The sequence below is a fragment of the Paroedura picta genome, chromosome 4 (assembly GCF_049243985.1).
Source record: "Paroedura picta isolate Pp20150507F chromosome 4, Ppicta_v3.0, whole genome shotgun sequence".
Classification (NCBI taxonomy): Eukaryota; Metazoa; Chordata; class Lepidosauria; order Squamata; family Gekkonidae; genus Paroedura; species Paroedura picta.
In genome coordinates this window covers 102,815,135-102,959,313 of record NC_135372.1, presented here as the reverse complement: position 1 = coordinate 102,959,313, position 144,179 = coordinate 102,815,135, and the positions used below count along the sequence as shown (strand labels likewise).

Below are 144,179 nucleotides of genomic sequence, written 5' to 3'. Positions count from 1 at the left end.
AGTAGAAACCCAATGCAAACCTGTTTGATGGGTATTTGAGCTACTCGGTGCTGCTCTGGACAGACCCAGTGATCAGCTCATATCTTATTGACATAGTTGAACAAGGCAAATTGGATTGTTAATTTGGTGGAAAACTCACAGCATACTTAGTTATGTGTGAATGTGATGAGTCTAGGAAATCCCGTCAGTGTAGGATATTGAATTTGACTCGAGATGGACAACTCCTTGTAGCTTAAGGGCAAACTACATGTGAAATTGGACAGCTTAGATCACCTGATAGAAATTTAATTGGGAAAAGAAGCCTGGGAAGAGGCCTGATTGGACTCAGGCCATGGCACTGAAAAAGAAGGGGCTGACCTTTCCACAGTATTGTTTCCATTACTACTATACCACCCTTGCTTTTTGTTCTAGTAAGGGAAAATGTAGGTAAATCTAGTATACATCCCTCCCCCCTTTTTATTGCAGCTTAAACTAATGTGGTTGAAACACTTTCAAATGGAAAAATGGCATCAAGGGGATCAGGTAGCATTAGATCCCTGTCATCCAGCCTCATTGCTCTATTTGATCAGTCCTTCTCATACCTACTAATTGCAGCCAAATTACACACTGTGGGTTCCTGTCACAGATTTCCCCAATCTTGTGTACTTTGGCTTTTAGTGTGTAAATTTAGTTTCTACAGGAAGATGGACTGTAGAGGTGCAAAATGTAGTTTCTCTTTAACCCACAAATATTTGCACATCACATCCCCGAGTACGTGCATGAACAAGATACACCAATATTAGCTTACTCCATGCATAAGAAAGTTCTTGCAGATACTGGGGATTACTTTTGTCTGATTGGCCTGTAGGGGTTAGGCAGAGCATAAGACAGTTACAGACATAGGGCTATCATACAAACTGTGGTATGTTTCACACACAACAAGCCATAATTTCTTATTACAGAAATGAAACAGGTTTCCATGACCCCCATCTTGTTTGTGACTTACAGCTTTTGCAACAAACTATCATTTGCCATTACCACAAAACTGTAAAATATGATTGGCTCTTCCCCCCCCCCTCTCTACAAACCAGAACTAAACTGGAATTAGCATCCTGAATTGTGGGGAAATTCAAATTCAATTCAAATTCTAAGATTTGGATGTAACAACAGACTATGATCTTCCCTTAAAGTAAATTAATTACTGATGTGAAGGGAGTAAAGGGACTGTGTATGTGTAAACTGGAGGATCCTCTGTACTCTTTCACTTAATAGCATAATATTGTTAATTGTGAATTAATTTAAACATATTTATTAATGATCTAGATGAGGGGGAAAGAGCCTCTTGTGGCGCAGAGTGGCAAGGCAGCATTCACGCAGTCTGAAAGCTCTGCCCATGAAGCTGGGAGTTCAATCCCAGCAGCCGGCTCAAGGTTGACTCAGCCTTCCATCCTTCCGAGGTCGGTAAAATGAGTACCCAGCTTTCTGGGGGGTAAACGGTAATGACTGGGGAAAGCACTGGCAAACCACCCTGCATTGAGTCCGCCATGAAAACGCTAGAGGGCATCACCACAAGGGTCAGACATGACTCGGTGCTTGCATAGGGGATACCTTTACCTTTACCTTTAGATGAGGGGGTGGAGAGACTACTCATCAAGTTTGCAGATGACACCAAATTGGGAGGACTGGCAAATACTCCAGAAGATAGAGACAGAGTTCAACGAGATCTGAACACAATGGAAAAATGGGCAAATGAGAACAAGATGCAATTTAATAAAGATAAGTGTAAAGTTCTGCATCTGGGTCAGAAAAATGAAAAGCATGCCTACTGGATGGGGGATACGCTTCTAGGTAACACTGTGTGTGAACGAGACCTTGAGGTACTTGTGGATTGTAAGCTAAACATGAGCAGGCAGTGTGATGCAGCAGTAAAAAATGCAAATGCCATTTTGGGCTGTATCAACAGGGGCATCACATCAAAATCACAAAATGTCATAGTCCCATTGTATACGGCACTGGTCAGACCACACCTGGAGTACTGTGTGCAATTCTGGAGGCCTCGCTTCAAGAAGGACGTGGATAAAAATGAAAGTGTACAGAGGAGACGGACGAGGATGATCTGGGGCCAAGGGACCAAGCCCTATGAGGATAGATTGAGGGACTTGGGAATGTTCAGCCTGGAGAAAAGGAGGTTGAGAGGGGACATGATAGCCCTCTTTAAGTATTTGAAAGGTTGTCACTTGGAGGAGGGCAGGATGCTGTTCCTGTTGACTACAGAGGAGAGGACACGCAGTAATGGGTTTAAACTACAAGTACAACGATATAGGCTTGATATCAGGAATAAATTTTTCACAGTCAGAGTAGTTCAGCAGTGGAATAGGCTGCCTAAGGAGGTGGTGAGTTCCACCTCACTGGCAGTCTTCAAGCAAAGGTTGGATACATACTTTTCTTGGATGCTTAGGGCTGATCCTGCGTTGAGCAGGGGGTTGGACTAGATGGCCTGTATGGCCCCTTCCAACTCTATGATTCTATGATTCTAAGTGGGTAGACCTGTAGGTCTGAAGCAGCAGAATAAATTTAGAGTCCATTAGTACTTTTAAGACCAATAAAGTTTTATTCAAGGTATGAGCTTTCGTGTGCACACACAATTCCTCAGATCCAATGGGTGACTCTGGTAGTACATCTCTGTGACTTAATATTTTTCTCCAACAGGCTATCTTCATTTGCCAGTCAAGAAGAAATGGTTGGCTTTAAGAGAGCAAGGTACAATTTTTATGCAAGGGACCATTAGTGGTGAATGAGCTGCAGACATTAGTGAAAGATTCCTAAGGGTGGCTGCTTGTATTACAGGGTAATCAAATGTGGAACCATCAGCAATAAAATTTAACTCTGAGAAAGAAAGAAACTGGGGGGGGGGGGAGGTTCACTGCGGGGAAGGGTGCTGCTAACAGCATTGTTTTTCTTGCATTTGTTTTTTGTACTATGTTTCAGTTGAAGGGCTCTATTTGGGAGTCAATTTTGTTTCAGGTAATTGTAATAAATAAATAAAGGCTAGATCTGTTATACAGCCTGTGTGTGAATGAGCAATTAGTGCCACCATGAGGATCACAGAGGACAGTGGGAGTCACTTGGGAGTGGCCAATTTTCACAGTTCTCCTTTATATGACAGATGCTGGACAGAGCAATCTGAACTTTCTTAACCAGTGTGAGGGATGGGATGACTGGTTCTTCAGGACCTGCTTTTGAATAAAAGAACTCAGCCAAGCTTTCACATTGATTGGTGCAAGAAGTCAAATCAGTAGGGTGCTGCATCTGATGTCTAATGAAACTTTTTTAAAAACCTCGAACTCCCTACATCACTGATTAGAGAGTTCTCATGCAAAAATATGGGCTGCTTCTTGACAGGGATGAGTATCAGTTTAACTGAATTCTCCAAAATCTCTTGGACCTACAGTATGATGTCAGCCCCTTCCATAAATACTTGTGATGCAATAACATTACATATATACAAGACTCAATTAGGCAAATTTGGTGTATTAATTATTATTATTATTAATTAGATTTATTTCCCGCCGCTCCCCGTAGGCTCGTGGCGGGTCACAACAGTCCTATCCCCATTAAAATACCCATTAAAAGACTTTAAAACAATACCAACATGGCGGAAGTTCTTATTATTCCCACCCCTGCTATCAGAGCGGCAGGGAGGGTGGGAAGGAGATCTAACTTACTAGGTCTGGGGGGGGGGGGAATGTTGGCACTCATTCGCTGACCCCGGCCCCAACCAAAAACCTGGCGGAAGAGCTCCGTCTTGCAGGCCCTGCGGAAAGCTGGTAAATCCTGCAGGGCCCGCAGCTCACCCGGGAGCTCATTCCACCAGGTAGGGGCCAGGACCAAAAAGGCCCTGGCCCTGGTCGAGGCCAGGCGCACTTCTCTAGGGCCAGGAATGATCAGGAGATTCTCCCCCACTGAGCGTAAAGCCCTGCGGGGGATATAGGGCGGTAGGCGGTCCCTCAGGTATGTGGGTCCCAGCCCGCATATAGCCTTAAAGGTCAAAACCAGAACCTTGAACCTGATCCGGGCAGCAATTGGCAACCAATACAGCTGCCTCAGCACAGGCTGGATAAGGGCCCTCCAAGGTGTACCAGTGAGGACCCGAGCAGCTGCGTTTTGCACTAGCTGGAGTTTCCAGATCAGAGACAAGGGTAGGCCGCCGTAGAGCAAGTTACAGAAATCTATTCTGGAGGTGACTGTCGCATGGATCACTGTAGCCAAGTGGTCAGGGGACAGGTAGGGCGCTAGTAGTCGGGCCTGGCGAAGATAGAAAAATGCCTGACCTGCTACTCTCTTGGCCTGATCATTCCTGGCCCTAGAGAAGTGCGCCTGGCCTCGACCAGGGCCAGGGCCTATAGTCAGGGAGGTATCGATGGTCACCCCCAAATTCCTGGCATGGGGTACGATAGTAAGTTGCGTTCCTGCCAGGGTGGGTAAGTGCGCTGCCTGGTCCTGCCCTCTGCCTCCCAGCCACAGGACCTCTGTCTTGGAGGGGTTGAGTTTCAGGCGCCTCTGCTCGAACCATTCAGTCACTGTTTCCAAACATCTGGTGAATGGTTCCGGGGGGGAGTCTGGGCAGCCGTCCATGAGGAGATAGAGCTGGGTGTCGTCAGCGTGCTGGTGGCAACCCAGCTCAAAACTCCGTACCAGTTGGGCCAGAGGGTGCATAAAGATGTTGAATAACGTGGGGGAGAGGACTGCGCCCTGCGGTACCCCACAGGGGAGTCCGTAGGGACTTGAGAACTCTTCCCCCACCGCAACCCTCTGGGTCCGGTTCTGGAGAAAGGAGCATATCCAGAGCAAGGCTGTGCTCTGTATCCCCGTGCCGGCGAGGCGATGGATCAGAAGGTCGTGATCCATGATGTCAAAGGCCACCGATAGGTCCAAAAGGAGCAACACGGCCGACCCACCTCTGTCCAGCTGGCGACGGAGATCATCCAAAAGGACGACCAACACCATCTCCACCCTGTGGCCAGGACGGAAGCCCAACTGATATGGATCGAGTGCCGAAGTTTCCTCCAAGAATGCCGAGAGCTTGGTCAGCTGCAGCCCTCTCCACCACCTTGCCCAGGAACGCCAGATGCGATACTTGGCGGTAGTTGGCAGGGTTCTGCGGGTCCAGCGTTGATTTTTTTAAGGAGAGGGCGAACCACTGCCCCCTTTAGCCACTTAGGAAACTCCCCCGAACTTAGGGAGGAGTTGATGATGTCTCTGAGCTGGCCTCCTATCCCCTGGCCGCCTCCCTTGAGGAGCCAGGAAGGACAGAGATCAAGGGGGCAAGTGGTCGCCCTGACCGAGCTCAGCAACTTGTCCACTTCGGGAAGAGAGAGCCACCTGAAGCCATCAAACCTCACCACCAAAGGCGGCCAACAGGTCTCCAGTTCATTTACTGTATTAATTGTGGCGGGAAGGTCACGACGGTGTGACAAGACTTTATCCGCAAAATAGCTCGCAAATGCCTCACAGCCAAGTGCCAATTGTCTAGTATTTTGGCGCCCCTCAAGGGCGGTGAGTGATCTAACTACCCTGAATAATTGGGCTGGGCGAGATCTTGCGGAAGTGATTTCCATGGCAAAAAACTCTCGTTTAGCCACTTTCACTGCCATCTCATACACCCTCATAAGCTTGCGATAAGTTGTTCTTGTAACCTCGTCACGAGTCTTCCGCCACACTCGCTCCAGTCGTCTCACTTCCCTTTTCTTCTCCCGGAGTCCCCCGGTATACCAGGGGGCCCGTTTGAATTGAGGGCAGAGAGGACGTTTAGGGGCAATCTCATCTATAGCAGCCGGTCTGCTATAGCTGCCAGTCCTCCACCATGGCCGCTAGTGAGTTGCCAGGAGGCATCGGGTCCTGCAGAGCATTCCGGAATCCAATCGGATCCATAAGTCTCCGCGGGCGGCAAAAATTCGCCCGCCGCCCAACTGGGGAGGGGGTGGTATCCTGAGCCGAGCCCACAGGGCGTAGTGGTCTGACCACAGCACAGCCAAGGCTGCATCCAGAATCACCTCTATCCCAGCACCAAAAATCAGATCGAGTGTGTGGGTAGGGCCGGTGATGGGTAGGGCTGGTAACAAATTGCGAGAGCCCCAGCGTTGCCATGGAAGACACCAGGTCTCCGCCAAGTCCTGAGGCTGGCGCGTCTGTATGAACATTGAAGTCACCCAGGATTAAAAGCCTGGGAAACTGCGGCGCCCAGGCGGCGGCCGCCTCCAGGAGGCGGGGCAGGGCATCTGGCGGGGCGTTGTGCGGGCGATATACCAGCCAGATAGCCAAGCTCTCGACCGCACCCCATCCAATACTGACACACTCCACTCCCCCAATTTCCGGCCCCGGGAGAGCCCTGTAGGCGAAAGCCTCCCGGACCAGGATTGCCACCCCCCCCTCTTGTAGGTCCGAGATTGGTGGAGGACCGAGTAGCCTGGGGTGCCAGATCTCTCAGGGCCACCAACTCTCCTTCCTTCATCCAGGTCTCAGTCAGGCACGCAAGGTCCGCCTTCGACTCTGCGAAGAAGTGCTGCAGAGTTGCAACCTTGTTCTTAATTGACCTTGCGTTGCACAAGACCAATATCGGACCCTTTTCTCCCCTAGCCTCCACCCTCACATCTCTGGAGATGGGACGGAGGTTAGAAGGGAATTGAGCGCACCCAGAGCGCCGGCCGTGCCTCCACGACTGGGCCCTAAATGGGACACCAGCGCTCCCAACCCTTCTCTTGTCCAACCTTGTCCCCCAGCCATAACGCCCTTGGCCCATGATCGTTGGGATCCTGGCCCCAGTTTGGGCCCCCCCAGGGAACAACTCCCCATCCATAGCCCCACTCTCTACTCCCCGAGAGAGGATCCTACTACTCCTAAACTAGCTTCTCCTTCCCTAGCTGCAGTCACCCGCCCTAACCCACCCGGCCCACTCTAATCTAGTCCCTCCCAACCCCCCTCCCCTCACCCACCTACCCTAGCAGCTAGTGAGGTGGGTTTAGCCACCCAGCGAGATCCCATCTGAAACAGGGGTTCTCTCTGCTTGGTGAGTCAACCTCCCCAACTCAGCTGACCCTAATTCTATCCCTCATCCTCTCTTGGTGATGGCCCCCCAATCACCCCCCTCCGCCCAGCACAGAACTGTTGCCAGAAGGCCAGTCAGAACAAGACAACAGAAATAAAAGGGAGTAAAAAAGGAGACAGGTGCTGTTTCTGTCGTGGCCACCAGATGGAATTTAAGAGGCAAGAGCCAGAATTAATTCTGGGCGATATTCCGGTTGCCTCTAGGTGGCAGTCAGAGACCTGGTCTCAGCTCCCTCAGTCTCATTCCAGCTCTTAAAGGAGAAGCAGCAAGGCTTCTCTGTCCTCCAGGCTACACTTCCACCGGTGAGGGCTGCCCCGCAGGCGCAAGTGGGTCAGAATGCCGCCTCGGACCTCCCTCCCCTCGCCTGCTGGAACCTCCTGCGGGCTCCCTGGTTGTCTCCCAGCTCCTGCAACCAGCTCCGGGACTCCAGCCGCTCTCAGGCTGCTCTCAGGCCACTCTCCTCCGCCGCTGCCACCACAGTTCGTCCCCGCGTCCGCGCAAGGGGGCCAAGTCAAGTCCTAGGCCAGGTAGGGAGCAGGTCTTCTCACCAGTGGGCTTGTGGTTTCCTCATGCCATTTTTTCTGCCCGTTCAGCCACAACGTTGTCGGGGGGAGCACTGGGGGACTCTCAGGAATGGCAGAGAGTGTGTGATCCACTGGAGGGGGGGGAGCGAAGGTCTTCCACGAGGACCTCTATCCCGACAACCCCCGTCCTGGTTCGGCCCAACTTGCCCTGCGGCTCCCTCCGGTCCCCTTCTCCCAGCCAAGGTGTTTTCCCCTGGGGAGGCCTCCGACGCGAGCCCGGTGTGGAGTTAAGCAAGCTAAGCCGCTGTGATCGTCCCTCTCGCTGCCACTTCTGATTTATAACAACCCTAGGAATTAGGTCTTCACTAATTTCTGCCAGTAATGTGATGTTATTTGCAAATCTCAGACTGTTAATGTTCCTTTCACCAATTGATTTTCTACCTGAGACAAATTTTATTTCTTAGGGCCACGGACCCTCAGATTTTGGCATATGCAAATTTGGAAAACAATCTGGCAAGTGAAGGCTAATGATCCCTGGCCCTAAAGAAGCCCACCTAGTCTTAACCAGGGCCAGAGCCTTCTCTGTCCTGACCCCCACCTGGTGAAATATGCTCCCAGGGGAGATCAGGGCCCTAATGGAGCTAAAATAAGGTGACCATTAGTGCTGCTTTTTGTGGAACTCTCCCACCTTTGGCAAAATAGTCCTGCGTACCACCAGGTACTTAGAAAGTCCCGCACCCAGCTGCAAAGTGAGCACTCAGCGCAGCTCTGCCCAGCCTGGCCGCCCAGCCTTCGCCTAGCTCAAGTGCCACCCCCACACCATGTACCACACCTGCCTGGACTCCGCCTTCTTCACAGACGGGACCTACAAGGGAAGGGAAGGTGCACGGCAGCACGTGCAACTTCAGCCCAGAGGGGAGCAAGCAAACGAGGCAAGTGGGGGAAGCGAGTGGGCAGGGCAAGCAAACGAGGTGACCCGGGGAAGAGAGTGGTCGGGGCAAGCAAGCAAACAAGAGCAGGTGGGTCAAGCAAGCAAACAAGGTGAACCGGGAAGAGACTGGGCAGGACAAGCCAGCAAACGAGGTGAGCTGGGAAGAGAAGAGGCGGGGCTAGCAAGCAAACAAGACAGGCGGGTAAAGCAAGCAAACGAGGTGAGACGGGAAGAGAGCGGGCAAGTCGAGCAAGCAAATGAGGTGAGCCGGGAAGAGAGTGGGCGGGGCAAGCAAGCAAACGAGGTGAGCCGGGAAGAGAGTGGGTGGGGCAAGGAAGCAAACGAGGTGAGCCAGGTGAGGGAGTGGGCGAGGCGAGCAAGCAAAGAGGGAGAGCTGGGGAAGAGAGCGGGTGGGGCGAGCAAGCAAACGAGGTGAGCCGGGGAAGGGGGGATGGGCTTTGTCTTCTTGGCCACCACAAGTCTCTTTGGAGCTCGTGGCCTAACCTTCCCAATTTTCTCCCTGGTGCTTTTTGTAAGTGTGCCTGCTTATTGATTTGTGTGTGTGTATATATTTCCCTTCCATATGTTAAAGCTTCCCAATTTTCTCTCTGGTTCATAATAAATGTGCCTGCTTATTATTGCTTTGTGTATGTGTGTTTGCGTGCATATGATATGCTGGGGTTCTTCTCCTGAGATCTACTAATTACTTAATTATCTAATCAAATTACTTTTGACTTTAAGGTTCTATAGAAACAATTTTTCATTTGTATGCAGGATTCTTTGTACAGTACAGAGAGCCAGCTTGGCGTAGCCATTAGAAGTGCAGACTTCTAATCTGGCAAGCCGAGTTTGATTCTGTGCTCCCCCACATGCAGCCTGCTGGGGGACATTGGGCTCACCACAGCACTGATAAAGCTGTTCTGACCAAACAGTTAATATCAGGGCTCCCTCAGCCTCACCTACCTCACAGGGTGTCTGTTGTGAGGAGAGGAAAGGGAAGGTGATTATAAGCCGCTTTGAGACTCCTTCGGGTAGAGAAAAGTGGCATATGAAAACCAACTCTTCTTCTTCTTCTTCTACCATGTTGCCATGGGATACTAAGAGGTGTTCGATGCTAAATGAGAAGAAAACCCCAGAAGAAGTTGGGTATTGAAGACTATTATGATTACAGTACTGAACTTGTACACTTGTTCTTCTTTTCCTCTGTATGCATAGACAGAATGTTCCACATTGCTGCCAACGGTGCAAACATCAGTGGCACTTAGCAATGATCCCGAAGCCTGCAACCCTGGTCCTATTTTCACATCATCCTTCAAAATCATCTAGGTAGTTAAAACACACCCCAATCCCAATGTTTTTAAATTGCATAATCCAGATCTGGTGACACGTGTAGAGATAACTCATAATTTCCCATAGGTATACATGACAGATTGCTTTTAATTCCCATTCAAGTGCATTAGAAGAAATCAGATTCTTAAGAACTGACTCACAGCCTCAGACTAAAGACCCATATTACATTTTTATATTCCAACAGAATCTAGACAGATGTCTGCGTGTTGCTTGCTTCTCGAGTCTGTGATCTCTTTTTTTTATTTCCTGAAGACAGGAAAAGAATGTAGCAGAGCCAAATTCATTTTGCCTTAGAGCAGGTGTAGTCAACCTGTGGTCCCCCAGATGTTCATGGACTCCAATTCCCATGGGGTTCATGGGAATTGGAGTCCATGAACATCTGGAGGACCACAGGTTGATGACCCCTGCCTTAGAGCACCTCTGCTAGTGATACTGGAAACCCTCCCATTTTAGCTAAGTTATGTAAATTCTTCAGGAAGGAAGAGCTGGAACTTCTCATGCTGATGGAAAGGTGTAGTAGGCATCACAGAAACTTGGTGGAATGATTCTCATGACTGGAATGTAATAGTGGATGGATATGAACTGTTCAGAAAAAACAGAATAGATCCAAGAGGCTGCCGGGGGCTCCCTTGCCTAGCGCCCGCTGTATTCAGAATACAGCGGGCTTGAATACTAGTTTAAAGATAATGGTAGTAGTAACTGGAAATAAGTCTGTCTTACAGATGAGGTGTTCCACTCCATGGTAAATGTTAAGGTGCCTGTTCGCCCAGCTTTACAGTTCTGCAAATTATGCTCAACTTCATTTGTGCTATTCCAGGTAGTCAGATTAAAGATACCACATTGATGTGTTCCTTCATACCAGTATAGTTGATGTCACTGAATTTCTAAATGGCTTCTCATAGCTACAAGAACAACTTGGTTCCTCCCTAATGGGGTACTTGTGGATTGTAAACTAAACATGAGCAGGCAGTGTGATGCAGCGGTAAAAAAGGCAAATGCCATTTTGGGCTGTATCAACAGGGGCATCACATCAAAATCACAAGATGTCATAGTCCCATTGTATACGGCACTGGTCAGACCACACCTGGAGTACTGTGTGCAGTTCTGGAGGCCTCACTTCAAGAAGGACCTAGATAAAATTGAAAGGGTACAGAGGAGAGCGACGAAGATGATCTGGGGCCAAGGGACCAAGCCCTATTAAGATAGGTTGAGGGACTTGGGAATGTTCAGCCTGGAGAAAAGGAGATTGAGAGGGGACATGATAGCCCTCTTTAAGTATTTGAAAAGTTGTCACTTGGAGGAGGGCAGGATGCTGTTTCCGTTGGCTGCAGAGGAGAGGACACGCAGTAATGGGTTTAAACTACAAGTACAACGATATAGGCTTGATATCAGGAATAAATTTTCACAATCAGAGTAGTTCAGCAGTGGAATAGGCTGCCTAAGGAGGTGGTGAGCCCCTCACTGGCAGTCTTCAAGCAAAGGTTGGATACACACTTCTCTTGGATGCTTTAGGATGCTTTGGGCTGATCCTGCATAGAGCAGGGGGTTGGACTAGATGGCCTGTATGGCCCCTTCCAACTCTATGATTCTACTAGTAAAAAAAGCCCATTGTACAAAGGATACAATGGGCGCTAGGAGCCAGGGGCCAGAGCGAGGGACGGAAGGCGACCTTAAAGAGAAGGCGGGCGGCGGCTCCTCGGCGGCTCCTCAGCGGGTTAGGCTCCTTGGCGCGCTGGGCTGCGGCGGCTCGTCAGCGGCAGCTCCACGGTTCTTGAAGGCTGCTGGTCATCGTAGCTCCTTCTCGGCGGGGCGTGGCGCTGGCAGGCGAGTTGCTGCCGCGGCAGAGCGAGGCCTTGGCGTCGCGGCAAAGGTCCCTCCGACGATCGCGGGGCGGGCACGGCCGTTCGCTGGGCGGGCGGCGCCAGCAATCGCGGCGCCGCCTCCTCGAGTAATGGAGGCTCTTCCGGTGCCCCCAATCACGGCTCCGTCGTCGATGGCGTTGCCGCTGCTTCTAGTGCCCACAGGTCAGCTGGGTTGGTCAGCTGTGTTGTTTATTTCTGTGGCGGCGCGACTGGCGGCGGCCTGATGCAGCGAGAGGCGCAAAGCGCCTCTCGCCTCGTCAGGCCGCCGGGCAGGGAACCCCCGGCAGCCGCGCTCCGCGCGACTGCCGGGGGCTCCCTCGGGTGGTGGCCTGACGCGGTGAGAGGCGCTTTGCGCCTCTCGCCACGTCAGGCCAGGAGCAACTGGCAGGGGCTTCCTCGGGCCGCGGCCTGGCACGGCGAGAGGCGCTTCGCGCCTCTCACCGCGTCAGGCTGGGAGCAACTGCGAGCCGCGCTGCGGGCGGCTCGCAGTTGCTGGGAATCAGAGGGACCAATCGGCAGGCGCTTCGCGCCTGCCGATTGGTCCCTCCGATTGTCTGTCATGAGGAAGGGTCCAATCCGGACCCTTCCTCATCCCGGACACATCCCGCCCCAGGAGGGCTTACAGCTTTATTTAGTCCGTGGCGCCCGCGGCGCCACGGGCGGTGTACAGATGATTCTAATGCTGTTTGCCACTTCACTGCAAGTCATTTTTTAAATTATTATTAGAGTGGGATCGCTCTGTCAAACCTAATCAAACCACAGTTTGGTGATAATTTGAATTGATAACTGTGATCCTCTCTTGTTGCTTGAACATAGAATTTGTGGCCCACCTGGCTGTCCACAGGAAGGATGCTACTTCTCTTCCTATCATCCACCCTCAAGAAAGGAAAGCATTCAAACTGAAAAAGCAAAGAACAAGGTACAGAAAGATGCAAAATCTAGTTCTGTAAATATCACATGAATCACTCAAAGCCACAAATAATAAACAATTAGTATATTCCAATAATGCTTAGAATGATGTTAATACTGTTGCCAATAATATGACAGTGCCCAGAGTTCTAGATACATTACAAATTATATGAGTCCCGGATACAATATCTGATAATGCATATAAAATTCACATGGATCCAGATGATACACAATTCTTTCAAAAAGCTATAAAATATCCAATCTAATTTGTGTGTCCAAATTACATGTATAAGGAGTCAGAGAGAATAATATAACCACAAAGGTGTTACATTCCAGTTTATGAGCCTAATTATTATTCTGACCTTCATACAATGTGGATGAAACTGCTAGTGTCTATTCCTATCAGAACATGGAATATTCTACAGCACAGGGTTCCAGAGACATATCTACGGTGCTTTTAAAACACTTTCCCTAGCCATACAGGGTTGCTTATCTGAGAAATATTGTCATTTGGTTAGTAGAAATTTAAATGGCCCAATCACATAACTGGAGCTGGTCACATAGGTCTTTGCCATTAAATTGTCACACCCACCCCTCTTGCTGCTGTGACTATTCCTTGGGAAAGATCCATGCAATGGGGCCCTGCCCTTAAAATTGGATGTTTTCAGCATACTCCTTATGAAGGAGCTTCTCCTGGCTGTGAGAAGGTCCAAAGAGCACCATGATCAAACAACCATGCTAATGGACGTTTTCTTTGATTTGCAAAAAACAATCAGAGAAAATATTTTAAAGACATAAATAATCCAATAAAATGAACATTTAGCAGCACAAAACCAAATAGCAGCATCAAAAATAACAGCAGATATAGCATTTTATATCTAATTCTGAACCTGTGTGCCATGTGGATAGAAAAACCCAGCAAATGGGACCAGGTTCATATAGTAGGTATTCTTTTGCAGACCTGGAGGACTCCTCAGGTTTGCAAAAAAAAAAGGAAAAAAAGAAAAAGAGAGTGAGATGGATTTAAATCTCCTCCAAGAGAGGAACATTGTCCAGGTTTGCACAGAAAATGTAAATTAGTGTCCTCTGTGTGTGAGACATAAATAGCTGAGGAGTGAGTGAGGGTCATCACCATCATCATCTGAACTAGACAAGTAAGCAGGGGGAAGGGAAGATGAAATCAAAGTAGGATGAAACTGCGAAAGTGGCTTAATCAAGGATAATGTCATGTGGATGCTCCCCCCCCAAAAAAAACCCAGTTTGATAGCCAAACCCAAGCAAACACTCTATGTGGGAGCAGCCCTGTACTGGTAGTTCACCACGTAGTGGGGGAATTTTTTTCTATTAACACAATCACATTTTTTATATCTGTGTTATATTAAAATAAGAACCTGGTTAAATATCTTATTTACCAGATAAAAAATTGTCCTGGATCACAGGAAATGTTAGTTTCCATCTCTGTTGTAACTGATTAAACAAGAAAACATGTCTCATGGTTATACCACAACATATATTAAGACTGAGAGAGTTACGGTAAATTGACCAAAATCTATTAAGGACTCCTAGCCCTAAAGAAATTAAACTGGCCTGAACCAGGACCAGGGCTTTTTCAGGCCAGGTGGAATGCTCTGCCTAGTGTGATTAGATCCATGAGGGACCTTAAACTGTTCTAGAGGGCTTGGAGACAGAGCTGTTCCACCAGGCCTACGATTGAGGTCTGAAGATTATGATGAATGTCTGCTGGTCTCCTCTCCTGAACGCACCCATTTACATCTACCGAAGATGTATTCATCGCTCCCTATCCCCTGGAAATAGGAGATGATTCTGAGTAAACTGGTGCTAGTTATTTTAAATCATGTTAATTGTATTTTAAATGTTATATGTATATTGTACTGTGTGTGTTTTAATCTAGTGAGCTGTCCTGAGCCATCAGGGATGAGTGGCATATAAATGTAATAAATAATAATCATGGTCCATCACTACATCCAAATTTGAGCTTCTGGCAGCTGCTTATTAATTTATAAAGCTGCAGTAGTGAATGGGTGCAAAAATTATCATATGCCATTTACATGAAGAACTGAGAGCTAGTGTGTAGTGTGGTGAGTTCAAATACAATCTAAGTCCAAATCCTCAGTCAGTCACAAAGCTCACTGGGTGACTTTGGGCCGTCACATTCCCTCCCCTATCTCACAGAGTTTCTATAAAGCTGAAGTGTGAAAGGAGAACTATGTACCACTGCCCTGAGGTCTTGAGACTAAGAGCAAGAGAAAACAATGATTGACAGACAACTGGTCTAGCCAGCTAAACAGTTGCAAAGTAGTAAACTGGCAAAGGATGACTACAGATTGTTTGGCTTGATTGTGGGTTGTTGTTTTTTGGGTGTACTATAAATCTGCACAGCCGGTTAGATTCTCCCAGAGGTGGAGGGAAACACCAAAGTAAGCTGCAAGATGTGCCTAGGTGGCCAGGGAATCCATCTAAGAGGGGGGAGGTATGTGGTGGGCGGAGAGTTAAGTTTAGAAGGAGATGGAGATATGGACGTGCTCAGCTCCATTCTAGTTTCATTCTAATTCCAAGGAATTATGTGCAGACCACTCCCAGACTTCTTTGCCTTCTTCTTCAAGTCTGATGTTGTGCTAAGTCTGATTATGAATAAGGATGCAACCCTTGATCAGGAAAGGCAATTTTGATCTGGTATGCTTGACTGAGGTCTGGGTGGATGAGGATGAAGTGGCTGACCACATCAATTAATCTTTAGTATCTATTGAAACCAGTAATTAATGAAGGGTACCTTCCCTCAGCCACTCAAAGAAGTAATTATCCATCTGCTACTACCCCCCCCCCAAACCTACAGCAAAATTATGCAGCCAATTATTGCCTTGTCTCTAATTTGTCCTTCCTTGGCTCTGGACACTTTGCATTCTAGTTTCAGACAAGGCTGTGGGATGAGAACAAGTCTGCTGGCTTCAACTGATCACCTCCATCTAAATGTAGACAAAGGTCAAGCCTTCCTGTTGCTCCTATTGGATTTATCTGCTGCTTTTGATGCAGACCGTGCCATCTTGCTGAGGCACTTGGAGGCAGCAGTGGGCATCAAGAGTTGTGCATTGGACTGATTCAAATATTTCCTCATGGGCTGGATCCAATAAATTGCCACTGGAGACCAGTTATCACCAGTGTGGAACCTATCCTGCAGTGTCCCACTGGGTGCAATCTGATCCCTAGTCTTCCTCAATCTTTATGTAAAGCCCTCAGGCCAAATAAAGATTTTTGAGTCCAATACTTTTAAGACCAACAAAGGTTTATCCAATCAATCAATCAATCAATCAATCAATCAATCAATCAATCAATCAATCAATCAAATACCTTTATTGGCATAATCATCATCATAATAAAACATTTATACAAAAGACAAGTTGGTTCAGATCCCAGGTCACTTGGAGAAAATCCCATGAAGGAATTTTGCAAAGCCTTCAGTTATTTGAGGGTTATGATCCAATAAAAGAAAGTGCACTATTGTTGCAGGACTGTGAGTCTTGCTTGCCCCCACAAAAGGAAATTTATGCCATTCTCTGAGATGGTTACGTTGCTCACAGAAGAGGAGAACGTGTTCCACTGACTCGGGTTTCTTTGCAGGACATGGGCAGAGTCTGTCGGTATATTGGATTTTAGCATACCGAGCTTTAGTCACTGCTGTTGGTAGGAGGTTCAGCCTTGCTAGCATAAAAAATCACTTCAAGGAAGGCAATTTTAAAGATGTAAAGTACTCCAGGATCCTTCTTGCTGGGGGATAGATTTTGAAAAAGATGGGGGAGCATGTTCTACATGCTACAAAGTTTTATTCAAAGATTTTTTTTTGTTGGTCTTAAAGGTGCTACTGGACTCAAAATTCATTCTGCTGCTTCAGACCAACATGGCTATCCGCTTTAGTTGCCCTCAGGCCAAGTCATTCATGGACTTGGCTGTCATCAATAAGTAGACAATATAAAGCTATAGATATTCTTATCCAAATCTCCTGGTTATGTGGTAGAAGTCATAAACTATTGCCTGGCTGCTGTGGTTAAATGGCTAAGAGTGAACAAATTGAAACTAAATCCTGGAAAGACAGAAACTGGTTGGGAAGGCAGAGGATTTGAGGGACCTAATCCTCCCTACTTTCTGTGGGGTTCAGCTGGCCCTTCCCAACTCAGTTAAGAGACTTGAGGTTATACTGGATCCAACTTTATTGCTGGAGAAGCAAATTAATGCAGTTCCAAATAAAAATAAGTAAAGCTTTAAAGTAAACCAGTTTTCCTGAGAATTCAGCTTATTCTGACTCCACTAATTAGGAAATGATTGTATCAAATGTTTTGTTCTTAAGTTTTATTCTTAATTTCCAGCTGCCCATACATGTGCAGCCTCTCCACTGGTTTTAGGGTTACCAACCTGCAGCCTAGAGATTTCCCAGAATTACAACTGATCTCCAGATGACATAGATCAGTTCCCCTGGAGAAATTGGCTGCTTTGGAGGGTAGAATCAATGGTATTATCCTCTCCTCCCCTCCCCAAACCTGCCCACCCCAGGATCCTCTTCCAAATCTCCAGAACTTTCCCAAACTGGAGTTGGCACCCTCAGGTCACTTCCACTTTGTGTTATGATATGCCTGAAGAGGTCAGGAAGGCTCCCACAAGTATATAATTCTGCCAAGCATGCAAAACAGAATTGCTCAGGAGGATGTTTTATATAAAGAGAATACAACTATAGTATAACAAAATTGTTCAGGAAGGTGCCTTTGTAAAGAGAAGAAGACTATGCCTCTTTTTCATTATATTTTTCTGCTTGTTTCTTGTATGTTTTATCTTCCTCTTACTAAATTCCTCCCTCACTTTTTTACCTAACATATCTGATTTTTTTGGTTTTTTGCACTCTAATTTGTCATTCTAGTCTAGTGACTTGCTTATTAGATGTCTTGTGCTGTTGAATTGCATTTTTTCACACCGTATGATCCACATTTGAGGGATATATATAAATAAATTACTAAGTCTTTTCTTGAAGTGAATAAACTCAGTGCTGATGTTTGACAACTGTTCAGATACAAGACACCCAAGTGGAAAATAGGAGTCAGTGTAGTACTTACCAATAGCCACCTGGTGGCAGGATTATTCTATAGTTGGAGAAGTCTGAAAAGGATACAAAGTAATTGTATGGAATCTTTTAAAACTATGTGCTGATGAACTGAATCATAGAATCATAGAGTTGGAAGGGGCCATACAGGCCATCTAGTCCAACCCCCTGCTCAACGCAGGATCAGCCCTAAGCATCCTAAAGCATCCAAGAAAAGTGCGTATCCAACCTTTGCTTGAAGACTGCCAGTGAAGACTGCCTTTAGACTGAGCACACTTTGATGGAAGATAAGAAAAATGCTTGAAAGGACTTGTTCATTTTTGTTTAGTTTTCTTATTTGGGAAACTGTGTTTAGGCAATTTTTGGTGAGCATCTTCAGTCCCTTCAGGGAGAAAAGCAGCTTTTCAATGCCACACAAACACACACATGGTGGAATCCCAGGGATCCTGTTCTGCTAATGGAGGCATCTCCTCTGGCTGAAAAAGCCTGCCCCTGATGCAAGGCCCTTATCTTGAGTCAGGGGAAGTCTCTCCTCTCATCTGTTAATGGAAAAGAGTCTAGATTGTTTGGTAGCATAAATCAAGGGACTATGTAGCCCAGCATCCTGTTCTGTTGTGTCCTGCCTACTGTTCACATGAGAGAGTAGCTGCAATATTTTGTTACAGAATATCCTGTTTCTTCAGAGAGAGGTTCTTACACATAGAGAGAGGTTCTTACACATTTCTGGAGATTTCCCCCAGTGACCTTTTTAGCTGTCTCCAGTTTCTGAGACCCTTTCCACAATCACTGATCTCAACTGAGGTGGGTAATTGTGTTGGTCTAAAGCCGTCCTTCCCAGCAACCACCCTTCCCTACCTATATGTAACATTTGAGGAAATCTATTTCAGTGTATCTGAAGGGGCTCATATCTACCCTTGCTCAGTTTCTCAGTTCTTGCTTATACCCCAAATGGAAATTTAATTAATAATAATTATAATAAAATAATATTTTTATATTGACCCTTCTTGGTTGACTCAGGATGGGTAACAGCAGATAAAAATAATACACTAAAACACATTTGACAAAATGAATATTTAAATGAATGAGGGTTTTAAATTATTAACATTAAATTTAATTAAAACCACCTGTTTTACAATTTCAAATCATCTGAGAGGTTGGATGATGCTTAATCTGTACGTAGTTAGGTGGTTTCTTGAGCAGGCAGGCCAGCATTTTATGATGTTGTTCCTGGCCTCCGTCATAATTGTAGTGAAGCAGCTCTGTTTCCAAGGCCCTCCAAAACCATTTAAGGTCCCGAGGAGCTGTAATCTCCCTAGGGGAATGTTCCACTTGGCTAAGGCCAGGGCCGAAAAAGCTCTTTATTGGTCTTGGAGGTGCCACCAGATGCAAGCTCCATTCTCATATCTAATTCATTATTTTTGTATTTGTATGCTAATTTATAGCCATTCACAGATTTTATCAACTTCCTTGATCCAGTTTCAGCTATAATCACCTAGTTACTTATGCATCTTGACTCTCACTAGCTCTTCCTGGCAACCAACCTCTCCCCCACCCTATATGTAGGACCTAGGGTGGTCTTTTTAGGGGAAAGAGTCTCATAGATAGACATGGGAACCCACGTTTTCCAGGAACATGATTGGTCCAGGCATGAAACCTGACTTTGACTGCGTAGTTGGAAGGTAATTGCTTTCAAAATCTGGCAGAAATATTAGTAGAATATTAGCATTACAATCAAATATAAACATAGTCAGTGTTAACTGAAATTAGATTCTTGTATGTTATGCTGGGGAGCAAGTGAGCCCAAAGTAACCAGTGTGATGTAATAGTTGAGAGTGTTGGACTCAAATCTGGGACACCCATGTTCGAATCCAACTTGTAACATGGAAGCTCCTGGGTGTCCTTAGGCTAGCTATACTCTCTTAGCCTAACCTACCTCAGTTATAGTGCAGATAGAATAGAAGAGTGGAGAAGAGTGGAGTGTAAGTTGCCTGGGTCACCACTGGGGAGAAAGGAAGGGCAGAAATGAATTAATGAAATAAATGAGTTCTTCAAAATGTTTGAAAACTACTGACATATGGTGTACAACTTTAAAAAAAATGTTGGGAGGATAACTTTCCTTTTTCTTTGCCTCTTCCTATTCTGGCAACTGACCTCTGTTCCTGAAGCCACCTCTGTTATTTCAGATAGTAAATTATTTCCTGTGTCATGCATAGCAGACATGATTTGAGTATTTCTTACTGTAAAATATTGGCTGCTATATGGCTGAATCAAGGAACTGAACTAAAAAAACAAACCCTTGTACCAGATGAAAAAGGAACCACATATCCTTTTCTCACTTCTCCTTTTCTTTTCTCATCTTCTCTAATTTGCAGTTGTTGCTTTAAAAAAAAAGATGAATGCAAGAAATTGGTCACATGGTATTTTATGTTTGTTTTTTTAAACAAGTAAACAGTGTGACCTGATATTGGGAACTGCAAGGCATGAGAGAATGGCACCACCAATCCTCTGCAGCAGTGGAAGGCCAGTTAAAATGATCTGCCTATAGAGCTTTATGGGTCCAGTATACCATTTGGTATATTTATGGATAATCTCAACTTGGTTTTTTCAGTGGATGATCTCAGGGATTGTGAAGGCCATCACTTAAGAACACAAGAAGAGCTCTACTGGATCAGACCAATAGTCCATCTAGTCCAGCATCCTGTCTCACACAGCAACAATCCAGTTTCTCTGGCTGGCCAACAACAGGGCATAGAGACTGAGACCTTTCTCTGTAATTGCATCTAGGCTCTGGGATTCAGAGATTTAATGTCTTTGAAAGTGGAAGTTCTCCTCAGTTATCATGGCTAATAACCACTGAGCTTCTCTGCATGGAGAATTAGTCCTGGGCCCATCTGATTGCGGGGCTGTCGGGAACCCGCTTGCTAACTGAAAAAACAGGGTGCCCCTTTGAAGAAAACGTCACGCCAGGCCTGGTGAACGATACAACAGGAACAAGCTTTATTTCAGCAACGTGGAGTCCGCTGGTATGGAGTAAGAGCTTCCACCGAACTCCAGGTGGAAGCTCCCTTTTATACAAAACCCACCTCCTTAGGCTGTATTGCCCCACCCAGTACTTGCGGAGGGAACATGCTGATACAATCATGACTCATGCACATATGCGAGGTTTTCCGGGGTTCCTGATGGCCCATTTTCCTGGAACAAAGGGCCATCTCCGGGCCCTTGTCAAAAGGTGGAGGGGGACATTGAGGTTCTTTAGCGGCCATTGCCACCTCAACGATCGGGTGGGGCGCCCAGCTGCCGGCTTGCCTATGATCACCATGCCCTACCTCCGTGATCGCGGGCGCCTCTGATGGCGGGGTTCGGTCCCGTTCCCAAGCCACCAAGGACCGAACCACGACATTCTGCCCCCCCAAAGGTCCATTCTCCAACCCCCCGGGACGGCCAGGATACCGCTTGTGGAAACGTTCAGTGAGTCGGGGCGCAAGGACGTCCGCTGCCCAGACCCATTCCCGGTCCCCCAAAGCGAAGTCCTTCCATTCCACGAGGTACTGCAACTTCCCCCTGTGGAGTCTAGAGTCCAGGATATCCGCCACCTCGTGGTGCTCCCCCCCCGGCAGGACCTCGGGCGCTGGCGGGGAAAACACGGGGTGCCAAACGTCACCGTCCGGAGTTTTTTTTAGAAGGCTCACGTGAAAGACGGGATGGATGTGCCGGAGGTTCTTGGGGAGCTTGAGCTTGACCGAAACTTCGTTGATCGGGGCCAAGACCTCGAAAGGCCCCAAAAACCGAGGGCCTAGCTTCTTGCTGGGCAAATTCAACCGTAGGTTCCGGGTGGAAAGGTAAACTCGATCCCCCGGTCGGATCTCCTCAGCTGGTCGTCTCTTCCGGTCGGCGTCCTCTTTCTGCGCTGCCTTGACTTTGTGGAGCTGCTCCTGCAGCGACTTCCAGCAGCTCCCGGCACGCTTCCCCCACTCGCGAAGGTCGGCCGATTTCCGGGCGGGGACCTCTCCAAGCTCCGGGAAGTGTCTCAGGTCTGTCCCGTAGACGACGGCAAAAGGCGACATCTCCGTGCTGCTGTGGTCTGCGTTGTTGTACGCGAACTCGGCCAGGGGGAGCAGGGGCACCCAGGTGTCTTGATGATAGGAACCGAAACACCGCAAGTACTGCTCCAGTACTTGATTAACCCGCTCGGTCTGCCCGTCCGTCTGGGGGTGGTAAGCGGAGCTCAGCCCTTGCTCGATGTCCAACAGGCGCAGGAAAGCTTGCCAAAACCGGGACACGAATTGTGAGCCCCGATCGGAAATCACCTTGTCCGGCAGCCCGTGCAGTCGGAACACGTGATCCAGGAACATCCGAGCCAACTGTGAAGCACTGGGGACACTGGCGCAAGGAATGAAATGGGCCTGTTTGGAAAATAGATCTACCACCACCCAGATCACCGTTTTCCCCTTGCTGGGAGGCAAGTCTGTTATAAATTCCATGGAGATCACTGACCACGGCCGGGTCGGGACCTCGAGCGGGTGCAGCAGACCTTTCGGCTTGCCAACCCCCGGCTTGCAGGTCAGGCAGACAGGACAACCACTGACGTAAGCTTTTGTGTCCCGCCGCAGACTGGGCCACCAAAACCGCCGCCGGGCCAACTTCCAGGATTTTACGAAACCGAAGTGCCCGGCGGTCTTAGCATCGTGGCAGAGGCTGAGGGCTTCCCGTCGTAGCCCTTCCGGGACGTAGACAGCCTCCCCCCTCCGCCAGAGACCGGAGTCCAAAATCAAAGAGTCCCGGAGCTCAGCCAGCTCCTCGTCTGTCCCGTAGGCTGCCACTAGGCGGTCTCGGAGCGGGGCGGTCGCCGGGTCGGGCTCCCATTCCTCCCTGGCCCGACGCCTAGTGACGACCCCCCGTCCCAGCTGCTCCTCACCAAACACGGACCTGGTGCAGGGAGCGTACCCCTCCCCATAATGCGGCAGACGGGAGAGGGCGTCCGCGAGGAAATTCTCTTTGCCGGGGATGTGACCAAGCTTGAGATTGTACCGCGAAAAGAACTCCGCCCACCTCATCTGCTTGGCGTTCAGGGATCGCGGTTGCCGGAGCGCCTCCAGATTCTTGTGATCTGTCCAGACCTCGAACGGCTCCTCTGTTTCCTCCAGCCAATGCCGCCATTCGGTGAGGGCGAACTTAATCGCAAACGCCTCCTTCTCCCAGGTAGACCAGTTCCGCTCCGTTTCGGCGAATTTTCGTGAGAGGTAGGCCGCCGGCCTCAGCTGTCCCGCCTTGTCTCGCTGCAGGAGAACCGCCCCGGCTGCTGCGTCGCTGGCGTCGACTTGTACCACCATCGGCTGGGTTGGGTCGACGTGCAGTAGCGTGGGCTCAGACGCGAAAGCTTGCTTGAGGGCCAGGAACGCTGCCTCCGATTTCTCATTCCAGCCGAGCGCTGCGCTGGGCCGCGTGGCGCGAGGACCTCTCCCCTTGGTACCTAGCAAGTCCGTGAGGGGAGCCACTACGGAGGAGTATCTGGGGATGAAGCCTCTAAAAAAGTTAGCAAACCCCAGGAAGCTTTGTAGCTGTTTCCGGGTGCGGGGCCTTTCCCAGGCCAGCACCGCCTGCACCTTCTCGGGGTCCATAGCTATGCCCTGGGCTGAGATGCGGTAGCCCAAATAGTCCAGGGAGGGACGGTGGAATTCGCACTTAGCCAGCTTCACGTATAGGTGGTTTGCCAGCAGGCGCTTTAACACCTCCCTCACCAGGGTCACGTGCTCTTGGGGATCTTGGCTGTAGATCAGGACGTCATCCAAATAAACCACCACCCCCTGAAACAGAAGGTCCTGCAACACCTCATTAATTAGACTCATGAAAACCCCAGGTGCCCCGCTTAAACCGAACGGTATCACTTTAAATTCGAATTGTCCCAATTGACAGTTAAACGCTGTTTTCCACTCATCCCCCTCCCGGATGCGTACCCGGTAGTACGCCTCCCTTAGGTCCAGCTTAGTGAACAGAGTCCCTTTGCCCAGCCGGGCCAGCAAATCCGGGATCAGCGGGAGGGGGTAAGCGTTCCCCGCTGCGATGGCGTTGAGGCCCCGGTAGTCCTGGCACAGCCGTCGGGACCCATCCTTTTTCCGGACGAACAAGACTGGAGCTCCCATGGGACTGGAAGCGGGCCGGATGAAACCTCGGGCCAGATTTTTACCCAAAAACTCCCGGAGGTCCTTGAGCTCACCCTCACTCATCTTGTAGATGCGCCCTTTGGGTAGTACCGCCCCCTCTGGGATGTTGATAGCGCAGTCCGTGCGGCGGTGTGGGGGTAGCTCGTCCGCTTCCCGCTCGCTGAAAACGGCTGCGAGGTCTCGGTACTCTGGCGGGACCTCGGGCTCTGGTTTCTCCTGCTGCGCCGCCGCCGCTCCCCTGGGACGCGCCGCCGTCCTCTTGTGGCTGGAATTCTCGTGGGGGACCCGATGCCGTGCACCCACCGTCAAGTCGAACTTCAGGGTCCCCGCCCGCCAGTCCACCACGGGGTTGTGTTCCTTCAGCCAATCCAGGCCCAACACCGCCCGATATCCCGCTACGGGGACCTGGATCAGCCACCGCAGCTCTTGGTGGTCCCCTATGTGGATGGCGATAGGACCCACCTCCTCCCCGAAAGGTCCCCCCTGAATCGGGCTGCCGTCCATCTGGACGAAAACCAGGGGAACCTTCCGAATGCGCTTCGGTAGCCCCAAAGCCCGGGCTATCTGGGGGTGGACCATGCTGTGGTCGCATCCAGAGTCCAAAAGAGCCTCCCCCACCCAACTTAGTCCGTTCTCCGGGTTCCGGAGCTCTAAAATTACCACGTTCGGAGGTCGCGCCTCATGCTGCAGGGGTTTTCCCTCGCACCGCGGGACCTGCTGCCCGGCGCCGTCTACAGCAGGTCCTGGCCGTTTCCCGTCGCCTGGGCGCTTCCCGGTTCGTTGCGGAGGTCCTCCGCCCGGCGTGCCTGCTGGGGGCGTGTCGCACCTCCCCCCTGGGAGAGCCCGCGGTCCTCCCCCCCTTGCCGTTGGCACGCTGCTGCGAAATGTCCTGACCCCCCGCATTTCAGGCACAGACCTTCCCGGCGTCTCCTTTCCCGCTCGGGGTTCGGGGGTCGTTTGGGGCGAGAGTTGTCGGGGCCCGGTCTCGGCGCCTCGGCTGACCCGCCTTTGGCCTCCCGGGGGGGTGCGGCGGCCCAACCCAGGCTGGCTTCCAGCTTGGCGACCACAAAACACCACCCCTCCAGTGTAGACAGATCTTCTTCCGTCCCCTTGATCACGGCCCATTCCCTGAGCTTCGGGTTAAGGCCCTCCCGGAAGTACTCGATTTGGGTCTCCTCGTTCCAGGAGAACACCTTGCCTGCTTCCCTCCGGAAAATGTCTATATAGTCCATAACCCCCCTAGTACCCTGTCGAAGTCCCTTGATCCGACTCTTTGCCTTGTCCTCAGCCTGGGGGTCCTGGAATCGTCGGCGGAGCGCGACCACGAAGTCCTGCAGGTCCCGAGTTGCCGGGTCGCCGCGCTCGGCCAACCCTAGGTACCACTGACCCGCCTTGCCCTGGAGACACGAGGCCACCCCCCAGACCAAGTCCTCGGAGTCCTCATACCGGTCTCCATACCTCCGGGCATGCGTCAGCGCGTGGAGGAGGAACTGCGGGAGGTCGTCCGGCGTCCCGTCGAAACGCGCCTTAAGCTCTGGGGGGGAACGTTTTGGAGAGTAGTCCGACCCCCTCCGGATCCGGGATTCTCGGCGTCCGCCGTCTCGTCCTGCTCCGCTCCACCGGCTACCAACTTGCCCAACGACGCCGTGCCGCTCCCTGCCTTGCACGTCGCTCCTGCGTTGGTCCGGCTCTCGCCGCCCCGTCGGCTCCCCCGCTCCCCCGAGATCCTCTGCTATCTCGCCTCTCCGCTGGCCGTCTCGCCTACTCGGGACTGAAAACTGCTCCGGGTCGGGGTCCGGGGCCCGCTCACCAGTACCGGGCTCGTCCTCGTCGCTGGAGACGTCCTCACTCGACGCGATCCCCTCCGCCGTTGTATTACCAGTCCCCCCGGGCCCGGCCCGAGCTTGCTCACGGGCTTCAGCTGCCTGCAAGCGCCTGGCCAAGTCCGCCATGGCCCGCCGCAGGTCCTCTAGGGATTCCTCAGGTCCTACCGGGCGAAGCGCCTGCCTCAGCTGGGTGTCCCAGGTTGGGGCCAACCCCCCAGACCTCGGCGCGCTCCCCGCCGTGCTTGGGAAACCCATGGCCCGGCGCCTTCCCTTGGCCGCCGCTGCCGAGGGTCTCGGGGTCCCGGACAGCTGCTCCTGGCCCCCCGATTTTCGGAGGAAATCTCCCGGGGACATTAAACTCATGTTCCCGGGGTTCGTGGGGGTCGAGACCGCCCCGTTGCTTGAAAACGCCATCTCTGGATCCGTCCCGATAAGCGCTCGGATGCGATGCCGACCCTGGAGTTCGGTGGGAAGCTCTTACGATGTCGGGAACCCGCTTGCTAACTGAAAAAACAGGGTGCCCCTTTGAAGAAAACGTCACGCCAGGCCTGGTGAACGATACAACAGGAACAAGCTTTATTTCAGCAACGTGGAGTCCGCTGGTATGGAGTAAGAGCTTCCACCGAACTCCAGGTGGAAGCTCCCTTTTATACAAAACCCACCTCCTTAGGCTGTATTGCCCCACCCAGTACTTGCGGAGGGAACATGCTGATACAATCATGACTCATGCACATATGCGAGGTTTTCCGGGGTTCCTGATGGCCCATTTTCCTGGAACAAAGGGCCATCTCCGGGCCCTTGTCAAAAGGTGGAGGGGGACATTGAGGTTCTTTAGCGGCCATTGCCACCTCAACGATCGGGTGGGGCGCCCAGCTGCCGGCTTGCCTATGATCACCATGCCCTACCTCCGTGATCGCGGGCGCCTCTGATGGCGGGGTTCGGTCCCGTTCCCAAGCCACCAAGGACCGAACCACGACAGGGGCTAATTCCCACTTCCCACATGACATTGGTTCTGTCCTGGGCCTGTCCTGGGTCTATCCCAGTTTAGGCCCTACATTACCCCATGGCAAAGGAAAGCGGATATTTCTGTGTTCCCTTTTCTGCCCTGGATGCCAATGGGGCTTATGCTAGGGTAGGCCCATGTGGCAGGGAAGTACCAGGCCTTTCAGGCTCAGCTCCTCCCTTATCCTGGGCCAGCTATGGTGTCCCAGAAGGGACACAAAATGCCGTAGGCAGCTTCACAGTGCTGTGCAGCAGCACCAAACTCCCTGAAGCATTGTTTTTTTGTTTAGGAGCATGTTTTTTATTTAGGAGTATTGCTACTGCATTCCTAAACTAAAAAAAACAAACAAACTGTGCCCGCTCCCCTCCACAGCAGAACCTTTCTGGCCAGGCTGCCTCATGTGGAGGCAGAAATCTGGGGTGGATGAGGTGTGTCACCAAAAACAGTCCTCCATGGGGATACAGGAAGTGACGGGGCAAACTGCCCCATTACAAACACCCAGCTGCAGCCCAGTATAGTGCCACCAGTGCAGAAAAGGTATGATAGACTTATTCTCCCTGAATCTAATCCCCCTTTAATACTATTTAGTCCTGTTGCCATCAGTACATCCTCTGGCAGCAAATTCCACATTTTAATCACTCTCTGTGTAAAGTAGTATTTCCTTTTGTCAGTCCTTAACCTTCTAACCATCAGTTTTATTAGATGCCCTTGAGTTCTAATATTTTGGGAGACCCAGCTTGATTTGAGTCTAGTAGCACCAAAAAGATTGTTAGGGTGTCAGTTCTCAAGAGGCAATAATTTGTTTTTTGTCCAGCTTGGTTATTGTGAAGCAGATTAATGGTCACCTGATATTTGGAACTTGATATTTGGAACTGCTCAGTGAGTGGTATCATATTTGGTTAAGGGGTAAGTGCTGAGAGTGGGCAGGGCCAGTCTGGGTGAAGGGCCAATTGGAAGGTGCGAAGAACCTTCCGATTGGGTCCTCACCAGCACAAGCTCACCAGCACAAACCAGAGCTCTGGCCAGAGGCTGCACCGACCGTGAGTAGGCAGTTAGTCCAGCTGTTGGCCTTGCCACTGGGGAAGGGGGCTGGGGATGGTTTCCCCTGGGCCCACTGAGCAGGCCTGTCACCTCGCAGAGGCTTGGTGAGCCCTGCTCGGTGGGCCCAGAGGAAGCTGTGCCATTGGTGGGATGGGGCAGAGGCTTGGTGGGCCCTGCTCGGAGGGCCCAGGTGAAGCCGCGCTGTTGGCGGGGCAGGGGGGCTTTCCCTGGGCCCACTGAGCAAGCCCACTGCTTTGCAGAGGTGCTGGGCCTGCTTGGAGGTACCAGAGGAAGCCGCGCCACCGGCGGGGTGGGGGGATCCAGGAACGGCGTCCCCGGGGCCCACCGAACATGCCCGCCGCCTCACTGAGGCGGTGACAGTGACGGTGAGGGGGGCCATCCAAAGCCCATTCTTAGGAACAGGCTTTGAATCTAGTACATTATAAAGCATTTGTTGATACAGGGAGTCTTTTTTCAGCCACTAGAGGAAGTGGTTATTTTTCAGTTACTTAAAAAAAAAAAACCCATGTGCTCAGATATTGTCCATTCTCTAACTTTCCCTTTCTGTACAATTAAGAGATTGATGGTACAACAGATGACTCATTTGCCCTTGATGTCTTTTCAGTCTGGCTTCACACTTCGTTATAGGATGAAGACAGTATTGATGATCTCTTTTTCAGTATAAACAAGGGTTGTACTTATTATTATTGAATTTATCAGCAGCCATTATTATGGGGGATGATACCACTCTGTTGAGACATTTTGAGGTAGAAGAGTTGGTGGATACACTCTGGATTGGTTTAAATTTCTTACAGATTGCACTCAGAGAGTTGACTTGGCAGTGTGAAACTTCTCCTGTGGATTTCCACAGTGTTCAGTTTGATATCATGTGCCACTTAATTTTATGTAAAGACTTATAGCTTTGTTTGTTATCAATATGCCGAGGACACTCAGCTCCCTATTTCTCCCTATTTCTTTTTCTAGAACACCTTTAACTGCTTCAGCAGTCTTTTGCTGGTGCCTGGTAACTGTGGTCAAGGGTGAACAAGTTGATATTAAATCCTGACAGAACAGACTTTTTGCTGGTCATTTAGGATGAAGCCTTGGAGAGTAGTGTTTCTTTTACATTTGATGGAGTTTATGTCACCGTGGCAGAGTTGGCTAAGAGTCTGGGCTTATATTACTGCTGGTAAAGTAAATTAATTAAGCTGCAACCTCCGCCCCCCCCCCACTAGAACTAGAACACCTTGAACCAGGTTATCTTCACTAGGGGCAACTTTTAATAAGACTGCTTTTAAACAACTTGTTGTGTGTCTCTAATACTCAGATCTTCAATCTGCCATGAAAGGTTCCTGGGTGATATACTGTCAGCCACACCTACCTCACAAGGTAGTTGTGAAGATAACATGGAGGACAGGAATGGGTCTTCATTGGGGAGCAGGTCTAGGTATAATGTTTGTTATAACTCTAATTTTGCCTACAGCTCACCAAAAGAAATTAATGTTGTTTAATCTAATATAGTTGCAACGCTTTTGTTAGGTGAAAGAACTGATCATTAAGTATTCAGACTACTCTTACATACTATGAGCTCAACAATCAGGAGACGACCCCTCATATCTATAGACGGGATCATAGCCTGCCAAAAATGCCCTCCATATCTTCTCTGTTTGTATAACCTGCACCTCTCAGACTGATTCCGCACAAAGGCACAAACTTCATGCTGCTTCCTGCTTACAAATGCACAGTTGTAATCTGCAGGTTTGCACGCCCCCTCCTGCAAACACCCCTCTCCAACATTGCCACCAATTGCCTCGCCTGGCACAAGTGTGCAGCTTTATGTCAGTTGCTTCCAAACTGACCAAATTACACTCTCTGCTCCCAAGCAGAAATGGAACTGTCTCTACTAGCCAGATCATTATCATTCATTATCATTATCATTATCATTAATATGATTTTTATACTGCTGCACCCATAACTGGCTCACGGCGGTTAACACAATAGAAACATCCATACAATTTAAGATCCCCATAAAACAATTAAAGCAGTTTACACATGGAAAATGGCAGTGACCTAATATAACTATCCCCCCTATTCAAGGCATCCGTCAGTGTAGATGAAATAATAACTGAAGATAACATAAGATGGAATATAACCAGCTAGAAGATGAAATTAGGCCCCTCAACATTCTAGCACTGCAGTTCAATAGATGCCAGGCTTCCAGGGGCTGCCTGGATTATTTGGATTAGATCCACTGACTTCTCTCCCCACTCAAAAATAACAGAGCATATTTGCAGGACAATAAAGCTTCTAATAAAGCTTCCAAAACCAAGGCCATTTCTACATGGAGGGGTAAAACGTGAGTGGCTTCCTGCTGGCAAACACGGGATGGTAAATCTCACGGGGAGACCCTTCTCATGTTTCCCCTATGCCCTGTTGTAGCTTTTTGCCTCTTGACAAGGCTGCAAGGGAAAACAAGTCAAATTTCTCCCCCCGTTCCTCGGTTTATCAATTACAGCAAGCCACTAATCACAGCACAGCAGTTATCTCGGGGACTTCTACCCTGCCTGAGCCCCAAAATTAATTGCTATGCAGTAACACCACAACACAAAAGCATTTTTAATTTGAAAAATTAACACCCATTGCAACACGTTGCTATGGAGAAACACCAGAATGATAGAGCATCCCCCCTCCTTTTTGGGATTTGTGGTGTTTCAGACTCTATTTATGTTTGGGTAGATTTGTGAGAGGCTGGAAAAGGTAACTGGACCCTGAAAAGTGATTGTGTATAAACAGTACGCTTAAAAACAAAGAGCACAAATGCCTAGTTTCATCACATGCCTCTCTCCCCACCACCAGAAAACACAAACAGGACTGTGTTTTTCCTGTCTGACCCCAAAATGACCATGTACAGTGAGGAGAATATTTTATTTTAACTTTGGCAAAGTAGCTTTGTGGTACCACAGTAAAGCGGACAACATCATTAAAAAAAAATTCTCAGAGCAGGAAATGGAGAGAGGAGGGCGGGAGCAAGTGTGGGCAAAATGCTGCAGGGACTGTTGCATGTTTCTCCCTCCACACAGACTTGCCCCTTGTTGCTCCCTGATGTGAAGCAAGATAACAAATGGCAAATCCAGTTTCGGTGATTTCCTTCATCTCGGGGCAAATATGGCCAAAATTCGAGCAAGCCCCTGGACAGCCGCGGGATGCAGACAACATCATGTGGAGGAAGTACTAAAACCCACCAGCAACCAGAGGCTCTCTAGGGGCAGATTCTTTGTGCAGACTTGGTCTCAGTATTATGCTGTATAGCAGACTTTCTCAATCATGGTTTTGTGAAACCCTGAGTGGTGGGAGTTAATTAATTTTAATAAATTTAAAAAATTGTTAAACATTTATTGGATGATATGACCAAATATGGTCATGTTGACCCCCCCCTTCCAAAATGGCCAATGGGCCTGGAAGGGGTGGGAAGGTGAGAGCCCCCAAGTGGGCATATACACAGCTACGTTTCCCAACCATATTCTGCATGATCATGTCACTTTTGGGGTTCCTCAAAGCCAGAAGAATGGTTCAGAGGTTTCTCAACAGTAAAAAAAAAAGTTGAGAAAGGGTGTTCTATAGCCATGTGTCTAATTTTCTATTTTTTAAATATTTGCATACACTTATATATGTCTACCAATATAGGATACACTTCTTTGCTTTGAGAGGTACTAAACCTTACTACAGTGACCTTCTTGGATGGAGTGGTTCACCCTCTATTCAAGAAGCTGATGATTGGGTGGTTTCCATTTCAAATTATCATCACAAATACTACCTCTTCTAACCATTCAGATCCTGCATTATATTACTGACCTAGTGACTGAACTATAACTGTGGCTAGACTAAGAACTTCCTGATTTCATGCAGCTTGTTTCATTCATGGTGTGGGCTTCAAGGGAGGTAAGCCATCTATTAAAACTACCAGAGTCTGAGCAGTAAATATGTGCTGAATATTCACCATAAGGTAAGTAACAGTTGATTTGTTATAGGAGATATAAGGGCAACATTAGTCATACTGAGAGACGTTTCAGTGTAGTCATAATATGCATTGCTTATGTGACATTAAATCCAGTTTGTTCTCCATTGAAAAATATCAACTCTGTGGAGAAAAAAGTATAATGTTTTGTCAGCTATATATAACATAACAAATAGTTAGAAGTTATGATTGTCAAAACAGAGATTTGTCTTTACCAAGGGTTAAAGGATGGTTTTATAAGCACAGGGAAAGAAAATTTTGAATATCTACATGAGAGCAAATACAATTTGATTTTGAACTAACATAATAAACATTTAGAACATAATATTAGAATATGTAAATTTAAATTTTTATGTATTGAATTTTTTTTATAATTAAAGTTTCTAAGACTTCAATTGTATGCATGGTTACCAGGGAATAAGCCCAGTTGATCACAGTGGAGCCTGCTACTGCCTAAGACTAAAGATGTAGAATGAATGATCCTTACATGAAAGCAAGCTATGATAATCACAACAGGATGAGGCAAATATAGTATCCAGATATCAAAATCCTAAAATAAAGGAGAATGAATAACCCATACTCAAATAAAGTTATACTTCATTGTTCTAAGTAAAGTCTTCCAAAAAGGGAAAAGGGAAAACCCAGAAAGCTTCAGACAGGTCAGACTGACTTTATTCCATGGTAAATACTAGAATAAATTCTTGACAAATGGAATCATAATTTTTATTATGTTTTTATCCTAATGGGCTGACAAAGCTGTGGGCATAATATACTTTTTCAGCAAAGCATTTGATAAGACCCACTGGAATTTTGGTAACAAGTAGACTAGATTATAATATTATTGCATGAACTCACCGAGTGGTTGTGGGACTGATTCTTTTCAATGTTTTAATTAGTGACTTGGATGAAGGGATAGAGGGAATCCTTATCAGATCTACAGATGGCACAAAACTGGGAGGAATAGTTAACATCTTAGAAAACAGAAGTAAAATTCAACATGATCTTGACAGGTTGAAACTAACAAAAAAGAAATCCTACAGAGAGAAATGTTATCCATCTAGCAAAAATAATCAAATGCACATGCACAAGATGCAGGATTCCTGGCTTCACAGTAGTACATGTGTAAAGGATATTGGGGTTACAGTCAACATATTGAACATGTCAGTAGTGTGACAGGTCTGTAAAAATGCAAACATAATTTTAGCCTGCATTACTAGGAACAAGTTGCAAGAAATTGCTACTCTATGCTAGTCCAGATCTCCTTTGAAGTACAGTGTCCGTTTCTGAGCATGGCACCTTAAGAATGGTCTAGAGAAACTGGAACAAGTTTAGAGGGGGGAAACAAAAAATAGTTGGAAGTCTGAAAAAACAAGTTCTATGAGAAAAGGTAGAATGGTTTTTAACCTGCAGAAGTCTGATGATGATACTCTTCAAGTACCATAAAGGGCTGTCCCTTGAAGGTAGGAAAAGACTTGTTCTCTTTTACACCATAAGTTAAAATTGATCTAATGGGTTTAAATGACAGGATAATAGATTTTGGTTAAACATCAGAAACACATGAACACATGATCCTGACACATTCTGAATCAGACCATTGCTCCATCAGGATCAGTAATATCTATTCAGACTGGCAGTGGTTCTCCAGGGCGTCTTTCACATCTCTTTTAAATTGGGGTGCCAAGAAATTGAACCTAGGACTATCTGCATGCCAAGCAGATGCTCAGCCACTGAACCACAGTGCCTCCCCTTTTTCATAGGACTTAAGACATGCTTTCCTATTGGTGTGAAGAGTTTGATAATGGAACAATTACCCGGAACCGGTGGGCTCTTTCTCCCAGAGGTATTCAAGTAGCAGCAGCCTAGTATAGCTTTTATTGGAATATAGTATTCAAGCAGACGGCTGTTGAAACTATCCTGTACTGAGAAGGGGCCAAACTAGATGGTATGTAAATCTCCTTCCAACCCTAGGAGATTAGGGTTATAAATTTATTTATTGGTATGAAGAAGATTTCAACAGCTTCCTCTCTCAAAAGTGTCAACCCAGCTTGATGTCTAGAAGCCCCTCATATATTGTTCTGGAGTCACTTTCAGGAAAGGTAAGAACAAGATAAATCCTCAGACAGAAAGAGACTTCTGTGATCACATCCCTTTGCTGCATCAGGATATGTGCATCCTGCTGCATGCACATAACTCGTCTGTGGTTGGATGCCTGCTGGAGGTTCTCAGTGCTGGATTAGGAATGTTGTTTACAAGTATTCAACACATGGGTAACAACACTGGATGGGCAACACATCCCCGTTGTGCTGCACTTTAATTTATGATATAGAACAATTCTGTGTTATGTGTTGCTGCATATGATAATAGTTGCTTGTTGTGTTAGAGTATCCCTGGATCAGGCCATTTATTTCAGAAAATATTTCTGCTATTGTGGTGTAACGCGCCTGCAATATGTGGGTCATATCCCACCATCCATTCTGTGCATGGAAGGGTGGGTGATTTTGACTGATTTCCCCTTCTCACTTCAGACCTTCAACTAATGCTGCTCCTGGGTGGGACCCCTCAGTCCAGGGTCTCAGGGGTCAATCTGGATTTCAGAAAGAATGGGGAAGTGAGAAAGTTTGCTGTTCTGACCAGCACTATAGTTAGGCAGCTATACTGTTAGGTATGAAGAGTTATACCTCTTTTCTTTACCTTAAGGAGTCTCAAAGTAGCTTACAATCACATTCCTTTCCTCCCCCAACAGCAAGAACATTGTGAGGTAGGTGGGACTGAGGTCACCTAGAAGGCCTCATGTGGAGGAGTGGGGAATCAAACCTAGTTCTCCAGATTACAGTTCACTGTTCTTAATCAACACACCACACTAATATTCAAAGTATAAAGATGCAGATAGTCCAATTAATCCCAATATCCAGAAATCCAAGGTCAGTAAGGTAGCCTAAAGAGTTTAAAATGTAATTATAAAGTTACAAACATTGAGCAGCTAGGGAAAGCTACTCACTTGTCACCATCTTGTTGCTGGTTGCTCAGTCATTTTCAGTAGGATCCAATCACTGTACAGCAGCATTTATTTGAAGGTGTGTTTCTGCAGCAGAAAATATAAATATTTGTTTTCATTAGAGCTCTTAAGAGTGCCTTATTAATTGTTTAGTACTCACCAACATGCCTGCAATATTAGGATTGCATCCCACCATACATTCTGTGCATGGAAGGGTGGATGAATTTAACCAATTTCCCCCTTTGCACTTCAGAATTTCAACTAATGCTGTTCTTGGGTGGGACCTCAGTCCAGTGTCTCAGGGGTCACTTCTGTTAGTCTTTTGGTTTAGAAACCCCATGGGTTGCCACGAAGGAACTGTGACTTGATAGCACTTTCTACAACCAGATGTAGGCATGACCAAAAAGGACTTTCCTTCAGGAAGTACAGGCAGAAGGAAGCCACATTTGTTTGTCTATCTCAGTTTTATTTAAAATGTGCCTTTGTACATGAGAAATCCAGGCCCAGCCTTTACCCATCCTGTTTTCCCTCTTCAGGCCCTGTCCCTGCACCCACTGGCTCTCCTGTATAAGAGCTAGGAGAGAGGGGCCATCATTGTTCTCCTATGGTATTGGGCACTTTCAATCCACTTCTGTGACTGTTGCAAATGGATTTTTTCCATTTCACATAGTAAAGTTCAGTTGCAAAGTACAATGAAAATGGATTGAAAGTGTGCTATTTTGTGTGTGTGAAAGTGCCTGTCTAGTTTGGCCCCAGAAAGGAAGTTGTGGAAGGGAACCTAGATCATTTCAAACCACTTCATAGCCTATTTAGGTTGGTGTTCAAGAGAAGAGGAGTCACTTTCATGCTTAACTACAGAATTCTGTGCAGCACAGTACTACTTGCATTAAAATGTTAGGTCCTAGGTAGAGACTGGACACCTTGTTAGATACAGATGTTAATAATCTTTAGAACTTGGGCTTACTTTTGTTCTTACTATCTGCTCTAAGACCACTGCAGATTCAAGTAAGCTGGCAGCACAAACATCTTCTGTACTATGGACATAAAGTAATATGTTGAAACACCATTAATGGTTTAACTGTTCTGCAACATAAACTTGAAGTAGCATTACAATACAACACACAATAAAAGCCAGAAGGGTAATTTGTTCACTTTAGATGATGGAGAAGTGGTTTTATGACCAAACAATCCCAGAGTTCCCAGAATCTTGAGCATTATTCAAAGTCAAAGCTGCTAGTAACAGTTCCCAGAATTTGTAACAAGAAACAAAATAGTGAAAGCCTTGCTTCATACAAATGATGTTGAGGAGGGGGGAAATCCCTTACTTCATTCTGCAGAAAATATTTCAATATGTTTTGTTTTGCAGCTATAAAATGCCAGACATATTTCATAGCAAGTTAACTATAGTTTTTGGATAACAATTGTATTATTTTTATTTCAAATAGGGAGAGGTTTTCATGATTATTGTGAGTCTCATTCCCAGGACCTGGTTCAGATACCTTTGAATATAATTGAATTCAAGCATGATGATAACTACCTTTCTTCTTTTGCTCATTTTGCTACCTGGTGAGTAACCAAAATTACACGTCTGATACGAATCAGTTTGAAACAAATTAGTGCTGGAAATCTATGCAGAGTAAGATTACAACTAGGTCTGCTTAAGGGCAATCTCCAATAAAAGTATGTATTAAGAAGAAGAGTTGGTTCTTATATGCAGCTCTTCTCTACCCGTAGTGGCTTACAGTTGCCTTCCCTTTCCTCTCCCCACAACAGACACCCTGTGAGGTAGGTGAGGCTGAGAGAGCCCTGATATTACTGCTCAGTCAAAACAGCTTTACCTCCAAAGGATGGGAAAGTCAGATGTTTTTCTTAAAGCAAAATACAACTAAGTATGTATTTTACACCTGTAACAATATTTCTGTTTTAAATGTATTAAAGATTAATATTTTGGTTCCTAATTGAAATTTTTGGTTTAAATACTTCTTCATTGTTACCCAATCCTAGTCGAGAGACTGGTACCTTACTGGGATACAGAAGGGAGAGTGAGATAACACAGTTTAAAGATGAACAAATATATCACTCACTGGAAACCCTCATCTTTCCTCCTGTAGCCTTTCTTTTTCCACACAAATTACTAGCTGGAAATACTAGCTTCAGTTTGTGAGGTTTCAGTTGGAACTAAGTTTGTCCTGGTTGCAAGAATCCAAGGGAGAAAGCATTCTGATGGATCCTTTGCCAGGAGTATCATTTTTATGGATCCTTGGTAATGGGACTTGCCATGGATGCATGCAGCCAGGACAAACTCAAGAGCTTTCCACATCCTTGGCCTGACTCCAACATGCCCACCCCCACTCCCCAACCAGCCTGGGCATTAAATGCAGCAGAAGAAAATGAGGGGAGGAAACATGCTGAAAACCAGAAGTGACACCACTTTGAGCCAAGGCTCTACAAATCCCTGAAATCACTATGTTAATAACCATAGAGATTTTGGGATTGCTAGAGTATCAATTGTCATTTCTGAGTTCCAATCCAGACTTTGGGTTCCCATTCAGACTTTGGATAGGGCTGAGACTGAGATTCTGAGCCAAAGAAGATGATTTTTTATTTCAATTCTAGACTGTGGTGCTATCACTACATATAATTCTCCAGAGACAAAATAACATGTTAAAATATGAGGGCATCCTTAATATACAAAGTAACCAATTAATCCAACAATGCTTTACTTTACAAGATTAAATGACATGGTATCCATTGGCATACAGCTTGGACAATATCCTGATTTTTTTCCCTTGTTCAAAATAGTTTCTGGCAATTTATATGGTCCAAGGCTACTGACAAGCCATGTCGGGGGATCAGTCACAATCCAATGCTACTATTTAACCACAACAGCCAATAAATATGACAGGAAATACTTGTGCAAGGAATCAGGATCAGAACACTTCAGAAATTGCCGCACTCTTATTTCTACTACGGATTTCATCCATGAAGGTTACAAAACAAGAATATCAATGAAGGATATCCCTCAGAGGGGGATTTTGCTAGTGACACTGAGAGATCTTACGAAGAATGACTCTGGAAGATACAGTTGCGGCATTGGAAAGAACAACAACATTGACTTATATTTTGCAATGAAGTTAAACATTTTGGAAGGTAGGCAAAGTTTATTTTACCAAGAAAAAATTTCTGTACTAGGAGACAGGTGAACGTCCCCCTAGAATGCCTGAAGAGGCTGATTAGGATGCTCGATGAAGCTTTCTCTTTCTGACCAGATAAGAAAACTTTATTTGCAATTTTGGCCAGCGAGGAAAGTTTCTGAAAACAAATAAAATCCGAAAGTCATTTTAGCTAAACTTTAAGAGAAACAACTTACAAGATTTGGAGTGTTTACATTCTTATTACTCTAGCAGATTGATAGCCTTTTACACAGGTACTACCTTTTTAGCAGTCAGCTGGCAGGGCTGACATATCTGTTAGAGAGGCACAGTGCTTAGGGCCGACAATATTTTTAGATGTCCATAAAAATGTTTTTCTTTCTTTTAAAATTAGAAAAAAATAATTGAACTTTAATTTTTTTTCTCACATCATAAAAATCAGCGCCCATTAAAGTCTATATAATTTTGTCTAAAACAGAAAAAAGTTGAAGAATTTCAAGTTATATAAAAATATTTTAGTATTTATATTATTACTAGTTTCAAAGCCCATTCCTAAGAATGGGCCTTGAAAGGGACCCCTCCCCTGGCCAGCCAGCTTAAGGTGGCTTTGGGCCGCACCGTGCAGCCGGATCAAGTGGGGCGAGTGGGGGCTGGCCAGCTCATTAGCAGGCCCAGGACAGAGCTCCTTAGCAGGCAGTCAGCAGGCTGGGAGGCCCTTGCTAGCAGGCCCAGTCTAGCAGGGTGGGAGGCCCTCGTGAACAGGCCCAGCCTAGCAGGCCAAGAGACCCTCATTAGCAGGCCCAGCCTAGCAGGCCAAGAGGCCCTCATTAGCAGGCCCAGCCTAGCAGGCCAAGAGGCCCTTGTTAGCAAGCCCTCCACCATGACCCTTTGCCCTTTCCCCTTACCTGCTGCTGGCTCCAGGTACTGAGGCACGTTTGAGAGCAAAGAGGCTAGAGTCCAGGGATGGTGGGTGGCAGCTGCAGGGCCAGGGCCAATCAGGCCCTATTCCAACTTGGACAGCCAGACACATCCCACCCCCCAGGCTGTTTCACAAATATATGGAGGAACCATGGATAAGGATGGTGGCAGGCGCCCATGAAGGCAAAAGTGCCTAAGGCCCATGAAAGTCATAATGTGGCCCTGCCAGCTGGCTGTTGAGGACTAAGGAAGACAACAAAATAGTTTTCTCCCCTGAAACGAAATAATGGCAGTGATTCTACAACCTCATTTATTTTGGAAGGTTTAAACAAGATGGGTGTTTGTGTCTAAATCTAGGTATCCAGAATTGCCTATTTGGTGAAGTTGCAATTCCAGTTGTACAACCCCCTGTGCCCCTCACGTATTTTATTCACGTGGCTTTCCTGACTCCAACATTGGCTTTTCTGGGACCTTAACAACTGGGGAAGGGGAAAGCAGATAAATACCTGCCTTTGTGAGTACCTTGTACTCAAGTGTCAGAGCTAACTCAATTAAACAACCTTTTACTATATAGACTCAACAAAATTTGAATCCAATGGCACCTGTAAACTCCAAATATGTGGTATATGATAATCTAGAATATAGGCTGGAATTGTTATTTTTTAAAAATGCATTAATTGCTTTAAAAAGTTTGTAAAGAAACCAGAATTAATATATTGTGGCCGTTTCTCTCCACACAGATCCCAAGCTATCTCAGTCACCAGACATCTTTTGGGGGAAAGTCAGTGGATCAGTGACAATCAAGTGCTCATCTGAAGGTCATGCACAGAGTGAGAGGAAGTTTTTATGCAAACTGAAGAAAACTGGCTGCTCTCAAATAATGAATCCAAAGAGGGTCATTTTCTCTGCTGAAGACAGCTCAGGAAATTTTGAAGTCTTCATAAATCGACTGAGAAAAGAAGACTCAGGAATGTATAAGTGTGGGACAGGAACACTTGATAGCTATACAGGTGCAAGGACCCTGCAACTGCAGGTTACAGAGGGTGAGCAAAGAAAGAGGGCCTTTCCGCACAAGGAGCAATGTTGCCAATTGTTTTCACAAAGCGGAAATGCTATTTTAAATAGTGGAATCTTGGCATTCCGTATACCTGCATTTGTAGTGGAATCCAGTAGCGTTTCATTCGTTCCCCAAAGGTTTCTGGTCTCGCAAAAATCGCTAGAAAGGAAGCGATTTTTTCTGTGCTTGTTCCCGCCCATGGCCGTCAATCAAATGAATAGCCAATGGGCGGTTGTTATCATGCTCCAGAAAAGCCCCTTTCCCTTTAAGCACAGGTTTAAAAAAAAAACACACACACACACACAGACATTGCAACAAATATGCCTTGATTCTTCCTAACGTAGAGACCCATCTAGCAGGCGTGTGAGCTGGAGAGTCATCGTTACCAGTGGGGGGGAAAATCCCCCCCCCGCACGGGTGCGATTTTCAGCCGAAAATAAAGGGAACTTGCAAATTGGGGGCTGTGTTGTGCTTGGGGACTTAGGGGAGATTTAAAGCGCTTCTGTGGAGGGACTGTAGCCGGAGAAGTCTTGCTGGGTGAATCAAGCCTTGCTGGTTTGTTGCTTTCCCCGCTTGCTCCGAAGAAAAAGAAATGGCGATCACTTCGCTGGAAGTTCGGAGGAGAGAGCCAGGGGGAGGGACTTTGTTGCAGCAACTACATTGAGAATGCACAGGTCTTTTTCGCAAGTGTTGCAGGTTGTTGGCAGGAGTGTAGCGATTTTCTGAGGGTGAATCCACTTTTCTGGATTCACCAGAAATCGCTACAACAAAGCGATTTTAGTGCTAGTGTTGCAGGACTGCTGCAGATTGTGTGCGACATCATGCGGAACGGCAAATTAGTAGCGTTTACCATTTGTAAGCCTTCTGCTACTTTGAACTCATGCGGAATGGCCCAGAGAATCTACTTACTGCATTTTGACCAGGCTCCTCCTACAAGGTGATAGGGAGCTTTATTATCCCCCTCATATAACCCCACTGAGACAGGTTATTAATTTCTTTTAATTTAAAACATTTATGTCCTGCCTTTCTCCGCCCACAAATCAAGGACCCAAGGCAGCTTGTAAAAAAGTATGCATCTATGTATGTAATATTTACCACCACAATGACAATGCTAACTATTAAAGCAATGTTACCACCCATATTTCATAGCTTTTCTTGCCCACATACCCAAGTTCATTTTCTTGCTTCTCTTCTTCCTCTTCTTCCTCAAGCCCCTTCCTGCCTCCTCAAAGCTTAAAAGACCATAAAGGAGAGGGAGGAGAAATTGGCTGCTGAAGCAGCGGTACATCAAGTGCATGTCAGTCAAATAATAACCCCTTTCCCATTTTGTTCTTGCACCCTAGCAGGAACTCCCAGATCACTAACAACAAATATTCAAGCAAAAATTCAAAGCCACAAGTCAAATCCTCCCCAGGCAACTTTGAGGATTCTTGGAAGGGAAAAACTGGCCTTAATAGACATGCAGTTCTTTTCCCACAGGCCAAGAGAAGTACCAGTTAGCTCTGTGCCATCTCCTGCTGGCTGATGGCTTCCTGTTTTCTCTTGTATCAGAAAAGTCCTTTTCTGATCCTTGTCTGTTATCAATATCAGCATAAAATCAGTTTGCCTCTATGATGGTAAGCAAATGCAACCATACATATGGTTTTGCAAACTGCCCTGAGCCATATGGAAGGGCAGTATAAAAATCTAATAAACAAACAAACAAAGTGATTCTAAAGAAATCTATACTTTGAATAAACCACTATGTTCCATTTCTTCTGGAAATTGCTCGCCTGAAGGGACCGTCAAATGCAAAAAGCCCATCCCTTGCCAAAGGATTCCCTCCTATCTTAATCACTCATCTGTACCTCTAAAGTCTTAAACTGTATGTCTAGACTTTTTAAATTTTATAAATTACCACAGGTTAAGGTAATTGTTACCACGTTAACATTCTGCCTAATTTGTGAATATATTTGTCTAAAACCTTGATAGCTAGCTCTCTATACGCACAAACTTTGTTTGCATGAGTGAACTTTCATTCATACAAGCTCTTCCCAGTATAAAATATATACAGACTAGCTTCAAAGTCCATTCCTAGGAATGGGCCTCGAAAGGGTCCCATCCCCTGGCCCGTGGCCAGGCAGCTTAAGATGGCTTTGGGCCGCAGCTTGCAGCTGGATCAAGTGGGGCGGGTGGGGGCTGGGCAGCTCATTAGCAGGCCTGGGACAGAGCTCCTTAGCAGGCAGTCAGGAGGCTGGGAGGCCATTGTTAGCAGGCCCAGCCTAGCAGGCCCTCCACCACAACCCATTGCCCAGGGCCCTCTCCTCTTACCTGCTGCTGGCTCCAGGCACTGAGGCATGTCTGAGAGCAAAGAGACTATAGTCCAGGGATGGAGGATGGGAGCTGTAGGGGCAGGGCCAATCAGGGTGCAGCCAGCCTGATTGGCCCTATTCCAACTTGGACAGCTGGACACGTTCCACCCCGCAGATTGTTTCACAAATATATAGAGGAACCATGGATAAGGATACAGGTTTACTGCTTTAGTGAGTCTTTTAAAATACTCAAAAATATAAATCTCCACACAGAAACATTAAAAAGCTTATTGATAGTCAATGATCCCTAGCTAAAGTAACATTTAATGTTTTTTCCTTGCAGAATCGGTCTTCTCCAACATCTTAAGTTATGCCCAAACTACTTTTGAGTCTCAAACAAGTTCTACCTCCCAAAGCTATACGACATCTGCAAATGAATTCTACAATGACAGGTACAATTCATTCACATGCTTTCTAGCTGAGCTGTCTTCTTCATATCCATACTATTTCTCCCCTCATTTGAAATGTAAGTTTAGGAAGCTTAATCTAATCAGACCAAAAAGTAGACGGCTATATTTCCAGAAGGTAGAAGTTAGAAAACTGAGCTGTAAAATGGCAAATGATGCTGAGAAAGTATGGCTCTTTCTGCAATCACAGCTTACTCTAGATTAATTTAGAATGAAAGTTGGTATAGCTTTAATTAGCTTTAATTTGGATCATGTGACTGCACTCTGCACACTCTCTCTCTTTCTCTTTGGAATCAGGGAGTATATGTTCTGTTCCCCAACAAGAAAAGGTGGATAGTGGCACATTTTGTTTTTGCCCCGTGGTTGGTCTCTCCTTATTGGTTAGTTTGGTGCTGGGTGTGTTTTTTGAAATGGAAAGAAGAGATTCATCCATCCAACTTAATTTACAGTAGGGTATTTACTGAAATAGGAAACTTTTGGAATTTTTATTTTATTTGCAAGCATTTGGCCAAAGTGTTACTCTTTGGTGCAGCTGAGACTACAGATATTTGTTTTTGAAGGAATATTTCAAGAGCAAAATGCAATGTATTTAGCTATTGTAAAATAAAACATTCAAAGATCATTCCAAACATAATTGCCAGGTAACAAGTCTCTAAAATTCTATTTAATCCAGTTTCTCATAACCTTTTATGCACTCTTATTTTCCCAGCTGAACCAAAGAATAACGTTTTGGCCAAATGCTTGCAAATAAAAATTCCAAAAGTTTCCTATTTCAGTAAATAAGGATGAACCAGTAGATGGCACTATTTGCTCTCACAAGACAGAAAACAAGATGCAAAATAAAAACTAAGCTCTGAGTTTAAAATTACGTTCTATCAGTTCTAGTCCAACTATAGTAATAAAGGGACCTATATAATTTGGCAGCAGAACCAGAATTAAAATTCCCACCACTATTATGAAACTTACTTTTCTGACGATTTTTTCAATCACTCTGCACTTCTAACTGCTCTTCCTCACTTTGTGTCATGCTTCTAATTAAATAATAATATGAGTGTCTGTTGATGGGCATTAAGGGCACCATGCTCTAGTTTGGAGCTGTTCAGAAGACAGAATATTTGTAAAAGAAAACTGAAGGAGCTATGATAGAAACAACATTTTGTTTATTGTGTTTGATCGGACACATTTTGCAGATTTCTGAAGCATTGTAAAATACTACAAGAGTTCACCTGAGACAACAGTGAAAGGACATGTGACCATTTTAGTGTTTATAGAAATATTATCTGTTGCACCCTCTAATGTTTTAATTACTTAACAAGAACTCTCGTAGGCTGTTCCTTCTGTATCAGAAAACAGTAGGGCTCTAAGCTAGGGAAATCAGTTGGTGGACTATGCCATTTTGGGCTGTATCAACAGGGGCATCACATCAAAATCACAAGATGTCATAGTACCATTGTATACGGCACTGGTCAGACCACACCTGGAGTACTGTGTGCAGTTCTGGAGGCCTCACTTCAAGAAGGACGTAGATAAAATTGAAAGGGTACAGAGGAGAGCGACAAAGATGATCTGGGGCCAAGGGACCAAGCCCTATGAAGATAGGTTGAGGGACTTGGGAATGTTCAGCCTGGAGAAAAGGAGGTTGAGAGGGGACATGATAGCCCTCTTTAAGTATTTGAAAGGTTGTCACTTGGAGGAGGGCAGGATGCTGTTTCCGTTGGCTACAGAGGAAAGGATGCTCGGTAATGGGTTTAAACTTCAAGTACAACGATATAAGCTAGATATCAGGAAAAACATTTTTCACAGTCAGAGTAGTTCAGCAGTGGAATAGGCTACCTAAGGAGGTGGTGAGCTCCCCCTCACTGGCAGTCTTCAAGCAAAGGTTGGATACACACTTTTCTTGGATGCTTTAGGATGCTTTGGGCTGGTCTTGCATTGAGCAGGGGGATGGACTAGATGGCTTGTATGGCCCTTTCCAACTCTATGATTCTATGATTCTATGATTCTAATATTTTCGAAGAGCTCTGAAAGAAACATTTATCAACAGGGATTATGCAAAGGCAAAAGGCACAAAACAATCTTTCAGACCTTTTCTGCACAGGGAATTTGTTCCAACTCACCACACATCCAGTGGTGAGACAAATTCCCAATTCCAGATGTTGTGGTTGAGCTGGGGCCATCTAACTCAGGCCCTCATTTGCCCTGGGCAAGGAAATGGGCACCAACAGGTCCTATGTTGGGCCTGAGCCTATGTTTTCCCAGGTGTCAACAGGGCCTATGTTGGACCTGGGCCATGAGGAAGGGAAGAGCCAGGCCATCCTGACTCTTCCATACCTACAGTGGCAACTAAGGCAGCCCAGAAGCACAGTAAGGCTGCCTGGTACATACTTAAAAAAAAAAGAATGGGGTATTGCATTGTAATGCAATACCCCATTCTTAAAGATCAAAAGCAATCCCTGCTACCCTACAGCACGACGGAAACTTGCTGCACCAGCTGCCTCATCCGGAGGCATAACTCCAGGGTAGACCGGGTCCAGTGGGAAACATATTCCCCATCTGGACTAGGTCTCAGTTTCTACAGTGTGAGAAGTGACCTATACCATTTCTTAATAGAGGTGACTGTTCATGCATTTTAGACTGAGGAAGAGTTCATGCACTTGAATGCTCATACCTTGTATAAATCTTTGTTGGTCTTAAAGGTGCTATTGGACTCTATTTTTGTTGTTCATACATTGGGCAATAACCATTTGGCAGATCAATTCTAAGACCCTGGTTTTGGTAATGCTAGTTGGCATCATATGCTCACTCAGCAGAGGGAAAAACATACAAAAAGGGCTCACTCCAATGTGTGAAGCAATAGCAATTGCTAGTTGCCATAGCAATCCTGCCACAACTTATCAGTCACAGTGTAGTGGTTCAACAATGTTCCCATGACAGCTAGCGAAGGAAACAGCCGTTGGAACTGTTCTTGAACTGTCTGCTGAGGCTGCTCCATGGAGCACTGCTCCTACAAGCCAAGAGTTGTTTGGCCAGTCACACTGCAGAGCAGAGCAAAATGCACCTATTCTTTCTGTGTCCCCTCACCTGCAGGGGAAGGTGTGCACTGGCGTGGTATCATGGTGCCAGCCCCCTAACTGGGATTCCAAAATATCTCCTGGTCCCCCCCCCCCACCCCACAGCATGCATTGCTTGTCAGAGTTGTAGGAGGTAGATTATTGGGTGAATGGACGCAGGGGGGCAGGGAGATGATTATTTAAGTTCCAGTCTGAGGTCATCAGTTGCGGCATTTTCCTTCTTGTGTACAACAATGACCTGACATAACTCCATGCCACACACCTTATGGGTAACTGGGCTGGCTATGGGTAACTGGGCTGGTGTTTATGAAACACTAAAGGTGGGGGCTGTGACTGAATGTGAAGGGAGTTGTGCTTGACTGCTGGAAAACATTGTGATTGGTTGAGGACTTTGTCAACATTCAAAGCTATACCAGTGCTTGGGAATAGGGGAGCACTTTGAAGCATTACTATGGACATTTTGTTGACATTTTTGCTTGATACAATATGATAGCATTTATTGAATATAGACAAAGGCCATTACAACTGATCACAAGAAGATGTTAAATAAATTTGGACCTCTTTTGGACACTGATGCTTTGTTCCTTTTCAGCTTTTCACAAACCAAACTAAACATACTTTCAATTGTGATGTCAGTTCTGTTTGTTGTTCTGATTCTTGCTGCCACTGTTATCACAGTGTGTATTCAAATAAAGAGGCAAAAGAAATACGGTAAGTGCAACCTGCTGTATTTTTTCGTGGGAACTGAAATGCAAACTAGCTACATCTTGCCATTCCAGTGAACAGAGGACCTACAATGTGAAGTTAAAGAGGAAATTCACATATATAGAATATATAAGTACATTCATAAAGCTCATGCTTGTAGAATGTTGTCAACCTCACCTTTACCATCTGTCTGAAAAAGTGAGAAAAGACTTAAGAAAGCTCATACCTGGCCACAAATTGTATTGGTCTTTAAGGAGTTACTGGACTCTTGCTTTGTTCTACTCTATCATTTAGACCAGGGTCCTACTAGAAGACCTCAGTGTATTTGAAAATTTATAGAAGTTAAGTCATGCTCTAAGGTAGGGGCAGTCAACCTGTGGTCCTCCAGATGTCTATGGACTACAATTCCCATGAGCCCCTGCCAGCGAATGCAGGTTGACTACCCACAGGTTGACTACCCCTGCTCTAAGGTTCCGAGCTTTAAAGGGACCACTTGGAACATAGTCCAGAAATAAATTGGCAGCCAGTGCAGTTCTCATAGTGTGATCTGTGGTTAGCCATATGTTGTTCCAAATGAAACTTCTGAACAGTCTCTGGAGACAATCCCATAAAGAGCTTATTACAACAGTCTAGATTAGAAACTCTGCTTGGGATTTGTGGTTGCTTAGCAAAAGCTACTGAAGTAATCCCTTACTTAAAGCTTATATCATTTTTGTGTTTTTTAACCTCCTATGTTGGGGAAGGCACTGGCAAACCACCCCATATTGAGTCTGCCATGAAAACGCTAGAGGGCGTCACCCCAAGGGTCAGACATGACCCGGTGCTTGCACAGGGGATACCTTTAACCTCCTATGTATTTGTTTAGATTTTATATTTTTCTGCAAACCAGTGCCCTTTCAGATTTGTGGAAAGATCTGTCTTGCCCATTCACAGCTCCAGTCCAGTATCCAAAGATTTGTCCAACTTTGCTATTAGTATATAGACTATACTGTTCAATATGGATCCTTTTCTCTTTCCTTACACTTTGTGACTTTACTTATCTGTATCTTTTCCTGTTTTCTGTAAACTGCCCTGAGCCCTCGGGGAGGGCGGCATATAAACAAACAAACAAACAAACAAACAAACAAACAAACAAACAAACAAACAAACAAACAAACAAACAAACAAACAAACAAACAAACAAACAAACAAATAGTGATAAGAGAGTATGCAATATCTGTAGTGTGCATAATTGAAAAAAAATGGGGTACTGGAGCAGATGTGTAGATAGAATATTTAGATCCATAACTTCCTGATATTTTTTGGATAATCTCCTGATTGGCTCAGTGGACGACTTCCTGCTCATTTGTGCATTCTTCTTTCCTGCTTGTCTCCACAACAGGCAGAACTACAACAAAAACGAACAGTTAGACAGTTTGGACTGTCTCTTCTCTTTCTATACAAAGTTGTTTCTCTTCTAAATAAAACTATTTTATTATTTTAAACTGGCTGGTGCTTTGCATCTCTTTGCAAATCTAAATTCTGCCAGTAATAAGGTGGATGGCAACCAGAAATAGGGCTTTTCCAGTAGGGGCCCCTTTCCTTTGGAATGCCATCGCAACTGGGGCTTGCGATGGCCTACTAAGCTTTCGTTTGTTTGAAGAAACGGTTATTTTAGAAACCATGGACATGTTTGCACATCTATTGAAGTCAAAGAGAAATCCCTTAATGATCACATGGTGAAGTCCTTCATTATATCTTTTGTGGTTTTGCTTTGGAAAAATAAAGACCCAGGTGATGTTGATGCAAGAAAACCTAAAGTAGCAGTAGAACTGACTGAGCAAATGTGTCCAGTAGAGCATCCCAAAGAAGAAAACAGAGGCTCAGATGAACAAGGATCTGCTGTAGGACCCCTTAAAGGTACAGTTCCTGCCCCCCTCCCCCCGTCTCTGTGATTTAAATGTGCTTCATTAGATTCACATTCCCGCAGCCTATTGCAGTTATGAGCACTGGCGTTCATTTAGAACCCATAAGTGAGAACACGTGTGTGTGCAGAGGCACTTCAAAATACTATTTAAATGCTCATTATATTCTTATTATTTCTCTTCTCAGTAGCACTAATGCTTGCTAGTTTGAGATCCACTATTTTCAACTCCATACTCAGCTTTCTGATGTGTTTGCTATGCTGATGTTCTGGTGTTGTCACAAGATTGCTACTTCACAGGATAACTGATTTTAAAAGCTGTTGATAGCAGACAGGATACATTAGTAAATGCTTCTACATATCCGCCCTATGAAACATAACAATGTAGCATAACTGTGTTCTTTTGCATCCATCGTTGTTTACAACTGTGATTTTGTGCCTCTTCTGTGCATAGAGTGCCAAATAAGAATGTCTAGGATTTTATAATGCATTACTATTTTGGAATAATATCATATTTTACAACTCAAATAGTATTGATGCTTATGATGGACACAAGATATTTGAGATTGGACTGTTTGACATATTGATTGCATAGAAGTCACTGAATAAAATTAATGTATATACTTAAATTCTAGATATTCAGGCAATACGTGTGTTTTGTAGACCACAATAATGATCTAGTGCTTCTTTAATTGATATGTCAGCTAATTTCTTTCTCTGTTTTTATTGGTAGAGGCCCCAGATTCAAATGTCTATTTGTTGCTTGGTGTGCCACATGTTGAAGAGTCAAGCAAAAAAGACTGATTACTGCCTTCAAGTTTCATCTCTTAAGTAAAGAATTTTAATGAACAGCTGTCACATTATGCTATATAGCATACAACTGTCATTCTATATCACATTTGTTATTCTAGCATCTCATTGACTCAAACCTTTAACGTGTTGGATCCAAAGTACCATGAGTAGAGCTTCCTTGGGGGAACAGAACTTTCCTGCCTCCTCTCCTACTGTCTTCCTCAATTTCTGGTCCCAGAAAACAGAAAATCCCAACTAATACTACTGAATGTTATGGGTGTGTGTGTAGTAATCGGGTGGCACTGACAAAAATGGCTTTTCTTCAACCACTGTTAAAATTGCCCTTTGCTGGTGGGAAAAAAGGAGAGCTTTGATGCAAGCCATGATGAGGTAGAATGCATCTTTTGGTTAAAATCATGACCAGTATACAACAAACTGCACAACTAGTTTCCTGTATTCAAAGTGGCTTTGTATTTGTGTGTCTTGTACACATATGTTATGCCACACAGCACAACCATCGGGAATATGAAAGAGTTTCTAAACTGGCTGTTTAAAGAAATCAGAAACCCCACCAGGCATACCTAAGTTGTTGGGCATACCCAAAATAGTTCTAGGTACCTTAGCCTCTGTGGTTTCTCCTGACCTAGATGATCCAGACTAGTTTGATCTTATGAGATCTTGAAAGCTAAGCAGGGTTGGATCTAGTTAGTACTTGGATTGGGAACCACAAAGGAAGCCCACAGTTGCTATGCAGAGGCAGGTAATGGCAAACCACTTCTGTTGGTCTCCTGTCTTGAAAACCTGTTATAAGCTGGCTAAAACTTGAGCACACATTCAACCACCGTCTCTGTGGTTTATACAAGGCCCGAGTCACATCTTACTTTTTGTAACAAAATATGAGTTTCCCATAGTGACTACAGGGCTAGTGTACTGTACAAGGTAAGAGTGCTGGACCAGTATTTGGAAGATCCAGATTTGAATTCCTGCTCTGCCATAGAAATTCACTGGGTGATCTTGGGCCAGTCACATTCTTTCAGTCTAACCTAACTCATGGGGTTGTTGTGAGAATAAAACAGAGGAGAGGAGAATGGTGTAAGCTGCTTTGGTTTCCTACTAGGCAGAAAAGCAGGGGAATGAATGAATACATTTACTCCATCTTGCATGCCCAGGGAACTGCTGATTGCCACTTTTTTTGGAGGGGGGAATCATCTGGACATGGAATTGGGATCACTGTGGGTGGGCAGGTAGTTGAGAATTTTCTACATTCTGCAGGGGGTTGGATTGGAGGTCCCTTCATTCATCTAGAATGGTTTTGTTTTTGCTTTTGTAATATGTACAAGCTGTCACCATGGTACAGCATAGTGAATGAATGCTCTACCATGGTGACAGCTTGTACATATTACAAAAACAAAGACAAAACCATTCTGGATGACTTTCATAGAATCATAGAGTAGGAAGGGACCTCCAGTCCAACCCCCTGCAGAATGTAGAAAATTCTCAACTACCTGCCCACCCACAGTGACTCCAATTCCATGTCCAGATGATTCTCCCCCAACCCCCCCCCCCCCGCCACACATAATTTCTAGTCAAATTTGCCTTCTGACCCCAAAGTATCAATCAGCAGTTCCCTGGGCATGCAAGAAAGGGCACAAGAGTCAAGCTCAGACACAATCCCTTCTGCCCACCTACTTACAATCTGCCTAAATTCACAGCATCAGCATTTCTGTCAGATGGCTCTCTAGCTTCTGCTTAAAAACCTCCAAAGAAAGAGCACTTCCCACCTCCTGAGGAAGCCTGTTCCACTGAAGAACCGCTCTGTCAGGAACATCTTCCATCTCTTGAACCACTGTTAGGGTAGCCTTTTCTAGATTGGGAAATTCTCAGAGAGAGGGCAGAGGCTTGGGTGGAAAGAGATCTCAGTGGGGTATAATGACATGGAGTCCATCCTCCAAAGCTGTCTGATCCCTGCTGCTTGGAGATCAGTTGTTATTTTAGGAGTTCTCCAGGCCCCACCTTTAGGATGGCAACCCTAGCAGCATTATTCTTGCTTTGTAGGATTAAATCCTGTGTAGATGTTTGTCTAGAAGCACATGTTTGCAGCTGTCAATTGAGTATTTTTCACAATGACGCTGTTGACTTTCAGGCTAAAGGCATCATGCATAAACTATAACAATCTCTGAAAGGTACAATGATTATTATAGAGATATTTTTCTACTCAAGTCTGGATGGATGATGCAAATTTTCTGCATATATTTAGATCCTGAAAAGTGAATCTTAGCAATCAAAAATGAGGGTGATATTGTTGCTATGGAACCTTTTCTGTTTTATATTCAATAAAGGCCAAGACCAAATATATTATAAACTGAAATACTGATCATTTTATTTATTTGAAATATGACTAAAAACTAGGATTTCCATTTCTGGATAGGGATATACCTGGAGATTTTGGGAGTGGACCCTGGAGAGGGCAGGGTTTGGGGAAGAGCAAGACCTCACTAGGGTACAATGCTATAGAGTCCACCTTCCAAAGCAGACCTCTGTGTTACTTTAATCATCAATACACGTGCAGCATCCTTCTGCTAGCAAAGAGAAAACCTGTATATTGTGGGGTATGAATTACTGAGACAATACCTTGTGTATACAGGGGTCAAGATGGAGACCAACAAAACCAATAAGGGAAATAAGATTCTTAAACAAGAAAATAAATGTATTAAGTTAACAGAAAGAGAACCAAGTTAACTCAGGTAAATAAAAATAGTGCTACAGAAAGGAAAAACGCACATATTAACTACAAACTCAGTTTAAACTCTTTCTGTAACAAACTACGTGCTACTAAGGGAGAAAATGAAAGAATCAAAGACATATAAGTCTGCTTACTGAGCTCTGGAGAAGTGCTGCAGAATGGAATGGAAAAGTAGAGAAGCCACCCATACAATTGGGATCAAAAACCTGCTACAGGACTGAAGGATGACCTCTTATATAGGAGTGGGAAAGGTATTGACAATGGAATGTGGGAATAATGAAAGTCTCTTGTCCATGAAAGATGAGCTAATTTGAAAAGGGATTTTTGTGTGCATTGTTTTCTCCGTTTTCATTACAGGTTAAAGTATCATGGAGAAGTGGGAGCTACATTTATATAAAACAATCTCTTCCATCTAGGTTTGAGAAGGGAAGCAATTACCAACACCCTTCTATCTACCTTACTCTGCTAAAATTCTTTGGATTAGGCAAACTCAATAAAGGGGGGGGGGGGAGAAAAATGGGCTTTCTGCCTTGATGGAGGAGAGGGTGAGGAATTATTCACTGAGTTGTTTAAACTTCAAATCATTTGACTTCTTGAGATAAAGCTCATGTTGGTCTGAGCTCCTGTCAAGGGCAGTTGGAGAGAAAGTCTCTCTGAGGTTTGCCAAATAATACTACCTCATTTGTCATTACCTCTCAAGGCTGGAGGTTCAACACTTGAAATCAAGTTGAAGATTTTATATTTTAAAAGATAAAAAATGTATAATTTCCCCCTACTTCTCTGGACTACAACAATAATAATTAAAAGTGTGTTTCTTGTGCTACAGCTAGCATTTTACTTCTGTCTGCTATTGTCAGCTGTCTAGTATTAAAGTTGTTTTGGGGAATTGGTGGCAAAGTTGCATTGTTCACAAACGCTGAATTAAAGTTCTTTTGGAGTCCTGCAGAATAGCTATTATTTTCCTGATTTACAAAATCACTAAGAGGGGAGATAGGAAGAGAAGGCTCTTTGTGATAGCCAAGTGTCTTAATTAGGGGTTTTTTTGCCCAGTGTATTGCTACCAACTGATTATACTGAGAGGAAAGCCTTTTATATATATATTTTTTACTGCGGCAAAGAAATATACGCAAAGGAGTTCCCAAATCTGTGCAACAACAATACGATTACATAGTGTTAAATACCCTTTTCTTGGAGTCTGGGAGAGATTATGCCCTTGTGGGTCAGGCCAATAACCTGGGGTCTCCTCCCCCTTATGTCATCTCCCAGGGCCACCCTATAGCTCTTCATAGAATCATAGAATAATATTTATTTATTTATTTATTTATAGTTGGATTTATATACTGCTGTTCGCCAAAAGGTCTCACGGCGGTTCGCAATAAAATATAAAATCACAGTAAAATCACATAAAACCCCATAAATACCCCATTATTACAATAAAAAGATGGCATTCTATTCTATAACTCCCCATACTTTCCCCGCTTGTTCAGAGAGAGGTCAGACATTAATTCTGTAAGAGAGAGAGGAGAGAAAAAACTGGCTGATGGATTAGGGATCTTGGATGGAACCCGGGCTCTGCCCTGGCCTCAACCATACACCTGGCAGAAGAGCTCCATCTTACAGGCCCTGCAGAAAGATGGTAGTTCTGACAGGGCTCTTAGCTCCTCCGGGAGCTGATTCCACCAGGTTGGGGCCAGGACCGAAAAGGCCCTGGCCTTGGTTGAGGCCAGGCGAACGTCCCGGGGACCCGGGACAGTCAGTAGATTCATACCTGCAGAGCGGAGAGCCTAATAGAGTTGGAAGGAACCTTATGGGTCATCTAGTCCAACCCCCTGCACTATGCAGGACACTTACAACCCTATCGCTCATCCACTGTCACCTGCCACCCCCTTAAGCCTTCACAGAATCAGCCTCTCCATCTAGTCTCTATCTAGTCCCTATTTAAAAATTTCCAGAGATGGAGAACCCACCATCTCCCAAGGAAGACTGTTCCACTGAGAAACCGGTCTAACTGTCAGGAACTTCTTCCAGCTGTTTAGATGGAATTTCTTTTGAATTAATATCATCCCATCCGTTCTGGTCTGTCCCTCTGGGGCAAGAGAGAACAATTCTGCTCCATCCTCCATATGGCACTCTATATGGCACCTCTTAGGCCAGCCCACAGTAAGCTACTGACAGGTCCAAAAAAGTTCAAAAGAGCTGCTTGCCTGATCTCTCCCCAACCTCCAATTGTTTACATAAACAGTAGCAACAAACAGTTTTTCCATTCTTCCTCCAGCCTTGATATAAGGACAGTTCGACTCCAGCTATAACAAACATTGCTTCTGTGTGCATGTGCTTATCAAAACAACACATTCCAGAGAAGAACCGGCCACTTTCTCTGCCTGGTAAGAACCAAAGGCTTGAACAAGGACAGCCAATCCCTAATAACTGTATGACCAATTAGAAGGTTGTAATCATTTTCTTTATCATCATGCCATCATTTGCAAAAGCTAGGGATGTCTGCAGCAAAATTTTTCCTGCTAAGGGCAATAGCCTGGGCACTGGGATTCAGACTTCAGTTTCTTTTTTTGGGGGGGGGGAATATAGGGGAAAAGGATGACAGTGGCAAAGTACAGTTGTTTCTCCTACTGTATTCGAAAATTTCAATATAGCGTCTGTGTTTTTCTGGAATTCTAGGACATTCTACAACTGAGCTTTTAAGTTGGCAGCTTCAGCTCTATTTTCCTTCAGCTGGGTATGTACTGTCTTAAGCTCCTTGAACCTTCGTCCTTAAAGTTCCTTGGAAATAACTTCTGCTGTGTTGCTGCTCTTTCTCCAGAAATGGGTATCCCAAAATGAGAATGCTTGGTGGAATTTGTTGAACAACGAGACATGGTTGCTGGCAGTGGGACACAATATAAAAGGGAAATTGTATGTGTTGGGATTTTAATCAGGGACATTGCCAGAGGACTCTCTGTAAAATTGAGCACATCTCTGAGCTGGTGCTCTGTTTCTTCTCAGGCAATACCCAGCAGCCCTTTCAGAGCAGCAAGCCTCCTCTAATGTGGTACTCAGAGGGAGGAGGGTCCAACGGTGCCTCTTTCTCTGGCAGCACTTCCATAAAACAAATAGCCTGCTGTTGACTGGGGCCTGGCCATCACCCCTGTCAACCTGCTGGCCCTTTGCTTCTTCTTGGAGTCTTATCCATGGACGTCCACTGCAACCTCTTTGAGATGGTTTTAGGTTTTGTTTCTCTATCCCTTTTACAAGTCAGAGAGTGGCAACAGATGCCATCTAAAATCTACCAGGGACAGGCCCAATGTTGTGGCCACTAAAATCATGAAGAAGTGCATGGCAGGTCAAGTAGTGGGGCCCTTTGACAGTTCCAGCTAGGAACCTGAAGGTTGAGCAAACTGAAAATAAAATAAGATACATTTTTCTTATTTTCTAGAGCACATAAATAGGATTAATAACAAACAAAAATATCACTAAACATCAATCTACACTATAAAATGTTCCTTGTACAGTTCCCAAGAATAACATTAATGGTTACAAATGCCATGACCAAAGACCAAATACAATTCAAACCAGAGGGTCTTCTTCAGTGGATAAGTAAATAATATATACACATAAGCTCCTTAAACATACAATACAAATGTTTGTTTTCCCTTTCCCTATCCCTTTTACCAGTCAGAGAATGACAACAAACACCATTAATCTAAAATCTCACAGGGAGAGACTTGACATTGGGCTGCTAAAACTATTATTAATTATGTTTGTTATCCACACATTCTGTACAGACTCAGAAAGGAGTGTGCAGCATGCTGAATAATGGGCCCCTTTGACAGTACTCCATTGTCCTCCCTCTGGGTCTCCTGTCTGAGGGTCATTCCTAAAAAGGATAGATGAGTTAAGACTCATCTATCACTTGTCAGACCCAAGATGATTCTCAGTTAACAATGATTGTGTTTATAGGGAGTTACTGGGGGGCTTTCCGCACTCCTTCAAAATCGCACAATGGTTGCCAATTGAAAACGCTACTGATTTGCCGTTATGCACAACGTCGTTGACAATCTGCCACACACCTGAAACCGATCTGCAAAAAGCGCTTCCTTGTAGCGCTTTCAGGGAAATCCCCAAAAGTGGATTCACCTTCCGGAAAGCGCTACACTCCTGCAACCAATCTGCAACAATAGCGGGAAAGTTCTGTGCGTTACCATTGTTGTGGTTTCTACAAAGTCCCTCCCCCTGGCTCTCTCCTCTGATCTTCCGGCGAAGCGATCGCCATTTTTTTTTCTCCGAGCGAGCAGAGATCAACGCACCGGCGAGCCTCCGTTTAGCCAGTGAGGCTTCCCCGGCTGCAATTCCTCTCCAGAGCTGTTTAAAGTCACTAAGCACAAACAACAGAGAAGCCGTTTGCTGATGTATTTTCCCTTTATTTTTCACACTGTTTTCGGCTGAAAATCGCGCCCGTGAGGGGAGGGGATTTTTTTTTCACTTGGGGGGAGCGTGGCAATGATGAAACGGCAGCTCAAACACACCTGCCAGCTGGATGGGTCTCTCCGTTGCAACGAAGCAACACATATTCGTTGCAATGTGTGTGTGTGTGTGTGTTTTTTTTAAAAAACCCTTTCTTAAAGGGAAAGGGGCTGTTTGGGAGCATGCTAACGGCTGCCCATTGGCTGCTTGACGGCCAGGGGCGGGACGAGCTCGGCAATAGCGCTTCCTTTCTAGCGATTTTTGCTGAGACCGGAAGCCTGTGGGAAATGATGGAAATGCAACTGGATTCCACTACAAAGGCAGGTATGCATAACAACGAATTCCACTAATTTAAATGGCGATTTTTCATTCAGCAAACAATTTGCTACAAGGATCCCGGTGCGGAAAGCCCCTGGGGATTGCTTTAGGATGCTTAGGGCTGATCCTGTGTTGAGTGGGGGGTTGGACTAGATGGCCTGTATGGCCTTTTCCAACTCTATGATTCTATGATTCTATTCTAATGCCATTCTGCTCAAATTTTGTTCTGTTAAATACACTTCTATCAATCATTCAGTGCAGTTGGTGAGGACCTGTGGTTCTGGGGTGTTCATGGCCAAATGTGATAATCAGTCAATCTTTTGCTTGCTCCTGGTGGCGCCAAGGGATTTCTGCTTGTTGGGCTTTCAGGGGTTGTGTTATGTTGATAAGACCATGCCCATGGGTTGTGCAGTAGCAGGCACAGCATTTGGGGCAATTAGCACCTTCCCTCAGTGGGCAGCAAAAGCTATGACATAACTCTCATTAACTAAATTATTCCCTGTTTGTGGTGCCTGCAAGTAGTGTCACTTGTGCTGAGCACTTGGTGGCATTCCAGAATCTGGTGAATTGTGGGGTCCCATTGGCTCATGATAAGTCTGAGGGTCCCTCAACCTGATTAAACTATTTGGAAATTCAGTTGGATTCCACTGAGCAGGCAGCACACCTGCTGGAAGATAAACTGCTTGTAATGAGGGCCTTATTACACTGGCTCTGGCATGCACAAAATGTACCTTGAAGGAGCTGCAATCCTTCGTAGGCTATCTTAACTTTGCTTGCTGCTGTGGATTGGGGCCATGGGGAGAGGAAGAAGGGGTGGGGCCAGCAGGGGGATAAACGTATCAGGCTGCCTGGCCAGTTAACCTGGCTGCATAGGACCATTTGCCCCCCTCCCCCTCCCAAATGGGAATAATGCTTGCAGGGCATGAATATGGGCACTGTGGAAGGGGACACAGCGATCAGTTCCTGTCTAACGTGTTTTTCTGTTGTTTCCCTTAACAGTCACAACATGGGGACAGCATCAGCATGGGGCCAGATCCATTTTAGGAAAACTAGCCTGCATGTCTGTTTTCCTTGGGGATGGGGGTCCCCTTAAGGGATATTGGGGTGAAGATTTCAAGAGGCATGTCCAACTTGGGAGCTGCAAGTGGGTTGCCCTCATGCTCAAATGGTAGGGGAGACCACTTGGTGGTGATCATTCTTGTAGAATCTAACATCCTGCTATTCCACTGGTCTCCCCCACCCCAGTGAGTGAGCTGGGGTGGATTGGGGCACATCAACTGGCAAGTGGGTCAGTTGATGCCAGGATCCAGTTGTCCCAGGATGTGCCAAGGCTTCATACAGCTGTAACCAATAAAGTTGTGGCCATTTTGCTCCAAAAGGTAGAGAATGATTGTGTTTACAGGGAGTTACTGGGGATTGTGTTTTGCCTTCACTGCCCTCTTCTGTCCTTTGGGCACTGGGGCTGCAAGTGTGTTTTACCCTTTTATTTTTCTTTTAAAGGTGAATCTGAGTTACTCCCTCTTGCTTTGCATCCTTTAAAGTTACTTTCCTCTACCGAATTAAGAGATTGCCTCTTTGGGTAACAAGTTGTTTGTGTTTTTTAAAGATGATATTCCTTTAAGGAGTGTCAACAGGTGTATTGATATACTAGCCAAGAGGAGGACTTAAATCACTTTCAGTTCTTAAGAAATCCAGTCTTCTGCCAGCTGCACTTAGGAAGTCCAGGAGCCAAAGAGCCACTGAGACAAGGGTCTCAGGGGTCAGAATTTTTATAGGAGGGTTACACAGAAGAGAAAAGGAGAATTTGCACCGATATCCTGTTGTAGACAGTTAGTTGGACTGTGAGTAAAATTTTATCCCAATTCCTTCAGTGCGTGAAATTATATTGCTATATCTTTTATGGACCTTGGCAAAAAGCAAATGAAAAAGAAATTAAATGAAATTTGAATTTCCATGTTTATTGGTTAGACCTCATATTACTTATGTGATTAGAAACAGGCAATATGGATGGATCTTGTAGACAAAATAATGTATGGCTATTCCATAAAGATATTCACGCTGGTTATGTTGATATTTTGCTTCTATATATTGTCCAATAAGAATGATTCAAAACTATACAGCTTGTTCTTGAAGCACGTTGTAGCACCAAAGTATTTTATACTGAACACATTTTAAAACTAATCTTTGCCATATGCTCCATTTGGGGTAACATATTTCCTGTATGTTTTCTTAGGAATTCAGCCTAGTGCATACTTTATATGTAAACAAATATTACAGGATAAATGTCTTGTTAAAAGGGGAAATCAAGTATTGTCTGATGTTATTATTATTTATCAATTTTATAGATAGACCTTTATAGAATTCTAACAACAATTTTTTTGTTAGTTATATTTATCTGTGGGGTGAGGGGAAAAGGGAACCCAGATATTACTGGAGAGTTGTCACTTAGTCATGACTGGGAGGAGAGGACCAGACCAGGGATTCTTTCCAAATTTTGCATCAGTTTCTGGCATAAAGGGAGCAGAGTGGCAGTCTAGGACTATTCCAAACATACTTAATGAAATCACCCTGTCTTTGTTATATCCTTTTTACTCCACTGAAATTTTGGCAAAGCAGGAATTTACAAATATGTACCTTTTGAGATCTGGTGCTAGTTGAAAGTCAGCTAAAATTTTAGGCTGTGAGAAAAGGCAAAAAAACAAAAAACATTTCCAGTTTCTTATAATGAAGCAATATCCTCTACTCTGCAACTCCACACAGATATGTGTGTGTGTGGGGGAAACTTGAGAAAGGACTTGAAAATGGAGAAAAAGGACAATAATTTCATAGTGCAGATCAGTTATAAAGAACGGATTGAGATTGCTTTTATAAAAAGTGCTGCCAGAACCCTTCTTTTGTTTCCCTGGGTAACATCCTTAAACGACTGACTGCTCAAGACCGGACAATCCCATACTGATCCGTTTCTCATTCTCCATTCCCTCCCCCCCCCCCCCATACTGACTCTTTGTAAGACTTCAGAGCTGGCAACTGACAAGAAAAGGGAATTTACTAAAATTGTTGGTGCACCTGTAAAAACTCTGCCAAAGAGCAGTGCCAAAGTTCATTTCTCATTTGCTGCCCTTATTGAAAATTGGTGTCAATGTTAGCCCTTGTTTGACAGATACGTTTCAGCCAGAAAAAGATCTTTGGCTAGGATCCTCTTGTCTATCCAGCAATAGCCTTGCATCTCTAGGCTTTTCTACCCCCCCCCCCCTTAAGAGAGATTTGTCAGATCTTTGGGGAGAAGAATCAAGTATACCATCTGTCAAACACCAGTCTCTAGTTCCCCCCTTTCCACTTGGTTATTTATGGAGACTGTAGAAGAAGTAACAAATTGGGTTTCCAAAGGGTACCTGGTTATTTTCCTGGGGCATCCAGCAAATGACCATTTCAGTAGTACCAGCAGAGTCTCAGTGATACTACCTGGCCATTCAGGTGGTAGATCACTTTCCTCTATGTTGTTATGCGAGTTTTTAATACAATTTGGTTTGGATGGTTTACTAATATTGGGTATTTGGGGGGTAACTTTAGCTGTAATATAGTTGATCCTGCAAGACTAACAAATGGGTATGTCATACCCTAACAAGTTAATTCTTCTGTAACTTTCATTCTTCCCTTCCTAGGACAGTTTTTAACATTGAAGTTAAGTTACCAGGTCTATCATGTGAATAATATGAAATCTAGCTACCTATTGTGCCTGAGTGGATGGGAAAGAGAACAGAAAGACTTTGGACCATCATAACAGTATTAGATCTTGCACAACGGTCCTCAACTGCTGTTCATAGCCTTGCCTCCTTTTGCTAGCTGAGGCCCATTATACATGGGCCATAATGCCCGCGCTGGTGGCAGCAGCGCTTCGGTTAAAATCACCAATAATGCTCGCTGCTGACGCCAGTGTGGGCGCCTCCCGGCCCAGGGCTACGGAAGACCCGTGTTAAACAAACGCGGGATCTTCTGTAGCTTCCTGGGTAAGCCAGGGCTGCAGCGGGCCGGCGCTGTGCATAATCGCCAGCACCAGGCCTGTTGGCCCGCCCCGCCCCAACCCTACAGTGTCCCTGTAGGGACACCGCGCGCCCCTGCGGGCTCCCCAGAGCACCAGAGCTGGCAGGGGCGACCCCCTGCCCCCACCTGGGCTTGCGGAAGGGGCCTGGGTCCCCCACTTCCGCCCGGGCCATCCAAACCTCCCCCCTGCCACGCCGGCTTACCTTCTGGCCCCGGTGTTCAGTGCGCGCTACGCCGGGGCAGCCCAGCATGCCCCGCCCCCATGTATACACGGGGAACGGCGGGGCATCCTGCCCTGCCGCAATGGCTTGGCGGCAGTGCGCATTAGCTGCCACCGTGCATAAGAGGCCTGGTTGGCACTAGGGCAGGCTAAGGGATGTGGCAAGGGAATTTCATTTTGGTGTGTGCCAAACATAGAGAAGATGCTTTGAATTAGGCCAGCCTCTTTGCTAGCAATACTACCTTTTCTCACTTAGGTTTTAATAGCTAATGCTGGTCTTTCTAATTGGCTTCTGCATATCTGCTGCTTAATGTGGCTTGGATAGAATTGAATCCAGGGTTGTGATTTTCCAATGCCTGTGAGGCTTATGCCTTCCACATAGCATGTATGTATGTATGTATGTATGTATGTATGTATGTATGTATGTATGTATGTATGTATGTATGTATGTATGTATGTTATAAATACATACATACATACATACATACATACATACATACATGCATACATACGTTTATTTCTCTCTGTCTGAACATCTGCATACATTAGAATTATTCTTTCCTCCAAAACAGTATATAGCATAGAAGGTCTACTACATCTTAAAGAGTAAAATTATATTTTTAGAATGACAGCTTTCCCTCTGTACATCAGCTATCCAAAATAAGAGAAAGAACAAAGCTATGTTGTCACTTGCATCATATGCCACGTGAACATAGATAACCTGTCTGCAAAATCTAACTACGAAATTTGCTTTAGTGAGCCTACAATATCACATTGTCCACAAGTCCTAGAGCAAGAACTGCTATGCTTGAAGTAAATAGTAAAGTGTATGTGGACAGGCATTTTGAGTGGGTGAGGTAGGCCCCCTTGGCCATGAAGTTCACTGCTTGCCCTTGGACCAGTCTCTAGCACCCCAATCCTTCTTTGCAGGTTTTTAACAGGATTAAATGAAGGATGGGGAAAATCACATATGTCACTGTAGCCTACTTGGAGAAAGAGAGGGTTAATACGTAATATGATATTATTTCACTAACTGGAACAATGAAGCAGTAATTTATTATTTGGACAAAAATGCCTGAAACAGTGAATTTATTCCCTGAACTAGTTGTTATGAGGAAACTGAATAGTTGCCAAGATTGTCACTGTTTCTCAGAACCTCTGAAAGTGGATCACAAACCAGTTCCCCATAATGGTGGCTTCTACCCTTTAAACCCTTCACTTTCTTTCCTCTTCACTAGCTTCTCATAGTCTCATCTCTCCCTCCTTCTCTGTGACAATAATAAGTGGAAAATACCATCTGGGAAACAGTAACTTTAAAAGAGTAGCCTAAAGTAAAGGGGGGAGGTTGGAGAGTAGATGAGAGCTATTCATTCATACCATGGAAAACCCAGAGGACACCAGAAAGAAGAGAGCCAGCTTGGTGTAGTGGTTAAGAGTGGTGCCCTCTAATCTGCTGAGCTGGGTTTGATACCCCACTCCTCCTCCACATGCAACCAGCTTAGTGACCTTGGGCTAGTCACAGTCCTGTTAGAGCTGTTCTCTGTTACAGCTGTTCTCATAGAGCAGTCCTGTCAGAGCTCACTGAGCCCCACCTACATCACAGGCTGTGGGGAGAGGAAGGGAAAGTGATTGTGAGCCACTTTGAGACCCCTTATTCATGTGCATCCATGGGTTCTGTCTTGCTGTTACTCCTTCAGCAGCCCAACCTCTTACCTAGCCCCAGTTGCTAAACTGTTTGGTTTAAATAACTTAGAACTATTTAAACCTTTGCTTTTTGCTGCCTGCCACTTTTTGGAGGGACCAAAAAGCATGGATTTAAACTTTTTGGATACGTGTTCCTGAATGGATACATACCATTTCAGTTTGTGGACCGGCCTATTGGTTTGTAGTTCAACCATGAACCGAACTACAAAAATACAGTTCATGTGCATCCCTAGTAGAATACCAGAGTGGGTTTGCACATTGTAGAAACAACAGAACACTAAGTATGTGCTTCTGACTAGCCTGTGAATGGGAGAAGTTGAGCATTTCCTACAAAATTAGTCCATGTATCCCCATTCTGAGAAGATATATATACAAGTTCTCCTTTGTACATTACACCAAAAGCATGGAAAAGTCTATCACTAATTCTTCTTGTGTGGGTATTATTGCTGAACATGTGAAACTGCCTGCAGACCTACAATGGTTCACAATCATAAGCTGAATTGTCAATTTATACTTGTATATCAAAATAATGTTAGGTTGAACCCCTTCCTGTAACAGAAGAATACTTGTTTTTTATACCCTGCTTCTCACTACTTGAAGAAGTCTCAAAGTGGCATACAATCACCTTCCTTTCTTTTCCTTACAACAGACATCCTGTGAGGTAGGTAGGGCTGAGAGAGCTCTGACAGAACTGCTCTACCAGAGCTGCTCTAAACAGGATCGTGACTAACCCAGTAGGCTGCATGGTAGAGTGGGGAATCAAACCCAGCTCTCCAGATTAGAAGCTACCACTCTTAACCACTACACCAAGCTGGCTCTTTTCTTCTGTATGATAACAATTTTTGTGTATATCTTATGCAAATATGTCAACCACAAATCAAACACATTTGTGAACTGGCAACTGCTTACATCAGGTGAGGCTACAGTCAACTCAATATCCTTGATGGCTTATGTAAACAATCATGCCTGTTATCAAGATCAGCTTTTATTTGCTAAACATGAAATCAACCATGCACTGTACAGGTAAAGAATGTTGCCTTTTAGCCCTTTCATTGTCATCTTAGCAAACACATTGGTTGCATTCTCTGTCTTTATCATTGTTGCTTATCAGAGTAAGGTCTGTTTAAATAGAATCAGAGTTTAGAATTAGGAAATAACTCCTTGTCTAGCCTTCAAGCCTATTCCTAAACATTTTTCATGCCCTAAATATTTCAATAAATAGAATTTCAAGTTTACAGCATTAAAAATGGCATTGGGGAAACTGTTAGGTTAAAGTCAACCCTTCATATTATAAGGGGAAGTTATTTCATTATAAAGATGCACACATTGGGCTAAGGTGTGACCCTAGGATCTTTAGCAAATCTAAAAGGTTGAAGGGAGTGGCAAGTTACAGTGGATGAGTTACAGTGGATGAGTGAGTGTCCTGCATAGTGCAGGGGGTTGGACTAGATGACCCAGGATGTCCCTTCCAACTCTGTTATTCTATGATTCTATGAAATCACATTGAAGGTTTAAGCTGCTTATCACATGGTTTGTTGTCCTTTCTTCCTAGAAAATCCAAAAATTCTCCTTGGTACCTGGTGACTACTTTCTTTTGGGCATTGCTTCTTGTCACCCAGACTTTTAATTTAGGGGACTTGTCAAGTTTAAAATAGCCAGATTTGTTTATGGGCAGTTTTCATGCTGCTTATGTCTAATGCAGCCTTTATCAATATTTTTACCGCTGAGAAACCCATGAAACATCCTTCAGGCTTTGAGTACTCCCTCTAGGCCCGTCACTGGCCATTTTGGGAGGGCGGGTAGGTCAACATGACTGTATATGGTCAAATTACCCAATAAATGCTTTTATATCTATATAAATTAATTGCAGTTCTGCATCAATGCACTGGCGGCAGCCCAGAGTGGCACTGCTAGTGCAGAATCGGCCACTGCTAAACTTAGTAGTGCAGCAAATAAAAGCTGTTCTTTAAAATTGGGAATCCCATTAAATGCATATCATGTGGCCTTTTATTTGAGTCTACTACATAAATGTAGAATTTTTTTCTTTTGCTGAACTTAATGTGTTGCCATCAGCAACTCTGTCAGGGAGATTCCAAAAAATACCATATTTGGACAGGCACTGTCCCTGTGCAGCAAAGTGTGTTGAAACAGTATTGCATGTCTTTTTCTATCGTCCTTTTAATATAAATATTCATTTAAAATATTTAAATCCCCTTTTAGTAAAAAAGAAAGAACCTTCTGACACTTCTAAGATTTTGTTCCTTTTGAATAACAGCACTCCTGAAACTATTGGCAACGTGGTAGTTTTTTTGCAGTATGTGTAAGGCTGCACCAGCAAAACATCATGGCATGACTTGTTCTTCTTCTCAATATTATCTTTAGTCCCAAATTAACCTATTAAGTTTTATTCTTAGTAATCTTTATATTCTTTGCATTTTATTTTAATGTTCTATATGCCATTAAAGGATTATTTTATTATACTGTTATACTGTTACATTATTCTGTTATATGGTTACAACCACTGTTATTATTTACTGTATGTTTTAACGAAGACTGTTTCATGTATCGTTGATTAGTTTTAATGTAAACCGCCCTGAGCCTTCGGGGAGGGCGGTATATAAATCTAAATAAATAAAAATATAATATAATATAATATAAGATATATGCACAAACTACTTTGGAACCACCTTAGGAGATTTCTAGATAGCTGTTGCAGGGTGAGGGAGGACAAATCTGGAGACCAGTGGCACCTTTAAGACCAACAAAGTTTAATTCAAGGTATGAGCTTTTATGAGCATGCATACTTCCTCAGATGCAATGTCATCGAATGGAAGTAGTTAGTTCATACTTATAGGAAAATTATAAGAGTAAATTAATATACAGAATAATGAAAATGGTGAACAAATTCCAGAGATAAATAGGAAAAAACAGCAATTTGGATTTCTTTGTATTCACTTGAGATTGAATTGCATGGTGAACATTCTGTGTACAATAAAGATGTCCACAATACAAGAATAATGAGCAAATATATCTGTTGTGATTGTGGATCTTCCAAGGAGTGAGCCTGAGGTCTGTGGCAGGATCCAGGCAGACGTGAAACCAGCCAATGTGCTTCAAGGATCCCCACCTGCAGGATTCAATCAGTTTAAAGTAACATGTTCGATCCAGGCAATTGTGTGCAGCCATGGGTCATGTGTTGGGGATTTCTTGGGGGTTTTCAGTCTTGTTGTTGGCTGCTACAACATGTACTCACTGCTGAGATCACCAATAAAGAGCCGTTCATTTGCCCAGTAGGCTGGTGTTCTTCCTACGAACCTGCATATTTAACAATATAATCAATTGCTCACAACAGTTAGTTGAGACCTTGCCCTTGTGCCCCCTTCCTCTCCTCTCCAGTATGGAAGCATCTTAGGGCATCATCTTTGAAGGAGAGCATTTGGCTGTCTCCTCTGCTCGCAGACCAGAGAAAAACTACATATCAGTATACCATTTCAAACTGCATTGCATAATACTAGTCATAGTTACATTACAATCTACTTGTTCAAATCAATTATTCCAAGTAAGAGATAAATTAAAATACAGAGGACATTTGGCCTTTCTGATAGATTGTTAAGAATGCAGGTTAGCATATATAGTGAGTTAAGAACCCAATATGCCTGCTGAGTCCTGGGGATTCGGTTGCTCTGAGTGTTGTAATAACTTGCATTTCAGCAGTTTCCCTTTCCATTCTGTTCTTGAAGTTCCTTTGGCTACTTTAAGGTTACCTATTGAATATCTTGGAAGGCTGCTTCCCCACAGGTTAGCAAAAGAAGCTGCATCTCTATGGATTGTTGTACCTGCTATTTTTAACCCTCCCCCCGCTCCGGAGGAGCGGGAGGAATAAAGGAGTAAGGGCAAGTGGGGAGGAGTTAGGGTGGGCCCTGTCTGGGATAAAAACTTGGAGGGCCCAATCAGGAGCCGCGAAGCGGATCCTGATTGGGCCCTCCGAGTGTCACTCGAGGGCCAAGCAGCCAATGGGGAGCCGTGCAAAGCGCGGCTCCCCATTGGCTGGTTGGCCCAGCCTCGCCTGGGCCGGCCGGGGAGTTGCCGCTCAGAGGAAGAAGCCTTCCCCAGCGTTAAGTCCTCCGGCCGGCTTCCCCTCACCCAGGGAGCCTTCTGCCGGGCCCTGGGGCAGGCTCGCCTGCCCTTGAGCCTGCCAGAAGGCCACAAAGCCCACTCCCGAAGTCCCGAGCCTTCTGCCAGGCCCTGGAGCAGCCGAGCCTGCTCCTAGGCCTGGCAGAGTAGGCCACGGAGCCCACCGCCCCTGTCCCGAGCCTTCTGTCAGGCCCTGGAGCAGCCGGGCCTGCTCCTAGGCCTGGCAGTAGGCTGCAAAGCCTGCCACCCCCGTCCCGAGCCTTCTGCCGGGCCCTGGGGCAGCCAAGCCTGCCCCTGGGCCCAGCAGAAGGTCCCAAGGCCACCTACCTTACTCTGTTCCTCCCTTCCTCCCAGCATTCCCTTTCTCCTTCCCTTCCTCCCAGCATTCCCTTTGTTTTTCCCTTTCTCCCTTCCTCCCTCTCTTCCATCTGCCTCTTTCTGGCTACCTGTTTCTCTCCCTCTTCTTCTGTCTCTATCTTCCTCCCTTTCTTTCTGTCTTTCTGTCTCTCTACTTTTCCTCCTTCCTTCACCCCATCCCTCCACCCACCCATCATGCTAGGGCCCGCTGTATTTTGGCCACAGCGGGCTTAATATCTAGTTTACTAATAATACAAGCTGGGTAGGGCACTATCTTATCCATGGGTTCCTCTTAATATTTATGAAACTGGCCAGGGGGTGGAGCATGCAGCCTCCCGCTGAGTGTCTGAGCTCAAATTCAGCCCAGTCAGGGTGCAGCCAGAACCCTGATTTGGCTAGCCCCTAATGCTGCCACCCTCCCACCCCTTTCTGCTGCTAGCGCCCGCTGCATTTTAGACTGCAGCAGTCTTGATGGCTAGTATGTTAAATAATTTCCGTATAGAGTGTTACTAGTGACCATAAGAAACTTTAAAAATACTTGAGACCACTGTGTAGCCAAAAAGAGAAAGAAGAGAAACATCAGTTCACTTTTTCAAATTAAAAATGGTCCTTGCCACAACTTCCTGCTGCCATCTACACACCAGTGATTATGATCTGGAAGTCAAATTTCTGTTTGTACTGGCAACCTCATTACTTCCTGCTGTGAAAAAGGATCACCAACATTGTGTTTTGGCTCTTGTCTTTTCATCATGCTTGCTTCATGCTGAACTTTTGAGGTGGATGCACTGCAAGTTTAAGCTTTTCTTTGCAATCATGAGGGCCGGAAACATAATGCAGATTCACATATAGCAGTATGCATAGATACATGTGCTGGTGAACTTGCTATTACTAGTATTCATGTTTCCTTTTCCAGTGCAGGAACATAAATACCTACAGTAATGTGTTTGTTACCAGAAATAAAATATTTCAATGAAAGACCAAAGTACATATTCACATTTTCAAACAGTTGGGTCCTTGTTTCCTGCAGCTACACAGCAGCTACGTGGATTGGCTTTTAAAAACTGATGCAAGCCCAAATGGGTTCAGAAGTGATCCTGTCTCACCACCCCAGTTATTTTCCCATTCTAAGCAGGAATTATTGACCCAATTTTTGCTGTTCTTTGTGCACAGAATAATCCATCTGGATCAGTGCAAACAAGGAAATAACTTCCCCCAGTGCCATTTCAGTGCAGAAAAATAGCTTGGGGAGTGGGGGAGGGAGGCAGGAGTCTTTCCTTCTGTGCAGCATCTTGAACTCATTTGAGCTCTCCTTCATTTTTTCAAAGCCATTCCCTACAAAGTTGGCATTTCCTGGTAATTTGTAATGTTTCACAGGGGCCCATGGCCCAGGACCAATTCCAGTCCAATGTCTAGCCTGGCCATGGGGTAAAAATGGCTTTGGTAGACCTCACATATGACCTCCAGAGGCAACTGGACTAAGGTGGGTCAGTGCTGCTTGTCTTAGTAGATCTCATGGCAGCATTTGACATAGTCAGTCATGAGCTTTTGGTTTGGCAGCTTGCTGATGTGGGGATAGGGGGCTGGCCTTGCAATGGCTGATCTCCTTCATTCAAGGTTGGGAACAGAGGGTGTCCATCAGAGAAGAGCAGTCACCCTACTGTCCACTTCCTTGTGAGGCCCACAGGGTACAATCCTCTCCCTGATGTTATTTAACAAGTATGCTGATGACATCTAGCTCTATCAGGTAGTTGACAGAATACTACCCCAGACTCACTGACCAGATATCTGTAGACTGTGGAAGGATGGCTTGAGGAGAGCTACCTGAAGCTCTGTCTCTCAAAGATGGAGGTCCTGTGGCTTCGAAGGAGGAATCCGGAGAGGAGGCATGTCTCCATTCCCCTGATGGAGTACAACTAATAGCTAGGCACACTGGCCTATTATGCATGGCTGCTGCAACGGTGGCATGGAGAACACGGAGGAGGAAGAAGCGAAGCAAACCACAAATGCACGGGATGGAATGCAATGGCGGCAAAACCCAGAGCGGCCAATTATGCACGCGGCCAATCCGGAGGCACTTCTGGTTGCGCCCTGGTCACCCGGGAAGCTCCACTTTCTTCTGCATTTCGCTAACGCAGCTTTTTCGTTGGTATATGTTGCACCCGGTTGCCGCCTGCGGCATGCATAATTGGTGATTTTAGCCACCGCCATTCCACCCCGAATGTGGACCTTCCACTCCGTGCATAATAGGCCACTGTCAGGAATTTGGGGGTGACTTTTGATGCCTCCATTATAATGGAGGTGCAAGTCACAAAAGTAGATTGCTAGACATTCTACCATCTGCGCCAATTGAAGCTGCTAGCATCCTGGCCCTGGAGGATCTAGTCACAGTGATGGATGATAATGGTCACCTCCAGACTGGATTACTGTGACACACTATGTAGGATCACCCTTGGGTCCTGACCTGGAGATTACAACTGGTACAAAACACCACTGCTCAGGTCCTTATGAGGCCCCCATGGAGAGCTCATATTTTAACTGTCCTCCAGCAGCTGCATTGGCTGCCAGTGGAATTCTGGTTCACGTTCAAGGTTTTTGTACTGACTTTCAAGGACCTAAATGGTCTAAGCCCTGCATTTCTGAGGTACTGCCTCTCCCAATATGTTCCTTGGAGAACACAGAACTCAATCAGAGCCAGGGTCTTTTTGGCCATGGCTCCAGCTTGGTGGAATTAGTTGCCAGTTGAGATCTGAGTCCTGACAGAGTTGTCAAAGTTTCATAGGGCCTGCAAAATGGTGGACTAAAATCATAAGGACCTCTGTCTTCTCTCTGGATCCCCCGTACCTTATGCTGTCAAATATGCTTATCTGGTAGATGAGATTAAAGCAGGCAAGGGGGTGGGACAAGTTTTTAACTATGTTTTAACAATGTTTTAATAATTGTTTTATTGTTTTTCACTTTCAAATAAGTACACAGGATTCTAAATCTGTTCAGTGCAGTGGCATTGGGAAAGAAGGGTTTAACCTTCTCCCTGTACTGTTTTCCTAATCAAAATAGCCTTCTCTAAGCTGTAGTTATCTCCATAGGAGAAATAAATTACAGATATTAGAGAAAGCTTCTTGGAACAGTTAATTTCTTACTGTGTTCCCAACAACCAGAGCCTCTTGGTTTGATCTTCCAAAATCAAGTGTACAATCTCTGCTTGATGAGTTTACAATGTTTAGAGCAAAGGCCAAGAATCTGAAGTTGCATTTTTTCCACACTTCAGGAGTTAATTAATACCCCCAAAACAAATATTCATTGAACAAGTAGAGATCACAGCAAGATGGAGAACAAACAACAAAGCATCTTTTATGCAAAGGAGGAAATAAAAGATTTTAGTTGCTGGGAATTACCCCGTATAGTATAAAGTCCGTCATCTGATGCCCTGACAATAAATCCTTCATGCTATTTGCACAGCACTTACCTGTTGTTCACCATAGTTTCTGCCAGAATGAATAATGAAAGGCACCATTTCCTGGATGGGGTGATAAATAGGCAAGTGTGGATTGTACATGCACATTCACACAAAGGAAATCAGAAACATGCCATTCCCCACACATGATATCCTCATATGCATGTGCAAAAAAACCCCCAATGCAGTATTTTTCAGCTTTGGGTATATAGGACCTGAAAAATATAGGTATATGCTGACATATCCGAATACCAATATTGGTAGACTTCTGCAACTTGCTCTTTATACTGCTCTGGAAACCTCAACTGGTACAAAATGTGGCTGCACAAGTCCTGACGGGGACCCATTGTAAAGCACACATAACACTGGAACTGGCCTAGCTGCATTGGCTCCATACTGGAGACCAAATCAGGTTCAAGGTGCTGGTTTTAACCTTGAAAACCCTAAATCTGTGGGATTTCTTCTTCCCTTATAATGCCTCCTGGCCAGCCCTGATCTATGATCCTCGGATCAATGCATGCTCCAGGCCCCCATCATGAAGGAGGGGAAACTTGCCTTGACCAGGACCAGGCCTTTTTCAGCCCTGGCACCAGCCTTGTGGAATGACCTCCCGGGGGATATCAGGGCTCTCCAGGACCTTAATCAGTTCTGCAGGGCCTGCAAGATGGAGCTGTTCCAGAGAATCCCTGCAGTGAAAGTGAAGGGGAGGGAACATTTTTGCAAAGCTGGGCCAGCAGCAGGACCAGAGCCACTGTGGCAGTGCAAAACCTCAACAGGACAAAGTCCACATCTGATACTCTTTGAAGTAGAATTGAGGGGAAGGGTGCATTTCTGCAGCGACAGCAGAACCACTGCAATGGACTAGTGCCCAGCAGGAGAACCCAATGCCCCACTGTGGCCAATGCCAGCTTTACAGGGCTGCAGCACAGAATTACACTCCCAGAAAGGGGGGGGAGGGTAGGCTAGCAAGGACAGCAGAACCAGTGCTGCTGTGATGCTGCCAAACCCAACAGGCCTAAGTTACTCTCTGAAGTGGAAGCTGGGAGGGAGGGGCATGTCTGCAGCATTGCCCTTGTTCTGCTGTCCTTGGAAGCCCCTCACTTGGATGGTGCTCTTCATGAATTCAGATTTTAAAAATCCTTATGCCTTGTTTTCCCATTAAGATTCATCAGGATGTGCACGGTTCAACAGAGCAGCATGGCAATGTTTCCCCTGTTTTCAGTGTGGGAAGTTTGGGAGAGCAAAACTGTTATTGCAAACTGTCTAAAACTATACAAAAAGGCAGCTGGCATGCCTCCAGGGGGAAGGAGTTCCACAGTTTGGGTGCCATTGCTGAGAACTGAGGTGAGGGTGCTTGCCACCCATAAATTTCTAAGACTCAGGACTCTCAACCGGGCCTCTGGAGGTGATAATCAGTGACTGTGCACATAAATGCCATGAGGTGTTTTCAGTATGTTGAGTTTAAAGCAGGATTTAAAGATCTTAAAGAACATTATAAATTGAGGCCAGAAAAACAGAAAACCCGATTTTCCCATCGGCTTCATAAAAATGTTAGTTCACATGGGTACTTGACATCAGTATGTGAACTTTGGATATCGATCTGCATTAGCATCCTTTATTATAATATTTATTATAATATTTCTTTTCACATATCACCTTATGTTTGTGCTGTTCTTCACAAGATATATTGGGTTTGCTAACTCTGGTTTGGAAAGTTCCTGGTGCTCTGGTGGCAGAGTCTGAGGAGAATACCCAACAGGGAAATGATTCTATAAAGACCATAGAATCATAGAATCATAGAGTTGGAAGGGGCCATACAGGCCATCTAGTCCAACCCCCTGCTCAACGCAGGATCAGCCCTAAGCTGATAAGGCCTAAGATGGCCCTCTGAAGTTGCCATTTCCTCTAGGAGAATTGTTTTCAGTAGTCTGTTGTAATTCCATATCAGTTGACATTCTAGGAGAATTCCAGGCCCCACCTGGAGGATGGCAACCCTAATTGCTTATTGGGACGGTGAGAAAAAAAAATAGAGATGCTTTGAAAAAATATAGAGCAAGAAAGAGGGCGGGATAATGGCTGGAATGAGAGGCATTCAAGAATGTGTATTGAGACCAATGCAGAGAGCATTGCAGGGAAATAAATGGGCTGGATACACATAGCTTTTTCACTGAATTTCATCCACTTCCTCTCTTTAGTCTGATACCCCCCAGCACATGTAGTTTTTGTTAGTGCAAATCCAATAATCTCCAGCATAGCCTTTTTGGAGGTCAAATGGGGCTCCTTCTTCTCCTTTACTCTTCTGGAAAAGCTGCCTGAGTCTAACCCATAATTTCTTTAAGAAGGGCCAGCACCAATGGCTGGCATTGCCAAGCTGCTGCTGAGATATGTCACATCTCAGCCACCACTGCACCACTGTAATTCCTCTTTCCACAGGTGGAAGCAGAAATAGGACTGAACCTCTGGGGAGGGGGACATGTGCACCTTCCTGACTCCATGTAGCCCAGATCTGCAGTACCATTGTACCAAAGCTGACTACTCCAATTCCCAATAGGATCTTGCTGTCTCCCTTGGGGGGGGGGGTGGCAGAAGGTTGCAGCCAATTCCTCATTCACTAGTCCAGGAGGAAAAGAAGAAAGCCGCAGTGGTTGGGCTTCATGCTCTGTTGCTGCCTGTAGAGGCAGCAACCAGCAGTTTGTTCAAAAGGAGGCCTGAGTGGGTAAGCAAGGGCCAGGGCTTCCCAAAACTAGGAACTGGCCCTGTCTTTATGGATATAAAAGGTAAAGGTAAAGGTATCCCCTGTGCAAGCACTGAGTCATGTCTGACCCTTGGGGTGACGCCCTCTAGCGTTTTCATGGCAGACTCAATACGGGGTGGTTTGCCAGTGCCTTCCCCAGTCATTACTGTTTACCCCCCAGCAGCAAGCTGGGTACTCATTTTACCGACCTCGGAAGGATGGAAGGCTGAGTCAACCTTGAGCCGGCTGCTGGGATTGAACTCCCAGCCTCATGGGCAAAGCTATCAGACGGCTGCCTTACCACTCTGCACCACAAGAGGCTCATTTTTATGGATATACTTTCTTGTAAAGAAAGCTGGATTAAATTCTCATAAAGGGCAGGCTTTTAGCTGAGTTGTAGATCATGTGAGTTATTGGTGATATGTTCAGATATGAATCTCCCGGAAAGCTGACTAAGATTTCTATCCTCCTATGCTCAGCTTAGACAAAATGCAAAATCATGATTTAACTATGGTTAGTTTGTGACACCAGGATTCAGCTCACAGGCAATCACTCCTGACTTGCCTCCACAGTGGCTGGTTTCATTTCCTTTTCTCTGTTTCTTGAGAAAATGTCACCACAGAACAAGACAGGATGTCTACATTCAGATGTTATACAAGACTGTACTCAAGAAAATGAACTCTGGTTAAAAAACCAACAGCACAGCTTCAGATCCTCAAAAGATAGTCTGATGGACACTAACTAACCGTAGTAGAGTGGCCTCCATTTAGACAATCACACTAACCGAAGTTGGTTTAAACTGAATTATATTCTCAAGGGATGTCTGAATACATAGCTGTTGAAGATAGTCCAAGACAAACACTATCCTTTAACCTTTGTTTTTTTCTAACTGAAAAAAGAGGGCCAAAGGTCTTGTCAACTGCAGACTTAATACTGAAAGTTTAACTGGATTTTAAGGAGTGTCTTTTGGCAGCTGTAGAGGAACACAACATACACTCTTTCTTCTTCCTGATAAGTAAGAGAACCAGCAAGGATGATGCCAAAAAAAGGGGAACAAGACACAATTGGCAACGACTGAAAATGGGCAGAGAATCTGGAGATCATAGTCGTTAGTATCCGATTATCTGTATGCAGAGTTTTCCCAGGCTCCCTTCCTTTCCAGCAGCTCTCTGAGATTTGCAGAACAATTTTATCTGGGACTGCAGGGTTCATGCAGAGGAACAGTCATGCAGGTTGCAGGGATGGAGTGAGGTGGGATTAGATGGCAAAATGCAGACCTTTCCTTAGTGAAGTTACATTGCAGAGAAAGGACAAGGAACAATTTTACCTCCTTGTCCTCTTCACCCTAGCTCCCCATCCCAAGCAGCATGGCTGCTCCTCCTTGTGGTCCTACCACCCTGGAAATGATCTTTGCAGAGGTCAGAAAGGGCTGCAAGCACTGAGAGGAACCCAGTGAAAACTGGCATCCTGTGCATAGAGTGGTAGGATACTGCCCAGCATATTAGTAAACCTGAATCAATGGGCAATCCCCAAAGGAACAGGAGGGAAATACAGCAAATGCTTGGAAAATTGAAAGGGTTCTCACATCTAATGTGAGATGAGTAGAATTGATTCAGATTCTAGCAGTGTTAAAAACCTCCAGAGGAAAGTAGGAATTGGTTGTATCTAAAAGATTGCTTGGGGTCAGTGACTATAAGAAGGACTTGTCTCAAGGGAGCTCCTAATATACGTTAGTTCCAAATTGGAGATAATGTGGAGAATAAGGGAAAATTGAAAGAAAGCAAAGGATTATCTTCTGCGAGCTTTCCTAATAGCAAATGCTATTAGAAATATTGATGAGTTCTCCTTCTTTGGAAGTTTTTAAGCAGAAGCTAGATAGTCATCTGACAGAAATGCTGATTTTATGAATTTAGGCAGATTGTGAGTGGGAGGGCAGGATACACAGGAAATCGCTCTTTGCTGCTGTGGGATGATAGGTGAATTTCCTCCAGGCCAGGCTGGATTCTGGACATTTTTGGTGTGGGGAGGATCATTTGGGCATGAAATTGGCGTCACTGTGGGTGGGCAGGTAGCTGGGAGTTCCTGCATTGTGCTGGGGGTTAGACTAGATGGCCCTGGAGGTCTCTTCCAACTCAATGATTCTATGATGGGCAGTGCCCAAGAAACTTTGTATGGAGGTGATAGTAATGATAAAGCAGATTGTGAGATGTTTTTGCAAATATGAAAATCTTAGTCTTCCCTCTCCTGCACACATCTAACTTCTATCTCAGCCCAAATCAACCTGAATAATAAATACAAAGATTAATGAAATAGGATAGGTCTTCACTGTGAAAAGCTAGAGAAGGCAGAGTTATTAACTACAAATATTTGAAAATAGAACATCCAGTAATTTAAAATCATGGAACTGACTTCAAAATCATGAGTTCCTGAATTTGTCTTTTTCAGAACCTTAAGCCTTTACAGCACATCTCACACATACCTTTCCCAGCTTTGATATGTATAATAGCCTGGTAAGAATTACAATGCAACCTGATCTGGAAATATAAGGGCAGTGACTTCTGGAGGCTGTTATTGCTTGATGCTGCTACTTTCCTACTTAGGTTGTTATTTGTTTTATTTTTTAATTGTTGAAGTACTGTGCTGTTTTTTTATTATTGTATACCCTGAGCTGTATTGGGAGGGCAGCATATAATAATAATAATAATAATAATAATAATAATAATAATAATAATATTCTGCATGGTTGGATAAAATACCAACTTCTGGTCTCAGAAAGAACTTGGTCTAAAACAATACCTGGCATTCTTATATCCATTTCCTGAGCTCGCATCTAAGCAGGTCGACCAGAAATATCCTTTCTCTCCCTTGTAACTTTTGTCAGCTTACTGTAGGAAACCTAATACTGTTATGATGGTCCAAAGTCCTCCTGTTCTCTTTCCCATCCACTTAGACACAATAGGAAGCTGGATTTCATATTATTCACATAATGATAGATCTGTTAGCTTAACTTCAGTGTTAAACACTGTCGTAGAAAAAGGGAAGAATGAAAGTTACAGACGAATATACTTGTTAGGGTATGACATACCCATTTGTTAGTCTTGCAGGATAAACTATATTACAGCTAAAGTTGCCCCCCAAATACCTAATATTAGTAAACTGAGCCAGCTTGGTGTACTGGTTAGGAGCGGGGACTTCTAATCTGGTGAGCCGGGTTTGATTCCACATTTCCCCACATGCAGCCAGCTGGGTGACCTTGGGCTCGCCACAGCACTGATAAAGCTGTTGTGACCGAGCAGTAATATCAGGGCTCTCTCAGCCTCACCCACCTCACAGGGTGTCTGTTGTGGGGAGAGGAAAGGGAAGGCGACTGTAAGCCGCTTTGAGCCTCCTTTGGGTAGGGAAAAGCGGCATATAAGAACCAACTCTTCTTCTTCTTCTTCTTCTTCTTCTTCTTCTTCTTCTTCTTCTTCTTCTTCTTCTTCTTCTTCTTCTCCCATGTCAGGGAAGTCTCTAATAGCAAATTCTCTAATAGAAGTTAATAGGACTTACAACGCCTTATTCTTGTTAACAGAGTTGGTTAAAGAGCTTAATGACATTATACATGATTTACAACAGTTCCAGCAATAACTGTCACACAATTTTGTGCATTTTCTACTGGGTAGCTATGTTCACCTGAAGTAGCACAACAAAAGTAACACAATATTGTGCAGACTACTTTCTCTTGCCCTAGGTGAATGTTGTATTGCCTTATTTACAAATTGCCACTGCCCTCTGGTGGATCAAATCCGTGCACAATCAAATATTTATGACTGTCAGCCTATTAGGCTATTTAAAAAGTCAGCTTTCACTATTAAAGTAACTGGTTAACCAATTGGCTTGAATTGGGTACAAGAAACTGATGAATGCTGAAGAAGTTTAATGAAGCAAACAGTTTATGTCTAGAAGAAGAAGAGTTGGTTATACCGCTTTTTTCTACCAGGAGTCTCAGAGCGACTTACAATCCCCTTCCCTTTCCTCTCCTCCAGAAACAGAAAGATACAAGAGAGTTTTGAGGGAGGAAGGAAAATAAATATATTCTTAGAAGCAAGACATGCATATTGACAATCTCAGGAGGTGGTAGATTCTCCATCTTTGGAAATTTTTAAACAGAGGCTAGATAGCCATATTACGGAGAGACTGATTCTGTGAAGGCTCAAGGGGGTGGCAGGTTACAGTGGATGAGCAATAGGGTTGTGAATGTCCTGCATAGTGCAGGGGGTTGGACTAGATGACCTAGGAGGTACCTTCCAACTCTATGATTCTAGGATTCTGCAAGTTCACTTGTCTCTTGTTTAGGTCATAGAATCATAGAATAACAGAGTTGGAAGGTACCTCCTGGGTCATCTAGTCCAACCCCTGCACAATGCAGGATACATCCTTATTGCTCATCCACTGTAACCTGCCACCCCCTTGAACCTTCACAGAATCAGCCTCTCTGTCAGATGGCTATGCAGCCTCTATTTAAAAATTTCCAAAGATGGAAAACTCACCACATCCTGAGGAAGATTGTTCCACTGAAGGATCCTCTACTGTCAGAACTTCTTCCGGATGTTTAGATTGAAATTCTTTTGAATTAATTTCATTCCATTGGTTCTGGTCCATCCCTTCATGGCAAGAAAGAACAATTCTTCTTTTTAGGCAATGGTCACCTGTAGGCTGGATTTCTGCAACTCACTCTATGCAGGCCTACCCTTATCCCTAACCTGAAAACTCCAACTGGTGCAGAATGTGGCAGCCAGGGTTCTTACAGGAACACCTTGAAAGGCCCATATTTGGCCCGAACTCCAACTGTTTCATTGGCTACCTTTTGATTACTGAATAAGGTTCTGGTAATTATCTTAAAGGCCATACACAGTCTGGGCCCTGAGTACTTGAGAAACCACTTCTCCACCTATGCCCCCCCCCAAAAGGGCTTTATGCTTCTCCAACACCAATAAAATGGGGAACCCTGGCTCCAGGGGAGCTTGTCTGTCAATGTCTAGAGCGAAAGCTTTCTCAGTCTTGGCCCCCATCTGGTGGAATGATCTCCCAGAGGACATCAGGGCCCTGCTGGAACTAAAACAATTCCCCAGGGCCTTGCAAAAAGGAACTCTTCCACCAGGCATTCAGTCAAGATAAGTGAACAAGCTGCTAACCACCAACCAGAAGCCCCATAATCTGCACTAATAGAAAATTGGACCATAGTGCAGATCGACTAAACTGTTGTTTGTTATTGAGTACTATTGTTATATCATCCTGTTGGTGTTATTTTGTTGTTGTCATATTACACTGCTTGATGCAAGTTTCACTGTTAAATAAGTTTTATATTGGACGAGCTTCAAAGCCTGTTCCTAAGAACAGGCCTTGAAAGGGCCCCCTCCCCTGGCCCCCAGCCAGGCAGATTAAGGTGGTGCGAGTGGGTGCTGTCCAGCTCATTAGCAGACCCAGGACAGAGCTCCTTAGCAGGTAGTCAGCAGGCCGGGAGGCTCTCGTGAGCAGGCCCCTGCCTAGCAGGCCAAGAGGCCCTCGTTAGCAGGCGTTCCACCATGACCCATTGCCCAGGGCCCTGTCCCATTACCTGTTGCTAGCTCCAGGCACTGAGGCGCATATGAGAGCAAAGAGGCTAGAGTCCAGGGATGGAGGGAGGGAGCTGCAGGGCTAATTGGGGTGCAGCTTTGCTGGCTGCATCCTGATTGGCCCTATTCCAACTTGGACAGCTGGACATGTCCCACCCCTCAGGCTGTTTCACAAATATATAGAGGAACCATGGACAAGGATGTTCATTGTACTGTGCTGCATATGAGAGTTATAATGTAAACTGCCCTGAGACAAAAGGGAGGGTGGTATATAAATATAACAAACAAACAGTTATTTGTTCCACAAATTGGTGGTTCCAACATACAGGTTAGAGATTTACCCTCTCAATTTCTGTACAGCAACCTCAGTCCAAAATGTTCTCCCAGCTGTTTTTGTCATTAAAACTAACATACAAACAAATAAATAACAAATTTGTCCACAGATCTCCTTTTAACATGCAGGTAGCCATTGAGATGTCTAATGAAGCTTCTGCAAGTCATTTATTTATGGCTGTACTTGTTTATTGGCAGAGTTCAGTCTGTAAGAAGAATCTGGCAGCTGTGATACAAGGCTTTCTGTTGAAATGACTCTCCTGCTTTTCATCTTTTTGTTGGCTTTTGTCCAAGTGGGATCTGCAGATGGTAACTATTTTACTATCTAGTGAACCAAGAACAACAGCAGTGCATCTGCTCAAAACATTCGTACATGTTAATGCATGCACATTCAAAATTCAGCAGACTTCTTATTCCAAGACATGGCCTTTTGAAGGTTAAAAAAGTAACAAAAAGTTCAATTCACCTGTCAAATAAGGGTCTGGTATTTGTCAAGCATTTATTGAGAACAATACACCAAGTTATTTTATCATTAAGCTGTCTGATATGTAACACATTATTAATGTGAAACAATGAAATAGACATTAACATTCTAATGAAATAAACGTTTAAACAAAAAAATAACGTTTCTATATATGTATCTATTCAGTAAACTATTCTACCCCTTTGGCTTTTATCCAGTTTTAACCTATGTTATTTACTTTCAACTGAAATTAAAATAGTGAGAGCAGGCAGCCATTTTTAACAGACTTTTTGTCACTGGTTTGTCATTGTTCTGCTTCTTAACATTGCCATATAAAGGGCCTGGCTTTTCAATGTAATATGACCACCATCTCCCCAAGCTTGCCATTAGAAGGCATTTTAAATTTGCTGTTGTGTCTTGCAAATTAACACCTAAAGGAACCAGTATTGTGATGTCACTTTAACCATAGAGTTTAGGGTGAATCCTTAAGCACCACCCTGACAGGATGATGTTGCTTCTGGTTTTGTGCTGTATGTGATGTTGAATGTCAGTATAACACCCATAAGCCTATCCTTGCACCACCAGTACTTCTAGTTCACATCCCTATCATAATGTGAGAACAGATTTTTAATCTAATTTTCTCTCCCAACAATTTTATATATATTACATAATGCAAGAATGTACAAAGTGAAGTAACCATTTTTCATAAACCATTTCCCATAATCATTTTACATTTTTTGTGTGTGCATAGGGGAGAGAGTATGAAGTGAGAATTCATGGGAGATGTTAATACCTGTTTGCCTACCACATACATAGATAAGAATCAGACCAGAGATTATTTGTCCACTTAGCAGAAGCTCACTGTGGATCCACTGTGCTATTGAAAGGGGAAAATCCAGGAAGGGAATAGTTACAAGAATCCATTGACTCCTTCCTCAGTTTCACTCCTTCCTCAGTTTCATTATGAAAGTCTTTGACTAGGATATGGCAGACCAATGTTCGAATCCCCACTCTGCCATGGACCTTGGCTCAGTCACTTGCTGTAAACAAACATACTCCACTGGGTTGTTGTGAAGAAGGAATTGAGGAAGAATGGCATGGTAAATTGACTTGGCTTACCATGGGGGAAAACAAGGTATAAATAAATAATACGGCAACAGTCAGTGATGTGCATTGTTATTTCTTTTTGTCAGTTTTAGCCTCAAGCTCCATGCTTGGACCAAGACAGGTGACTGGATTGCTGCATGGTTCTGTCACTGTGAAATGCTTCTATCCTGCCACTAGAGTAAACAGACATGACAGGAAGTATTGGTGCAAACAATCAACACGGCAGTGTTCAACAATCGTTTCTTCCAATGGCTATATTTCAAGAGATTATGAAGGCAGAGCCACAATAACAGACTTTCCAGATTATGGTTTGTTCACTGTTGAGATTTCAGGGCTGAGGAGAAATGACATAGGATCATATAAATGTGGCATTGGTATCAATGATAAACTGTTCTTTAAAGTCAAGCTGGATGTTTCTCAAGGTAAACATATGTACATTTAACACCCTATTTTATATAATGAAAGGGGCTCTGAAGTCTCATTTCATTTAATTATAATTTGTTGAAAAATCTTGATCAGAAAAAATGCAGACATTGTATTCACCTGGTTTTACTAGCCTGAAAAGAGAGTTGTTGATTGGTTGGTGCTTATGAAAGTGAGATAAGAAATAGATAAGGCCCAATTTTTATTGGATGGATTTAACTCAGACAGAACTCTTCATTACACAAAACAGAAAGCTACCATTTAGTGGCTTGAATTCAACAGTGTGTTGGGTCTAAGCTAGTATCTTCAAAGTTGGTATGAAACTTGATAATTTATACAAGTGTTTTTAAGAATGGTGTTGCAATTTAAAATATTTGACACAATTGTAAAGGCTACCTGCTCAACATATGAGTCAACAAGTTAAATACACTTCATAGGCCATGTGTGGCGCAGGGTGGTAAGGCAGCCGACATGCTGTCTGGAGCTCTGACCATAAGGCTGGGAATTCGATCCCAGCAGCCGGCTCAAGGTTGACTCAGCCTTCCATGCTTCTGAGGTCAGTAAAATGAGTACCGAGCTTGCTGGGGGTAAAATGGCAATGACTAGCGAAGGGAATGGCAACCCACCCTGTATTGAGTCTGCCAAGAAAACACAAGAGGGCCAAGAAAACACAAGGGTCAGACATGACTCGGTGCCTGCACAGGGGATACCTTTACCTTTACCTTAGGCCATGTGTGGATGTCAATCAGGAAATCGATAAACCGAGAATTTCTGTAGGCCTTTGGGGCTACAAAAACAATGTATTTCATTTTCTTATGAGATGGTACAATGGAAAGTGGAAAATTACTTTTGACATGTTATTAATACAGATTCAGTAGTGCCTGAAGAAGCTCAACTCTTCTACATTAAGCAGCAAGGAGCAGTGACTATAACGTGTGATTTTGGCAGTCAGTATGGCACCGCAAGGAAATACCTATGTCGGATGACAGAGACCCAATGCATCACAGTCATTGACACCTTGGGAAATGTCAACTCATCATACAAAGGAAGAGTTCTGTTGAACTATAATGAAGCTCCTGGATCGTTCAATATTTTTATGACCCAACTAAAGAGGCGAGATTCAGGACTGTACCTGTGTGGAGCTGGGAGGTATGGGACATCTGGAGAAACCAAGGAATTGAATATACATGTCTATGAAGGTGGGTAATAGATAGTTTGTCAGTTCCTAATGGAGCAATCCTAAGCAGGTCCATCTGGAAGTAAGTCCCATTTTATTCCATGGACCTTATTCACAGGGAAGTGTTTTTAGAATAGAGGCCTAAACATCCCGTGTTTCATGTCCAGAATCTGCTTAACTGTTTTAAAAAATAAAAACAAAAAATGTCTCAATGTGCTCTATTTCTTTGTCCAGAGCCTTTGCTGTCCAACGGAAACATTGAACAACCACTAGTAAAGGGAGTCCTTGATGGTTCTGTGTCTGTTGAATGTTACTATGACCCAAAAGGAAACATCACATTGAAATACTTATGCAAGTGGAGACAAAATGGATGCACTCAGTTAATAAACAGCTATGGGGATGTGTTGGATTCTTATGAGGGAAGGATAGTGATGCACGATAACCCAGAAAATGGCAGCTTTACTGTTATATTAAACCAACTGCAGGAGAATGATGCAGGATACTACTGGTGTATGACAGATGGGGAACAGGAAAAGAAGTCATCAACAGAACTAAAGATTATAGCAGGTACTGTACTATGTTCTTTATACTGTGCATCCAGGGCAGTATGTTCCTTTTGCCTAATGTAGCAAAAACAAATCATGCAAACATATCTTGCATGAAGTTAACCTTACCAGTGTCTTAGTCCTAGATGTTGGATGATTTCTGGGGTGCTTAATTCTAACTAACCAAAAGTGGTTTTATTAAGAGCAACATGTTTTTTAACTTTGCGATTGAAATTAATGGAGTGTGCCTTGTTTGCGTTTAGGATCAAAGCAGATAACTTAAACTAAATTGGTTTGTGGATCTGGCTCTACATTGCTATAACTGTTCATCCAAAAAATCTCTTTGCATGGTTTACTATAACAAATGAAGCAAGATGGAGTACAATAACTTATCACTACTTGTAATCCATTTTCTGATTTTATTGCAAACTTCTTAACTCATTCATGTAATGTAAAATGCCAGGCCATTTATGCAGGGGTTTATTTATCTGCCCTGGGTTCTATGTTGCTGGCAAATGCAGTTTTTTCCTGCTTCCTCAGAGCTTCATGGTGCACTTGTGCACCTCCTGAGGTCTCCCAGGTTTTCTCTGATCTTTCACAAACTTACCTTGATTCAAAGTTTTGGGAAAGATTGCAATAAAGCCTGGATGGCTGCTGTGTGGGTAGGAATATTTGGATGGTATTCCCTGACCTTGTCCTTGCAGCAGCAATTTCCTCCCTCTGCCACTGGGGAGGGGACTTTTTAGCCAGAAATAATGGGTATAGTAAGTTCTCTGCATTCTCATCTTTCATTGAAAAAAGTCTCTATCTTCTTCCCTTCCAGAGATGTCAGAGAAAAGACATATTTTTGCAACTGGGGGGGGGGGGGATTTACTTTAAAAAAAGGAAAGCTGGGAATGCACAACAGTATATAGGTGTTATGCTATTCTAGTGCCATTAAAAAGAATTGCAAAAGCCCCATTAGCCATGGGGAGAGAGGGATGGCTACTGCTGGGGACTAGGACACAGTAACATGCTTGTGCAATCCTCATTGTTACTGTGCTTTATCTGTAGCCACACCAGCAATATGAAAGAACACAACCACATCCCCATGGGGAAACACACCTACTAAGCCATTGTGGAATAGAAATTAATGCTGGCCACTGGTCAGGGAGATATTGGTTCAAATATCCTATTTGCCATAAAGCACACTATCTTTGGCCAACTGCCATATTTCTTTCTATCCTACCTCACAATATTGTTTTCTTTAGGGATAAAATTGGGGAGACCATGTAGGAATAATAAACTAACTGCCTCTGCTGCCGCACAATAGACCTACACACCTTGATATAAGCTCTTTTTCTATCATACCTATCCAGTTCTTATGTATAATTTTCATAGTAAAGACCAGGGCTGTGTTTTCCTTACTTCTTTACCAAATAAAAATTGCGTGCTTTTAAAAAGCCATTCAGAATACTTATGACATTTTATGTCACTGAGTCTCTCCAGAACAGGGATCTTCAGTCTTATTGTACTTCTGAGCACTTTTGGAATTTTGAAAAAGGATAGTGGGCACCATCACAAAATGACTGCCATGGGGGTGGGTGATCACAAAATGTGGGAAAATTCAAAGCCAATATCCCTCCTATGATGAGGACAGCTGTTTCTAAATGGCTGGTTTCTGCAGACCCAAACATGATGATCCTTGAGATCTTCTGAGCCCCCCCCCTGAAAGGCAGGGAATAGCCAGGACTGGCTCTTTGCTTTAAGGAAGAGTTGTCTGGGAGAAAAAGCAAGCAAACACATTGGGTTTGAGGTACCAGTGTTAAGAAGAAGAGTTGGTTCTTATATGCCGCTTTTCCCTACCCGAAGGAGTCTCAAAGCCTTCCCTTTCCTCTCCCCACAACAGACACCCTGTGAGGTAGGTGTGGCTGCGAGAGCCCTGATATTACTGCTCAGTCAGAACAGTTTTGTCAGTGCTGTGGCAAGCCCAAGGTCACCAAGCTGGCTGCATGTGGGAAAGCAGGCAGTCAAACCCAGTTCGCTGGATTAGAAGTCATCTCTCCTAACCACTACACCAAGAATTTGGAAGCCAAGGATTAGAACTATGTCAGTTGCAATCACAGATACAAGATTAAAATCAAAAATCCTAAAGTTGGTTTACATTATTTCCCCCCTAGATTAATTACAACGTAAAATGAGAACCAAGAAATCATAGGTGTGATTTACAGTATATTATCATAGCCATACCTGAAAAAATGAATGTACCCTTCCCTATTTGTAAGGGTTAGTACTTGAATGTTAGTAGAAGAAAAGTTCTGCAGAAAAAGACAATGTCAAACCATCTCTGCTTCTCACTTGCCTTGAAAGCCCTTTATTGAGGTTGCCATAAGTCAGTTGCAACTTGTTGGCATATATGTATGTAAAGATCAGGTCATTTGATTTTAAGCAATTACATTATTCATTATTTTTCTCTTCTAAAACAGGTCAACCCAATTTAAGAGGAGTGAACGAATTCAATGTTGTCGCTGGCTCTCCTTTGACTATGACATGTTCTTATCCATGCAAATATTATAGCTACAGTAAATACTGGTGCAAGTGGAAGAATACTGCATGTGATCCTCTAATCTCACATGAACAAAACCAGACTGGCTTGGTAGTTACCTGTGATCAAGACAGTAGAATTTTGTCTTTGAATTTTGATCAAGTGACACCAACAGATCAAGGGTGGTACTGGTGTGGAGTAAAACATGAAGGTCATTATGGGGAAACCATGGCAGTATATCTGAGAATACAAGGAGGTAAGCTTTGGTTTAATCACAGGTCAACTGGCATAAACGGTCCATGAACTTTCAAGCCATTCATGAATGAATACCTTTCCAGACAAACTGTCTTCATTCATCCTATATATTTACTGAATATCAGGGGGGCAGAACTTGGAGAGCATGTAGAGGAGAGCCTGGGGAAAGTCCCCTGTGAATTTGGTTTCTCTGTTTCTGCCTTATTTAAGACCAGCTAGCTGTTATATTTTTCTGGAAAGCTGTATCCTATGTTACATTGTAAAAACTGTCATTTCTGACATTGTGTCTTTCATAAAGTAAGAGAGCACAAATTTCATAAAATTACTATAGTAAAAATTATTGCAATGTAACTTTTAATACTGTTTCAGTATCTGCAAAGTTAACTGATACATATTTTAGTAATATTTAGATATTATATTGTATAAATGATTTCAGTAGCATTTCTGCATCTGAACTGTGACTAGGATGTAACACAGAGTAATACCTTAGTTATATATAATGTAGTATTTCATTTCTTCCTTCTTTTTGCTTTTCCATATGCTACTGAACACCAATTAACCAAACACTCCCAAACAGCATTTCAACGGTCTGAAGATGCTCCCAATGCAGAATCCAACAATGATGTTGCTCTTTCCAAGACAGAAAGAAAATCCAAGATAGCAGCTGGAGTTGAAAGTCCAGTAGAGAGGTAAGCTACTTGCTGTAAAAGCCTGCAGTGATGATAGATGAACGTATCACATACAGAGTAGCAAAGTAACTTAAAGGAAAGAAGGGATTAAATACAATGACTGCTGAGAGCAAAAGAAGATGTGCAGAATGCCCAGAGGACTTAGAAAGAGGGAGGTGGGGTTTCATTGGCAATGCCAAGGGACACACATGTGCAGTATAGAACCATCTGTGATTTTGCTATATTTCTTTGTAGCTTATACCAGACCTATTCCACATGGTGGCGGCCATGTCAGTCTGCCGCTAGGAGTTTATGACAGGCCTATTTGCCCTGCCACTTCCTGTGTCCCCATGGGGGGCTATTTTCAGCGGTGAACCCTGTCCACCCTGGATTTCTGCCTCCACATGAGGCAGCTGGGGCAAAAAGCTTCTGCTGCATGGGATGGGGAGGGGGGCAGCAGGTTTTAATTTTTTTTTTCATGAAGGTAGGATTGAGTAATAACCGCCTCTTCCTGCTCCTGCACAGGGGAGCATTTGGCCCGTTGCACCTTGCCTGCCCCAGATTTATTCTCCTGTAAAATTCCCAGTGCATAAATGGTCAGTCATTTTTCTCCTCAGCTAGGCTTTGATATCCCAAGTGTGTTTGACTACGAGGAAAGTACTTAAAGTAAGGAGTTGCAGGGAGATACACTGTTGATGTAGGACAAGAAGTATCTGTATATTCCTGTCCCTTTTTGCTTTTAAAACCAGACCTCTGTTCTTATAGAAAGACCTCTGTAATCACTGCCATCATATCTTGATGCTCAAAAGAGCACAAGAAAAGGCTTAGACATGTTAACTGGCCATCCAGGCAGGCACTATTTGTCATGCAGTGTCAAATCTGGATGCTTTAAAAAAATATAACTGTTGCTTCTTTCACAGGAAATTTTTGGTAACAGAATGTAAGTCCTGGTCATTTTTTCTAAAAGCATATCATGATAAAAGTTAATTGCCCCCTTTTAAAAGCAGTTATCCAGATGAACCCAATTAGATCCATTAACATTTTTCTAATATTGTGGCAAATTAATGGAAGTACACTGAGTTGATTGTTATATCATGTGACCTGGGTGGGTTATGCATGTCAAAGTTTTCCTTGAAACCAGCACGTTGACCCTTTGAAGTCATCATTTTTTAAAAATGGTCATGGTTTTTTTGCCAGGATTATGCACTGAAAGACACACTTACCACGGCAAATAGTGTGTGTGTGGGCAATTCCTCCGTTGTACTAGATGCTCATTGGCAGGCCATGGACAACTGCAATGCCACATGAGTGCCACTCTGGCACATGCTATTGGCAGGGCCGTATGGGAATTGCAGTTCATGGACATGGAGACCTCAACAAGAAATTTCCATCAGGGCACACTTGAATCACTATGGAAGGGAGGGGGATAGTGTCTATTGCTTTATTCTAAATTGGATTGTGACTTCTCTTTGTGAAATACTGGCATTTGGAGCTATCATTTTCAGACAATATTGTGTCATTTCTATTTCTATTTCTTTTCCAGCTCTGCAGAAGATAATAATTCCAAGGTTCTTCTTTCAGTTTTGATCCCTCTTGCAGTTATGTTTCTGCTTCTTGCTGCTATATTTGCTTTTGTTAAATTCAGGTTTTTCAAGAATTCAGGTGAGTTTAATCCATCTTGCCCATAGACATAATTGAATTTTAAACAGTTATGCTTATTGCTGTAGTATATTTCCAAGCACTAAAAGTTTCACTTAACAAACAGTAAATTCAAGGAATGATTTCCTTTTCAAAAGTGAAAGAGGTTAACTTTGGGGAATAATTAACATTAGGACTGCTAAGAATTAAAGACTAAATTAGTCAAATGCAGTCCTGAATAACTCTCTCTTTAGCTGCATCACAAACATCAAAACTGAGGTGGTCAGGCATGTATCAGAAATGTACAGATACCTTTGGGGGCAGGAAAAGCCCCTCTTTTAGCACATTCTCCTATAATGGGTTGTGTAGACCACCAGAACAGTCTCACAATTCGTATTGTTGGTGCCTGTCTTGCCATTATACTTCTCCCTTCTTGCTGAAATATTCCTTTCATTTTATATATAACATTTCAAACTTCTTGATCTTCATTATATAACATATATTTAGCCTATACCCAAGAATTTCAGGAAAGTCACTATTGTTACAGAACATATTTGAATCTGGTAAATAAGGGGAGGGGTAAGGAAGCTTGCTTTACTGAACAACATTTCCATCAAATAGATCGGGTCTCAGTTGCCAGCTATAGGACAAACATCAGCATGACGGACTTTGAGAATGCAAGCCAGTATGGAGCAAAGAACAATGCATGTATGGAAGAATCTCATGAGACCCAACTAGGAGAGATGAATGGTAATATATTTTAAACACTCTGCATAGAATTTGTTTCTTGTTCTTGGAACTGCCAGCAGGAATCTTGGAATTCCTGTCCTTTACTTTAGTATGTTTGACATTCTCACTCAAGTGAGGGACTATAAGGGATAAAGTATAATGGAGGCATAACAGTTTTTATAGTGATAAATTGAGAAAAAAGCCATTGCCTTTTGTATGATTTGAGATTTTGTAAGAAATGCTGCTTAGACTCACCTCCACCGCTGTTGACACAATGGAGGAGCTGGGCAGGAAAGAAGACGAGCTTGGAGAAGCCACTGACAGTGTGCACAGCAGGCAAGGCGACAATGTGTCGCTCCTGGGGCGGGGGGGGGGAGGTGTGGGCCTGGGGCGTCTTAAAAGGTATCATGTACAGAGGGCCCGGCCTCTTTCATCTGAGCTGCCACCAGAACAGCTTCCCTCCCACCTTCCTTATTATGTTGACTAATACTGTTATTAGTTACTGACCTGGAGCCAGACATCCTGGAATGTGAAGTCAAATGGGCCTTAGGAAGTCTGAGCAACAATAAAGCTAGTGGTAGTGACAGCATTCCAGTTGAACTATTCAAAATCTTAAAGGACGATGCAGTAAAAGTGCTACACTCAATATGCCAACAAATTTGGAAAACTCAACAATGGCCACAGGATTGGAAAAGGTCAGTTTACATTCCAATCCCAAAGAAGGGCAATGCCAAAGAATGTTCAAACTACCGCACCATCGCACTAATTTCTCATGCTAGCAAAGTTATGCTCAAAATCCTACAAGCTAGGCTCCAGCAATATGTGGACCGAGAACTTCCAGAAGTACAGGCAGGATTTCGAAGAGGCAGAGGAACTAGAGATCAAATTGCCAACATACGCTGGATCATGGAGAAAGCTAGGGAGTACCAGAAGAACGTCTACTTCTGCTTCATTGACTATGCTAAAGCCTTTGATTGTGTGGAACACAACAAATTGTGGCAAGTTCTTAAAGAGATGGGAATACCAGAGCATCTTATTTGTCTCTTGAGAAATTTATATGCAGGTCAAGAAGCAACAGTGAGAACTGAACATGGAATCACTGACTGGTTCAAAATTGAGAAAGGAGTTCGGCAAGGCTGTATACTGTCGCCTTGCCTATTTAACTTGTATGCAGAGCACATCATGAGAAATGCGGGATTAGAGGAGTCACAAATTGGGATCAAGATTGCAGGGAGAAATATCAACAACCTCAGATATGCAGATGATACCACTCTAATGGCAGAAAGTGAAGAGGAACTAAAGAGCCTGTTGATGCGGGTGAAGGAGGAGAGTGCCAAAGTTGGCTTGAAACTCAACATCAAGAAAACAAAGATCATGGCATCCGGCCCTCTCAATTCCTGGCAAATAGAAGGGGAAGAAATGGAGATAGTGACAGATTTTATTTTCCTGGGCTCCAAGATCACTGCAGATGGGGACTGCAGCAAAGAAATTAAAAGACGCTTGCTCCTGGGGAGGAAAGCTATGGCAAATCTAGACAGCATCCTAAAAAGCAGAGACATCACCCTGCCAACAAAAATGCGTTTAGTCAAGGCTATGGTCTTCCCAGTTGCAATGTATGGCTGCGAAAGTTGGACCATAAGGAAGGCCGAGCGTCAAAGAATTGAGGCTTTTGAACTCTGGTGCTGGAGAAGACTCTTGCGAGTCCCTTGGACTGCAAGGCGAACAAACCAGTCAGTCCTAGAGGAGATCAGCCCTGACTGCTCTTTAGAAGGCCAGATCCTGAAGATGAAACTCAAATATTTTGGCCACCTCATGAGAAGGAAGGACTCCCTGGAGAAGAGCCTAATGCTGGGAGAGATCGAGGGCAAAAGAAGAAGGGGACGACAGAGAATGAGGTGGATGGATGGAGTCACTGAAGCAGTGGGTGCAAACTTAAATGGACTCCGGGGAATGGTAGAGGACAGGAAGGCCTGGAGGATCATTGTCCATGGGGTCGCGATGGGTCGGACACGACTTCGCACATAACAACAACAACAATACTGTTATGGTTGTGAATGGGGCCACTGTCATATGTCTTGGAATTGCCTTTGTCACAGCTGGAGATTTGGCATGGGATAGAGCCTGTTTGGGGCAAGTTCAGTTTACATATTAGACTCCCCAGGATTTGGGTCTCCTTAAGAGGTGGCAGGTTTGCAAGCAGGGCCGACCCAGCAGGGAAAGCATGGGGCTTGCAGTACCAGGTAGCCCAGGGTGGGACCGGGCTCTCCTTGGCACTCCAGGGTGGCCAGTGCTGGGTGGCCTGGGGTGGGTCCAAGGCAAGTCCACACTTCCTCTTGGCACTGAAGGTGGACACTTCCCTGTGGTGGGAATCCAGTGGCAAGGGGACCCACATTCCAAGCAGGGGAACTGGGTGGGTCCCAGGGTGCTGCTGGCATCTGGGTTCTTGTGGTCGGTAGACCACAAATCAGGCTTCCTCTCCCATGCTCCGCCAACACTCCTGCAGAATTGTAATAAAGCTATAAAGAGTTGTTGTCAATGGTGTTTCATCAGACTGGAGAGAGGTGAGTAGTGGGGTACCTCAAGGCTCAGTGCTCGGCCCGGTACTTTTTAACATATTTATTAATGATCTAGATTAATGATCTAGATAAGGGGATGGAGGGACTACTCATCAAGTTTGCAGATGACACCAAATTGGGAGGATTGGCAAATACTCCAGAAGATAGAGACAGAGTTCAACGAGATCTGGACACAATGGAAAAATGGGCAAATGAAAACAAGATGCAATTTAATAAAGATAAGTGTAAAGTTATTTTGGGCTGTATCACCAGGGGCATCACATCAAAATCACAAGATGTCATAGTCCCATTGTATACGGCACTGGTCAGACCACATCTGGAGTACTGTGTGCAGTTCTGGAGGCCTCACTTCAAGGAGGATGTAGATAAAATTGAAAGGGTACAGAGGAGAGCGACGAAGATGATCTGGGGCCAAGGGACCAAGCCCTATGAAGATAGGTTGAGGGATTTGGGAATGTTCAGCCTGGAGAAAAGGAGATTGGGAGGGGACATGATAGCCCTCTTTTAGTATTTGAAAAGTTGTCACTTGGAGGAGGGCAGGATGCTGTTTCCGTTGGCTGCAGAGGAGGGGACACGCAGTAATGGGTTTAAACTACAAGTACAATGATATAGACTAGATATCAGGAAAAAAATTTCAGTCAGAGTAGTTCAGCAGTGGAATAGGCTGCCTAAGGAGGTGGTGAACTCCCCCTCACTGCCAGTCTTCAAGCAAAGGTTGGATACACACTTTTCTTGGATGCTTTAGGATGCTTAGGGCTGAACCTGCGTGGAGAAGGGGTTGGACTAGATGGTCTGTATAGCTCCTTCCAACTATGGGCCATTCCGCACTCGTTCAAAATTGCACAATGGTTGCAAATTGAAATCGCTACTGTTTTGCAGTTATGCACAACATCGTTGACAATCTGCAACACTCCTGAAACCGATCCGCAAAAAGCGCTTTGTTGTAGCGCTTTCAGGGAAATCCCAGGGCCATTCCGCACTGGGATCCATGTAGCAAATTGTTTGCTGAACGAAAAATCGCCATTTTAAATAGTGGAATTCGGCGTAAAGCATACCTGCCTTTGTAGTGGAATCCAGTTGCATTTCTATCGTTTCCCAAAGGGTTCTGGTCTTGGCAAAAATCGCTAGAAAGGAAGCGCTATTGCTGAGCTGTGTTCTGCCTCTGGCCGTCAAGCAGCCAATGGGCGGCCGTTATCATGCTCCCAAACAGCCCCTTCCCCTTTAAGGAAGGTTTAAAAAAAACAAAAACACACACGTTGCAACGAATATGCGTTGATTTGTTGCAACGGAGAGACCCATCCAGCTAGCAGGTGATGTTTGAGCTGCCGTTTCATCGTTGCCACGCTCCCCCCGAGTGAAAAAAAAAATCCCCCCCCTCACGGGTGCGATTTTCGGCCGAAAACAGTGTGAAAAATAAAGTGAAAATAAACCAGCAAACGGGCCTCTGCGATGCTTGTGCTTGGTGACTTTAAACAGAGGGGCTGCAGCCAGGGAAGCCTCGCTGGGTAAACAAAGGCTCGCTGGTGCGTTGATCTCCGCTCGTTCGGAGAAAAAAAATGGCGATCGCTTCGCCGGAAGATCAGAGGAGAGAGCCAGGGGGAGGGACTTTGCAGAAACCGCAACAATGGTAATGCACAGAACTTTCCCGCTAGTGTTGCAGATTCGTTGCAGGAGTGTAGCGCTTTCCGGAGGGTGAATCCACTTTTTGGGATTTCCCTGAAAGCGCTACAATGAAGCGCTTTTTGCGGATCAGTTTCAGGAGTGTTGCAGATTGTCAACGACGTTGTGCATAACGGCAAAACTGTAGCGATTTCAATTAGTAACCATTGTGCTATTTTGGACGAATGCAGAACGGCCCCCCAAAAGTGGATTCCACTATTTAAAATGGCGTTTTTTCATTCCGCAACCAATTTGCTACATAGATCCTGGTGCGGAATGGCCCTATGATTCTATGATTCTTTGTTTAAGCCAATGAAAATGTGTGATCACCTTCCTTGAGCCCAAGGTGCCCTCCTGCAAGTCAATACACTTTGATAAGGGTGACTACCCACTAAATAAGTCTGTCAGCTCTTCAGAAGAAAACCGTCTGGGGCCTGCGACATACAATAAGTATGATCATCTGTTGGTCTTTGCAAATTAAGTTGCTGTTTAAATATATAGAAGTAGCAAGAGATGGTTACTGTCCACTGGGATGGTTCATGAGCAAAAGTTTAATAAATTTTGTAGTCCTGTATAAGACTTGATTAAAAAATGGAATATTACATTTTTTTCAAGTAAAAGCCCTAAACATCTCATTCTTACAGAATATGCAATTACTTCTGGAAGTCCCAAGCAAGAACCAAAGACAACTAAAAGAGTAAGAGGAAATAAATTCGTTGAAACATGAGTCAGAAACCTGGATGCTACAGAACATGTATAAGAAAGTTTCCCTTAATACCTCCAGGCATTCTTTATTCATTGCCTTCTTCTTCTTCTTAATTCCTTGTTAATTAGTGCACCTCTACCATGTCCATGTTCTGAAATGGAACGTTTAATATATTCATCCCTGGAAAGCAAAAGGTTTCATTTTCTTAATTTTATGATTCTGGAAATATTAACAGAACATTTTTTTTAAGTGTGTGGCTCTGTGCAAGGAAGAGAGAACCCCTGTACCTCTAGAACTAATATTGAAGAGCGAATGTGGTGGGTTCAACTCTTCCTAGGAATAAAGCAAATCTGATAGTGGGAGATCCTTTATGAAGTACTTGAAATTCTACATGCCTATGATAAACAGAGATACTTGTAAAACAGAGTGTGGTTGTGATACTATTGCCATTTGTAGTTTATGGGCCTTGTTCAAATTATACTAAGATTAAGAGTGTGTATTTGGATATCCATGAGTCAAAATTAAAGGCCAAATTAGCTGTTTTGGATCAGTTCAGAGACATCCACATTGATGCATAACACTCCTGAAAGTCCAGGAGTCATGAAAATTTATATCTCAGAATTTCTCTTTTGGTTTCTGAGAGGCACAGGAGTGGGGGGAAAGGGGAATGAGAAAAAGTGTACTCCTGGCAAAGCTGGCATGTTTTTTCCATTTACATTTTTAAGGGCCTTTATTTTATATGGGAAAACGTGACCTCCATTTTCTGAAGACCAGGTCTACACCCATAGGAAATAATAGCTCTTTACATTTTAAAGAATCACTGTTCATTGTCCATGGGGTCGCGATGGGTCGGACACAACTTCGCACCTAACAACAACAAAAATGTTAAAGATACAAGAGCCAACCACAGGTGATGCTGACTAACAGTTGCTACTCGAAGGCCAGGTTTACTGACTATCATGTTTGTTTGTTTGTTTGTTTATATACCACCCTCCCTGGAGGCTCAGAGCGATTTTCATAAAACATATAAACAATACATGAAACAATCCATAACATATAAATAACCATAATAATAATACTAATAACTGATAGTTGTAACAATGCAAACAGTGCAGCTGTGCAAGCAAGTCCGGAGCGCATTGATGGAGGTCTGGGAGGGAGGGAGCAGGGGCCCTTCAGACCCTGTTGGTTATGCCTGGTCTCAACCAAATGCCTGGTGGAAGAGCTCAGCTCAATAAATAATTGATGGCTTCCCATCCACATACTGACCAAGGCTGACCCTGCTTCATTTCTGAGACAGAACGGGCCTTGGAATTGTCAGTGGGAAAAATAGTGTCCAGGGGAATCTTGCCTCAATATGGTCCTTTTACCTTTAAAAAGGGCCATGAAGAAAAGGCATATGAAGTAGTCCTGCCATTAAGAGACCAGGTCTACTTGACCATCAGCTGTTCTCTTCCCTTTAAATTTAAAGAGTCATTATTATTCTCAGTGGGCAGACCTGACCGCTGGCTCTTTAAGATTTAAAGGAAAGAGAGAGGCGAACTGAAAACCAGTGGCCTCCCCAAAATCCAGATCTGAAATTAATATGAATGTATACTTCTAATTGGGATTTCTGTCCATACCTTTAGGGCTCCAAAGAAGAAGCTGAGATGGCATATAGCACCTTTCTGCTTAATTCAGAGTCCATTTCTGCTACAAACTCCTAGCAACAGTAAACTCTAAGGAACTGCTGAGCAGCCCAGTCATGGGCACTTCCAAACACCATGGAAATTAGTGTCTGAAAACCAACAAAAATCAGTGAACTTTGAGATTGCCTAATGTTTTCATCTAACAATTCTATTATTGATTAAATAATAAGACTTCTGAGTTAAAATTATTGCTTGGGTTAGCTTATTTTCAAACAAATCTAAATTAATAACAATTTGCAAGAAAATCCTATACTTGACTATAATTATGAATTGCTGACACATTTCAAACTGATTCTATTAATGCAATTAATTTAGTGACATCTCTATAACTGGAAATGTTTCATGTGAGTTATGAAAATCTATCCATAAATGCACAAATTTAATTCAGGAGTCTTACTGAGAACAGAGTTTAATGAATGGATGATTTTTCACACTAAAGCGGATTAAAAATTAATTAAGCATGTGTGGAAATTACTTTAACGTATCTGTTTTTCATTCTTCTTTCAAGTATCTCAGGATAGCATATGGTTATCCTTGTAACAACCATATGTGTGTGTTAGCTCATGACTTTGCCAAGGTCTTTCATGGTGTGCCATGGTTGATCACAGATTTGAATCCAGATTTCCACAGTCCAACTCCCAACTCCTTTGAATGTATTATCAAATAAATGTTTATCAATGAGGTGAAAAACATTTTTTAAACTTTCGCCAAATAAGACTGATAAACTAGTTTATATTATTTTGAGATCAGTGACTTTCTAGACTGCTTTGTTTAGACTTTTTAAGATGATTTACACATCAAATTTTATATGTTTGTTTATTATGACTTTTGGGCTAATAAATAGTGATTAATGTACACAGAGTGTGGCAGTCTTCATTTTCTCCACAAATTTCAGGAAGAAACATATTGCCAAGCACCGCTGCAGCCACATTCTACTGTGTTATATGCTGTAAGGCCAGCATATTAAAAGGGTTTATGATAACTGGAAATATGAAGAGCCTATAATCTTGCAGCTTTCCCCCAAACACCTGGTGTTGGTGGTCATTCTACTTGCCTGCATTTTTGTGAACAGCATACCAGCTTTGCAGACAAACTAGGCTGGGTGGGATTTGATGATGCTCATTCACAAAGCCAAACAAGATGTGAGAGACAGCCGAGAAGTATCTGATCTTCTTTCTGTGTTTGTGAGAGAACAAGTGATTCAGGATCTCTCAACATCTGTAATTTCATCTGGAAGCACCAAGCAGTGGCACCATTTACCTAATGCAAGTTCCTTTACAAAACTGCTGTTAGCTTAGGTAAGGCTTCCCCACCAATCTTCTGTAGTTCTTTGATGGTGTTAACAGGCATGGAGGTCAAGATGATCTGGTACACAGGTGGGTAATATACTCAAATTTTCAAAAAGATCTGGACAGAGTCCTTTCACCAGAAGGCCTCTGAACAGACATGGAGTAAGAGGATAGGTTTCCTCATGAGTTAATAACTGATTACACAACAGGAAGCAGAAAAGAGCAGTAAATTCACAGTTTGTGTAATGCATAACAATTAGCAATGGGGTTCCCCAGGGATCTGTATTAGGACTGGTGCCATTTGTTCAAAAATGACCTAGATTTAGCATGAGAAGTGGAGTGGCAAAGTTTGTAGATGCTACCAAACTATTCATGATGACAAAATCTAAGTGTATTGTGAAGAGTTTTAAAAGGATTTTGCCAAGTTGGCTAAATGGGCAGAACAATGCAAATGAAGTACAAAATGAATGCAAAGAGATATACATTGATTAAATTCTGTGGAAGGCTGACCTGGCTGGGGAGGCCCAAATCACTGAGGTAGGTGGCCTGGAGTGGGCTGAGGGAAGTCCACACCTCCTAAAGCATTTCATGTTCACCTTTTGCAGGCACACCCTGCAGCAAGGGATCCCGTGGCCCAGCCGGGGTCTGGGATGGGCTATCCAGGGCACTGCTAGGGTAACCAAAAGGTTGTACAATCTTAAGTAGGTTGATTAGGCTCCTGTTCCACTTGCGGGGCCAACACCTTGTTTTTACTGTTGTTATTAAATAAAAGCTGTGGTCTGTTTGCCAAAGTTGAAGGTGTGAGCGTCATCCTTAAGCCTAACTGCACACCTGCAAGTCAATAAACCTGAAGCATTATACACAGGATACATTATACACAGGATCCAACCCACAAAATCCCTACAGCAGTCAATTTCAACATCTGAAATGCCCAATATTTTGGGATATTAATTTGCAGCAAGTCAAAAGTGAAAATTTCTTTCCTCAGCGAGCCAAATTCCAGATAGAGAACAGAATAAATAAGACAGTTTGAACAAAAACAAGAGAGGGTCACAGTGAGGATTTATGGGGGAAGGGAAACCTTATTTCTATTCTTTCTGGCTTCCTCCCCACTCTGGCTTTTATTCCTTCGCGATTCTACTTTAGGAAGTGAGCTGTAAGTATATATTGTTCTACAGCACACAGCCTCTTAAAACAGATTTCAGAGACAAATTCTGTACAGTTGTTCATAAAGAGTACAATGATTCAGGTGTTTAAGGTGCCAGAAGACTAACAGTTTCAAAATTATAGTTTAGACTATGAAGTCATTTCCTGTAATCCATCCGGTATGCAGAAGAAGGTAGCGTGGGTTGAAACTGTGAAAGGACTTATAAATAGATCAGGAGTATTTTAAGGTCTCTCCTCCTTTCCCAATCCCTGCCCTTTTCTTTCACTTGATTATCTCTTGAGTGTAATTAGCCTCATGCTCATGTTCCTGGATTGCTAGAGTCTGTCATTTTCCAGATAGGCACTGGTGCTTCCCCATGTCTGGGGTGTTTCCCAACAGGTGTATGCACTGTTCACTTCCCATATTGCATCACTTGATTTTTCTGTTAAAGGAGACAGCAAAAATAGGAGTTATCAAGCAGCTACTGGGTCTGATGTTTGTAAGTTATGCAGAAATGTTACAGAGGATGCCACAGCCAACTTTGATGTACTGGTATCTGAGCTCAAATAATGTGAGGTCAGTAGCTAAAACCTATTCTGCATCATGAAACAAAGAAGAAGAAGAAACAGAATAAATGAGGTTCTGATCTCATTTATGCAATGAGCAATCATTGGCAGAAACATATCTATCCTAACTACATTTTGGAAAAAGCAGCTAATCCTTTCCCAGTAAGAATGATAATTAAGATACCACACTTTAAAACAAAAACAGGTTTTAAAGGATTTTTTCCCTAGCATTTTCAAGAAGATACAAGAATATCCCCTGGTATAATCACTTGGGCCTGTCCAATAACTAATTGGCATCTGACCCTCTCAATTCCTGGCAAATAGATGGGGAAGAAATGGAGATAGTGACAGATTTTATTTTCCTGGGCTCCAAGATCACTGCAGATGGGGACTGCAGCAAAGAAATTAAAAGACGCTTGCTCCTGGGGAGGAAAGCTATGGCAAATCTAGACAGCATCCTAAAAAGCAGAGACATCACCCTGCCAACAAAAATGCGTTTAGTCAAGGCTATGGTCTTCCCAGTTGCAATGTATGGCTGCGAAAGTTGGACCATAAGGAAGGCCGAGCGTCAAAGAATTGAGGCTTTTGAACTCTGGTGCTGGAGAAGACTCTTGCGAGTCCCTTGGACTGCAAGGCGAACAAACCGGTCAGTCCTAGAGGAGATCAACCCTGACTGCTCTTTAGAAGGCCAGATCCTGAAGATGAAACTCAAATACTTTGGCCACCTCATGAGAAGGAAGGATTCCCTGGAGAAGAGCCTAATGCTGGGAGCGATCGAGGGCAAAAGAAGAAGGGGACGACAGAGAATGAGGTGGCTGGATGGAGTCACTGAAGCAGTAGGTGCAAACTTAAATGGACTCCGGGGAATGGTAGAGGACAGGAAGGCCTGGAGGATCATTGTCCATGGGGTCGCGATGGGTCGGACACGACTTCGCACATAACAACAACAACAAAATAACTAATTGGATGGTGAAGGTGACAGTGATTCTCCTCTGAGGTGACTCAGGTGAAGGTGACTATGCCCTCTTCCTCCGATACTGCCATCTCCCCCTGTAACTCTATTGTCTAAGCCACCTTGAAACAGCCCATACAACATCCAAATTACTGTGTGACCTTGGTGAAGTACTTGTTTAAATATCCCATCACAAGCACAAACTGGTTGTGCACATCTTTGTAACCTAACAATATAGGGTAAGAGATGGTCTTCCTGAATCCTGGACAAGTGCATAATCACCTTTGCCAGACGTGTAGCAAAATCTAGGCTAATGAGCACTCAGAGAAATAAAGCAATAGCCAGACTGCATGTATTAGCTGTAACCTTTGACCTCAGAAGTAGCATTTTTGCCATAATTTTGCTCAGCTTCTTTACCTCTTATCATATTCTTTCTTAAAGTGTTCCCAAGCACCTTGTGTTTTCAGCAGCTTTCAGAGGAAGGAGTAGCCAAGAAGACCATAAGGTTTCAGGCAGTAGCAAAACAACTCAAATGTTCAGCAAAATAAAACAGCGCAAAACCTCTTGACTGTATTTGATGTAGTACTTTCGAAGTACCAGTAAATACTAGAACAAAAGATATCTAATGTAGTCCTAATGTTAGCTGATGTACTTAGTTTGCATCAGATATGAATTGAAGTAGTTTGGGTTGATTTGAACTTGAATCAAAACCAGTGAAAAGAGAAGGGGAGAAAAGATCAAAATAACAAATGGGTCTCCTTGCCATTATAATGCGTGGCAAGGAATCACCCGGGCTGCCGGTTGACTTGGCAGAGGGCGGGCTGGAGACAGACGTGACCGCTCTCCCGTCTGTGCAGTGTGCATGCTGCACTTATGTAGAGTGCACAGCGTAAAGAGACAGGCAGGACTCACAACGCTTATAAAGGTGTCCCGACCTCTTCACCCAGCATGCCACAGAGCAGCTTCCCTCCCTATGTGATATGTAAACAGCCATGTGACTGTGTCTGAGGTGGATGTTTCATGGTGAATATTTTGTCACAGCTGCGATTTCGCGTGTGATGGAGCCTGTAGTGGGTGGGTGGGTGATCAGACTCCCTGAGATTCAGGGCCTCCATGGGAGACAGCATGTAAACGAGCATGGCTTACCCAACTTGGAGGCCAGGGGCCTGTTGCCAGGCACTGCCCCACATAGGTCGCCTCCTGTAGGGCAGACTTCAGTAGGCAAGGGGATCTGCTCTCTCGGCTGGGAATGGTGCGGATCTCCAGGGTGCTTTGGGAAACCGCGGGTTTTGTTCCAGTCCGCTGACTGCTAGGTCAGTCTTCCTCTCCCATGCTGTGCCAACCCTCCTGTGGGGAGGTAATAAAGCTGTGGCTATGTTTATACCCAATAACTCTGTTGCCCAGCCCAAAATGCCCTCCTGCAAGTCAACCATAGTTTACTGCTATTCACTTACTAATAAAGCCACAGGCTCCTTCCTTTAAACAGATAGCTTTAGGACACCAACACTCCCTGACTCTGAGAAAAGCTTAACTTTGGACTGTGACAAGAAGAAAGTCCTCTGCCTCCACCTCTTTCTGCAAAGACATAGTAACATCTGCCAGTATTTCAAGGCTAAAGGTCACCCATTCATATTTTTGAAAGGAGGATAGATTATTAGGCATGAAATGCTCTTGCCTTAGGCTGAGAAGCAATCATGACATCCTGCAACTTGTTTAGGACCATCCCACACGGAAAGAAGGCTTAGTTTTGTGCAATCAGTTTAACTCTTACAGTACTGGTAATTTGCAGATTTACAGGAAATTACTTAGTGAAAGCAGAGCTTCATAGATATAAAACACCTTTATCTTAAAATTATTTTCCTCATATAAGATATTTACTTGTCTATGGGCAGCACCTAGATTCCTCTCTTTTAAATTACTTCCCTCCCTTTAGTAATATACTAATCTACATTAGGCCAGATGTTTCACACTGGCTTCAATCACTGGTGATTTTGAGGGTCCATGTTTTCCACTGACATTAAATTAATTAATTAAATTTATATACTACCCTACCAGTGGGCCAGCTCAGGGTGATGTACATCACATTATCCATGTCAAAGTTAAAACTTTTCATTAAAATTAAATTATAAAATCTGAGATAAATAATTAAAAAGTTGAAAGGCAATGTAATTTAAGATCCAACATAAAAAACGGAATAGCAACATCAGCAATCTTGGTATGCCTTCTGTTCTTCCAGAACTCAAGTATGTTCTGGGGTATTTTTTGATAGGGAGGGCCCAATAGATGTTGCTGCTTCACTGGTCCCAACCAATAGTCTTGTGGTAGAGCTCCATCTTCCAGGTCCTGCAGAACTGTGGATGAAGAGATATAGAGATATCTGTGTCTGAAGAATGATTGAAACAAGTTGATCTAGCAGCTTATCACTACACTACAACTGGAGACTATAAGTGAAGTTAAGAATATTAAAACTGAATCTATAGGAATAAAGAATATCTAAGATGACAATTGTATGAAGAACTTTTCTTCAAGATGCCTTTATATTATTGTGAATGGCCAGTAATACTGCAGATCCAGAGCAAGGGTTTAACTACTGCCTCCTTTGGCCCCTGCAGGAAACTCCCTAGAGACAAGTTTATTATCTCCTGGGGGGGGGGTGTCCTCCAACCCTCTTGCCACATGTTTTCACAAGCCACAAGGGGCAGGGATATAAGGGGCAAGTGGTTGGCCTCAGTGATGCCAGCAACGTCTCTACTTTGTTTTGCATGAAATAGCTGAAGCTGTCAAAGATGGCCTCGGAAAATGGCCAAGGGGCCTCCATTTCCCTTAACGTATTAACTTTTGGATGAAGGTCATGGCAGAGCATCAAGATTTTATCTGCAAAGTGGCTCAAAAATACTTCACAGTCAATTGCCAATTGCCTATCATTTGTATGACCTTCTTTGAGGGTGGCAAGGGACTGAATCACCCTAAATAATTGTTCTCGGTGCGGGCTTCCAGATGCAATAGAGGTCACATAGAAATCTCTCTTTGTGACTTTCACTGTCATCTCATAGGCCCTCATAAGAGTCCTATAAGATGTTATTGAAGCTTTGTCATGAGTCTTCCTCCTTCTAGCCATCTTAGCTCCCACTTCGTTTTGCATAATTCCCTAGTATGTGAGGGTTTTTGCTTGAGGTAGGGGCAGAGAGAGTGCCAGGGCACAAATGAACATAAAGTTTAAAAACTTTAAAACAATCACTCTGACACAATCAGCCCCTATAAATACCTAGATAGGGGTGTTCTCTAGAAGGGATCCAATCTTCTAATTCCCCCTTCTTCTCCTTGTGGTGAGGCACCTGTTTGGTGTATGTTATTCTGGGCCTCAAACATAGGCCCAGTGGAACAGCTCTGTCTTGTAGGTCCTGTGGAACTGATTAGGGTCCCACAAGGCCCTGATCTCTCTCAGAAGCTTGTTCAATTAGACTGGGGCCAGGGCCAAAATTAAGGCCAATTTCCCGTGTCTTGGGCCCTGGGAGATATTGTGTCCTGCAGAGCATTCAGGAAACTGGTGGGTTCCATAAGTCTTTGCTTAAATAAATAAGCCTTCTGCCTCTATGGGGAGATACTGGAATGCAGAGAGCATAATGGTCTGACCATGGCACAGACACAACCAGATTCACTTGTAGCTCCATGCTTGATGGGTCCCGCTTGATGGGTGGGGCAAGCAACAAATTGTGGGAACCCTAACATTGCCATGGATGACACCAGGATTTCATCACAACCAGAGGCAGGCTCATCTATATTGACATTGAAATCCCTCAGGATAATTACCCTGGGATACTGCGACCTCCAGTTGGCTGCTGCCTCCTGAGAATGAGAACTATCTGTGATGATATTCTCATTACTTTTTTCTCTCCCACATTTTTTGGTATGTGATGCCCAGCCATGTAATGGCACATGGATCCCATAATTACATGCTAGATGGTACTTATTCTGTGTAAAGGATGACTACACTGTGTGTGTGTTTGTGCGTGCACAATCACATGTTAAATACACTTTGTCCAGCAGAGTCCATCTGGATAATAGAATAATCTTCCTAGAATACAAAGGCAGGCCAGAGCTGAACAACAGAACAGCAGACTGACTTTGGTCATTGATGGAGGACATTTTATTCATGAAACTAAACTCATTTGTTGTTTTGATCACTCGGTAACATGTTTTCTTCCTTGTCCTTTCCTATATTCATAACAACATTAATAAATTGGTACAAATAGCACAGGATAAGGCCAGTCACATCTCCTCATGAGTGGCACTTAGGCTTGCACTGTTAATGTGATGGTAGCATAGGTCTCCTAGGTATTTATTTATTTACTTAATTTCATCCCTTTCTTCACAATGGAAGCCAAGGCAGCTTACATTGTTCTCGCCTTCAGCTTATCCTCACAACAATTCTGTTAGGTAGGTTTGTCTGAGCGTGTATCATGGACCAAAGTTCACCCAGCAAGCTTCCATAGCTAAGTGATATGTGAGGTTCCTGAAATGGGAAGGCAAATCATTAGCTTTCAACTGAAACCTGACTAGAACATAAATAGAGCTAGCGGATTCAGACCACTGGCCATCTAGGCCAGCATCCTGTTTCACACAGTGGCAAACCCGTTTCCCTGGAGGACCAGAAAAACTGATTGTTGAGTATGAGGTTCTCTTCTGCTGCTGCCTCCCAGCATTGTTATTCAGAGGTCTGCTGCCTCTGAATATAGAGGCTTCCTTCATTCATTGTGGTTAATGGCTATTGATGGACCTCTCCTCCATGAATCTGTCTTAATTTCCTTTAAAAACTATCTATGCTTGTGACCAACACAACCCCTGCTGGTTGATGCTACACATCCAGAGCGATTGGAAATTCCATACCAGATCAAAGTTGTGCAAGTACAGGCATCATGAGGAGGAACCCATGGCCTTATACATAAAAACTGTGCCCTGGAGGGCTGAACCTTGACTAGCACCAGTGCAGATCAATATATGGTGGGCCAGACTTGCTGGCTCGTGGTCCTCCACAAGGGCACAGAGTACCAGGGAACCAGGTTGTGCAACAGACTGTGAAATGCTACATCCTCCACAAGGGAGAAGGTTTGGCCACCCACGACTATCATCTCACAGATTAGGTGTTTTCGGAACCCTCTCCCTTGCCCTTTTGGGTGGACCTGTTGGCATCCCTGGGAACATAACTTTCTTGGAGTATGGTCTGCCTTGGAGTTCCAACAATGGCATCCAGTGTGTGGGGAGCTTTTCTTGGAGGGGCCTCCTGCTCCCCCTTCATTTATTCCTGCTGAGAGGAAGAGGTCTCTTCCTCGTCCCACTGCCCCCCCCACTCCTTCCTCCAGGGGCAATACATTGGAGTGCATCCTTTGTAGTACCTTCAAAGGACATAGGAAGATAGAAGTTAGGTGCTTGTGCCCTTGTGGACATGGGCATGATATACCAGGCATTCTGCTACACAGGGCCACTGGGAAATGTTTCCAAAGATTGGACTGGAAATGGGCTCCATGATTTGAACAGGGGGGACTAGACTCCCCTGCTTTCTGCCAGTGGGCTGGGAGGTGCTAGAGGGGTATGTGCTTGGGGTAGCAGAAGCAGGAGGGAGTTGGGATCCGGGAGGGAAAGATGCTCTTCCTCCAGTCTCTAAATCACTGCTGTCAGAGGATCCCTCTTTAAAGAGTTCTAGCAGCTGCTGGCACCACTGATGCCTCTTGATGTTTGCATTATTTCAAAATAGTTTTAAGCTTTTATCCCTTATACTGTCACGTGAAATATGAAAAGGTGTCTAGTAAGTATTCTGAATGCACAAGCAACTAAACAAGATGATAATATGGCATTTGCAGATGGCAGGAGTGCTCTTCCCAGAAAACAGTTCCAAATCTCTATATCTGGCTGAAACTAATTTGGCTAATACTAAACTGGGGGGGGGGAGGGGCACCTTTACTAGGAGCTTGATGTCTGTTTTAAGTACTGGTTAACAGTACATAACAGTTAACAGTTCAGTCCCTGCCTTACAAATATTTTCAGCAAGCCATAGCATATTCCTGGATATCCTTCCTCTCTGATACATTTTCCCCTAGATGTATTTGTGATATATGATGCTGGAACAGGAAATTGCATCCCATTGGAAACACAGCAAGTTTGAGTTGAAAAAAGGAGTCATCTCTTTTTTATTCTGGCAAAAGTTCACAATAATTCTAGATGATCAAATTTCCATCTGCTGACTATATCTAGTGGAGGCAGACCTTTCCAAGCCCATGATGCAAACCACAGAAAAATTCATATTTGCCTATTGGCAGAGTGAACAGAATTGCTCTGGAACTAAATTAAAAAACAATAAACGTTATGCTTATCAAGGGTTAACTTATGGCAGGAGTGATCTGGACTGCAGGTAATTCCAATTCTCATGATCTACCTGAAACCAGTTTGATCAGAGCTAAGTCAAACGTGAACCTGTGTGATCATCCTTGCTAGGAGCTGCATGTCTGCAGGTATTTCCAGTATTGGTTTACAGGAAAAGGTCTTCTGCATTCACAGACTGCCTTACAAAATGCTTTCAGCATGCCATGGCATATTCCTTGATTTCCTTTCAGCCTGTCATGCTAATGGATGCTAATGGAGGAACAGGAAATAGGTGCCACTGGGAAAAATACTGACCTTGCTCAGAGAGCAGGAGTCATCAACCCCCGCACCACCCCCCAGGAATACTGTATAAGAATATAAAGTTATAAGCTTATGGAAATGCCATCAACATTGTTAACCTGGATTTCAGTAAAGCTTTTGACATGTGTCCCCATGAGGATCTGATGGGTAAACTGGAGAACTGTGGACTGGTCTGTAGGATAATTAGGCAGAGAATTATACCCAAAGAGTAGTTGTCAATGGCATTTCATCTGACAGAAGAGAGCTGCCCAGTTGGGTGCCACAGGGCTTGATTCTGGACCTGATATTTTAAAATAGTTTGACAAATGATCTGTATAAGGAGGTGGAACAATTGCTCATTACATTTATAGGTGACACCAAATTGGGAGGAGTTGCAAATTCCCTAGAAGATAGGGATAGAATTCAATGAGATCTGAGCAACTTGGGAAAGTGGACCAATATGAACAAGATGCAATTCAACAGCTAAGTGCAGGGTTCTACATCTGGATAACAAAGATGAATTACACACCAACTGGAAGGGGGATATACTTCTAGGTAGCAGTGTGTGTGAACAAGATATTGGCATATGAATGGACTGTAGGCAAAAAGTGTGATGCAGCACCAAAAAAGGCTAATGTTGTCTTGGGGTGTATCAACACAGGCAAAACATCCATATCCCGAGATGCCGTAATCCCACTGCACAACATGTTGTACAGTTCTGCAGGCCTTACTTTTAAAAGAATGTAGTGAAAATGGGAATTTGCAAATGGACAGGATAATCTATTTTTTTGCATTATAGGAAAAGCAGCGTATAAATACCTTTCCCTTCCTGTCCCCCCCACCAAAAGCCACAACGTGGGGGGAGGTGGGGCTGAGAGAGTTCTGTAAGAAGAGAGCTAGAAGACTAGCCTAAAGTGACCAGCTGGTTGCATGTGGAATCAAACCTGGCTCTCCTGATTAGAGATCAGACCAGATACACACACAAACAAAAGGCAGAACAAAGAGGAAAGTGCCCCCAGTGGGAATTACTGCTTGTTTCAATGCAGGAGACTTCCATCACTGAAATATTTCTCTGCTGGAATGCAAATGAAAAAACAACATCACCCAAACCTGCCTGCCCTTTTTGGTGGGTTTTGGCGGGTGGCCTATGCCAGAACATCAGGTAATGCGGGTGAGAACTATGGAGGACTATATGGTGCTCAAGGGGGATCTGTCAAAGTTGGGCAAGTGGGCATCATCATGGCAAATGAAAGCCAATGTGGGCAAATACAAAGTAATACACTTTGTAGCCAAAAATCCTAACTATAAATATACAGTGATGGTGTCTGAACTGGTGGGAACTGGACAGGACAAAGATCTTGGAATTTTGATAGATGACTCCCTGAAAATGTTGACTGAATGTGCAACTTCAATTTAAAAAGACAAATGCAGTGTTATTAAGAGGATTGAAAACAATATATCACAATGGAATACTGTGTACAGTTCTGGCTACTGCACTTCAAAAATATATTACAGCATGGGAAAAAGGGCATGATTGAGGAGTGGAATAGCGAAGGTAGGAAGACAAGTTCTTTTATTTTTCACAATACAAGAATTCATGGGCACTCAATGAAATTGATGAGAAGGAGGAGGAGGAGGAGGAGGAGGAGGAGGAGGAGACTTGGTTCTTATTTGCTGCTTTCTCTACCAGAAGGAATAGAATCATAGAATCATAGAGTTGGAAGAGGCCACACAGGCCATCGGGTCCAACCCCCTGCTTAACACAGGTTCAGCCCAAAGCATCCGAAAGCATCCAAGAAAAGTGTTGGTGTTTCCGCACAAGGACCAATGTTGCCAATTGGTTCCACAAAGCGGAAACGTTATTTTAAAAAGCGCAATCTCGGTGTTATGCATACCTGCATTTGTAGTGGAATCCAGTAACGTTTCATTCGTTTCCCACAGGTTTCCGGTCTCGCAAAAATTGCTAGAAAGGAAGCGAGTTTTTCTGTGCTTGGTCCCACCCCTGGCCGTCAATCAAACAAACTGCCAATGGGCGGGTGTTATCATGCTCTGGAAAAGCCCCTTTCCCTTTAAGAACAGGGTTTAAAAAAAAAAGAAAAACACACGTTGCAACGAATATGCCTTGATTCTTCCTAACGTAGAGACCCATCTAGCTGGCATGTGAGCTGGTGAGTCATCATTACCATGTTCCCCCGAGTGAAAAAAAATCCCCCCCCCGCACAGGCGTGATTTTCGGCCGAAAATAAAGGGAACTTGCAAACGGAGTTGTGTTGTGCATGTGGACTTAGGGGAGCTTTAAAGCACTTCTGTGGAGGGACTGTAGCCAGAGAAGCCTCACTGGGTGAATGAAGCCTCACTGGTTCATTGCTTTCCACTCACTCCAAGGGAAAAAAATGGTGGAAGTTCGGAGGAGAGAGCCAGGGGGAGGGACTTTATTGGAACCGCAACAATGGGAACACACAGGTCTTTTCCACTAGTGTTGCAGATTGTTTGCAAGAGTGTAGCGCTTTTCAAAGGGTGAATCTACTTTTCCCGATTTTCCTAGAAGCGCTATTACGAATCACTTTTCGCGAAATTGTTGCAGGAGTGTTGCAGATTGTGTGCAACGTCTTGCGGAACTGCAAATTAGTAGCGTTTACAATTTGCAAGCCTTCTGCTACATTAAAGTCATGCGGAATGGACCTGTGTATCCAACCTTTGTTTGAAGACTGCCAGTGAGGGGGAGCTCGCCACCTCCTTAGGCAGCCTATTCCACTGCTGAACTACTCTGACTGTGAAAATTTTTTTTCCTGATATCTAGCTTATATCGTTGTACTTGAAGTTTAAACCCATTACCGAGCATCCTTTCCTCTGCAGCCAACGGAAACAGCATCCTGCCCTCCTCCAAGTGACAACCTTTCAAATACTTAAAGAGGGCTATCATGTCCCCTCTCAACCTCCTTTTCTCCAGGCTGAACATTCCCAAGTCCCTCAACCTATCTTCTTAGGGCTTGGTCCCTTGGCCCCAGATCATCCTCGTCGCTCTCCTCTGTACCCAAAATGGCATAGTCCACCAACTGATTTCCCTAGCTTAGAGCCCTACTGTTTTCTGATACAGAAGGAACAGCCTAGGAGAGTTCCCGTTAAGTAAGTAAAACATTAGAGGGTGCAACAGATAATATTTCTATAAACACTAAAAGGGTCACATGTCCTTTCACTGTTGTCTCAGGTGAACTCTTGTAGAATTTTACAATGCTTCAGAAATCTGCAAAATTTGTAAGTATACAATGGGACTATGACATCTTGTGATTTTGATGTGATGCCCCTGTTGATACAGCCAAAAATGGCATTTGTCTTATTTACCGCTGCATCACACTGCCTGCTCATGTTTACCTTCCAATCCACAAGTACCCCAAGGTCTCGTTCACACACCGTGTTACCTAGAAGCGTATCCCCCATCCAGTAGGCATGCTTTTCATTTTTCTGACCTAGATGTAGAACTTTACACTTACCTTTATTAAATTGCATCTTGTTCTCATTTGCTCATTTTTCCATTGTGTTCCAATCTTGTTGAACTCTATCCCTATCTTCTGGTGTATTTGCCAGTCCTCCCAATTTGGTGTCATCTGCAAACTTAATGAGTAGTCCCTCCACCCCCTCATCTAGATCATTAATAAATATGTTAAAAAGTACTGGACCGAGCACCGAGCCCTGAGGTACCCCGCTACTTACCTCCCTCCAGTCTGATGAAACACCATTGACAACAACTCTTTGAGTGTGGTTCTCTAACCAATTCCCTATCCACCTAACTATCTGAAACTCCAGATTGCAGTCCTTCAATATATCCGTCAGAACATCATGAGGCACCTTATCAAAAGCTTTACTAAAATCCAAGTAAACGACATCAACTGAATTTCCACGATCCAGCAAACCTGTTACTTGGTCAAAGAAGGAAACCAGGTTGGTCTGGCAGGACCTGTTGGAGACAAATCCATGCTGACTTCCCTGGATCACCAAATTGTACTCCAGATGTTTGCAGATCGCTCCCTTTAATATCTGCTCCATTATCTTCCCCACAACAGAGGTCAGACTCACTGGTCTGTAGTTTCCCGGGTCATCCTTCCTCCCTTTTTTGAAGATCGGAATAACGTTTGCTCTCTTCCAGTCCTCCGGGACATTTCCAGCCCTTAAAGAGGTCCCGAAGATGATGGACAAGGGTTCTGCAAGTTCTCCGTAAAGTTCTTTAGCACTCTCGGATGCATTTCATCTGACCCAGGGGATTTGAACTCATCCAGTGCAGCTAAATGCCTCTCAACAACCTCCCTGTCCATGTCAACCTGCCACCCAGATGCTGTTTTTGTCTTTCTGGCATAGTCATTGATTGAGCATGCAACAGCTCTTGTTTGAGTAGTGCTCACCCTTCACATGCTCCCTTCCCTTCCAGCATTCTCGTCCATGGTATGACACTCATCATGTCTCTGAGTTTATTAAAGTTTGCCCTACGAAAACCCAACATCCGCGTCTGGCTACAAGCTTCCTTGCCTCCCCATCTCAAAAGGGAAGGGAAGGAGGCACTTGGACAGAGAGGTAGTGGTAGCAGCAGCTTGGGCAACGGAAGTTACTTAGGACCATTAGAGAATCTTAATGGCAGTTGAACTACTGCAGGGGTGGGAATCTGCCTCCCTCACCGTGCTCTCCACTGGCCAGCTGTGTTTGGATTTTTTGTGTGTGCTTTACCTTCCATGGCAATGCCTATCCATAGCAACGAGTATGCATTGCCACACATAGGTTTCAATTTTTAAAAAATCACCCTAGACCCACAAACCTCTGATTGGTTGCCTTCATTGATTGACAGGCTGAGGAGGGATGAGTAAAGAGATCTTACCATGGGCTGAAATGTATGATTTTTGGAAGCAGGAAAAGCAGTTGTGAGATCCATTTCCATGTATACTTCCATACTCATACTTCCATGTAAAGTATAAATTATTTTTGCTTTATTTTTTAAGTTATAAACTGACTTGAGCAGGTCTCTGCACAGGTCACAAGTAAGTTTACCAGATAAACAAATGGCTTTGATACTTGTTTACAGAAGTGGAAGATGTGGAGAACAGCAGTACCTCATAAAGACAGGGCATTTCTTCCATTTTGCCCTCTACTGATTTTCAAGCAGTGCTTTGCTATAAAGCACATGGCATTTTTTTCCTTCCAGAATTTGTGCTTCTACATTATAAAAATATTTTGCGACTATCAAAAAAGATAAATGAAAACAGCACATTGAGATCATTATAAAAATGCTGCATCTTTAATACTGAAAAATAGAAAACATTGTATAAAAAAGAAACCTGAAACATTTCATTACAAAAACCTATTTCTATTACAGATTTTTTGCCTTTTAGTCATATACACATTTTCATTCTCAGACACAGTTAATAGTTAAATACATTTCAACTTAAATAAATTAAATATCAATCAAATTAAATATGTTTTTATAAATACATTTTAAATAAAAAATTAAAACATCTAATAAATAACACTGAATTCCTTTAGAAAATTTTAAAATCACAGATCAAGTAATGGTTGATAGTCATTCTGTTAGTTTAGAAAACATATTTTTGAAGTTCTGAAATGTTCACACTCAATCATTATAAATTAATGTATTTCAGGCAAAAACTAGTATAACACTTTTTAAAGTTTTGCAGTTTTAAGGTAATTGGTGATCTGGAGTCATAAAAGGGGGCGGGAAGTATTTTCTTTCTGTATTTTAAAAAACCTTGCAGCAAAAACTTAATCTTTTATTTCTTAGGAGGAAAGGAAGAGATGTTCTTGAGAGGGCAGTTTCAAAAGAGGCAAATTATTAGGGAGGGGGGAAACAGATGAATTTGCAGTCCTAGTAAAGTTGTGTGTGTGTTTAAAAATCTGGGATAGAATGACAAGTTAAACATAGCTACTGTATGCCACAGGATGGAGTTACTCCATAGAGCAATAATTTATCTCCATGTGGAGCTCCAGTTGATGACATCATTCCAAGTCTGAAAATATTCCAGAGCTGTGATCCTGTGCATGCCTGCTCTACAATCCTACTGGTAAGTATATGGCATTTTCAGTGGTGTTGTTCTGCAGCCTATGCCTCTAAAGGTAAAACAGACAAGTACAGCTGTCCAGATTTTCAATTGCCTTAAATCTGCAACATTTACACTGGCCCACAAGCTTCAGTGTTACATAATACAAGAAATATGACAACTTTAATACACAAATTTAAAAAAACAGACTTTGAAAAAATAAATAAGTATAAAATAATAAATAATAATAAATTGATGGATGGGATTCTACATAATTTTCGACTAGCCCAAATAGACTTTTGTCAGCATTTTTGGCCGATTCCCTCACAGATTGTTCAGTCCAACTCAGTATTTTTAACATCTTAAAATGAAAAACAGGATTTACATTTCAAAAAGTTCTTCTAAGTCTTTTCTTGTTCACAATTAATTGTTGATGTCTCTCATCCAGGCAAACAGAATGTCCATCTCTCCCACAGCTTTGATTGATGCTATATTCCTATCAAGCTAAAAGGGGGGGGGGGGGAAGGAGCACAGTGTTAAAGACATTCATTAATGAAGAAAACATGAACAACCAGTGGGTGGTCACATTTTTTCTTATGTACTTATTTGTTTACTGATAATGCAAATGTGCACTTTATTTTCACAATGATATTTCTCTTTGGCATTATTTATATATATTATATTATATATATTTAAAAGGTGCAATACTATAACTTGTTCTTGTAATTTCTTTAATTAATAATCTATGCTAGAAATATGTAACAGAATCTTAAATGACACGATGCGATTGTTCATTACTGATATTTAAAAGGTGCAATACTGAACAGAGGCAATTGAAACCATGAAACCTATTAGGAGAGTGATGTTAACAAATCTTCAACATAACAGAAGTGAGCCTTGAAGTTATGGGCTAAGATCCTACTTTTCCTTTCTGATGAAATAAAGGTGTTTCCATCAATGGAGATAGTTCTGACTATTCCCCCCTCCCACCTCAGTCCCCACATTGTCCCTCCTTATGCTGTTCAGGAGGTTCCTCTGAACTTTAGGAACTGAATTTCAGGAGGGTCTGTGGAAAGTAGTGAGATGAAGAGGCAGGAAATTCCATTCCAGTTGTGCAATTTGTAGATCCAAGTCACTGTGTTCAGTAGCACTGCATCAGTTTAAGTATTTATTGGCTCACTCTCAATAAAAATGTGCCAGTAATTATTAGTATTATATTACATATTACAATATTATATACATTATTATATTACATATATAGACGTTTAATAGTCATGGCTGTTTTAATTTTGTTCACATTGAGACATTAATATATCATCATTATTGACAGTAGTTAGTAATCTTTGTATTATAAAATAATTCATGCATTATACCTGATAAAAGGTAAAGGTAAAGGTATCCCCTGTGCAAGCACCGAGTCATGTCTGACCCTTGGGGTGACGCCCTCTAGCGTTTTCTTGGCAGACTCAATATGGGGTGGTTTGCCAGTGCCTTCCCCAGTCATTACCGTTTACCCCCCAGCAAGCTGGGTACTCATTTTACCGACCCCGGAAGGATGGAAGGCTGAGTCAACCTTGAGCCGGCTGCTGGGATTGAACTCCCAGCCTCATGGGCAAAGCTGTCAGACGGCTGCCTTACCACTCTGCGCCACAAGAGGCTCTTTTTATACCTGATATATCCACTCAAATCTTCCTAGCATATATTGCTATGTCATTTAATACATACAGAATCCTCAAGGGGAAAACAAATAAAAGAAATAAGATACCTTTTCATATTCCTCCAGAACAATTCTGTATCTTTTATGGGATTCTGCTCCACAGGAACATTTGTTTTGATCATGCTGATGAATAAAAAGCACAGAGTAAAGATATTAGAAGAATCATTACATGAACCAAGGTCAAACAAAAGGATACTTTCTGCCCTACTTTGGCTTTTCTTTGCTCAGTAAAATTTAGTTTTCTACAGATAGTCCTGGATAAGAAGCTATGTTAATTTGTTTATAAGCTAGTTTTGCAGACTTCTTAATTTTCAAAATGTGTTTCAACCATTATGACCTTTGAGAATTCAGCTTGATGTGCAGAGAGTAAGGGCAGGTTACTGAAATTAGCTCTCATTTGGAAGATGAAGAATCAGAAATCAAACTCACACACTGTCTCAGAGTAGTCTTAATGCGGATAAAGGCGTTTGCTAAGGTGCTGGTTTTCCTTCTAAGCAAGTTGCTTGTTGCTTCATAGTGCCTGAACACACTTTCGATGTAAAATCTCAGCAGGTGGCGGAGTAAGCAGCAGCTCTCTGAAACCTTAAGTGAGAACAAAAGCTATGTGATTATGTGAGCACATCCAAATTTCTTCCAACAAGGCATTTAATATCTAGGTTTTCCATCCCATAAACACATACATCATTTGATCTCTCAAAATATGATTATTCAGCCAAATGTATATATAATGTATAAATAAATATAAATAAATGTGTGAACTGCCTCCATTGACAACGATTACATTTTTGATGCTTAAAGTATACTGCCTGATGGTTAGTTCAAACATACACATAATCAAACAATGCTACAGTCAGCCAAAGTGTGATAAACCAGAAAGTTTATGAATCAGTCTTTTACTCCAGTCTTACACATATAACTTGGACACTTCACTGTGGTTTCCAGGGAACATATTGACATGTGCTTGGGTTCAAGGTTGTTTGGAAGAGTGTTGTCAGTGAACTGAAAATGCCATGAATTAGCCCTATATGAATCACATAGGACGACTTTCATTCTGCATGTATTTATCTGCCTTGTGGCAAATGAACTACCAGAGTAATAACAGGAACATTGTATTTAAACCTTGGAGACAAGAGTTCATACTCTTCCTCACTCCTGAACACTGTACTGTTTTATGCAATGGCTAGTGTAGTGCTATATCTCACAAGACATGTGATATGAAAAAATGGCAGTGTTATAAAGGCATTGTACAAAATGACCTACAAATAATTAATAAGCAGTGTATAGAGCGAATCATACCTTGCCCATTATTGGATTAATTGTTATTTTGAAGCATATACAGTTCATGACATGAAAATTAGGGGAGATGGAACACATATCCAGAAAGTGGCATATCACAGAAGGCAAATTGAGCGTCATTCAAAAGGTGCTAAGGGATGAGTATGTGAGAGGTTGCTCTTATAAACTTTTGTCTTGGATTGAACAGGGCTTTTCTGCAGGTGGAAGGATTTCAGTATGTGGAACATGCATGACTTTCTGAACTTTCCCCCCACTGATGCAACTGCAGAGGATGGGTAGGAGAGAGGCAAGAAAACTGTATTCCAAGAATGGAAATCCTTCTGTCTGCAGAAATGGTCTGGTGGATCTGCTGGACTATGGAGGTACAGTTCTACTAGTGATTCTTCCATTATACATACAGCTGTTTAGAAATGGACTCATGTTGCCCCTTAGAAACTAGGCAATGAGCACTGGTATATTTGAAAGAAGCTGTTCTTACTGGAGTTTCGAGCAGGACACTTTCCTTCAGCAGCATCACATCAGTTCTGTTATCCTGGGTTTGCTGCAATTACAAAAAGGAGAGACATCGTGTGAGTGAAAGAAACAGCAGAAAAGGGAAAATGGTGTGCCATCAAGGTTGTCTTTTTGAAGTCAAATCACTTCTTCTAGTCTAATGAAGATAGGCACCTGGATGAATTCATATTCTTCACCTCCTGTTTTATGTTTCATATTCTCCATTATTAATGCTGGGATCATTGCTGCTGATCTATTACTATTGGACTCATGCTGCTTCTCTTTTTCTGCATTTTCATTTACTAAATGACTCCAAAATGTTTACACATGTCTGTTTCTACCAGTTAGCAACATGACCCATGGGGAAAGGAGGTTTTAAAGAAGGATTGAAGATAAAGATGTCTAGGGGTCACTATAGCCATGGCAACTGGAAGATACATCCCATCTATCCAATGGATAGTAACTATAAGCCTTCCCAAAGGAATCTCCAACACACATATCCTTTAGGATCTAATGAATTTTGAATAATATAAATTACTTCTTCAAGGTTTTGCTTCACTGCCATCTATAGCCTGTGTCTACTTCAAGGCATAGAGCATCCTTGGCGAGCTTGTTTAGGAGAGTATACTATGAGCATAAGTCTCTAGGTATCTTTCCCCCAAAGTCACCAAGTTTCCACACCTATTCTAATTAGAGATGCCAGTCTCCAGGTAGGACCTGGGGATCACCTGGAATTATAGCTTCTCAGGAGCCTCCAGAGAACAGGTCTCCTGGAGAAAAAGGATGCTTTGGAGGGTGGACTCTGAAGCACTGAGATCACTGTTCTTCCCAGGTTCCATCTCCAAATCTACAGGAGTTTCCCCGCCAAGATAATTTAGGCTGCAGTCTTAAACAGGGGTGAACACTAGTGAATACAATGGGGCTTCTAAGAAGAGTGCTTAGGGTTATACTGCACAATAAGTAACCAAATAGAATTCTAATTTGTCTACTCTGGCTCTTCTTTAATGGGTTTTTGGTGAATTGGCACAAAATGATTAAATTAAATTAGAAGATGAAGAAGAAGAAGAGTTGGTTCTTATATGCCGCTTTTCCCTAACCGAAGGAGGTTCAAAGCGGCTTACAGTTACCTTCCCATTCCTCTCCCCACAACAGACACCCTGTGAGGTGGGTGAGGCTGAGAGAGCCCTGATATCACTGCTCGGTCAGAACAGTTTTATCAGTGCCATGACGACCCCAAGTCACCCAGCTGGCTGCATGTGGGGGAGTGCAGAATCGAACCCAGCATGCCAGGTTAGAAGTCCGCACTCCTAACCACTACACCAAACTGGCTACACCAAATTAGCACATGCATACATGTTGATAATGAAACATAATGGATAACATCTTCTACATGCTGGATAACATGTGAGAACCATATGATTGAACATGCTCTCATAAACCACAAACAATCCATGCCTATAGAAATTTAAATGCCAGGGAGATGAGAAAACTAGAATGATACATACCTATGAAAATAGGTATGGAGGGTATGAAAAAGTGTTCTATCCACCTGCTTATATTCTGAAGCAGGATAGCCCAGGTTTTTTTGGAAGATGTAGGCCACAGTTAATCTCTATGGGTGAAAATTCTGTAGCATTAAGATAGTTCACACTAGTACATAAGGATCCTATTTGAAGAAAGGAGTCAAAATGGAGCCTCTAATTTCCAACACTATAATTCTATGCCATTCCATTATATTGCCTATTCAGGACACTGTGATACCCTGTGCCAGCAAGTGCTGGGAGATTTAAGGTCAGTGTCTGGAGAGGGCAGAGTCTCAGGAAACTATGATGTCACTTCCAGATGTTGCTTTTGGAATTTCCATTAATCTCTATGGTAATCATAACAGAGATAACAGACACTAGAGCATCATCTTCAGAACTTATTCCTACCCACCACATATTTGTCCCACTCCTCAAACTGAGGACAAGGGACTGAGGGTCAGAGCAGGGGAGGCAAATCCAAGTCTATTGTCATGTAGAAAAATTATGAAATAACTGACATACAGACACACTATACTGAGTCAGACCACTGGTCCATAAACTCTGACTAATAAATTTAGGCGGGTAACCATATTGGTCTGAAGAAGAACAAAGTTTTGAGTTTAGTGGCACTTTTAAAAAGTACCACTTCACTCAACCTTTGATCTCAAATTGATATTTGAAGCCTAGCACTGTCTTAGCTTTGATATCTAAGATCCTCAAACTGCATGAAAAGTTTGTTCTTTCCTTTGCAGTGGCAGCTTCTTATCCATCTTTACAATGGATTTACAATGCAGTTAATCCAGTTGAAGCTCATAGATTTTACTGGGTTTATGCACTGAAATAACTCTGCATAGGATTGCAGGGTCATGTTTAGAATGCCAAGTAATCTAATTTCAAAACAGAATGGCTTCTAAATGTCTGTGCTGTTTCCTTTGTTATTTTATTCATGAGGACAATCAACAAGCTGGAAGATAATCGGCACAGTCCAAAACAATCCTGTTTTGAAATGTGATTTTATGTTTCAATTTGTTGGCCACCTTAGTGGCTTTTGTAGGAGCAGAAAGGAAGGATGCATATTTTTGTAACTAAAAGAAAGAAAGAAAGACATCTTTTAAAGCCTATTGACTTCATTGATCTTTGAAGGAAGTTACTATTTTCAGATTTGCACTGTGAGGAGACTATGCAGCCGAGGTTTCAAATCAACTACTGGGAGTCAAACATATATTTTCAAGAGATACTTACAACAGCTTCTTTGATTTCATCAAAATCGTCCCTTAGTTCTCGGAAAGAGATGCCACTCAGTTCACATTGGCCAAATTGGAGCATTTTGCGTTCTTTCGTCACAATTGTACCAAAGAGAAATGAAAGGACGACAATGCAGGTGAAAGGGCCCATGCCAGTCATGGTCTGTTTGATGGTCCAAACTGCCCCTGTAAGAAGGCATGTGTTTAAAGGACTATTGGTTTAATGGTATAATTTAGTTGAGCTATTGTGCTATTTACAAAATCAGACTTGTAGAGAAATAAAACATTATGTTTATACCAATAGGAGACACAAACATAGTGTTATCCTGAAAAATCATACTATCCTGTCTGTTAAATTTTGTTCTTTAATGTTCTTGATGTGGAATTAAGCAACTTCTTCAATTGTCAGGTTTTTTGCTTTCTTTTTGGCATCTGGTATTATGAGCATAATATATGGCCATGTGTCAAATGAAGATGTATCTTCTTGTCCCAGGTTCTTAAGGGGGAACTGGTGGAAATCCATGCAACCTTATATATGAATATTGACCCTTCTTTAAAAAAACAGCAGCAAAAGCACTGCCAATAGTTGTATGAACACATTTAAAATGAATAATGGGAATAAACAGTTCTGTAATTTTAAAAATATCATCCACGGTTTCCTCATACATCATTTTCAAATTTTTAAAGAAAGTATAAATGGCAAACTACATTATTATAAATGGGTTCAATTCAGGATTAGTTCATTAGAAACTGAGGTGACTGGAAGTTTAATGCATTATTGCCCCGGTGCTCATTCACCCTAAAATTCTGAAGCACAGTTTTAAAAAAGTGTAAACAGAAAATGAATGAAAGTATTATTTTTATATCAATATGAGTCTGAGTCATACTCAGAGAGTTTAGTTAACTGGAAGATAAACAATCCAGTCTTGACACATGGGACACCGTACAGAGGAAATACAGTAATTTGAAGAAATGCTTAATCCTGCCAACTTCCATAGGATCTCATTGTGCCTAACCTCTCTTGGACTACTCTATATGGGCAATGTCTTATTTAATTTAGTGGAAGTTACTTCTATATGATGTGTTTCATATTCATTAGAAAACTGAAGCTTAGACCTTGGGAAGTTGCATTGGATTATAGCTATTATCACAGATTTTAAACACAAAATTCATTGATCTCTAACATCCCAATCATCAACATGGGTGGTCAAGTGTTATTGATAACTAATTCCATGCGAACATAAAGTTTCAGTGCTTACCTTAGATGCTTGGATGCTGCGACTTCTAGTGATGTATAACTCTGCCTGCATGGTTCTGGTCCTTTATATACACATGAAAGGCTTTGCAGGAACTTCCTGTGACCTGTCAGGTAACATGTACCTGTCAGGTAACGTGGGTGGGGAGTCCTCACTCTCCATGTCTCCCTGTTTCTTTATTTGCATATTTCAAAAATAGTTTCCCAAACGTATAAGCAAAAAGTTAAAAAAAGAAAAGTAAAAAAGCAGAGTCATGTTCTGAACATGACATCACAAGTTGGGGGAATTGGAAGGCATTCAGAATACAAGCTTAAAGAAGAGAGACATATTAATTAAAAAAATAACTATGCTTTCTGAGACACTGCCATAAAAATAAGCAAGAACATTTATTGGCGTGTCAGCTCAGTGAGGCTAAGACTAATAGTATTTATAAAAGATATATTCTAAAAGACATTATAACTAGCTAATAGGTAGCCCTATAATTATCATGAGATAATTTATTTATTTAGATCTTAAGGCCCATATTGAACAAAAGATATTAGGAATACGAATAGGGAACACCCCAAAGAAAACATTGTCTGGTAACTTTCCCAACTTACCTGAAAGGAGTACTTAAATATTTGCTGCCTGAATTTTTAATATATAGACATTAAATAGAATACTTTATTTTGTAAACCACCCTGAGACCTATTTGGAGAAAGGCGGTCTAAAAATTAAATAATAATAATAATAATAATAATGATGATGATGATGATGATGATGATGATGATGATATAGACATTAAATAAATTCAGACTGGAAATAAAATGCAAATTTCTAATAATAACTGGTACACGCCTGTACTTACAAGTTAATTCTTAGCCATTGACATATACCTTCAAAGTACAACATGACTTCCAAAGGATACTCAGGCTTAGACTTTGGTGAATCTCCATGGAAAGGGCCATGATCTGGGCACTGCTTGAGAGACCATCCAGGAAAAATAGAGAAAATGGCCACTTTATAAGGTGGACTCTTTAGGTTTGCTGGGTGCCTCTGTGATGCCAGTGGGGGATGGGACCCTCTCTGGGAGCTCACAGATGTGCTGACATCACCCCCCCCACACACACACACACAGACACCGTGGGCACCCCATACTAATCTAACACCCCAAAGAGAGTCCAGCATGTTGATATTGCATGAAAGTGACATAAGCATATTGGAGACATCAGGGGTGATGCTATGACTTTTGGGAAAACTCTATGGTAATAATGCCAATCCCCCCAATGATTCCCCCAAGCCAACATCACTTCCAGGTGACATCAGCATGCTGGATGCTCTTCCTGGTTTTGGTGAGTGCTGGGAAGAGGGAATGTGGATAGTTGGTGAGGACCATTAAGAAAGTGATTTTTTGAGGGGGATTTCTTCCTGGGTTCTGATAGCCTGAAGTAGCAGGAGACATGCCAAAAGAGTTCCCCTGGCTCCAGTGGGAACTCTTGGCAAGCCTAAGACTCCATGCTATTATAGGCAGCTAAGCACCCTCCCCCCTCCAATTCCACCCTCTACAGCCTCCCCCTTCCAGATCTCCAGGAGTTTCCCAACCTGGAGTTGGCAATCCTTTGTGAAATATTAAAATGTAATTGTGTGATATAGTAAATCAAAGTGAAATCTATATACTGCATATTATTTCCCATATAGCACTGCTAAGTGGAAGACTGCAGCATGTGCTTATAGAGGACCGATTATGCCCTTGCAGTTCAGGTGTAATTGAATCAATTGCCCACATTATATTATACTGTGACTTTTATAAGGTTGCCAGAAGCCGTTTAATCTTGCCCTTGCTATCAAGGTTCCCTGGACTTACAGATGATCATCTAATTAACATCTTGCTTACAGATGAAGATAATTCTGTTTCTTGCATGGTGGCAAAGTTTTGCTACACTGCCAGCAGAGTGCGGAAATCTTTGGCTATTGTTGATGCTGAGTGACCTGACTGTCAAAATGCTGTATTAATGTTTTGTGCCTTTGTTAACTCCCTGATGCCGAGTGTCCTGTTAAAATGTTTATGGTCTGTAGATACTTTGATGCTGGTCAATGACCGTAATAAATAATCAAACATCCCATATAGCGTATATCCTCAGCATTTTTATGATTACTTTTTTATACCACATAATAGCCAAAAATACAGTTACTGTTGAAGAATAGTCAGTTTGAAACACAGAAGGAGAAGTCATTGGCCATTTTCCTTGTCCATAAAACATCCATAGATTCTATCAGACATGGTTCCAGGAATTTCCACAGAATCTCCATATAAGGACATGGTTTCCTATGTTTCATATGCAGGTGGTTTCCAATATGTTACATCAATGATTTAATAAAGACAATTAGAATTGTGCTTCCTTCTCCAAAAGCATGTTGTCACATTGGGATCATTTACACAGCTCCATGATGCTGCCATACGCTTTTATGCTTCTACTACTTCCCTTTTGGTAATTTTCTGCATTTCTCCACATATAGAAAATCCATTTAAAGAAAAGAAGGCAAAAATGAGTGCTGTATGTTCTCAACCACATTTCCTCACAGTGCCTCTGAACAGATATTGCTACAGGAAAGCAGCTTCAGAAGTATTTGGGAGGAAAAATATATTCAGGAAAGGAAGTTTAAAAACATAGGAAAATTATTTATTTATATTTATTTATAATTTGATTTATGATTTATTTTTATTTATTTATAATTTGATTTACTCCCGTATGAGATGGTTCATGGTGCACAACAGACAAAAACCCCACAATAAATATCCTTCAGCATAAAACAATAAAACAATAAAAACCTCATTACAGTGACCCATCCTGATGGCCATCTTATCCACCCTCTCTCCCTGCTCAACAGGCTGCACTCCACTTTGTAGGTTAACGAGGAGCAGCACAATGGCTGGCTCAGGGAGGGGCCCTAGATCTTATTTGCCCTGGCATGAACCAAAGATCTGGTGGAAGAGCTCCATCTTTCAGGTCTTGCAGGACCGTGACTGCTCTGTCAGGGCCCTCAGCTTTCCCAGGAGCTCATTCCACCAGGTTGGTGCCATGACCAAGAAGGCCCAGACCCGGGCCCAGGTCAAGTCCAGGCAAACCTCTCTTGGGCCAAGGATCTCCAACAAATTTCTACCTGCAGAGCAAAATGCCCTGTGGGGGGTGGCATAAGAAGTTAATCGGTCCCTCAGATAAGTGGGGCCCAGACCATGGATGGCCTTAAAGGTTAGTACCAAAGCCTTGAATTTGATCTGGGCCACAGATGGCAACCAATGAAACTGCCACAGAACAGACTGGATGTGGCCCCTCCAAGTTGTACTTGTGAGGGCCCTAGTGACCACATTATGTACCAGTTGCAATTTCCAGGTCAAGACAAGGTTAGGCTCACATAGAGCGAGTTACAAAAGTCCAGTCTAGAGGTGACTGTGGCATGGATCACTGGCCAAGCAGTGAGAGGACACATAGGGCACTAGTAGCTTCGTTTGGCACAGTTGGAAAAACACTGTGCGGGCTACCCCGGTGACCTGGGCCTCCATTGAGAAGAAGGCATCCAGAATCACACCCAAGTTCCTGGCAGAGGCTGTTAAGTTACACCCCAGCCAGGGCAGGCAAGTGCACTTCCAAATCTGATGCCTCCCTACCCAGCTACAGGACCTCTGCCTTGGAAGGGTTTCAGGTAACTGCTCTAACCATTCAGCTATGGCTTCCAAACAGCTGGCAAATGTATCTGGGGATGAGTCTGGGCAGCCCTCAATCAGGAAATAGAGCTGGGTGCCATCCACATATTAGTGACAACCCAGCCCATAACTCTGGATCAGCTGGGCCAGAGGGTACATAAAGGTGTTGATTAACGTGGGGAAACCCCACGTTGGAATAGATAGGGACATGACAACTATTCCCCCCACTGCCACTCTTTTTGTCCGGTTACCGAGAAAGTTGTGTAGCAACTGTCCCCCGAACCCTGATCCCAGCAAGACAGTAGACTAACAACTCGTAGTTGATCATGCCAAATGTGGCTGACAGGTCGAGCATCATGAGGACAGCTAAACTGCTCCCATCCAGCTGGCACCAGAGACCATTATAGTGAGATTCAAGTTTGGGATTAGATGATGGAATTAAATGCACAGTTAAATTTAATACTCTAGCATAAAAATTCCAGGCATGTAGGGACTACAACCACAGAACTGCAACAAAATAAAATTCAGATCTTTCTCAAGGTGCAGGCCCTTTCTACACCCTTGACTCCATGCTACAGAGACTACCTAGGAATGGGCACGAACCAATTCAAAAACTAGAGTTCATCAAGAATTTTGGCTGATTCATGGTTTGTGAAATGATGTTCCTGGACTTAAGAGTCTTCATGAACTTCCACAAATGTTGATGTAGTTTTGATGTAGTTTGTGGCAGTCCTTGAAGAGCAGGACTGGACTGAGAGTCGGTTCACCTAAGAAAGATTGAAATGCCTAAAGATAGATTGGTATAAACTGGGTACAATTAGGGAGGACAAGAACCATATTTTTTGTGATTTGTGGTTTCTATCTGAACCACAAACCAAACCACAAACTAATATGCTATCTGCTTTTCATGAAAAACAGTCCAGCTTTTTGCTTTTCAGCTAAGCAGTGGGGAGCAGAAAGCAGAAATTTAGACCCATTCAAACTCCTGCTTTCTGCTCCTTGTTATTCAGCTGTTTAGTTTAAGGTAAAGGTAAAGATATCCCCTGTGCAAGCACCGGGTCATGTCTGACCCTTGGGGTGATGCCCTCTAGCGTTTTCATGGCAGACTCAATATGCGGTGGTTTGCCAGTGCCTTCCCCAGTCATTACCGTTTACCCCCCAGCAAGCTGGGTACTCATTTTACCGACCTCGGAAGGATGGAAGGCTGAGTCAACCTTGAGCCGGCTGCTGGGATTGAACTCCCAACCTCATGGGCAAAGCTTTCAGACTACATGTCTGCTGCCTTACCACTCTGCGCCACAAGAGGCTCTTAGTTTAGTTTAAATGGGTGTTTAATTTAAATGGCTCAATGACATTTAAAGTTTTCTGCTTGTTGCCACTTTTGGTGGGGAGCAGAAAGCAGAAAGCTCTGAGTCATTTCCCCCCACTTTCTGCTTACTCTGGCTTTTCAGAGGGGACAAAAGGGAAGGATTTAAATGGCTCATGAACTGTTTCAGTTCACAAACTGGTTTGTGGTTCAGTTTATGGTTCAACCACAAACCATGAATTACAAAAATATGGTTCGTGTCCTTACCTAACTGTACTTAATTCTAATCTGGCCATAGGCATTTCAGCTCTTCTCATGTGGACTTCACAGTCCAATCCTCCTTCCTCACAAACACTTCTAATTATCACCAGGAGAAGGTTTTGGCTCCACCTAATACCCACTCCTCTTAATTTTATTTATTCAGATTCAGACCATCTTTTTTGGCATAGAATTCAATTTGCATACAACAACAGTATTATATTATATTTATTTATTTATTTATAATTGGATTTATAGGACCGCCCCTCTCAGCTCAGCCATCTTGGGGCTGTGTACATCAAATAAAATCAACATAGTTAAAAACAACTCTATAAAGTCTCTAAAACTCTCTAAAAATTGGTGTCCCATACATTCCTATATCACCCACATTGTTCCCCCCATTAGTTGCCAGAACTACTCTTTGGGTGAGCTAGCCAATCTAGGGCTGACTTCAGTAAATCTATTTTATTTATTTGTTTGTTTGTTGGATTTTTATCCTGCCACTCCCCAAAGGCTCGTGGCGGGTTACAGAGTATAAACTGTATAAATCTAGGGCTGGCACAGGACATAGCTTGTTGCTTGTTTAATTATATTGCCTTTTGTTGTTGTTGTTCCTGTGAATCTCTTTGGGTAGAAAATAAAGGTACAACTATTTAAATAATTTTTTTTTGCACATGCCTAAAGTCGACTAGTGAAGAGTGGACTATCCTAAAGCCTGCAAGCTCAACCATCACTATGCCAACAAGGTAATCCAAAAGTCCAGTGTGATGATGAGCTAAGCAGAGAAAGGAAATATTCAAGAAGTGGAGGGAAGAATGTACCTCTAAAGAAGAATATCTGAGCATTTGTAACCACTTTAGGAGAGACCCAAAGATCGGAGTAAACTGAGGCTGTCTAAGGAGGCTAGCTACAACAAGAAAAGCTCCTTGAGATATATGAGGCTCACAAAGTAATGGGGTAGGCCAATAGTTCAATAGTTGAGTGAAAATGGAGAAACTCTGACAAACGAGAAGAAAAGCAAAAGGGTTCAATGCCTATTTTGCCTCAGTCTTTTTCCTGAAGAAGAGAGCAGGCTCATTCAGAGATAGTAGTAGGCAAGGCATGCTGCTGGTTGACATGATAAAGAGGTTGTTGATTGGAGCTTGCCTGGAATGGATGAGTAGAAATAACCTTTGTCCATCATCTTCAAGACCTCTTAGAGGATAGTTGTGCCACAAGACTAGAGGAGGATGAATGATATCACAAACTTCTAAAAAGAAAGGAGGCATGACCCAAGAAGCTGCAAGACAGTGGCTCTAATTTCTGTCCCAGAGAAAATATTGAAGCAGATTTTAAAGAGGTCAATCTGCAAGCATCTGAAAGATGTGGGGAAATCAGCATGTATTTGTCACCAACGTCCTGCCAGACAAACCTTGTTTTCCTCTCTGATAGAGTGACATACTTACTGAATTGTGAGAAAGTTGTTGACATTGTTTACCTATATTTCAGCAAAGCTTTTGATGGGAGTCCCTGTGATATTCTATTGAGTATACTGGAGGACTGTGGACTGGATAGGGAATTGATTGGAGAACCTCACTGAAAACGTAGTTGTCAATTGCATTTTATCTGATTGGAGGGAGGTGTCCTGAAGGAGTCATAATCCAGCTGTACACCACATGGGCCAGACCATACCTGGAGTAATGGGTGCAGTTCTGCAGGCCTCACTTTAAAAAAACTATGTGAACAGAATGGAATAAATGTCGAAAGGAGTGATGATGATAATCAGGATCCTGGAGACCAAACCCAATGAGGAAAGGCTGAGGGACATGGGAATGTTCAATCTGGAGAAGAGAAGTTTGAGGGAGGACATGATTGCTTTCTTGAAGTATTTGAAAATCTGTTATTAAGAGGAAGGCAGGAAGCCATTTGTGCTGGAAGCAGACAATAGGACTTGAAATGTGGATTTAAATTATTGGCAGAAAATTACTGGCTGGATATTATTATAAAAACATTTTTTTAACTGTCAGACTAGTTCAGTAGTGGAATTGGCTACCTAGGAAAGTGGTACACTTCCCCTCACCAGCAATCTCCAAGCAGCAGCTGGATGAACACTTGTCAGGAATGCTTAAGGCTGATGGTGGTGGGGTGGTTCAGCGCTGCTCATACTATTAGACCTATCAGCAGCGTTTCACACAGTAGATCATGAGCTCCTAGCTCACTGCCTAGCTGACACCGGAATATGGGGAATGGCCCTCAAATGGCTGAATTCCTTCCTCCAGGTCCACGGACCAGAGGGTCGCGATAGGAGAGAGAGTATCTAACCAACACCAGCTGACATGTGGAGTCCCACAAGGAGCAGTCCTATCTCCTATCTTATTTAACATCTTTATGTGCCCTCTGGCTCAACTGGTCCGGAGGTTTGGGCTGGGCAGCCACCAATATGCGGATGACACCCAGCTCTTCCTCCTGATGGATGATCGCCCTGACTCCCCCCCAGGACCCTTAGCCAGATGTCTGGAAGCAGTGACAAAATGGATCAAGCAGAGTCATCTGAAGCTCAACCCTACAAAGATGACGGTCCTATGGTTGGGTAGGAAGGGACCATGGGAGGAAGCGCATCTGCCAAACCTGGACGGTGTGCAGCTCTCACCAATGCACTCTGCCAGGAACCTGGGCATGATCCTGGATGCTTCTCTTACAATGGAAGCCCAGGTCACAAAGGTAGCGCAGCAGGCATTCTACAACCTCTGCCAAGCCAAGCTACTAGTGACCTACCTGGACCCAGAGCACCTAGCCACAGTGATCCATGCGACAGTCACCTCTTGGCTGGACTTCTACAACTCACTCTGTGCAGGCCTACCCTTATCCTTGATCCAGAAATTACAACTGGAGCTCTTCCAGCAGGCATTCGCTTGAGGCTGACCGACTTAGAACACCTGCTGGGCCCCCAGATTGTTACCCAAATTGCTGGACACGTGTCCTAAAAACACGTATCTTTGAGCTCGTGGGGAATATTAGCTCAAATGCTGCGAGAGGGGGGTAACTTAGCGTTATCGGATCGTTACCTTTGTATACGAGGGTTATTCCACCTGTAGGAACTCAAGGCAAACACAGATTTAAATGGTAAAATGTTAATATAAGCTTTTATTGAAAGGAAAATAACAAAAGTACACACAAATAGCTAACACACACATACAAGCAGTCATATAGAGAAGGGGGAGGAAGAGTGGAAGGCTTGATAGTTACCTGTCCGAGGAGTGGTGGGTCAGAGGAAGGAGCACGAACCAGCGTGGGAGGTCCCGGGTTGGAAGACACTCAGAGTGGCTGTGTGAAGCCACAGTTTTTATAGGATTTTGGGAAGGGGGCTATGTGACAAGGCTCAGGTAAGCATGTGCTGGAAGTTTCCAGGGTCCCCAGAGATTAGGACAATACCTGGCCAAGTGGGGGGTGATGGCTGTAAATGGATTTGGATAAAGGTATTAATGGCTCTGAGGAAGAGAGCCATCAGGTCTAGCTGGCAGGGTGTGGGGAGGAAATATCCCCTGGCAGAGGGGCCAAGTGTGAAAAATATTGCAAGACAAAGGATTTTCCTAGGAGCCCTTAGGCAAACAGGAGGAAGCCAGTCCACTCACTTAGAAATACACTGGGGGGGGGGGGTCGAGAGTAGGGCATGGAGGCACCTGGATTTCGAAACCTGAGGCAGAGAGCAAGATTTCTAAGATGGAGTCTGGCCTGGCTCGGCTGACCCTAGCAGTGTCATGGCTTTAGCTTAAGCCTAGACTATTGTGGGGTGCCATTGGTTATAGAAGACAGTGTGCCAAGGCATAAGGCAGGGATCCTGCCATGCGTAACATTCCCCCCCTTCTGTAGTGAATTATATGTCCAATTTATTCACTACAGACCAATGTATAATGCGTTAGTGGCGGCAAAGATTGAAATTCAGACTAGAAATTCAGAGAGAAAAGTGGGGCCATCTTCTGCCACTACAAAAACTACAAAAACTTAAGCCAAATTAAAAACAAAACACATTTAGGAGGGGTTTAGGTGACTTAAGGAAAGCTGTGAAGTTGCTGTTCCTCTTTACCACAACCACTCAAAACTAAATGTAACATACATGAACTATGAACTAGCTAAGCGTGAGGTCTCCACCATATGAATAAAGCAATGAACCAATGCAAACTAATACGTTGAGTAAGTCAATCTAGCAAACAATAGACAAAAAGCAAATGCAGTGAAAACCAAATTCTATGCAGGCAGGAAACTGTGGGCAGTACCTGAGCAATATTTTAGAATGCGAGCACTAGGCAATCCTAAAAATGCTGGCAATGAATATCAAGCAATTACTATGAAGCAGGCAGAAAGTGGCAGAAACTAAAAAGTTAGACAATGAACTAAGCAATGGCCTCTAATAAGCAATGCAATAAGAACAAAATAAAGCTAAGCAATTTAGCCAAACCTATATACATAAACTAGCAAACTATTTAAAACTGATGATACAGGCACAATGCAATAGGCAGCGAGTTGAAATACAATTTGGAATACAGACAATACAGTTTGAAAAACTTCCTCCCCCCCTTGTCCCATTGGTAAAGGTGGGAGTGAAGCTGGAGATTCCTTGAATAGTTGAACATGAGGATTGATGAAGATGAGCAACGGGTCCAGCAGTTGAAGATGTTGATATATATATGCATATATATATTTTGTTGTTGTTGTAAGATATTGCTGGATGATGTTTGCAAACACATAGAATGGTAAAGGAGGTTCCTCAATGGGGGTAAAAAAAGCAACTTTGGCGAGGATCCATTTTATGAGAGAGCCACTGGCAAGAGGTTGTGGCAACAAGCAAATAGCTGGAGATGTGTGCAGGTCCGGGTTAGCTTGCAAGTTGATCTTCTTCCCCCCCCCCCCTTGTGACTGAAATGGCAGGGGAAGAGGCGGTGAAGGCACTAATCCAGGGCGTCAGAGGGTATGCAGGGTCAGAGATTGCACATAGAAGAAGCAGCAGGCAGGCTGGGCAGTGAGGCTTCATACAGCAGGAGCTGGGGTAAACAGCAAGCATCAGAAGTTCACCATCAGGTGGGCTGGGGCAGAAAGTGCAGAGCAGCAGGTCACAGGACACATCCATAGCAAACGCAGGCAGAGGATCGCTGTCATCTTGGCCAGGTCAGGTCTGGAGGTTGGCGAGCAGGATCAGCATGCAGGCAGGACCATCAGAAATTGGTTGTGATGCACAAGCCTGGAGCCTCCTTAGGGCAGACTTGGCAGACGTGGGTTGCAAGAATATTTGAGCGGCCCAGGGCATCAACAGCACAGTGGAGCTGAAGAGCTCAAGGGGGAGACACCCAATTGAGAGAAGGACAAAGATTGACAAAAGTTTAATGGAGAAGTGTGTGCAGCTGCAAAGAGTGAGGCTGCAAAGTCTGTTGAGGCTGGGCTCAAGTAGCCTGATGGATATACAGATTAGGGAAAATACTCAAAAATTTAGAGCTTTGAAGACAATGAACTCAAAGTGAAAGAGTGGAGCAGAGGGGTGCCCCCATAAGTGACTGTCAAAAAGATCTACTGTGGTGGCTGCCCACCATTACCTTACAGAGACTGAAAATAGAATTTAAGAGGAGCTAGATGCCATCTCCAGGGAGGGAGATGGAGATTAGAGTGCAATCATAAGACAAGGGAAGGAGATTGCCAAACTCCTGGTGAGTTTGGGAATTTGAGAGAAAACTGATAGATTACTATGGGTGACTGAAGCAAGATGCTTTGTAGAAATACACAAGAAGAGAGAAAGTCCTTCAAGTAGTTTTGTAAGCAGATAGCTTTTGGAGGCTAGGTCTACTGGCCTTCTGCCCTGTTGTGTAAAAAGAAGCATTCAGAAAAAGAATCAAAGAGCCAAAGTTAAAGGTTCCTGCAAACATGTTGCAAATGGTCTATGAATGAATAGATTAGCAGCTCAAATACAAATATATATATGAAGGGGAAAAATGAGAATTGCTAGATAGAATCTGGTCAATTGCTTCCCATTAATAAGCACAAAAAGAAATAGAAGCTCTGATATGCAATAGGTTAAAAGCATAAGCAGAAAACATACTACAGATTTTTCTCTATAAGGAACATAAGATAAATCAAAACACAAAAAGAAAGCTTCAAAAACAAAACTTTGATTGTGATCTATAAAGATCTTGCTATAAAGAGCACAAGAGAGGACTCCTAATTAAAAGAGGACTCAAAAACATGGCAAAAGAATTTGCAAAATATTGTGGATTGACATAAACAATCTAAAAAGTTAGAGCACATAAGCGCAAATCTAAAAGCAAAGGTTTCTTATAAAAATGAATAAAACCAATAACTTCAAAGAAAATTTAAAGGTTGAGGTATAGAAACTTGTTTTTCAGATTGAGATCTGCCTGCTGGTAGGCCAGGCTGATTAGATGTCAATTGCTTCTTTTAAAAGTTACACTGGAGCACTGCTGAGAATATGAGTGGGAAAGAATGAATGAGAAGAACATGAAGAGTCCCATTACACAATAGTGTGTCAAAAGAATTGTGTTTTTAAGGAGGAAAGACTGTTCCTCTGTACATACATAGAGTGCCTTTTCATAGGAGTCAGGCTGAGTGGAAGTCTGAGTACCCAAATGAAAGGTCTGTATGAAGCTTTCTAAACATATTCAAAACAAAAGCAAAATTGCAAAAACAAATTTTTAAACAAAATGGTCTTATGAAAAAAAGAAAAAAAAAGTGTTAACTGCCAATTAAAATTTGAAATAGGAAGTAAAAATGTCAGAGGGAAAAGATATGGAGGGAATGCTTTTTCTCAAAGAGAAAATATTTCAAATATTAAAAGCAGCCAAAATTGTCTTAAAATAAAAACTAAAACTAAACATATTTTAGAACAGAACTATTTTACTGTACTCTCCCCCCCCCCCCCCAGATTCTCTCTGAGGTCTTTAAAGAAACAAAACTTCTTCCCTTCCTGATTTGGGAAGAAGGAATACTTTCAGTCCTTTGTTATGTGGATTAGTTGCTGGGATGGGGGAGAGCAAGGCATGAGTCATGGGGCTGAGTGCCTAGGAAGGCAGTTAGACAAAGAGAGTCTGTTTTAAGACTGCAAAATAGTGGCTGTTTCAGTGTGACTGCAACTATAGCTGGAGGCTCTACTAATTGCAGCCAAATTTAAAATTTGAAAATTTTAAAGTAAAAATTGAAGCATGCATGTTGAACCATTATTTTTCCTGTGTATATCATTGAATCTGTTAACTTTGCTTGCAACATTTACTGGGAGGAGGGAAGCTAAGAGAAAATTGAAAAGGAATGTTATCCTTGCAACAAATTCTTCCCTGTTAAAATAATGGTTGTCACCTTGGATTTTGGAACTCTGTACAGGTTCAGAGGCAAGATTTACTTCCTGACTCTGAGATGGGGGAGCTGAGAATATTTCCTTTTCTTTAAAGACAAGAGGTGAAGCTGGGTTACTGGGTCTACTGTATTTTCTTTTCAATTTATTATCTGTGTGGCTTTGGAAATCCAGTACATTTTGCAAATGGGTTTTTACATTTAAAAGTTCACCCTGGAATTCCTTGTTTTTCTTATCAAGATCCTTAATTTCCAAATCTTGTTTCTGGGTAAGAGTTTTAAATTTCTCTATTTCCTTCTGCCAGTCCTTAGGGGATTGAGAAGAAATTTCTATGGGGCTAGTTTTCTGTAGCTCACATCTAAGTATGTCTCTGTTCCTTTTCTCTCTAATGGCCTTTACAAAACCAAACATGAGTACAGATGTCGGTTGGTCATGATACTGGGACATGTCTGCTCCAGTATTTCTAAGTTCCCGCCATAGAAAAGTCCTGTTACTGATTCTTTTATTGCGCTGCTGATGGACAGAATTTCTATTCTGGAAGTATTTAGGTTTGAGAGTATTTGGGGGGAAATTATTTGAAGGGAAACCATTTTGTGGCTTACTCCTTTCTCCTGGCTTTTGTTTGCTCCAGCCATTAGTTGGCTGCAAGGAGCGATTGTCTCTATTCCTATTAGAATGGGGGTGATTCTGATTAAAGCGGTTCTCCCTCTTGATCCTGTACTGAGAGTGGAGACCACTGTTTGCCTGAATGTTTAAATTTTTGGAGTCCTGGTTAGTGGGAAATTCAAGAGAACCTGATTCTCTAAGCTGGCCTGCAATAGGGAGCTGTTTCTGGATTTCCTGCCTCTCAGTTCTATCTGCAGGGGTTGTAACTAGAACTGGGTGGAAGGGAGCTGAATTTTCCCCTTGAGGTTCTATGAATATTTTGGGGGTTATATCTTCTGGCAGAGACTCAGAAGGTAGAAGGGGAAGAGTCTCTGTATGAATTGTGGCAACTAGAGCCCTTTGGAGCTCTAACTGCTTTTCAAGTTCCTGCATTTTTCTATGGCATGCCTCATGGCTTACTTGAGCATGCTTGGCCACATTGTTCTCCACTAGGAACTGTGCAGCTCCCTTGATCTTAACTAGCTCTGCTTCTAGCTCGATAATGCGAGCCTCTGCTACCTCAGCTCTTTGCCTTGTGGCTTGGAGCTGACTTTCTAGTTCCTGGATGGTCTGAAGCTGATGAGCCTTCTCCACCCGTGCACTCAAGCGCTCAGTCCTCATGTCCTCCATCTCGTTGGAGAGGTGGATGATATGAGCCTCACGCTGTTCCAGGAGATCCGTCAACTGGGTCTCCTTTTGGTTCAGGAGATCAGCTGACTGGGCCTCCTGTTGTTCCAGGAGATCAGTTAGCTGAGCTACCTGCTCCTTCACTAGGGCATCCTTCTTCTCTAGGGCATGTTGCAGCTCAGCAATCTGGGCTACACTGTCCTGAAGGGCAACAAACATACCCCAAGTGGCATAAGAGTCCTTACTGCCACCCCCGAGCTTCCTGGTGTTACACCATTCTTGGAAAGCCTCGGTAAGGGTTTCCAGGGGGTTAGAGCTTTTAAAAGCTCCCGGGCGCCAGGGGTTCCGGCCGCCCTTCTTGGTCACCCAGAGTGTCAATCTGTCTGCTGGTTCCTTACGGGCAATCAGGCTAGTCAAATTGAATCTGGATGCCATTTCTTCCTATTAATTTCCAAGATCTTAAAGGGGACGGGGCTTGGTTTTCTGGCTTCTTGTCGCTGGGCAAGCAAGCACAGAGGGGATGAGTTTAGGGGCAGCCGCTGCTCGTCTCTTAAACAGCAGGGGAGAGAGGGGAAAGGATCCCGTGGAGTTTAACCTCTTACGGGTGTGGCTAGTTTGTTTTTGGCTGAGAATGGCCGGGGCTCTTCTCAGTTCAGGGCAAAAACTACCAAAAACCAAGCAGATGGCTGATTTTTCCAATCAAGGTTGCCGGAGCGCACTTGATCCTCGGGAAAACCACCGAAAACCTGAAGGTATTTTTAGGGAAGAAATCACTGGGGGATTTTCTTGCGGCTTCTATATCCTTCAAAGCGGCAAGGGGAAAAGGGGGAAGGGCTCCCGTCAAGGCACGTCCTTACGGGGTTTGGCTAGTTTTCTTATTTTATACCGAGATGGCCGGGGCTCTCTCGATTCAGGGACAAAACTACCAAGAAAACCTGAGGGTACCGGCTAATTTATTCGGTTAGGATCGCCCTGGCTTTCCTGAACACGGGGAAAATTACCAAAACCTGGATCATCTGAGCTTCGCAAAGCCCGCTTGAGTTCTCGTGCCACTCCCGACACTCGAAACTCCAACTCCTGCGGCCGCAGGGCAGTTTTGTGCTACAGAGAGCGACTCTGCTTGCACAGATTTTAGCAGTAGGGGGATTTTCCTGGTCCTTCCTACAGCTAAGAGGAATTTTGCCTAACGCCTTCCTACGCTTGGCAAATCCCTAGTTGTTGGGTGCGTGTCGTCCACCCGCCCGTCTAAAAGCCTAAGAAAACCTTGCCTCGGTGTTCCTAGCCTTAAAGAAAACTGTTGTTGGGTGCGTGTCGTCCACCCGCCCGTCTAAGCCTAAGAAAACCTTGCCTCGGTGTTCCTAGCCTTAAAGGAAACTAATCTCCAGCAGGAGCAAAACAATAGCAAAAGGGTAGAAAAGAGAGAGAGAGGCCAACCCTTTTAGAAAGCACACTTCCAAGAGCACATTCACACACTTATGCCAAGAGTTCAAACGGGCTTTTCCCCTTATGTCCGGGTTACTGGAGAGTGCCGTGCGTCCACTTTACTCCCGAGTAAGCCTGGGGCAACTGCCCGCGAGATCCACCATAATCTGTTACCCAAATTGCTGGACACGTGTCCTAAAAACACGTATCTTTGAGCTCGTGGGGAATATTAGCTCAAATGCTGCGAGAGGGGGGTAACTTAGCGTTATCGGATCGTTACCTTTGTATACGAGGGTTATTCCACCTGTAGGAACTCAAGGCAAACACAGATTTAAATGGTAAAATGTTAATATAAGCTTTTATTGAAAGGAAAATAACAAAAGTACACACAAATAGCTAACACACACATACAAGCAGTCATATAGAGAAGGGGGAGGAAGAGTGGAAGGCTTGATAGTTACCTGTCCGAGGAGTGGTGGGTCAGAGGAAGGAGCACGAACCAGCGTGGGAGGTCCCGGGTTGGAAGACACTCAGAGTGGCTGTGTGAAGCCACAGTTTTTATAGGATTTTGGGAAGGGGGCTATGTGACAAGGCTCAGGTAAGCATGTGCTGGAAGTTTCCAGGGTCCCCAGAGATTAGGACAATACCTGGCCAAGTGGGGGGTGATGGCTGTAAATGGATTTGGATAAAGGTATTAATGGCTCTGAGGAAGAGAGCCATCAGGTCTAGCTGGCAGGGTGTGGGGAGGACATATCCCCTGGCAGAGGGGCCAAGTGTGAAAAATATTGCAAGACAAAGGATTTTCCTAGGAGCCCTTAGGCAAACAGGAGGAAGCCAGTCCACTCACTTAGAAATACACTGGGGGGGGGGGTCGAGAGTAGGGCATGGAGGCACCTGGATTTCGAAACCTGAGGCAGAGAGCAAGATTTCTAAGATGGAGTCTGGCCTGGCTCGGCTGACCCTAGCAGTGTCATGGCTTTAGCTTAAGCCTAGACTATTGTGGGGTGCCATTGGTTATAGAAGACAGTGTGCCAAGGCATAAGGCAGGGATCCTGCCATGCGTAACAAGATGCCCCCTCCATGACTGTTAATTGTTATTTATATTATAAATGTGGTTCTGTAATCTTTTGATGCCTTATTTGAAAGTTGTTGAAGTTACAGTCAGTATATCGTTCCATGTGAGTTGTTATTGTTGTTGTTGTTGTTGTTGTTATTATTATTATTATTATTATTATTTAGATTTATTTCCCACCACTCCCCGTAGGCTCATGGTGGGTCACAATAGTCCTATCCCCATTAAAATACCCATTAAAAGACTTTAAAAACAATCCCAACATGGCGGAAGCTCTCATTATTCCTATCCCCTGCTATCAGAGTGGCAGGGAGGGTGGGGAGCAGATCTAACTTATTAGGTGGGGAGGAGATCTAACTTACTAGTTATATAATGTTCAATGTAAACCGCCCAGAGCTGCAAAGAAATGGGTGGTATAAAATCTAAATAACTAAATAACTAAATAACTAAATAAATAAATAAATAATGAGAAACAATCCATTCACAATATCCAGGGCTAGGGTTGCAAGGCTGACCTTGGCAATCAGCAAGAGGGTTGTGGGGAAGGGATATGGGAGGCAAAGGATGAACTGGAAGTGACTATGAGTAGCTCAAGGAAACCCCAGAAACTCTATGGTAAACGACAGAGTTTTTGATGATTTCTAGAATACCCATTGCAATAGGGCTTATTGTGATTCCTTGAGCTATCCATTGCCACTTCCAGGTTGATATACTTGTACAGAGGACAGTGGCATTTTTTTTTTTAAGAATTCTCCCTCAAGAGACAATCATAGGAGAGGCAGGACCCTCCTACTAGAAATAAGCACTCTAGACAAGGGATTCCCAACCATGGACCCCTGGAGGTCCACAAGAACTCTAAAGAGGAACTGCAGAAATTCTGAAGTAGTGTGCTATTGGGGGGGGGGGATTTCCAAGCTGACTAACTCCTCCTTTTCTTTCCGGCCTATATGAGGTAGAGCCCCCATAGTAGTATTAAAGGCAGGGGAGGCAGGAGAGAACAGAAGGAAGGCTGAGGGTATGAGTAATGATGTCCCTTCTGGAGGTATGGCAGGGTGTGTAGTCATTTGATATCACTTCTGAGGATCCTCAAAGTCTGACAATTTTTTTCAGAGACTCCTCCATGGTCAAAATGTTGAAAAAGACTGCTCTAGACAGTTCCCATGAACACTTCCTTTGCCCATAGTTGTTTACACTAATGATTAATAATATCAAAGACCATTCTTTATAATTATGACAGGTCTCTGATAACAACAGAAAGGGACCCAAACAGCAGTGCTGGGCTAAGACTTTAAAAAGCCACTACCAAAATTCACTAATGGGCTAAACAAACCAATAGCCCATAGACTCAGGTGAGTATTGTGTTGGTCTGAAGCCGCAGAACAAATTTAGAGTTCAGTGGCACCTTTCAGACCAACAAAGTTTTATTCAAGGTATGAGTTTTCATGTGTATGCACATTGTCCATCACATTGTATCTGAGGAAGTGTCCATGCACATGAAAGATCATACCTTGAATAAAACTTTGTTGGTCTGAAAGGTGCCACTGGAGTCTAAACCAGTAGTCCAGTTCATTATAAAGCAGACCTTTATATCCTATGCTGGAGTATTTGCATACTGATAATAGTTAAAATTAAATTAACCTACTTCCACCTTCCAAAAAGGTAACTGCAACTGTCAGTTCTGAGAACATGAATCACCAGTTGCGAGACACTGGAGAACATCTGTGTTTCATCTCATCTCACAGATAAATAATCTGCATTATCATTCTGATTTTGTATGTTTCCAATTTAGCAATAAGAACCTAAAAGAGAGATTCCAGGCCTCTGATGAGTACACTTAGCAAACCGTGGAAGCCAGTGTATGTGGAAACCTGCTTAGACCTAGTATTCTGAGATCTAAGTCACAGGTAACAGAATCACTATGAATACCTTTTAGGATTTTTGCATCCTGACTTCCTTAAGCCTGAATTGATCATATGCCAGCTGCCTACCAAAATTTCATAGCTGTATTGTATCTGTCATAGTAATTTAGCCCACAAATGAGAGGGATGATACAATTTAAAATACCTCTCCCCCCCTTCAAAGGTAGTACCTTGTCAGCACAAGCCTTTCCCTTCTTGTTTCAAGTTTATCTATTGCATCAGGTTTCTTGCAAAGTTCAAAGGCTTGTACATTATATCACATCATCTTGGAGGAAGAGCGACTGTGGAATTAAAAAAAACCTGTTTTGAATTAGCGCCCATCTTCATTAGTGTCATGATCCCAATAGAGAGAGAAGCACAAGATGCAAAATCAAAAGAAGGCTATGGGATGGAGCAAATATATTAATTGGACTTGAGAGTGGAAAATAATGAGTATATGCTAGACAAAACCTACAGCACATCTGCTAAAAGGGAATACTTTGGCTGAAGTAGGGAAGACCCTATGTATTGTACCCTGAGATAAACTCATGTATGGGAGATCTGATTCCCTAATGCAGGGGTAGTCAACCTGTGGTCCTCCAGATGTTCATGGACTACAATTCCCACGAGCCCCTGCCAGCTGGCAGGGGCTCGTGGGAATTGTAGTCCATGAACATCTGGAGGACCACAGGTTGACTACCCCTGCCCTAATGGACACTGACAACACTCATTGCTTTACCCTTTATAAGAGAGTAGACACTATTGTAGTAGTACCATCACAGTTCTGAGGCACTTACACTCAGCCATGCGAGGAGCAAATATGCTTCCCATAACAGATTAGTCCATATAAAGAAACACTGTTAATTTCTCATAGAAATACACCCAAAATAAAAAAAAACCCAATAGTGGTATCTTCTTGAGATTTATTATCCTAGGTTGTCTAAATAATGTTGCAACCAGGATGGGATCCCAGGTATTCAGTCCCGTTTCTGTTACTTCTTCAGTGGTTGCAATTGTAATCTTAATGTAAAGATTTAACATCACCAATATTAATTTCAATTCTAAAGGTAAAGCATATCACATTGGCAGTAGCTCTTCAGTAAAGGGGTCACTTCTTCAATTGTGATGTTACAATATTTGAGGTCCTGAACATCAAGGGTTATTTGTGCAGAGTGTTACAGAGAGGTTTTGTTCTGAGACCAATATCAGAATCTGAGAATGTATTACTAAGATAGAGAAGCATTTTCATTTCAATATGTATATCATTTTAAGAGAAGTGATTCTTAAAGCAGACCAAAAATTTTGTGTAAGTTGCCAAAAACTCAGCAATGATGTGGGGAATGTGAGGAATGAAAGTGAAAATGGTGATACTTTGTCAGCCAGACCTACCTCACAAGGCTCTTGGGAGGTTCAAATGGAGGACAGGAGAACAATGGTGTTTGTCATAAATCAATTTTAATTATATTAAAAAGATTACATCATTTGCAATATAGTAGAGTAGCCTTAACAAAGGGCTATTAGATCTTACACCAGCACAATAATGACTAACAATCCAGTGCCTGAACTTAGAGCTGCAACTTCTGTTCCATGTGTATGACCACTAAAACAGATTAATGTTTCATAATCATGCATGTAAAGTCATGGGAAAATATTACCTCTCATTCATATTAACAAAGGTTTGCTACTATACTAGTTTTAAATACATTCCGTTGCCAAGCAGCATAGGAATGAAAAAATCTTGAGACCAAGAAATAAAAATAAAGGACGCAAAACTGAAAAATGAGGTGGAGGGAGACAGAAATGAATTAGAACAGTATGGAAAAGTGGAAGAGAAAAGGAAAAGAGAGGGCAAGGTTGTTTCATCTTGCTACAACATCCTAACTACTGCTTTGAAAAATCTGGCTGAGCTGGGTGCAAGGAAAGGAAGAGAGAAAAGCTAGATGACAGAAAATATTCTTTAAGCACGGATCTAGGTACCTGCTGATGGGGTGATGGTTTACTCGCAGCATGATTGCATATTACTTAGTTAGAAAAAGTTCAGAAGTAGCTATCTGACTGCAAAACTTTATGAAATTTATATCCCATTTGGCTAAGGTGTGGCAAATAACTCATAATAATAAGACTTATGGAATCTGAGAGATTCCTGAATGCTCTTCGGGACCTGATACCCTCTGGCATCTTGTTGGCGGATACGGTGTAGGTTTGGCAGTCCCGCCTGTCTGCTGTTATTGATGAGATAGCTTCTCGGAGCCCTCTCCACCCTCTCCTCAAACTGGCTCCTTGGTATTCTCAGGAGCTATGGGAGAGGAAGAGGGAAGTGTGACAGCTAGAGTGGGTGTGGAGGAAGACTCACGACGAGGCAACAAGGACATCTCATTGTAAGAGAATGCAGTGAAAGTGACAAAATGTGATTTCTACACTGCGGAAATTGCGTCTGCAGGCTCTCACCTGGCACAATTATTTAGGGTGATTAGATCTCTTACCATCCTTGAGGAGGAGCACCAGTTCGCAGAACTGGAAGCTCAGTGACTCTTGCGGGATAAGACATTTGATGGCTTCAGATGGCTCTCGTTAACCGAAGTAGACAAACTGCTGGAGTCGGTGAGGATGACCACTTGCCCCTTAAATCCCTACCTGTCCTGGCTGCTCATATTAGGTGTCAGGCAGATAGGAGGCCCTTTGAGGGAGATTTAGAACCCCTCCCTTACAACCGGGGAGTTCCCTGAAGGGCTTAAGGAGGCAGCGGTGCATCCTTTTATGAAGAAACCATCACTGTACCTGTGGGACCCCACCAACTACTGCCCTGTCTCACATCTTGCATTTCTGAGTAAGGTAGTGGAGCAGGCTGTGGTGGACCAGCTCCTAGCATTTTTTGAGGAAACTTCGGCCCTGGATCCACACCAGTCTGGCTTTCGTCCTGGCCATGGTGTGGAGACCATACTGGTTGCTATAACAGATTATATCTGGCGCCAGCTGGATCGGGGTGGTTCGGCCATCCTCATGCTTTTAGATCTGTCAGCTGCATTTGATGTAGTCAACCGTGAGTTGTTGGCCCACCGCCTTGCCGTGACCGGTAACGGTCACTTCCAGATTAGACTTCTGTAACTAGTTCTACATGGGCCTACCCTTGAACTTGACCTGGAAACTGCAACTGGTACAGAACGCTGCTGTGAGGGTCCTCACTAGGACATCTTGGAGGGCCTGTATCTAACCTGTGCTGAAACAACTGCACTGGTTGACAGTTTGTTTCTAGATCAAGTTCATGGTCTTGATTTTGACCTTTAAAGGTGTACACAGCCTAGGTCCTACCTATCTGAGGGACTGCTTATCTGCTTATGCCCCACACAGGGCTCTTCAGTCTGTGGGTATATGGAATATTTGCCTGACTTCAACCTGGGCCTGGGCCTTTTTGGCCCTGCCCCCAACCTGGTGGAATGAGTTCCTAGAAGAGCTAAGGGCACTGTCAGAGCTGTCAAGGTTCAACAGGGCCTGTAAGACAGAGGTCTTTTGCCAGGTGTTTGGTTGAGGCCAGGGGAGTGCCTGGAGTTACAAACTGGGGTCCCGCCCAGTGTTGCACGCAGTACATCTAGTGCAATTGATCTGAGCCCGGAGGAGTTAAGTTAAGAAGATGCATCAGAAGGTTATAACCATTCATTGGATTAGAGGGTAACCATAGGTTTTTTTTTTTTTTTTTTACTGCCATCTGTGAATTCATGGTTTTGATAATCTTATTGCATGGAACTGTATGTTCACTGTTATGATGTGATTTTATGGGATATGTTTTTTACTGTTTGTAAGCCACCTTGAGATGACTTAGTCAAGAGAGGCAGGATATGAATTAAATTATAAAATAAAGAAATAAGAGACCTCTACGTAGAAATTGTGATGTCATCTTCTTGAGATGCATCCTGATAAAGTTCTCATTTGAAACTTCTTATAGACTGGCTTGTATCCTAACTTGCTCTTCCATACATCTCCTCCAATACCCTCTGCAGGATATTCTTCATATGTTTCTGAATCATGCAGTCTTGAAAAAATGAATGAGTCAGACATGAATGCACTGAAGCTGTGTTATAGTGAATCATAACATTAGTCCATTAAAGTCAGCATTGTCTACTCAGACTGGAAGTGGCTCTACAGAGTCTGAGGCAGAGTCTTTCACATCATCTGCTGATTGTTTTAACTGGAGATGCTGGGGATTGAACCTAGAGAAGTCTACATGTCGTGCAGCTACTCGACCAACGAAGCATGGCTCCTCCATGATGTTCTGCTGACATTATTCTCAGCAGAGAAGGCTCCATATTAGACTCTATATTGTTACTTACACTGTTACTGGGAGTCCTTGGACCCAAAGGAACACAATTTCAGACACCATAGAAATCTGCATGGGGGGGGGGGTGGAGTAGTAACCTTCATAATCACTAAACACTATAAAGTTGAACTTGCATATAGCCAACTCACTCCCTATCTGATTGGTCCTCTATTGGGGTATGCGGCCAATAGGAAGAGAGCACTCTGCCAATGAAGGCCAACCAGTTCAAATTGCACTCTGCCAATGAAGGCCTATCAAGTCAAATTGTATGCAAAGAGCCAGGAAAAGCCTCTACCCTGAGAATGTTTAGTCAATATTGAGAGCCAATCAGTTCAAATCACACCCTGCCAAATTACCATATATACTCGAGTATAAGCTGAGTTTTTCACCACATTTTTACACAGAAAAAAACCTCCTAGGCTTATACTCGAGTGAGGGTCCCACTAGGGAGAATGCAGAATGCATTGCAATGCACTGCCTTGGTGAGCTCCAAGGTGGTGGAGGCAAGCACCATGCCACTACCACTGCCACAACCCCCCGGGAAAGGTTGAACAACCTCCAGGTTGAGAACCGCTGCTGTAAGCTGACTTCCCCAGCCTCTCCCCTACCTTGTCTTCCATGTAGAAAGGAAATGCAGAATGCATTGCAATGCCAATCAGGTCAAATTGCATGCAGACAGCCAGGAAAAGCTAATAAGGAATGAGCTCTCAAACTCTGACTTCCTGCCATTTTCAGAAGTTTGCTGGGTGGGAGAGGAGCTGGCCTCCGAGCATGACCTGCTAGCAGTAAGTTGCCCTAGCCTCCTGGTCTCTTTCAATTTGGAGGAAATGGGAGAGAAATGAGCCACTTCCTGGTGAAACCTCTGCATGCCTTCTGGAGGGGGGCTGTGTAAGGCCCAGAAACAGCTCCCTGCCAGCTTACTGGGACTCAGGGCAGCCAGAAAAAGCCTCTGCCCTAGGAATGTCTACTCATGAGTGAGAACCAATCAGTTCAAATCATACTCTGCCAATGAGGGCTAATCAGGTCAAATTATGTTCAGTCAGCCAGGAAAAGCCTCTACACGGGAATGTTTACTAATGAGTAAGTCAGGGGCCTCATCCAGGAAACCCTAATAAGGGTTTACCTGTCCCTTTGTTCCATGGGGAAAGTTGAAGCACGAAAGGAGCCAGGCCAGCCAAGGGAAGTGGCAGCCATGCCTTGGGGCTTTTGGTCCCAGCCGAGCCGCACATCCCTAGTGGGACCCTCACTCGAGTATAAGCCACTCGAGTATAGCCCGGACTGTCTTTTTCCAACTCTGCTATGTGAGGCTAGTAGTGTCCTAGCCACTCGAGTATAAGCCTAGGAGGTCTTTTCTGTGTAAAAATGTGGTGAAAAACTCAGCTTATACTCAAGTATATACGGTAATTTGGTTTGATTGGTTTCTGTGCTCAAGACCCCATGTGGGAATAAACCATAAAGGTTTTCTATTGTAACTTCTCATTCAGATTTTGGGGAAACCCTTGTCTGTTACCTTGTGAACCTGCAACTTTCTTATGGACTTTGAAATTCTGTCTTATCATCCTGACATTCGTATGAGTATCAACGATATAGGCTACATATCAGGAAAAACTTTTTCACAGTCAGAGTAGTTCAGCAGTAGAATAGGCTGCCTAAGGAGGTGGTGAGCTCCCCCTCACTGGAAGTCTTCAAGCAAAGGTTGGATACACACTTTTCTTGGATGCTTTAGGATGCTTAGGGCTAATCCTGTGTTGAGCAGGGGGTTGGACTAGATGGCCTGTATGGCCCCTTCCAACTCTATGATTCTATGATTCTATGATTCTATGATCATGTGTTATCCAGAAATATTGTATAACATTTTTATTTTCTCATTGCTGGCATATAACTTATATCTGTGAAGCTTAATAAATATCAATTAATTCTTAAAACCTTGTGTTTTGATTTTGGAACAAGCTAAGTTGAAGCCTAGCCTGCCTAACTCATACCATACTACCAGCTAAGCCTTTTGATTTGTGGGACTTGTCTCTGGATGGGGTCAAGCTCCCTGGTA

The 144,179-nt window shown here is 43.7% G+C and overlaps 3 protein-coding genes and 1 long non-coding RNA gene across 6 annotated transcripts; 2 read left to right on the top strand and 2 right to left on the bottom strand.

Annotated features, from left to right (window-relative positions):
- Positions 1–30,793: 30,793 nt before the first annotated feature.
- LOC143836057 (uncharacterized) lies at positions 30,794–61,092 on the bottom strand. Its single transcript, XR_013230472.1, has 4 exons — positions 60,925–61,092; positions 34,809–34,892; positions 32,666–32,761; positions 30,794–31,933 (listed from the first exon to the last, which is right to left on the bottom strand). It is a non-coding gene; the product is annotated as an uncharacterized LOC143836057 (long non-coding RNA).
- LOC143836056 (polymeric immunoglobulin receptor-like) lies at positions 31,655–50,425 on the top strand. 3 transcript variants are annotated; one of them, XM_077334818.1, is made up of 8 exons: positions 31,655–31,734; positions 36,251–36,371; positions 37,608–37,955; positions 39,616–39,918; positions 42,567–42,675; positions 46,354–46,472; positions 48,234–48,365; positions 49,103–50,425. In XM_077334818.1, exons 2-8 carry the CDS (start codon positions 36,329–36,331, stop codon positions 49,171–49,173), a joined length of 1,125 nt encoding a protein of 374 aa, XP_077190933.1. In that variant the 5' UTR covers positions 31,655–31,734; positions 36,251–36,328; the 3' UTR covers positions 49,174–50,425. The 3 variants fall into 3 exon arrangements, with proteins under 3 accessions (XP_077190933.1, XP_077190936.1, XP_077190932.1); XM_077334821.1 differs by having other exon boundaries at positions 31,661–31,798; positions 37,794–37,955; XM_077334817.1 differs by having other exon boundaries at positions 31,661–31,798.
- On the top strand, positions 58,361–96,261 carry LOC143836055 (polymeric immunoglobulin receptor-like). The gene is made up of 11 exons (XM_077334816.1): positions 58,361–58,521; positions 79,447–79,557; positions 80,905–81,240; positions 82,111–82,440; positions 82,653–82,985; positions 85,429–85,743; positions 86,320–86,431; positions 87,954–88,072; positions 88,670–88,798; positions 93,657–93,709; positions 95,347–96,261. The coding sequence occupies exons 2-11, from the start codon at positions 79,500–79,502 to the stop codon at positions 95,422–95,424; spliced, it is 1,863 nt and encodes a 620-aa protein (XP_077190931.1). The 5' UTR covers positions 58,361–58,521; positions 79,447–79,499; the 3' UTR covers positions 95,425–96,261.
- Positions 96,262–114,165: 17,904 nt separating this feature from the next.
- Positions 114,166–118,487, bottom strand: LOC143836670 (interleukin-20-like). The gene is made up of 3 exons (XM_077336216.1): positions 118,326–118,487; positions 115,547–115,609; positions 114,166–114,354 (listed from the first exon to the last, which is right to left on the bottom strand). Exons 1-3 carry the CDS (start codon positions 118,485–118,487, stop codon positions 114,166–114,168), a joined length of 414 nt encoding a protein of 137 aa, XP_077192331.1.
- Between the last annotated feature and the right edge of the window lie 25,692 nt (positions 118,488–144,179).

Coding starts and splice junctions, on each gene's coding strand:
- LOC143836056 (XM_077334818.1), top strand. CDS start 36,329: ATGATGATAACTACCTTTCTTCTTTTGCTCATTTTGCTACCTG. Junction 36,372..37,607: donor TTTGCTCATTTTGCTACCTG/GTGAGTAACCAA, acceptor TGTTCAAAATAG/TTTCTGGCAATTTATATGGT. Junction 37,956..39,615: donor GAAGTTAAACATTTTGGAAG/GTAGGCAAAGTT, acceptor CTCTCCACACAG/ATCCCAAGCTATCTCAGTCA.
- LOC143836055 (XM_077334816.1), top strand. CDS start 79,500: ATGACTCTCCTGCTTTTCATCTTTTTGTTGGCTTTTGTCCAAGTGGGA. Junction 82,441..82,652: donor GAATATACATGTCTATGAAG/GTGGGTAATAGA, acceptor TTCTTTGTCCAG/AGCCTTTGCTGTCCAACGGA. Junction 88,073..88,669: donor CAGGTTTTTCAAGAATTCAG/GTGAGTTTAATC, acceptor TCCATCAAATAG/ATCGGGTCTCAGTTGCCAGC.
- LOC143836670 (XM_077336216.1), bottom strand. CDS start 118,487: ATGACTGGCATGGGCCCTTTCACCTGCATTGTCGTCCTTTCATTTCTC. Junction 115,610..118,325: donor ATGAAATCAAAGAAGCTGTT/GTAAGTATCTCT, acceptor TTGTAATTGCAG/CAAACCCAGGATAACAGAAC. Junction 114,355..115,546: donor GTGTCCTGCTCGAAACTCCA/GTAAGAACAGCT, acceptor TTCTCACTTAAG/GTTTCAGAGAGCTGCTGCTT.